The 104,417-nt window shown below is 38.1% G+C and overlaps 6 protein-coding genes, 1 long non-coding RNA gene and 1 pseudogene across 21 annotated transcripts; 1 reads left to right on the plus strand and 7 right to left on the minus strand.

Moving 5' to 3' along the window:
* Positions 1-6,624: 6,624 nt before the first annotated feature.
* On the plus strand, positions 6,625-9,423 carry LOC143876776 (protein FLX-like 3). Of its 3 annotated transcripts, XR_013250474.1 has the most exons (5): positions 6,625-6,761; positions 6,865-7,408; positions 7,667-7,812; positions 7,906-8,518; positions 8,630-9,423. XR_013250474.1 is itself a non-coding variant. In XM_077378467.1 (3 exons), exons 1-3 carry the CDS (start codon positions 6,873-6,875, stop codon positions 8,046-8,048), a joined length of 825 nt encoding a protein of 274 aa, XP_077234582.1. In that variant the 5' UTR covers positions 6,629-6,872; the 3' UTR covers positions 8,049-9,423. The 3 variants fall into 3 exon arrangements, 1 of the variants encoding a protein (XP_077234582.1); XR_013250473.1 differs by having other exon boundaries at positions 6,629-7,408; XM_077378467.1 differs by having other exon boundaries at positions 6,629-7,408; positions 7,906-9,423.
* A 2,696-nt stretch (positions 9,424-12,119) lies between these two features.
* LOC143877816 (histidine kinase CRE1-like) lies at positions 12,120-23,672 on the minus strand. 2 transcript variants are annotated; one of them, XM_077380059.1, is made up of 12 exons: positions 23,383-23,672; positions 22,487-22,916; positions 22,056-22,289; positions 21,795-21,964; positions 16,729-16,947; positions 16,400-16,586; positions 16,234-16,285; positions 15,876-16,105; positions 15,560-15,658; positions 14,684-15,399; positions 13,559-14,065; positions 12,120-12,819 (listed from the first exon to the last, which is right to left on the minus strand). In XM_077380059.1, exons 2-12 carry the CDS (start codon positions 22,853-22,855, stop codon positions 12,555-12,557), a joined length of 3,048 nt encoding a protein of 1,015 aa, XP_077236174.1. In that variant the 5' UTR covers positions 22,856-22,916; positions 23,383-23,672; the 3' UTR covers positions 12,120-12,554. The 2 variants fall into 2 exon arrangements, with proteins under 2 accessions (XP_077236174.1, XP_077236175.1); XM_077380060.1 differs by lacking the exon at positions 23,383-23,672 and having other exon boundaries at positions 22,487-23,301.
* An 11,853-nt stretch (positions 23,673-35,525) lies between these two features.
* Positions 35,526-86,340, minus strand: LOC143876405 (putative ascorbate-specific transmembrane electron transporter 1; annotated as a pseudogene).
* On the minus strand, positions 35,806-46,349 carry LOC143877820 (uncharacterized). Of its 5 annotated transcripts, none has more exons than XR_013250811.1 (6): positions 46,156-46,349; positions 45,707-45,837; positions 43,237-43,304; positions 39,231-39,361; positions 36,141-36,352; positions 35,806-36,066 (listed from the first exon to the last, which is right to left on the minus strand). It is a non-coding gene; the product is annotated as an uncharacterized LOC143877820 (long non-coding RNA). The 5 variants fall into 5 exon arrangements; XR_013250810.1 differs by having other exon boundaries at positions 45,707-45,779; positions 46,156-46,345; XR_013250808.1 differs by having other exon boundaries at positions 45,707-45,794; positions 46,156-46,345.
* On the minus strand, positions 49,587-57,319 carry LOC143877819 (zinc finger protein 4-like). 5 transcript variants are annotated; one of them, XM_077380069.1, is made up of 3 exons: positions 57,045-57,319; positions 56,291-56,326; positions 49,587-50,577 (listed from the first exon to the last, which is right to left on the minus strand). In XM_077380069.1, exon 3 carries the CDS (start codon positions 50,476-50,478, stop codon positions 49,726-49,728), a length of 753 nt encoding a protein of 250 aa, XP_077236184.1. In that variant the 5' UTR covers positions 50,479-50,577; positions 56,291-56,326; positions 57,045-57,319; the 3' UTR covers positions 49,587-49,725. The 5 variants fall into 5 exon arrangements, with proteins under 5 accessions (XP_077236184.1, XP_077236185.1, XP_077236183.1 ...); XM_077380070.1 differs by lacking the exon at positions 56,291-56,326 and adding an exon at positions 56,327-56,409; XM_077380068.1 differs by lacking the exon at positions 56,291-56,326 and adding an exon at positions 53,574-53,903 and having other exon boundaries at positions 57,045-57,318.
* LOC143877817 (bZIP transcription factor 1-B-like) lies at positions 65,888-78,548 on the minus strand. Of its 4 annotated transcripts, none has more exons than XM_077380063.1 (13): positions 78,365-78,546; positions 74,382-74,527; positions 74,164-74,250; positions 73,989-74,090; positions 73,128-73,214; positions 72,974-73,033; positions 72,543-72,712; positions 72,405-72,456; positions 71,229-71,271; positions 70,882-71,126; positions 70,732-70,809; positions 66,742-66,867; positions 65,888-66,590 (listed from the first exon to the last, which is right to left on the minus strand). In XM_077380063.1, exons 2-13 carry the CDS (start codon positions 74,436-74,438, stop codon positions 66,576-66,578), a joined length of 1,122 nt encoding a protein of 373 aa, XP_077236178.1. In that variant the 5' UTR covers positions 74,439-74,527; positions 78,365-78,546; the 3' UTR covers positions 65,888-66,575. The 4 variants fall into 4 exon arrangements, with proteins under 4 accessions (XP_077236178.1, XP_077236176.1, XP_077236177.1 ...); XM_077380061.1 differs by having other exon boundaries at positions 65,888-66,517; positions 78,365-78,545; XM_077380062.1 differs by having other exon boundaries at positions 65,888-66,517; positions 74,382-74,583; positions 78,365-78,545.
* Positions 86,341-94,944: 8,604 nt separating the features above from the next.
* Positions 94,945-96,955, minus strand: LOC143876777 (putative ascorbate-specific transmembrane electron transporter 1). The gene is made up of 4 exons (XM_077378468.1): positions 96,610-96,955; positions 96,448-96,496; positions 96,151-96,350; positions 94,945-95,416 (listed from the first exon to the last, which is right to left on the minus strand). The coding sequence occupies exons 1-4, from the start codon at positions 96,769-96,771 to the stop codon at positions 95,156-95,158; spliced, it is 672 nt and encodes a 223-aa protein (XP_077234583.1). The 5' UTR covers positions 96,772-96,955; the 3' UTR covers positions 94,945-95,155.
* A 1,731-nt stretch (positions 96,956-98,686) lies between these two features.
* LOC143876778 (transmembrane ascorbate ferrireductase 1-like) lies at positions 98,687-100,938 on the minus strand. Its single transcript, XM_077378469.1, has 4 exons — positions 100,560-100,938; positions 100,403-100,451; positions 100,094-100,293; positions 98,687-99,079 (listed from the first exon to the last, which is right to left on the minus strand). The coding sequence occupies exons 1-4, from the start codon at positions 100,875-100,877 to the stop codon at positions 98,843-98,845; spliced, it is 804 nt and encodes a 267-aa protein (XP_077234584.1). The 5' UTR covers positions 100,878-100,938; the 3' UTR covers positions 98,687-98,842.
* Positions 100,939-104,417: the final 3,479 nt, after the last annotated feature.

Below are 104,417 nucleotides of genomic sequence, written 5' to 3' on the forward strand. Positions count from 1 at the left end.
GCTCATCCCCATGTAATTGGATGATCCTAGAACCTTTATCAAGAAGGCATCTTTAAGATTGCGCAGAGAAGTTAGAGTACTATTGACTTTTGTAGTGACAATCTAACGGATGGTAAGTCCACGTAACGTGGGACCAAAATCATGTAGCTCGCCTCCTGATGATCCCTAAGGGGCCATTTGGTTATGTGGATTTTATAAGCCAAGACATGAATTTTACAGTCCTTAAAATGTACAATCCATGTTTTAGCTTATAAAATCCAGGTTTTAGCTTGTGAAATCTAGGATTTTACAATCATGGATGATAAAATCTTTTTCTTGGTGGGTAACATGGGATTGAACCTCTGACCTCAGTGTTGAAGAACATAGTCTTTACATGAGCTAGAGGCTCAACCCCTAGATTATAAAATCTTTGTATCCAAATATGGGCCCATTTGGATGTACCTGATATAGAAATAAAAGGAAAGGATGATAGATTATTTTTTTAAATGGTAAATTTATATTTAAAAGAAGAGCAAGCCCCAAGATTGAGAAGATGGGAAGAAATATAAACCAAGGACAAAAACAAAGAAAATACAAATCACGGAGGACGCCTGATTCACTCCGCTCCTTGCTGGTGGACCAGCGTCGCTCTTAGCCGAGTAACGAACGTGCTGAATGGACATCATGACCAACCACGAGGTCACGGATCTCATCTATCAAATCTGCGTAAAACATCATTTCTCAGGAAAGGATCATATATTCTCAGGAAAGTCAAACATTATGAAAAAAAGCTTGCATTTAGACAATATGTCTTTTTTATTTTAATTTTTCCAATTTTAGGTGTACCCAAATGGTCCCTAAGGCTCTCTTTGTTTTGGATTATAAGAAATGATATTGAGTCCAAAATTGATTATTGGACTTGAAATTAAGTACAATTTGAATACAATAAGAGGAATAAGATTGTACGCTCGACCGTACCTAAAGTTAGGTACGGTAGAGTGCCAAATCACATGGGTCCCACATTTTTGGTGAGCATCTAAACCATTCATTTGCAAGGCCCCATCATAGATAGGGTGCATACCAAAAATCAGCTCCATAGGATCATCCTAACCCATCCATTTGTGGAGGCCAAAATGGACAGACAGTGTTTGTCCACAAATCTGCCCATTTTGGCCTCCAGTTTTGGAGGGGTTAGAATGATTCAATGGTGCTCATTTTTGGTATGCACCCTATCTATGATGGGGCCTTGCAAATGAATGGTTTAGATGCCCACAAAAAATGGGGGACCCATGTGATTTGGCACTCTACCGTACCTAACTTTAGGTACGGTCGAGTGTACAATCATTTTCCTCATACAATAATTAGTTTTAGACTCAAAATTGATTTTCAGAATCCAAAACCAACTGGGTCTAAATGAGTGTTCTCATTCATTTATGTGCTATCGTGGGACCCTAGTTTTAAGCTCTTGGTTTTGATTCTCTATTTTTATCTCTTTAGTCATAAAGGTCGGCGCGGCACCAATTGAGGAGAAGATGAGAGAGCACCTCGTAAGATGGTTTGGACATATCCAATGTAGGCCTTTGAATGCTCCAGTGAGACGAGGTGACTCACTCCAAATTGATGGAGTAAAAAGAGGTAGGGGCAGATAAAAACAACTTTGGTAGAAACAGTGAGGAAAGACTTGATTGATAGCTAAGAACATAACAAAGAACATGACTTGGATATGATAGAATGGAAGAAAATGATCCACGTAGAAGAACCCAACTAGAGCCAGGATTAGAGCAGGATAGATTCCTTTCACATTCTTCATGAAATTCTTCTAAAGGATTCATTTAGCCGACCCCAACTAGTTTGGGACAAAGGCTTTGTTGAGTTGAGTTGAGTTGACGGGGGGATTTTATCCGTCAGAGGGGGGAAATATCATTCCCCATCATGTTCTCATTCATTTGTTTATGTGTGTGTAAACATCTAAACAACTCCGTTTTTGTTTTTTCAAGCCAGATGCAATTCGCTTGCACACCCAAACTGACCATAAATTAAATGTTTCCTTATTTCTTTATCTCTTTTGATTCATGAAGTCCACCCTATTGAGTAGGGCTGCAACTCGGGTCGGGCGGGTGGGTTTTGGAGAACCCAACCCTACCCGAGAAATATCTCGGGTCGGGTCGGATCGGGTCGGGTTTTTTTTCGGAAAACCCACGATTCCTAAACCCAGCCCTACCCATGATAAATCTCGGGTCGGGTCGGGTTTTTTCATGTTGACGCAATTTTTTAAGGAAAATTCTTGTTTGGCAAGGCAACTCAACTCATAGAAGCAGAAATTACACTCACATTACACTTGACTCAAACAATGATGTAATTACACTCACATTACACTTGAATCAAACAATGCCGTAATCAAACAATGTTGTAATTACAACCAAACAATGCTAAATCAAACGCTTGAATCAACTCAACTCATAGAAGCAAAAATTACACTCACATACAATAACAGTGGGTGCGTGGGTTTTCACTTTTAACTTGTAACTAACAAAAGAAAAAAATGTACATACTATAACTTATGTAACTCGGGTCGGGTCGGGTCGGGCCCCTTCAAACCCGGCTCGACCCGAGATTCATGCGGGCTTTTGAATGCTCAACCGGCTCGACCCGAAACCCATGAAACCTGAACCCGACCCAGGTTATTTTCGGGTCGGGTCGGGTAAAACCCGGCTCGAGTTGCAGCCCTACTATTGAGCACTGGGAGTGTAAGTAATAGAGAAGCTTCTGAAAAGCTCGATCAGGTCCTATTTGGATCGCAAGAAGAAAAATTCGATTGAATATTTTTCTCTGGGGATTTTTTTTCAATCCACAATTTAGAGAGAAATAATGTGACTATGGTTAATTTAGAGGAAGACCATCATTAATTATAGGGTTTGTTTAAGTTATTTTTTGTGCAGTGACATCCCAGTACAACACAACTCCAAACTGGTCTCTCTCCAACATGAACGGTTGGGCTCAACAATTAATTTGTTTAAATGTTTTAGCAAAGTAGGCCCACCCATGTTTTTCAAAATGAACCATACGGTGCACACCATAGGATGATCCGAACTGTCCATTTGATTGGCCACAACGTAAATAGGTTGTGCCCAGAGAAAAAAAATCATTTCCACAGGATGAACCTAGCACTCCGATCTAAAGACAAATTACATATTACGGAAACCTCTGTAGACCGGAGGGATGCGATCATCCTAAGGAAATGATTTGGGGGCACAACCTATTTACGTTGTGGTCCATCAAATCGACGGCTTGGATCATTCTATGATGTGGACCGTACAGCAACATTTCAAAAAGTAGGGGTGGGGCCTTCAATTGGGCCTTATTGTCACTCTATCACCCCCACCATAGGATGATCCAAACCATCCATTTGATGCTCCACAATGTAAATAGGTTATGCCCCAAAAATCATTTCCATAGGATTATAACAACCCTCCAATCTATAGATAGGATGGCTAGGATCAACCTATGCAATTCTTTTTGGGCATAACCGATTTACCTTGTGGCCCATCAAATATGGACGGTTTGGATGTACACTCCTTTCTGACAAATACTGGACTATACGGGCTTACACCATATAAAAAGTTAAAAACTAGATAAATACAAGTGTGAACTAATCATATAATTACATTTACACCCCCTCTAGTTTATGACACATCCACTTCAACCCCTATAGTTTAAAAAGTGACAAAGACATCCCCTCTAGTTTCGTTTTGTTTAAGGTTTGCCCCTGAGCTGAAGGTTCGTCCATAGATTGAAGGGTTAGGATGATCCGATGGAGCTGATTTTTTGGGCACACCTGTTTGGATTCGGGTATGGGCCCACATTATTTGGATGATCCAAAGCGTTCATATGATGGGTCCTGACATAGATAGGGTGTGCCGCGTTTGGATTCGGGTATGGGCCTACATTATTTGGATGATCCAAAGCGTTCATATGATGGGTCCTGACATAGATAGGGTGTGCCAAAAAAATCAGCTCCATCGGATCATCCTAACCCTTCAATCTATGGACAAACCTTCAGCTGAGGGGGCAAACCTTAAACAAAATGAAACTAGAGGGGATGTCTTTGTCACTTTTTAAACTATAGGGGTTGAAGTGGATGTGTGTGTAAATGTAATTATCCCTTACCTTTTCCTAAACACAACTTTAGATATAAATAGTCTATGGTTTTAACCATTAACACAGATTTTGGAAGTAAACCAAAAGAATCTACGCTACTCTGTAGTCTGTACTCTGAAATTTTTTTCGTGGTTTTTAGGGTTTAGTATGAACCCCGGGTTCTAAATTCCACCAGGGTTCCCCTCCGAGGTAGAGTTTTGCTCCGCGGCGAAGAAGAAATTTACTGTAAGTCCTCTTTTTTTTTGCTACTCCTTTAATTTTCTCTCTATGTACTGTTTTTTTTTTTCATATTATGCATATACTTTGTCTACTCATCAGTGATTCTCTCCAATGCTTGTTATCTAGGGTTTCCGTATACCCTACTTAAGTTAGCTTGATATTAAGGGCATTGAAAATGCATGCTCAAATCGAGCATAATGTTCAGGATTTGTCTATCTGTAGGGATTTGCAAGCTTGGACATAGACATTCCCTAATTTCTCCTACTTTGCAATATTGTTGGTCATGTGTTTCTTTGAAACCGGTGAATTTTGTTAGTTTAGCGCATGGTAGTGAAAACAACTTGGGTATAAACAGTGAGGAAAGACTTGATGGCTAGTAACATAATAGAGAACATGACCTTGGATAGGAGAGAATGGAAGAAAATGAACCATCTAGACGAACCCAACTAGTGTCAGGATTAGACTTAGTCAATTTTAGCTGGGTAGATCCTTCTTCATGAAAATTTTCTGAAGGATTCATTAGCCGACCTCAACTAGTTTGGAACAGAGGCTTAGTTGAGTTGGGTTGAGTTGAGCGCATGGGGGTGAAAACATAATTGCCAGAGTGAGAATTCCGTGCAATCCAAAATACAGATAAAGGTGTTTGGTGTGCAGCCCAAATCGCAAGGCTAATTTATTTCTATTTTCCTACATATCATTTATGATAGATTTATTTCCATTTTCATGCGTGCCAATTAGGGGACTTTCATTTCTATTTTCATGAATGGCCAAATAAGGCACATGCCCATTCTATGCATAGCTAATTAAGGTCATTTAGGATTGAGTTTACTTTTTTATGTGGGTTGCCATTAATATTTAGACCTTTTTTTTTTTTTTTACTTGCATTAGATTCCTTTTCTAGAATCTCTCCTAATCTTTAAAAGGGTGTGGATGAGACATGTAATAGGACTTTTGATATGATTATGAAATTAATGAATTGAAGAGAAACATTCATTCTTGGAGTTTTCTTCTTTTTCTCTTTATTTTGCTATCGTAGGGCTACGATTTCGTATTCTTGTGGTTTATTTTCGCACTTTCGTTGTACGCGTACATCATCTGGTATCAAAGCTTGAGTTTGCGATCGCGCATTCATTGTTGGCACCAAGAATGAGGCAGATGGCTTGAGCTGTGGTTCAAGATGCGATGGAAGAATCCCAAGAAGAGATCCTAGTGCTGAGGAGGCAAGTGGAGGAACTCACGGGACAATTGAGATCATTCCGTGCTTCTTTTCAAGCCAAAAATGACGGATCAGACGTAGACGCTCTGAGCCAACGTCAGGGATATTTGCTGCGACGACCAGCGAGGGCCGAGGCTACCGGAGGTAATTCCAGACATTGGAAATCAATTCTCAAGACTGGGAAGGTAACACAAGACTTGAAACCATTATATTATTACTTAGAGGAAGAAGTGGTAGATTGGGAGTCACCACCAATCTACGATGATTATTCAGAGGAAGGGTATTTAATCCTTAAAAGTTTATGCAGTGAGTTATTTTCTTTTGATGAAGATAAAAGTGATCTATAAATCACTTGAAGTGATGGTTGATGAGGGCTATAAAATAATGAACGAAGGACCAAAAGATATTAGATCTGACAACAAATTAATTAATAGAGATTGAAAGGATGGGCAAATGGAAAAATATTACACCAATTTCTTTATCAGTTTATCTTGAGCCTTTTTTTTATTAGATCCTATATTGAAGTCTACAGCGGTTAGTCATGGCTTCAAACTCACTGAAGATCAAGAAAGAATATATATTTATCATGGGAATTATATAATGTGGTTGGGTCAATTTCAGTTAATGATCTTTCTTCGTTACTTCAAAACTTGAGGACGCGAGGACCACTGAAAACATGTGCTCTTTGGAAGATTCAAATCCGAGGACGGATTTTCTCCAACCCGGGGAGGCTGATGCAGCCCAAATCGCAGGGTTGATTTATTTCTATTTTCCTACATATCATTTAGGATAGATTTATTTCCATTCTCATGCGTGCCCATTAGGGGACCTTCATTTCTATTTTCATGAATGGCCAAATAAGGCACATAACCATTCTATGTATAGCTAATTAAGGTCATTTAGGATTGAGTTTACTTTTTTATGTGGGTTGCCATTAATTTTTAGACGTTTTCTTTTTTTTTTTACTTGCATGAGATTCCTTTTCTAGAATCTCTCCTAATCTTTAAAAGGGGGTGGATGAGACATGTAATAGGACTTTTAATTTGATTATGAAATTAATGAATTGAAGAGAAACATTCGTTCTTGGAGTTTTCTTCTTTTTCTCTCTATTTTGCTATCGAAGGACTACAATTTCGTATTCTTGTGGTTTATTTTCGCACTTCCGTTGTATGCGACTACATTATTTCGGGTTGAGGATTGATGTCTAGCTTTATGGAAATCTTGCAGTCTTAGATTTTAGTTTTGCACGTGGCTTGCCTTCTCTTTTGGTGATTAGATCATTGGTTATGCAGGATATAGCATGGCAGGGAGAAACCGAATGCCACTTCACCCTATGGATGATGGCCTTGGACTCCTTGGAGGCTTTCATGGTGGCCCTCCACCTCCAGCAAGGCGGGGACCCCTTCCTCTTCACCCTGCTGCAATGGAGGATGAACTTGTGATCCAGCGTGATGAAATCCGGAGGCTTATAGGTGAGAACAGGCACATGGTCGAAGATCATCTGGCTCTACGGAGGGAGCTCGCTGCCTCAAGGGATGAGATTCGCAACCTAAGTCAGGTCATACCAAAACTCCGTGCGGATAAAGAGGCTCATGCCAGGGAGTTGATTGAGAGAGGTTTGAAGTTAGAAGCTGAACTACGAGCTACTGAGCCTCTAAGGATAGAGGCCATTCAGTTGCGGGCTGAAGCTCAGAAATTGAATACCCTACGGCAGGAGATATCCGCTCAGATTCAAGGTATCTCGAAGGACCTGGATCGCTTACAGATTGAGAACAAGCAAATTCATGCCATGAGAGCTGAAATTGATGGCCTGCGCCAGGAGCTAGTGAGAGCCAGGTTTGAAATTGTCTTATTTGGTTTCTCTGTCCTTTTTTCCCCTTTCCTTTTGTATCTTTTCTTTGTATTTTCTTTATTGAGGGCTGGTTTGGACAAAACAAAACCAGTCTAAGGTGCCACTAGGGCACAATTTGGGGGCTTTAGCAGTACAAATAGCTGGAGTTTTGCAGAACATTCTGGCAACTAAAGTACAGCAAATTTGGTCAATCAGCTAGTCGAATTATGTTAAACTGATTTTGCTGTGGACTGTGTTCCTAGGATTGCTATTGAGTATGAGCAGAAAGCAAATGCGGAGCAGGTGGAACAGAGACAGGCAATGGAGAACAATCTAATCTCCATGGCTCGGGAGGTTGAAAAGTTACGGGCGGAGCTCATGAGCAAGGAGAAGAGAGCGCTCGGACCCGGTAAGTATTTCTAGTTATTCTTGTGGAGCCTTTTTGCCAGAGTATAGGATGGTCATGAGTCAGTTGAAATAAGTTGCATTGATGTATTTGTAGGATCCGGGGGTTATGGAATTTTGAAGGGCAGTCCTGAGATGGGGTATCCAGGTGCGTTTGGAGATGGCTATGGTGGTGAGAAGAGCCTTTTTGGTTCTAGTTCTTGGGCTGGTTATGAGAAGCATGGACTTCATCGTCGCTGAGGAAATTCGGCATCGGTTTTTCCAGCATGTTGGTGTTTTTCCAGCATGTTGGTCTTTGACATTGGCTGATATACTGCGACAGATGCTTTAACGAGGAAGTTATACTGAACATGGATGTTTTTTCTTCATATATATTTAGTATATTTAGTTACTGTGTTGCTTAGTTAAATTGGAAATAGCCAAATGGCCTCTCTAACATATGTTGATTTTTTTTTGAAATGGCAAGATAATTTCATTAAAAAGGGAGAGGGCCGAGATGGACCACACCAAAGAAAACAAGATACAAAGAAAACAAAAGAAACCTCAAGGAGGTAAGAAATCAAACCACTCCAAACCCAAACGACTAACACCTGCCCTAGCCAAGGAATCAGCTTCCCCATTAGCGGATCTCCTCACATGATTAAAAACAATGGAAGATCCCAAAACAAGATCATCTATTTCATCAAAAAGGGAAGAAAATCTTCAAGGAGGTAGGTGTTAGTCCATATCCACTTGATTACACTTGATTAACTGTACTATTTTGTGCTTTGGATGGAAATGTCTTGGGTAATTTTTAACATTATTTTTCTTTGATACGCAAGCCCTTCCCCTGTTCACTACCATCTCTTGTTTTCAAGTGTCACTTCGCCTTGTAAGGATTATGCGTCATTTGTGAGCCCCTGCGCATGATCTCTCTAAGTCAGAATTGATCCTGTAAATGACCCAAGTCCAAGACTATCATCTGCCTTCAGATGAAATGGCTGGTGGGAACAGGGAAGTTTGACCGTTCAAGAAAACGAACTCTAATCCATATCCATGAATGTAAAGTCTGAAACACCGTTGGTCAGGTTGCGCAGATTCCTTTGTAAATATCAGTCCTTCTCTGGCTAATTACCCCTTGAGAAATTCAAGAACAGGGTTAGAAGGCATTCACTATTTTATTGTATGAATTCAACTTCTCACCAAGCTGGTGTTCTTCAACATTTCAGTCTTTTCTTTTGCTCTTCATGATATTTGATGAAGGGATGATGCTGTGTGACACCATGAATCAGACGAGGTGTCCTATCCTGCTATAGTGAATTTCAGAGAAGCCCCGAGGAATATTGGCTTGTGTATTGGTGGGGATGAAAATGAAAATTACTGGTGATGGAAATATAGTTGGATATTTGCTCGGGAATTTTGCGGGAAGCCATTTTGCTGCATAGTTTTCAGGAGAGAACAGCCACACAGGCTCACTTTTTAGCACTTTTTGTCTTATTCAGTGAAAGGTTTCAGGTTCACTTTTTGTCGTATTCACTTACTCACTTTTTCACACAGCCAACAAATGGCATGGTTTCAAGTTCAGTTTGTTCTGTGGCCTCTGGAAATTCAGTGAAGGGTTCGAATTCTTTGATCATTTACTTCCTACACTTGCGCTGATTGGTTTCATGGCATTATGTTTTCTCTGATGCGGAACTGCAATCCTTTCATAGCTTGTTTTAGATTTTAAATCCAACTTAAAAGATCCATAATATGAAATTTAACAGCTAGAAGGGTTTGAAATTAAGGTATTCTTGTGACAATGGATCAAACAATAATCGGGCCTTTTGAGCAGTTTGGTTCAATTTCAAAACAAGAGCTGTGTGATATACAGTACCTTGGAGTACACTTAGCACATTTTCTGGTGGGGTGCAGGTCTGTGGTCAAGAGGGTCAACCTTAACCCAATCCATTCTTTTTCCAAATCGGGTTGAGTTGGGTTTGGGTTGGCCCAGTGCAAAAATAGAAAAAAAAAAAACATACAAAAAAGAAACATATGATTATAATTTAAAAATCGCAATGAAATTAGAGGATAGAGTCAGGTTGCACAAGGCCTCAACCCAAACCCAAACCCAATCCAACCCAACCCTAAATTAAGTCAGGTTGGTTGTTCTCAACACTAATCCTACGCAACCTGAGTCGAAATCAGGTTACTTGTCGGGTTTCGGGTGAGCCCGACCCAAGTTGCACCCCTAAATTCTGATGATCAGTGCTGCTTTAATTTGAAGAGCCAGCACTTAGATGAGTTGCATCCAAGAATTCATGGCCATATTAATGGGTCCTACAGGATGAGCCGTTCCAATCACTGAATGCCATTATATGGGGCCCACATAATGAGCAATTTCCATCAGTTTACCACTGCATTTGCGCCATGTTCATAGCAGAATGAGGAAAGGCTGCATTAATTATTTCTCCGTAAATTATTATTTTTTAATGGTATTCTCGAAAAATTATTAAGATGGCCTCTTCATCATTTTAAAACCTTTGCCTGCTAGGTGTTGAGCTCAGGTTAAGAAGATTTTAATAGTTTTCTTAAATTTCACTGAGAAAAGTACGGAATGCGTGGTGCTGATGTTTAGTGAAAATACGGATTGTGGGCACCTTTTAAAACAAGAACAAAAAAAGGGCTAAACTTCAAAATCGGGTGGTCAAAAGACCATTATTCCCCTCTCTGTAACCATTATTTCCACTGGCGTACCCATTATTTCCACCGGCGTACCCATTATTCCTATTCTCCTCTCTGTAACCATTATTTCCATCGGCGTACACATTATTTCCGCCGGCGTACCCATTATTCCCATCTCTATAACCATTATTTCCGCCAGCGTACCCATTATTCCTATTTCCCTCTCAGTAACCATTATTTCTATCGGCGTACCCATTATTCCCCTCTCTGTAACCATTATTTCCATTGGCGTGCCCATTATTTCCGCCGGCGTAACTATTATTTCCCTCTCTGTAACCATTATTTCCATCGGCATACCCATTATTTCCGCCGGCGTACCCATTTTTTCCCTTTCTGTAACAATTATTTTCCGCCGGCGTACCCATTATTTCTATCTTGGCCGTCGGAAATACCTAGAGACGGATGGATGCCTGACACGTGTTGAAAAGATAAGTGAGAAAAGATAACAACGTCTACCGTTCTAAGCCAAAGATTAGTGAGAAAAGATAACGTTAGTGTTCCAAAAAGCACTTCACTCTTTGATTTACACTTTTTTAATAGGCTGTGAGTGACCATTGCAATTCCCAAAAGGGTATTGTTAGCAAAAGTGAGAGTAAGACAAATCAAGGAAGCTTTCCATAGTCAATCAAAAAGTCTGTGATAAAGAGATGAGTGGCATTATCAACAGTAGTAGGTGCCCAAAGTCTCACCACATCCCACATGAATACATGATAACCACCACGTCAACTTAAAAGTATGAAACATTTTGCATCTGCTTTTTGCACCCACGAAGTTCCCAACTCTCTAACTAATAATAACATTAACAATTTTCTACATCAATCATTAATTGTCTGTTGCTACCAATTATCAATACTCACTGTTCTCTTTCATCCTTCCAGTCTAAAAGGCCAAACCATATTCGAGAAATGGAAGTATCTCTTGATTTTGTTGTCCTACTTTTTTGATTGGTTGTGTCCAGTTTGTTTTCTTTCGAATTATAACAGCTTCCAATGGCTGAAAAGTGTAAAAGAAAGAGATAAATGCTGCACTTCCTTGTGATCATGATATTGTTCTGTTTCTTCTACACTTTTTCCATTGGGGTTGTGATAATGGCATTGATGTCTATGTTCTCAACTTTTCTATGTTGATTGCTTTAAGGAAATTCTAACAGCCCATTAGAAAAAGAAGTATAAATAGAAAGAGGAGTGTCATTATCGAAACAAGTACGGAGATATAATCTCCCATGAGAGAGAAATTATACATGGTGACAACAGCTTCTATTTTGCATAGAAAAATAAGTGCGGGAAAAAGTGCGAGTGAAGTCCACTTTAGCAAATATGGTGACATTTCCTACTCCTTGGAAAATACACTGTAATTTCGTGTATTTCCTCGGGCAGTGTTCAGTTGCTGCACTTGCTGAGGAAAATGTAGGTGAAAATTCCTTTGACCCTTGTTCACTTGCATTTCCGATTGCCAGAGTGGCATCTCCCTCTTTTCCGCTTGTTTTCTCTCTTCATTCTTTCCCTTTCCTTATATTTTTTCCGACACATCATTTACAAGGATTTTCAGACCCAGAGGAACGCAACTGAATGTAGCCTCAATAAAAACGCGGGGAGGCATAGGACAAAGTCAAGGAAAATAGAATGTTTAAAGAAGGGAATGTTTGATAACTTTGTGCACAATCTGATTAAAGTGAATCCACAAACATCTTCTACAAATAAATGGAAACAACAGAGACACATTATAAAATTTTCAAATATACAACTTTCCAGAGGGCAGGGAAAAACCCATTCAACTTTTACATATTTGCTTCTGATAAAGATATACATACAATGGGCAAGTTCAGAAGTATACATATAATCAGGATGCCGCCACTCATCCTCTCCCTCACTGTAAGTCGCCGGGTAGTCAGTTCAAATCTTTCAACACAATCTTCACCCCTGCAGCCATATCTAAGGAATAGGAACATTGCCAGCATTGTTCAGCAAAGTCTTCGCTTGAAAGCACTCCTTGAGATACGGAGATTTACTGATTGAAGTTCAGTTCCATTTCTCTAGTGCTCTGCTATGTGTCCGACATGGGTTTCGATTCAAAGAACTTTGCGACTGCCTGGTAAAGCTGTTCCTCCTCAAAAGGCTTCGAGACATAACCGTCCATTCCACATTTCATGCATTCCTCGGATGTTGCCTGAATTACATCGGCTGTCATAGCTAATATGGGCACATGCCAGTTTGGTTTTTCGGACCCTTCCTCCAAGTTGGATCCTCCGTTCTTTATCTGGTTGTTTGCATTGCTCTCCATCTGTCGAATTTGCCGTGTTGCCTCAAACCTGCAATGGGCACAGAATGTCCTTAATGGGGTTTCCGCTTATGATATTATAAAATGGAAGCAGAAAGTGGAGCTCAGGAGAGCACACAAGGTCTAGTAGATTGAAGACAACTACAACCGATGGAACAAGAATCAAATCATGCTCTCATTGGTTTCAGAAAACACACACACAAATAAGAAAAAGGTCTGACCTATGTCAAAAGTGTACACCTCCTAGCGCTGTTTGGGGAAAAAAGCTTTCAAAAACCACTCACTATCAACTTTTGTTCTTAAAAAAGGAAAGTTTAAAACTGTCAGCATTTTGTAAATAAATATTGACTGAAATTAGTGTAAGACTTTCGCAGGAAAAAATTAAGTGCATTAATCCTCAACGTGGACTAAAGCAGCCTAACTACCAATCATAATTAATTCGGGGCATTCCAGTGAAAATTAAAAAAATGCTGCTGAGCTTCGAGTATGGATGTTCAAGTTCCATGTAGCTTTATATTTATAGAAAGAAATAAGGTGAAAAGGTAAAAAATATGAATTAAAACTTTTCAACAGAGACGAAAGATGTACAAAATATCATAGTAAATTTAAATTTTACAACGGATTTGCTAAGCTCCATCGCAAAAGGCTTTTCGCGGCGGGTCTGTCGCAATTCAGACCAGCCACCTCATGAATGGAGACAACAGCCTTTTGCGATGGACACTAGCAATTCCCATTTTAAAAACAGAAATAGATAATTCTGTAAACTGTACCCGTCCATTTCTGGCATCTGAACATCCATGAAGCAAGCATCAAACTTGTGGGGTAGCTGGAGTAAAGCGAGTGCAGCTTTCCCACTTTCGGCACACTCCACATTAGCCCCATACTTTTTCAATGCACCAGCGGCCACTCTACGGTTTACTCTATTATCATCAACCACCAATATATTCTTCCCAGACAGTAGGCTGTGAAGGAAAGCCGAACCTTTAAGCATTTGCTTCCCTTGCTGCCTTCTACTTCCCAATCCTAGCACCTGTTGAAGGCATGCTGCTAACATGCTTGCCCTTAGAGGCTTCATAATCACAGTGTCAACAAAACCCGCAGCTTTTGCTTTTTTTGATTCTGCAACAGTAATAGAGGTTGCCAGAAGGATCATCTTAGGCAATTCAAGGATGCGGCCATTCTGTTTCCAGTCCAGTAGCCATTCTGGCAAGCCAACGCCCATCTCAGAACTCCATGATTCCTTCTCGACCAGAATCATATTTGTTTGTTTTCCAATTCTGTGGAAATAGTACGGTACGAATGTACGATTCAATAAGTGGATGTGAATATTCATAAATTGTGAAACAGTCCCAGGTCTAGGATACACATGGGAAAAAGAAAAAAAGAAAAAGGGACAATGTAGCTGTTTATGTGAAATTTTGGTCATCTTTGCAAGAGATTGTGTAATCTGTCTGGCAAAAAAACAAGATTTGGCTTTCAATTTCGATAAATCAAGAGCAATTTAGTAAATTTGGGAGAAGATGGCTAGTTGCGGTTGATTCCATGAACTCTTGGGCTCTTTTGAAATGAATAAGCATGCAACCACAAAGAAAATTTTACATCTCTACAGATGGAAATAAGTCACATCCACAAATTCCAAATTGTTCTATATCTAAAACGGTAGAAAGAGATAGTGGACCGAAAAAAAGTTTTTTACAAAAAAGGGGATAAAAGTAAAATCCCTTAGTAAAAAAAAGAAGATAAAAAAAGAAAAGAGTGGTTACACGTTACGTTACTCCTAAAATAAAGGGATATACACAACAACAACAAAAAGACACTTTAGTGGAAGTCTATTTTCTTGTCCTACTTAGGTGGACTACCAATGGTGGATGTCTATAAGTAAAATGAACTCTTACCCAGATTTGAAGCACCCATTTTGTCCAGATAATGCACCGAATGCTTTCTTGATACTGCTCACAATTTCGACTGCAATACCAAGTCTCTGTAGATGGTATGTTGTTACAGCACCTCTAACAGGTCGCCCATCAACCACAATAGCTTTCATCCCTTTCAAACACATAGGAAGAGCCTCAGAAAGAGGTCTATTCAGATCACTAAATGATATTTTCTCACTTCTTTTGAAGACAGCACTGAATGTGAATGTGCTTCCAACATGAGGATGGCTGATAAAGCTTATTTGTCCCCCCATGAGCTCAACCAGACACTTACTTATACTCAACCCAATACCCGTTCCTCCATAGTTTCTGGAAGTTGAACTGTCGGCCTGCATAAAGGGTGTGAAAACCCGGTCTTGGGCACGTAATGGTATTCCAATTCCCGTATCCTCCACACTAACCATCAAAGTTACATTATTAGCTTCATCAGTAGAGTTCCAGTTCTCCGAACCATTGGGGTGGAATTCCTTATCTGAATATAGAACTTTAAAGGTTTCCCAACAGTTACTGTTGTCAGCGGCTTCATAACCACTTAAGGTATTGCATGGATTGCCACCTGATATAAATTCCAGTTCACTAGATCCTTTCTTCAACCCTAATCCAGTTTTTGTGTCCATCACAACTTTCGTGGTCTCAGCTAGATGAACTTGGACAAATATATGGCCTCGTTCGGTGAACTGTCATGAGCCACAAATAACAGATGCGCGAATAATTAAAGAAATAAAATGGTGCCGAAATGCAAAGATTCTGGTCTGTCCAACCGAATTTTCACTCAGTTAACAAGAAAATAAATGCACTTCACTATTAATACACGCCAAGCCTGGATGGAGTTCTTACTTTAACTGAATTTCCCACAAGATTCGTGATAATCTGGCGGAATCTCCCTGGATCGCCTATAAGAATTTCTGGAACTTTATCAGAGACGAGCACAGCTAGCTACACTTTGCCAAATGATTGTGTGGTATCACAACGATAAAATTGGAGAACACAAAATGTAGCATCGCCACCACACAAATCACGACAGAATTGCTAGTCAGTTCCAACAGATATAAAGAAACATGGCAATCCATCAAAGAAGGAGTTAAGACAAAATGCAGAGAGTGCTAAGGTTAAGTGCAGAGATTTGCTCTTGTTGCTGCAGAGTCAGACTTACCTCAATACCCTTGTCTCTGGACTTCCCACAAAACAATGAAAGAACATCATCTAGGATGGAGCGGAGGTCAAATGGCACTGCCTCTAGCTCTAACTTTCCAGCTTCAATTTTTGCCCTGTCAAGCACTTCATTTATTAATGTTATCAGTGCCTTCCCACAGGCTTGAGCAGTTTGAGCATAATCCTTTTGGGTTGAACCAAGATCTGTATCTAGAAGCATTGCTAGCATCCCTGAAAATAAAAAAATACAATGCTAATCACCTCTCTGGTTACAGGCCTGGTATCTCTCAATTATACATGTGCATAATGTGTGTATATGTGTATGTGAAATAAAAAGATTTAGTGTATCTTGAACATACCAAGGACACCATTCATGGGCGTTCTGATTTCATGAGAAACAGTTGCCAGAAACTGCCATGAGGAAAACAGAAGACTTCTGGTAAAGAACTAGACACAGTAACCTAGATTTGTAATTTAAAAAAAAAAAACTAGATTTGTAAACAAGATATCGGTTTGGTATTCGACCTGAGATTTGGCAACATCAGCAGCTTCTGCTTGGACTTTCAGTTCCTCCATCTTGCGAAAATCTTCCTCAACTTTGGCAATGTGAATAACTGCGGCATACAAGATATAACCTACCAATACAGCAATCACAAAACATCCAACTGAGGTAGTGATTGCCCACCATGGAATGGGAGGCTTCAAATGGTATCTGCACAAGATCCCCAAAGAATTACTCCCCCAGAGTCATATCATGTAACCATTAATTCTCTAAGGGCGATGAAGAATAGGAATGTTCCTCATTTACCTAACAAAGAATAGAAGAATCTATCAATGGGACTTGATGTGCATACCTGCAGCTCATTTGGTGCTTTCTGAATGGATCTCCAAAATCGAGCATGCTGACATGTGAGAGGGATGTGTCATCATCTCGATGCTGGGGTCCATACATAATCAACGGTGTTGAAGTGTTCGTGACATCATAGACATTCACCATAATGGCCTGGTTCCCAGCAAGCTTCCTCAGCAAATTTTCAACAAGTGATTCAACATCAAAAGCTCCGCCAAGGTACCTGCATGACATCAGTGTATCAGTTACAGCAAAGAAGCAGCAAGAAAAAAATCTTCTTGTGAGAAAAATATTGCTTTTAAAAAATAAAAGCAATAAGTTTACTGTTTAGCAGCCCATTCAAAGAGGATACAGACCTCAGAAGGCATTTGACCAGGCCCCATATGTGAACTTACTGTAAGATATGTTCTCTCTATATATGGGAAGACATAAGAGAGAAAGCAAGCACGCGCGCGCGTGTACACACACACCTAGAAACATTCGTCCTCTTTATGGTAGATTAATAATTACGTAACCACTTGGATTAAAAAAAAAAAACCACAACCAAGTAGAAGGTGAAGTATTAATAAGATTAAGCAAGGGGGCGGTCGGGAACAGGAAGACAGGGAAAAACTGAATGAGTATCAATATTTCTCAAAGGATTGAGAGCATTTAAAAGGTATATGACACTGGTAAAGGTCCAGTTCAGGCGAGCCTTTACCTTAAGGGCGGCTCAGTGCACGAGGCTCCCGCCATTGCGGCCCAGGCGAGCCTTTACCTGAAGTTTAGCAAAAATGCAGAAAAATAACTTTATGTATTTAAAGTAATAATTTATTTTATACAAAAGAAATCAACACCACGTTGTTACTTTTAATCGGTCTACTACATACAATGACTCAAAATTATGGAGTCCATTCATGCTCAACAATTATTTACCACGGTGATGAAATTTAAATACACGACCTATTTATTATCTCTATAAATCACCTAGACTGGTGGTGAACATTCAGTTGTTTGGGACCCTATTTGTGGAACCCCTTATTTGAATTTTAAGAACTTTTGTCACCTTTGTAAATGATATTTCAAGAATGACTAGGTAATATTTAGTGAAAGATAATTCTGAGATGTTTACTATTTTTAAATCTTTCTATATGAAAATTAATTTAATTAAAAGACAATTTGGTGCTTCTGTTTGTATTTTGAAATCAGATAATGCCAGGGAGTATACCTCTCCTCTAATCAATTTTCTGAGTTCTTTACTGGGCATAACATGAAACATCAGCCCTCATGTGCCCATACATCTCAACAAATTGGGGTTGCTGAAAAGAAGAATTGTTATCTACTTGAGATCACACATACTTTACTTTTTCAAATGAAAGAACCTAAGATTTAATGCAGTTTTGAATCTTAACTAGGGGTGCAACTTGGGTCGGGTCATGTTGAGCCTTTGCTTAAAAATGAATTAGAATCAAACCCGAACCAGACCTGATTTCATGGTAAAATCTCAAACCGAATTCCAAAATAATCGACCCGAGTTGCAGCCCTACCCTTAACTGCTTGTTTTCCCATCAGCCGGATGGCATCCGTTCTTCTCTACGGTCAGATTCCTTATTTCATTTTGTTATGATATACTTCCTTGTATCCTCTTCCTGTGCATACATTTGGTTGTGTATGTTTTGTTTATCAGATAGATCCAGGCACTAACAAGTTGGATCCTCGGGCTATCAAGTATGTCTTCTTAGGGTACTCTCGAACCCAGAAAGGTTATAAGTATTTTAATCTTATTTTGTGTCGTCATTTTATCTGTGCTGATGTTACGTTTTAAATGAAAGTCAGTTCTTTAATGTGGATTTGACGCCCCGCCTCTTCCCATGCATGTTGTGGATCCTCCACATTCAATTATCGTGTTTGGACTCTCGAAGCCACCCATCACACAAGTATATTTTCGAAGACATGGACCTCCATCCAATGGAGTACCATGGATATTACTAACATCTACGTCGATGACTGAAAATCTTGTTCCAGAAAGTTCCATCTGCGTCTTATGTTTATGTTACTCATCATGATCATGATGTCCCTATTGATCAACGGAGAGCTAAACGTACATTTAATTCCTTTTACTCTACTGCTCATCCTATTAATAAATTTGTTTTCTATGTCTGTCTTTATCTCTTTGTTGTTTTACCTCTACACCGTCTTCTTTGTTGATTCCTAAATTTGATCGGGAAGCTCTATTTGATCCTGGGTGCAGAATTTGAAAGTTGAGATGCAAGCCCTCCATATCAATGGTACATGGGATCGTGTTCCTCTTCCTTTTGGGAAGTCACTTGTCTGGCATTGATGACTGAATATTGTAAAGTTTAATTTGGATGGTTCAATTGAAAGACGCACACCCTAGGTGTGAATTTTGTTTCATTTCGTCTGAAACGAACGATTCGTTTCGTTTCGTCTGGTTTCGTCTAACACAGACGAAACATTTCACACCAATAGCAAAATCGGTACGTAAAGCAGGAACGGAACCGGTGAGAAATTTGTTATGTACAGGTCCGTTTCTTTCTGTTTAGTCCATTTCGGTTTGTTTCGGACGAAATTGGGTGTTTTGTTCGAAATTGTATTTTTCTTAAAAAAAATTAAGGCCTTTTTTACGGTTTTTTCTTATTGTAGCCTTGTTTTAAGCCCGTTTTATAGCGCTATATATTTTTATCCACTCAAACATATGAGGGAGTTAAAAGACGTAAAATTCTCACTACATTAAGAATTCTCAAGATATCTCCAGAAAAGCAAGACATTTGCAAAATATTTTTCTTAATTTTTATATGCTTCTTCTACTTCCAAAGCATCCTACACTAACGTGAGGAGTTTTTGCCTACGTCAAAATGATGTATTCTAAAGAGATACCATATTTTAGATTTATTTTTTTTGTCTTTTTAGGATTTCTTTTGTTGTATTTTATTTTTATGTGTAATATTTATTGTTAGCATTTGGTATGATAAAAGTTAGTTTCATTCATGTTTTGCACTAAATATGATATTAATTAGGCACAGTGTCAATATAATGCATAAGGTAGATGTTTTAAGCAGTAAAATGTGTCATTTTGTTAAATCTGGTTGATATAATGCTTTACTATAATTTGAACAATTTTTTATTCTTTTAAAATTTTAGCTATTAAAAAAAATTCTCTGGACATAGTGACTTTTCCAAAACGAAACATCGAAACTTCCCGTCACACAGAGGGCAACGGAACATTGAACAACCAAAATTGACAACTATGTTACAAACAAACTTATGGTATTGACTATGTCAAGACTTTTTCTCCAGTTACTAAGATTGCTTCTGTGTGACCATTCAAAAAAAAAAAAAAAAAAGATTGCTTCTGTGTGGTTGTTATTTCTCTAAAGGGACCAACCTTAGTTGGCCCCTTTATCAATTGGATGTGAATAATGTGTTCTTGCAATGTGATTTTCAAAAGTGTAAGTCAATTGAAGAAGGCCATATACGGCCTTAAGTAGCCTCCACATGTCTAGTTTGGTAAATATAATGATACTGTGTTAAAATTTGGTATGAAGTGGTGTCATTCGAGTCACACTTTGGAATGTGACTCAGAGTCTGGGAAGATTATTTTAGTTGTGTATGATGATGGCATTGCCATTACAGGAAGCAATGTTATAGGAAAGGAGAAGTTGAAGATATTTCTTCAATACAATGTCAACACCAAGGACTTGGTAAGGCTTCAATATTTCTTGGCATTAAAACTGCAAGGTCCAACCCTATGATTAATTTATCACAAGCACATGCTGGATTTAGTGAAGGCATGATTATTGGGCTGAAAATCATTTGATGGATCTAAATAAAATCTTACTACTTATCAAGGACAGTTATTGGATTATCAGAGTAGATATCGTCGTCTAATATGGAAGTTGAATTACTAGACCAACACGAGACTGGATATCTCATTTGCAATGAGCATTGTTAGTCAGTTTATGGTGTCAACTAGAGCACTACATTGGAAAGTGGTAGTGTGGGGCTTGTGGGTCATAAGATATCTCAAGGTAACTCCCAAGCGTGGTTTGCTTTATCATTTACAGGTCAAAGGGTATACCGATGGTAATTGGGAAGGCTCACCTTCCGCATGAATGTCTACTAGTGTCTATTGCACTCTTCTTGGTGGCAATCAAATTACATGAGAAGAAACTAAGTGTGGTGGCTCCTTCAAGTGCAGAAGCAGAGTATTGGGCTATGGCTCATACTACATGTAAGTTGACTTGGCTAAAGAATATACAATAGAAGTTGGGATTTTAAGTGAAGTCACCTATATTTTGTGACAATCAAGTTGTTTGTGTATAGCCTCCAATCCAATATTTCATGAGCATACTAAGCATATTGAAGTGGACTACCATCCATTCCACACACCATTAAAGCCCATCTTTTCCTGTTTGTGAATAATTGGTGGCTCATCAGAGACACCTCACCCCATGCTACGTTATTTTCGGCTGTAATCTTTTTGCTCTATCATGAAAAAAAATGGGGTTGTCATTGCTCTTCCCACATTGACATACATTCTCCACATTAGGTTCCTAGTAGAAGCTCTGTAGTGAGAAATGGGGCTCTACCAGATTCTACATGGTCTTGATAAGCCCTCATCAGAGAGCTGTAAAGTAATGCAGGACGGCTGACATTTTAAATCAAGGTGATCATACTTCACCATGGAATGACCAAAAAGTGCTTCAGGCAGTAGTGGCAATAAGTATGCAACAATAGGCAAAAGGCCAACTCCAAGAGTATATAAACTCCAGGCACAAAAAATGCCTTCTACATAGAATGCTGACTCCAAGAAAGCAATTGTCTAAGAATAGGAACCAAATGAAGTGAAAACAGAGCAGAGGAATTACTCCTGACAGTAGGCAACAATTATGCAAAAACAATGACAGAAAGCAATGCTTGCTTAAGGCCCATTGTTTTCTAAACCTAAGCAGGGCGTCATGTGTCATAATGTCTGATTTGTGAGAGCATATAGTTCGATCGTTGAAAAGTTGAAGAGAAGGTTTAAGAACAAGAAGAAAATTCATTAAAAAAAAACGAAGTGGAGCTTACCCGGCAGTTGCTACAATGCGTTCGTCCACCGTTGCAGCAGCAGGGAGACTGGAACTGTAGACAGGGAAAGTCAAAACAACACCAAGATGGTTCGATTCAAGTAGCCTAAAGGGGCTTGTAAGAACAGCTTTCCCAGAAGCCCTAGCCCTCAAAATGTTCTCTCTATCCTCCTGTATTGAAAGGGGAAAATAAAGTCAGACACAGTAACCACTAAATACCATTACAAAAACCAAAACTTCATAACTAATGATAAAATCTAACCTCCCCAGACATCATATCTAAGGATTCAATGTATGAAACAGTCTCCTGGGAGAATATCACAGGTGCATATTCATCTTGAACAGGCGACGGCTTTCTCTTCATAGTCTTAATCGTCCACCCCTGCTGCTTCTCAAATCTCTCCCTCTCAAAATGCATAACCCTCTTCGCGTACGCCACTCCGCTCAGTAATGGCCGCTCGAAAGCCGTCCTCGCCGTGTACTCTGCAAATGTTACCTACATTATCCCGCACCAACCCAGATCAGAAAAAGGCACAAACTGTTACAAACCCAAATCAGTTCGCAACGTGATTGATTGATCTTCTTAGAGGGAAGATCAGCCTCGCCAGAATAAATTTTTTCATTGATTTGAAAAACTCATTTAGGTATTTAACACAAACCGAAAAGATAAATGCAGAAATACAAAAATCAGACCTGATCAATGGCAGAAGGGGTCTTGTGGTGGTGAAAGATAGAGACTAGAATGGCTAGGGCATGGACATGGTTGACGCTAACCCCAAACTGGTCTTGTAACATCCTTGCTCTCTCATCACACATACTAACAAGAACCTCCTTTCTTCTCTCCATACTATCAGCATTCATTTTGAAATAAATTAAGCTGGCTACAACAGCAAAAAACATTACCCAAAAAACCAAAAGCTTCAAAGCCCAACATCCTTTCACTTGAATCGTTCTCTTCCCCCTTTTCCCATGCTGGTTCAGCATCTTGAAACCCATCACAAAAAACCACTCTTCTCTCCCCTCTTTTTCTTCTGAACTTTCTTCCACTTTTACCCACTTCATAAGAATACAAAAAAATAAGTAGCTTTCTTCAGGGTATCTCCAGTCTTGAAACTTTTTCCTCCTGTATGAAGAAAAGGGAACTGCTAGACTTAGTTCTCACTATCATTTTTACATCGATTTGCGTGCTACAAAGAAAAAGATAAAAGATAGCAAGCTAATAAAAGCAATTCTAAAAAAAAATTTAAAAAAAAATGGCATTTGAAACAAGCTGAAGCATGGTGGAGTGGGTTCTCAAAAGAAGGAAAAAAATCCCAAATCCCAAATCCCAAAGAACAAATGGGGCTCTATTCATCATCACATTCCTGTTCTCATGGTCTTTAACTAATTTTAAGAAGAAGAAGAAAAAAAAAATACAACTCTACTCTAATAATGTCTAAAGGAGATTGGGGTTTTGTTGGGACATGCAAACAAAGGAGAGCACGTTCTCTGTTTTTTTTAAAAATCAATTGACCACGAAACGTTTTATTTAGGGTTTTTGAATCTCGATTACCAGCGAAGCAAAAAGACTGAGTAACAGAGACGTTTACCTGTTTGATGATGGTGCATTGTATTTGTTCGTCTATATCACGCAAAATCCTCTTTGGCCCTCTCTATTCTATTCAAAATATTCCTTCTATCTCTCTTTTTCAAAGGCAACTGAATCGAATTTCTGGATATCTGTAGATACGCGATTGTCCCCTCCAACGCATTCTTATTATAAAAAATTCTTACCCATTCCTTACACTTTTCAATATTCTACTTCTCTTTCTATATAATTTACTATTTCCCTTTTCTTCTCATCCTCTTTCTACTGTTTTCTTTTTTGGTTTCCCCCCCCCCCCCCCTCCCTTCCTATTTATTTTTTCACTCAGGTGAAAAAACAAAACAAGCTCAAACTGAGATAATAATAACCGCCTCCTCTGTAGTTCGAGTTCAAACACGCGATTTCTTCAATTCTTCATTGTTTTTCAGATTTTCCTTTTCTTTTTTAAGATATGAGATCTTACAATAGGATTTTCACAGGTCCATATGAGATTTCAGCTCTTACAAATATCGGTTCAGACAAAAAATCCAAACAATCTTGAGTCTTACAATTTCATTGAAGATCTGATCAAAGTTAAAAGCAAAATCACCACTACCAAATCTAAGAATCACTGGGTTAGGTTTTTAAGTGCGAAATTACAGGAATTCACTGCCAAATTTTCTAAATCCAAACTCAAAGAATTCAAATCTGTGATTATATTTCGGAGACCTTGTTTTTTTTTTTCTTTTTCCTGCATGTAAGAAGTGAAATCATAGCTCTCTCTGACTCTTACTTTTTCTTCTGTGGTGCTGACCCACTGCGCAAATGAGATCAGATAAGAGGTTCCATCGCCATTTCAGATGCACTACACTAATTCATGTCAGAGAGAGAGACGTTTGGGGTAAATCTGTTTAAATCCTAGAAAAGATGCTGATATTTGCACTACGGAGTTTTGATAATTGCACGAACTCACCGTGTCTTTTTTAATGGTCTTCAAAGAGTTTTTTGGGAATTGTGATAACTTGTGACAGCTGGTTAAATAATAAAAGACAAGGTGACTTTGTGCAATTATAAAAAGGGCTACTGTGAATATTACGAGAACTAGAAAATTGCAAACTTTTACTATTTAGAGGTGCAACTTGGGCCGGGTTCAATCTGACTCCGGCTCGGTTGGGCTGGCATTTCCTCGTATTGGATTAGGGTTAAGGTTAGGAAAAAGCCAGCCCAATTTAATTTTGGATTGGATTAGGGTTGAGGCCGGATTAGGGTTGAGGCCTTGGGCAACCTGGCCGGAACGGCCGAACCCAAACCCAATTCGTTCGTGATTTTATGGAAATTTTAAAGTCCTTTTTTTTTTTTTGGTAGGTAAGCTGGGGTTAGGCAGGATCCCGACCAGATATATTGAAAAAAGAAAGGATTACAGAATCAAGGGGGCTTAAAAGCCAAGAAAAGGGGAACAGGCTCCCCAAGGCACAGGAGGAAAAGAGGGAGGACCTTTATAGAGGCATTAAACATGGAAAATTAAATTACAATCTATAATGGGGGGCTCCAGAGGAGTCGCGAGCAATAAGAACCAGCAGTTGAGGCGGGATGTCTTGAACTTGAATATCATCTCCTTTGCAGATGCAATCCGTCTTTGAGAGAAAATCAGCGGGCTGATTTCCTTCCCTCCAAAGATGGGTGATTTTCCAATTATTGAAGGTGCTAAGAAGAGTTTCAATTCTGTCAAGAAGCATGATAGCTTTCCAGGGGCATTTAGACTCCTTTGAGATGGTTTCAACAGCAGATAGGGAGTCAGATTCCACTCAGATTTTGCCAATGTTTTTGGATTTGGCTTACTCAAGCCCACGATTAATAGCTTGAAGCTCCATGATGTTGATTTCTGATTTCGCTGTCTGAGAGGAGAATATGAGGTTTCTTTTTAAAGTCTTAGGATTATGAGGTTTCTTTTTTTATGTATTTTTTGTATTATTTGCCACTTACCAACCCAAACCCAATTCGTTCGAACTCGACTTGATTTGGAAAATCAAATTGGGTTAGGGGTGAGAGATTTAAAGGTGCCCTCTTTGACCCTAAGATTGGTTCGAGCTAGGGTTGAGATTTTTGGTCCTCGGGTTGGGTTGGGTTGGGTTAGGGTTGGCCTCAATCCGAACCAATCCTATAAAAAAATTGTAAAAAAACATATGATGATGAATGAAATATCTCACACCCGTGGAAAATTATAAACTACTTGTAAAAGTTACATTGTGGTCCACAATAAAATAAATGGTAGGCCCAGCTTTGCCATTGTACATTATTGAAATGAAACATACGGAGTCATATGAAAGTATTACTTGTGGACCCACCTAAGAGTAAGTGGAACCTACATGATGTAGGCCCTTAATGAAATACAAGCCACTCTAACTTGTGGGGCAATAAGAAAGCACACGTTAAAGCATATATTTGGGAGCCGCTTGTACTATTAAGACTTAACTATAAGCTGATATGGGAGTATAACTGGGGTTTTGACTTGTGACCAAGGTTTTAAATTTCGGTTTCGGAATGCGTTTATGTTCGAAACCAAAAATTTTGCCGAAATTTTGGAATTTCATTCAAAATCCCACGAAATCAAAAAGCGAAATGTTTTATCCCGCCTAAAAGTTCGGGCGAAATTACTGAAATTTCAGCCGAAAATTTAGGGAAATATTAAATAATTAATTAAATGTAGATTCAAGGTTTCAAATTTCGGTTTCGGAATGCGTTTCGGTCCTCACCGAAACCGAAATTTCGAATGAAATCCGTCGAAATCTATTCCTGTAATTTTTTCTCTTACTTTATTTCAGCCGAAATCTCTGAAATTTCGGGATATGATTAAATAATTATAAAAAAATCCAGATTTTTAGTGACCAAATTTTGGGGTAAACGAAATAAACTACAATTTCGGGTTCAATCGATTTCGGTTTCGTTATCGATCGAAACCCAAAATTTCGGATTTCAGTTGAAATTTAAAACCTTGTGTAGATTTTAACGTGATTTTCCTACAATTTCGCACCGAAATTTTGAAATTTCGGTCGAAATAAAGTATCGTTTCGGGTTAACCCAATTTTGATTTCGGCATCGATTGAAACTTGAGATTTTCGGTCGAAATTTAAAGGTAGACCGATAGAAGTACCACCCTTGATATTTGATCCAACAGCAGTTTCTCAAAAGGGCTGACATCGATGTGCAACAATATTTACACCATGGTTGGAAGAGATTCCTAGTAAATAACCTGAAAAGTGGGCATCACTTTCCTGTACATTAATGAGAAAATTTTGGTGGCCCCAAGATTATTTTGTATCTTATAAATGTAAAGGTTCCCTTTGCCATTACGTAACATATATATAGTGGGAAAATTTGGACCCCCTCCCCCAACCCTACACTACACTCACACAAAAAGGTTGATTAAAACCTTAGAAATGTAATGCAAAAACTGCCAATTACCTTATAAATGTAAATTTCTATAGAGGGATACTTTCATACAAGAATATTAAAAGTTCTGAACCATTAATATCTTGTATTTAATGGGAAGTTGTGGGTGCCCCCAAGGGTTGATTACAACCTTAAAATTGCAAAGTTTACTTTAGCTATTAAATACTTTATAAATGTAAATTTGTCAGGCTATTTTTGCCCAAGTATAATAGAAGTTTTGAGCATTAAATACCTTATATATAATAAAAAACCTGGCTAGCCACTAAGAAATTTCTCCTTTGGATTTCTAGATAGATAATAAATTAGGGCTACTGATATTTGCACACGGGCATGTTTTTATAATGGGACTAACTCACCTTGTCTTTTGTCATTTAATTGTTTTATGGGTGCTTTTTAGGAAATGTAATACCTTTTGAGAGCTGGTTGATTCATAAAAGATAGGGTGAGTTTGTCCCATTATCAAAAATAGTAGTGCTATAATGTTATTTTGACCATATTTATCCATTATAAATATGGGAAAATGATATCATCACAACCATGCTTTTGTAATTGGCACAAACTCAACTTATAAGCTTTAACTAGCTATCATAGGCTTTGACAGCTTTTAGTGAATTGTAACAGCTGGTTAAGGATATAGGACAAGCTGAGTTCGCGCCTATTATAAAATCATGGTGATGCTGATTTCAATCCGTTGGGATTAGAAATTGATATTACAACGGTTGAGGGATATCTAAAACAAGGAATTTTTCTTAAAGGGCAAAGATGTCCAACCATTTTTATCGCTGAAGGTGTTTATCAGGTGACACATATATAATATAAGGCCTGATGGAAAAGTTTGTCGTGAAGCGAAGGATGGGGACTCGTTTGTCATTGTCAGATAAGTTGGGGGAGGAAGCTGGAAATACGGTGGGAGATTTTCTAGTTTATTGTTTACCTTCTTCTGTTCTGAACGGTGAAGGTGCCTGAAGTCTGAACTGTGGACGTAGAAATTATTGACCAGTCAATATCTCGAGAGTAATTTCAAATTCTCATGTTTCTCGTCAACCGAGATGGGTCCACCTCTCATCAGCGTGGCTTTATACGTTTGGGATTAGCCCTGGCAGAAGTTTGTCGTAAGCAGAATGCGGGAAGCCCATTTTGTATTTGTGTGTATGTGTGGGCCCCACTTTTTGTAAGATCTACACCGTTCATCTGGGTGCCTAAGTCGGATCTTCAAGGGTACAAAAAACACGCCCCATAGAAAGAATGGTCGTAAGATCCAATAATTTATGTCCCCTTTGCGCTCTTTCCCAAATCACGTGATGAGATCATGTGATCCAAAGCCACATGCAATTTGGGCCATGTTTGACGACCTTGAAAAATTATTCCATGGAATATTTGTGGGGCCTAGGGAGAAGGAGAAACTAGAGAGAGGTGGGACTTTTGCAAGTCATGCGGCCCTCATGCTTTATGTGCCTCCGCCTCTGGGTCCGGTTTGATTAGTAGGAAAGGTCTTTCCACTTTGGAAAAGCTCCCCTCTCTTGTCCTTTGCTTTCCAGAGAAATCATTTTCGTCGTTAGCTACCACAGAGCTGAAATAGAAAGCTTTTTTTCTAGAAAGCTTTTCATCTCATTTCTATGCCTACAAAATCTCAAAAAATCAATGGACAATAAACGTTAATTAGGAAGCATTGACAGCAATTAAAGTTTCAAGAGAATTGCATTAACCATGATTTTAAGGGTGCTTTTTGGGAGTCTGAGATTCAACCGATTGTGAGTACTAATCTAATTATTGGAGTCCAAATTACGTTTAATGTTGAGTCTAATAATTAGTTATGGACTCACAATCGGTTCTCAAAGTCCTTTGAGACTGTGACAACCGGTTGATAAAACCAAACCGATTATTGGGCTCTCCATTCATACGATGTATGACATATTATTTAATTTATCTGTGATTATAAAACATTCTAGGTTTATTACTAGATCTTTATGTTACATCTGAAATTCCAACGCACTGTGCCTTTCCAAATTACTTCCAAATCCGAACCAATACAAGCCTTGTCCAAATTAATTTGAACCGACACGTACCTGACAATTGGGTTTGTTGTTTTGGTTGGGTTCCATGAATCTAGTCCATTGTTGCCCGTCCCATCATGACAGATGATCGTAGGGCTGACACTTAATGATGATCGAAAAGAAATTCTCTTATGATTTGATAAGAAAAATTCAATTGTTGATTGTTTGAGCTTTAACCTATTCATGGGTGGCCCACTGGATCAAAGGCTCACATCACCAAGGTTTTAAATTTCGGTTTTGGGCGAAATTTCGGTCCTTACCGAAACCAGGCCGAAATCATGAAATTTCGGTTGAAATTTGGTAAACATTTTGGGAATTTCAGTTTCGGTGCCATTTCATTTTGGTCCTGGCCGAAATCCGAAATTTCGGACCAGTCGAAATTTAAAACCATGCACATCACTACATACATGCAAATAAGTGGGCTGAGAAGGCTTAGCATAATGCGTTGTACTGTCACCCCTTGCTTCGGTCGATTCCACCCTTTCTATTTGTTTGAAATCCTTTCATTGTTATTAAACTAATCATTCTCACTGCTTTGTATGGGTCAAACTATGAATTGTGAGTGTAGAATGGAAGTGTACAAAGAAAAGAGAGAGGGTGGAAGAGACCAAAGAAGGGGGTGGCAATACCAGCACCCTAGTGATAACATTTTTTCATGATAATTAATTATAGTCACAGGAGGGAGCGATGCTGTGAGACGAAAAGAAGCACAAAAAAAAGTCCTATTGTTGTTAGCGTTGTCTTGGGACCCACAAGATATATCCAAAATCAACTAGGGCCCACTTCTTATTAGGTTATCACTCTCACATTAACTCATTAAGATAAGATATGAAGAAACTCTTTCATAGGCTTTTTCCGCTAGTATTTTCAGGTCGACTTTGTGTCACATCTTCATGTTGTGGGCCCCTATCTTGGGTCCCACATCCCATCACAATCTAATGGAGACCACCACTAACATTCTTTTCTCAGTCAAATACCCACCCTATTAGAAGTATCGGTTGTAATAATTTCAATGGAAAAGCTTTTTTTTTTCCCATAACCTAAATATTATTGTAGTCATATGAAAATGATGGGAAAAAACTCTTTGTTGAGTGGAACCCCATTTTTCTAGTAACAACTATAAAAGCTTCAGCTTTTATAAGAGGACATTGCCTTTTTGTAATGACACCCTCCCTTTTTCCAGCTTAAGCACATGTACCTTCTTCTAAAGACCCTTTTGGGTTTGATTACTAAAAATTTGTTGAGATTTTAGAAAGTGTAGCTGGTGTTGCCACCCACTTTCCAAAGTGCCAATCTACGAAAATACCCTAAGCCCAAACTTTTTACAACGAAATAGGACTTAGGGCACCCCGATGGACGGTCCAATTCAAAATGGATCGTAGCCCGGATCAAAAAATAAGATCCAAAAGTAGAAAAGGATCTGACTGATAAGGGGTTACCTCACGACGGCCTACAAGACCAGTCTCGATTACAAATTCATGCCCTTGTGTGGGACCCAAACTTTGATTATTAAGATTGATTCCGATGGTAAGTTCAACCCTAATTTGAAATAGGCATATCAACGGTTCAAACCTCTTGGAGATGTTCTCCACACGGATCCAAATCCTTGGATGAGCTGTTCTTAGGTTTCGGTTTCTTGCTCACACGATTTTATTTTGAAATTATCATGTCCGATGTTCATCGAGTTTATTGGGGAAATATTTTCCCTAAGAACAAAGGTCGACGTGTACATAGGATAGCAAGTCTATCCAAGGATAAAACAAACCCCAGCTTGATATCGCATTGAGAACAGCCCCATTGGTATCTTGTATTCATGCAAATATTCGAATCGAAATCTTATGTTGGAAAATATTCGAATCGAAATCTTATGTTGGAAAAATAGAATGATGAAATAAGGGATTGATCCATGGCTTACTCGAACCCAAAAAGAAGTAACTCAAACTCAAATTGGTTACTCAAACCCAAAACTGGTCACTTGAACCCAAGTTGGGTGCTCGATCCTAAATTGGAGCAACTCGAACCCAAACTTTGTCTACCGTTAAAAGTTCAAGAATTGAAATTTAACTTGTAAAAACATATTGCACTTATCATTTTGATGAAAACCCTTTGCAAAAATCAGTTTGATGATGATGGAGGAAGGCTGAGTTGTGCCACAGGGTCAGTCTCCTTAAGTATCGTAATTGGCCCCTATGGTATAGTCGGGATTTGCGAATCGACACTGCAAGATAAAATAGCCCCAACAGGCTCCAGTCCATGCACAATCGCTGACTAGCCAACTTCGAGTCACCTTGAAATTGTGTTCAGACACAGAACGGAATGGAGGAGGAAGGAACAAAATACAAGGAGAGAATATTGTAATTTTTTGTAAAGAACCAATATGTTTATGTTGTGTGCAGTATCTCTGTAAATCTGTAATTTCTGTATCTGGAGCAGTGCTGCCTTCTCTCTTTTATACTCATGAAATATGACTGTTGGAAGGAGTAAACACCCAAGAAAGAAAATGTTTCTCTTGTGACTGTTGGAGAAGATGAAACGGTTCACAAACTGTAAGAAATCTTAATGGGTGTAGTTATAAAACAGTATAGGAATTAAAAACCTTCAGAAATTAATGAAAAAAAAAAAAAAAATCAAAAGTGGGGCTTACTTGTGGGAGCAATATGAAGTGATGTATCTGCTAATAGCTATATTGAAATTCATGATAAAAATTATGAGAGTGCAAATATCAGTTTTAATAGGAAGTATTATAAAATAATTTCATGATGCTTCCTTCCATGTCAAAAAAAAATATATAAAAATCCCTTAACAGCTCTATCTACCAAACTTCATTCTCTCCTATCCAGGTTGATGCAAATCATATACTAAACCAGGCCCCTAAGTGCATCCTCTCTCTTCCTCTCATTGGTGTAATTAATGGGGCCTATGTCAATAACATGTAGTGTATTTAAGACGACCCTTTTACACTACAAGGGCCGGGGTAAGGCAAGGAAGGGGACGAATATATGAGTTTCCTTGATGGAACCCATGTTAATAAAGGCATGGGACCCAGCATATAGCGGATCAATTAAAGCAACGGCTAAAATCATCCGATTTGTACGACTAACTAACGGTCCTCCTAATCAACAGTGGAGATGGTGGGACCTGTAAATCTCCCTGTGCCTGAGTCATAACAGCACAAACTTTCTTCTTTCTCTGTCGCTTTGAAATTTGTTGCTGGTTTGACCGTCTGGGCTTTGTTTTCTGTCTTTGGAATGCTTTCAAAAGGGTTATTATGAAGTGAGAGATAGAGTGTTTTAAACGTACGTCCGAAGTGGGGTATTGTGTTGTGTCGTGTCGGCCATTTTCTAAACAATCAAAGGCCCCATCGTTTTTCCAATGAACCAACGTTCCTGTCTAAATAAACAAAACAAAACAAATGAAGGGTTAGCTAATAAAATCAATCCGTAATGAATCTCGCATGACCATTGCAATTTTTGGACCCCCTCATCTCTGTCGTAAGTAGGACTTTCAAACACCTGATTTGGTGGCCCTACCACACACAACAAAAACCTCACTTATTATTTATTAATGTGAAATGATATATCCCTCCGCTTTTCTTCTGGGCCACCCCCTCTATCTCTAGTGTAGGGGTGTAAACGAGCCGAGCCGAGCTTGGCCAGGCTCGGCTCGGCTCGGCTCGTTAAGCTCAAAACTTCGGCTCGGGCTCGGCTATTCTATAATGTCTGTCTTTCTAACCGGAATTGAGCATTCGATTATCTATCCCACATTCATTCGTGAAGGTACTCCTAATGGGCTGAAAACTAAATCAACCGGTGTTTCATCTTGAAGATAACACATTTCATGTCTAGGCAAAATTTGTGAAACGGGGAAGAATCAGCACGAATCGGATTTTTTGAGGAAGGTAGCGAGAGAAAATTTGATTTGGTTAGACAATGTGTGGTTGGTAAACAAGGATCGGTTTTTTAGCAAGGTACATAATGTATCGTCAAATATTCAATATGATTCCACAAGATCTATTTTCGTTCAAGTAACGGATTCTAGCCAATTGAAAGGACCTAAACCTGTGCTCGAGAGATAGCTGTCCATACATTGAAAAGGGATGTATGGATTCTTGAGAAGAGAGGAGCCGTGATGCCCCCCCCCCCTACGGACCGCTCGGATCCCACGAGTGAATAGAAGACTTTTATCCCATGTCTTCTAGCTGCCTTAGTGCGTGTTTGGGGTACCGTTTAAAACGCCGTTTGGCGTTTGAAACACCGTTTTGGGGCCAAACGGTGTTTCAAACGTGTTTGGGTGCGCAGCCGCCGTTTGAAACGCCGTTTTGAACCCTCAAAACGGCGTTTTGCAAACGGAGGGGGGGAGGTCCGTTTGCAAAACGCCGTTTTGAACGGAGTTTTTGGGTATTGGGTTTTTACATGTTTACCCTCACCTTTAATCACGAAATAAATTAAAAGGGGAGTGGGTCTTTCTCTCTCTCTCTCTCCCCAGTCTTTGTTTATTTTTATTGTTCCCACCATTTGACCGGTCTCTCTCTCTCTCTGTTTTAAGCTATGGCTATATGGACGGTTTGGATCATCATATAGTTTGGTCCATACAGTTTTCTTTGAAAAATAAGAGGTGATAAGGGCTTACACCGTATAAAATCTCTTCTCTTTCTTTGTTGATTTTTATTAAAATAGTAAATAAATATGAATCATTGGCTTTATTGTAAACAAACAAGTATGAAGTCTCCGGCTTTATTGAATTTTTACAATAAAATAGTAAACAAATATCTTAATGAATTAATATATTATAATATATAATATCTTACATAATATATTATAATATATAATAATACTGTAAATTTAATATATTATAATATATAATATCTTACATAATTTTTTTTCAAATTTTGATGTAGATAAATATTATGTGGTTGATGCTGGCTACCCCAATATAAAGGGATACTTGGCCCCATACAAGGGAGAAAGGTCACATGTTCCAGCTTTTCGACATGGTACTCAACCAATAAGTGGTTCAAATGAGAAATTTAATTAAGCACACGCCTCTCTTAGGAACATTATAGAGCGCACATTTGGTGTATGGAAAAATAGATGGATCAGAATGACACATTTGACTATGCACATGATGATGCTTTCATGGGTTCGGTTCGGGACCGCATTCGTGATGAATTATGTGATATTTAAATTACTCATTTTGCCACTTTTTAATATTATTTTTTTTAACAATAGTATAACTATTTATGGCAATGATGTTTAATTTTAATTGTGTTTGAATGAGATCCTAATAATCTTTTAATATTGGGCCTAATGAGAGAGTAGTTGAGTTACATTGAGGCCAACCAAACAATGCCCTTTTTGGTCATTTTACCACTAAAACTCCATTTTGGGGCATTTGCAACCAAACACACAATACCTCCGTTTGCCGTTTAAAATGTCGTTTTGATCTGACCAACCAAACATGAAAACGCCGTTTGGCAAAACGCCGTTTTGAACCAAAACGCCGTTTTGCAAAACGGCGTTTCAAACGCCATTTCAAACGGTACGCCAAACAGTTCATACCCTCCTTTTCAGATTCATCTTATATCAATAACTATGCCCCGTCTGCCAATAGGTCATTTTAGACGAGCTTTCTTCGCAGTAAATGCATGAATTTCACGTATGATTTGAATACCTGAATTCCAACTATGACTTGTAAGAATATATTTTCCGGAGTATATGACGATTCATTTACAGCATTTGCCTTCTAAAATCTCACATGTGTTTATATAGGATCCCAACATCACAGTTTTATTTGTGTCTAAACTGTGAGTAAATGAGCTTCTAAATGCAGTATTTCATTAGTAGTGATTCTTCAAGGGCCTTAACTTGTCAAATGAGTCTTGAATTTCATATTTCCAGATCTGAAAAGAAGTATAAATATCTCCATATAATGGGGTGCAACTCAGGTCGGGTTGGGTTGATGCCAACCTGGAACCATTTACTCAATCAAAACCCGACCCGAGTTCCAAAATGATGAGGTTCAACCCGGCCCAACCCAAGGAACCTTCGACCCAACTAGAGTTTTTAAGCTTTAAATGTACAAACTAAAAAAGAAAAAAGAAAAAAAAGAAAAAAAGAAATACAAAGGTTGAGTTTCAATCGGGTCAGGTTGCACAAGCCCTCAACCCGAACCAGACCCGAGTTGCAACCCTACCATATATATACCAGACATTCATATTGTGTCTTCAAAATTGTAGCATTGCCATGGCATATAAGCTACTAATAAATTTTTATTTTCCCAAAGCGAGCTCACAACCAATGAAAAAAAACTGTTGAAGCAGAGGTTTTGATGCAGACAAGTATTCTAGTTAAAACATTGATACAGAATCAATGAAATGCTTATAGTAGTGTCTCCGTTACCTGATAAACCGATTAACCTTATAAACGGTCTTATCAGCTATCCTTCTAAAAAGCTATCATTACCCAATCACTCAAGTTTAAAATAAAGAGAGGAAAACCAATATCAAACAATAGTGCAGGCATCATTTCCCTAGCTTTTTTATAAAACTCACTTTACCGTAGGATTTTTTAAATAAAATTCAACAACCATCCAAAATGCAATTTTTTTAGGGAAATGATATTTACGCCCCTTTTTTATCACCAGGGACACCCATTTGCCAGTGCACTTTGCAATCAAAGCCACTAGATTTTTCTGAGATACAGAACAGCTAATCCAGTGAAGTTTACTATGTAAGCTTCGTCAGTGCGTAGTAGGCTTAAAAAGTATAATTTTTCTACTAATCCAGTCTCTGCAGTGCACATTGCCATGAGGAAGATGACCATACCGCCAAAGTAGTGCCATGGTGCAAGAATTGCCCTTGTCGGCATTTCTGCCCTAGGGAACCAGAAAGAGAAGAACCCCAACAAAAACTGAAACACAGATCATAAGATGCATCAGACTAGAAATTGTGTAGGTGAACAAAAGCTGAGGAATATCATTTGGACAAACTATTCACCAAAATGTATAATATCATCTGTACATTCCAATCAGGTTGCAGGCAATTGTCAAAAATTATTCACCAAAATGCTAATGCTTGTCCATTCACCATTTACATGTCCTAAAAGTAATTAGGGATATTTGAGTTCTTTGTTAGGCTCACAGCAGCGTAAGCATATTACTTTGACGACGCATTTGCAGCATACGGTCTTCTCAACGCATTGACCACTCTGAAAACAACAAATCCAACCATAAGCCCCGGTAGAGATGATAATCGAAAACGAAATTCGAATAGGACGTTTACCTTTTAATTCGTTATCGATAGGCATGACGCCGTTTAGCTCGTCCGCTAATTGACGCCGATTAGTTGCTTTAGCAACCTCTTTAGTTGCAATGGCAGCCACAAGGAGTGCTATAAAGAAGAATTTCAAAGACCCCATCTATCTAAACCTTGTGCTTTGCAATGTCTCAGGGTGCCTCTATATATAAGCTTGTGAGTGGAACAAACACGTGCAACTGAAAAATGCCCACATGAAGCTGATCAGTTAAAAAAGTAGGAGTATCCATACTCCAAACTCGAGCAAACATGTTTGAGTACCGAATGCCGAGATTCTTTTATTAAATAGACTGTACACATAGTTGTCTGTACGCAACAAACCTTATCGAAGCATTTAGTCTAACCTAATCTCAGCATTTAATAAAACCAACCATAGTCCGTTGAAAGTATATGATCATTGCCATGGTCTAACATTTACTTTTTATTACAAAATTCAAAAAGCTAAAGAAAATCAATTTCGCACCACAAACTACAGGTGCTTGGAATAGGAGACTAGGCAAGGATTCCTTTCTTTACTAAGGTCACTAATTCAGACATGATAAGACTAATCTTATGTGTCCATGTGCATGCAAGTGAGAAATAGAAATGCAAATAAACTAATCAAACAAAAAGGAAGCATTAGAGACGATAAGGCAATAACACATTTCTCATCAATATACAGGACAGAAAATTGCACCAGCTCCCAATTATGGTTGCAACCCACAAGCTTGACACAATCTGAAAAGATAAATAATAATTCAACTTTTTGAGATGTAAAAAATAACACCACTAACTACAAGAAAATGAGCACCAATTTATGTGTTCATGTGCATGCAGTACATTGCAATATGCTTACTATTTCTAAAACAATATAAATGAGTGAAACCCAAAAACAGGAACAGGGAACACAAAGAACCTAAAACCACAAACCAAAGGGTTCTAAACTTATTGCACACAACTGAAGAAACAATTAATGAAAGAAAAGCAATGAATGGATTACTTTCGGATTGCAAAGCCAACTTACTATAGATAAAAATTATATTACACAGCAAGGGTCATGTCACTAGGAATGCCAGATACAATAGACTTCAGATCTAATAATTTATCAATTAGAAAATATGTGCATTACTTGCCTCAATTAGTGTATTGTTCTGTCTCCTTATATTCTGCCAAGTGAGAAATTCAATAAAAAAGGATACAAGAGGACCTAGGAAAGAACATACTCTCAAACAATCGAAGGAAAGAAAACAGAGAAGGAACAACATCCAATAGAATTATAAGAAATTACCTTACCAGAGAAACTGCTAGGAAAAACCCAAAGACCAGTGAGCAGGGTTCAAGAAATATAAAAAATAAGTTATCGTCAAACGAACAACATCCATTAGAAATATAAGACTGCACCGCAAACACATGCAAGGAACAAGCATGCAGAAGAAAGAAGAAAGAAATGCTCAGGAAAATAAATCATCAAAGAAACATCATTTAGATAGGTCCAGAAAAAATGGTCACAGTATACAGAATCCATGGAACAAGAGCATAAAAACGTCAACCCCACGAAGAACAATAAAATATCCTAAAATCTAAGTAGCTAGTCTATGAATGTAAAACCCTAATAAAACGGATTCCCACTATCACTAGGTCTTAAAGTGTATGATCATAGAAACCTCTCATGAAAAAATATGCATGTAAACCTTCGGCTTTAGAAAGAGAGAACAAAACTTGCTCACGAACAAACAAAGTTTAGAGCAGGCACTAGCATAAAGTGACTCAGTCAAGTCAAGCGGAAGAAGCTAAAGGGTAAAAGAAAGTAAATCTAATAAATATATTTAAAGAAAATCAGTACACTTCCTACTTCTATCCTTGTCTTGCATCATTGACACAATCAAAATCAAATAGAAAGCACTAAAATTAAGTGAATTGAGAATTATTTACAGAAAACCTAATTAACATCGATCTAATCACCTCTTCCGAACAAGAGGTTATGCATGAACATCAGCTTCTTTGGGGAAAAAAAATCTAATACTCAAAACAAACAAAAATGAACACAAAAAATGAAAAAAAATGGAAGACCAGAAATTAAGGTGGTTCAGGCTTGTCCGGTCAGTAAATTGACAAATTGATGTCCTAGAAACACTATAAGAAGCTATTTGGATACATGGATTTTATAATCCAAGATTGTAAAATGTTGAATTTTACAAGCTAAAACCTCATTCTATAGGCTAAAACATTTATTTTGTAAGCTAAAACCTAGATTTTCTAATTCATGTACAGCAATTCAACATCTAATCAACAAACTCAAAGGTAAGTACTAGATTACAAAACTACAAAAATACTGAAAATTAAACAAGAGAGTAGAAAATTGAAACTGGCCTCATTGAAATCAGGGAATGCAATACTAGTAGTACTAGATTACACAATAATCAAAACCTAGGAACAGTAAACAAAATTGAAATTTTGGTTCCTAGAACAAAAGGAATCAAGAGACGAAAAAGCAAATAAATTAGGAAACCCAAAAAGGTGATTAAGAAAAGAAAAAAAAAGGAAGCAAAGATTAAAATATCTGAGAACCCTGAAATAAAAGGGGTGGAAATCATCAAAAAATACGAAAAATCACAAAAACCAAGATGAAAGACAGTTGCAATAAAAACCTAGAAGAAAAAAACTGAAATGAGAAGGAAAATGAGAAATGGAGAGGAGGAAAACGAGAGAAATTGAAGAAATAATGGACTTTATCAGTAGAAAAAAGGGTTACAGTAAGAAATTATACAAGAAAATGCAGAGAAATAGAGAGAAAACGGAAAACCATCACATGCCCGTTGCTGTGAAGGATCTCATATACAACACTTGTATGTTTCTGTATGCCACTTCCTATTCTATCAGATGGAGGTTTGGCTCATACAAATGAAAGGAAATTGAATCAAGCATACGATTAGAACAACATGAATACGATTAGAACTTGTATATGGCTAGGGTTTTGCTATATACATCCTAAAACCTTAAAAGAAACTGGAAAAAAAAAACCAAAATCTCGCCCAGATTTTCATGGAACAGTAATATGGATATGATTAGAACTTGTACCTCTAACGGATTCACCGCTCCTCAGAACCGTCTTGGGTTTCTTCGCTTCTCGTCCAGATTTCCCCCCTTTCTACTACCAATCAGTACACTGGTGAACATCACTTACAAAAAGAACTATGAGATCTGAAACCCTACATGAAAAGGACAAAATAAAAAAAAGCAAAAACAATCAGACAAACATCTACTGAAAACCTAACCCTAAATGTGTGAAGGAAAACCACGATTCAATACAAAATAACTCATATCTCTACAGTAATCATACTTAGCAAAAATATCAAAACAAAAGAGTAGAGAAACCTAGATCCAAAACGAAAAATCGAAGAAGGAAAAATCAGATAACTAAACAGGAAATTAAAGATAAACAGATGAGACAAAAAAAATAGAGAAATCAACAAATATCAGAGGTATCAGAGAGTTACATGTACAGATCTACAGAAAAACGAAGAAAAATTGAGAAAATACGAAGAAAAAGAAAAAAAGCACAGAAAACCGCTTTCCGATGTACATAATACCAGGAATAAGAGAGTAAAACAGCAGAAACAGCTCTCAATACCTGTAAAACCGCTCATTTGCTATTTGCGATTCTAGGTTTAGCGGCAGAAGGGACGAGGGAAAAAGAGAAGTCGAGGGCTGGGGAATAAAAGTTAAGAAATTTTGTCTTTTTATTTAGAATTTCCAGAGGCGTCCTTTAACTAAATTATAGAGGCGGTATGTACCTATAGAGGAAGTTTTTATGGACTGCCTCTGTACGTCCGCCTCTATAACACCACTTTCTTGTAGTGTCCTCAAACATTAGTATATCTACGGCATGTTTTATCAACTTTGTTAAAAAATCTGCAAGTTGTTTTTGCTTCTAAAATAGGCATGGTAATCAAGGCAGGCGTGATTAGATGAATTTGGACGCACGCATAAAATCTTGCATTTATTGGAATAATTTTAATTTTAGGAATTGTGAATTATATAAGCGAGGGTCGCCTGTTTGACGTTCCAAAAATTTGCCATGGGGCAGGCTATGAAACAAAAAGCTGAAAACCCTTATATAAGACAATAATAACGTTTGGTAGTGTGCCTAAAGTCTACAGAGAAGATGAGATTTCCATTATCTTTGAGGTCAGGAATACAAGGTCGCCATCAAATATTCCTAATCTTCCATTTGTGCCTTTTAAATGGATGGTTATAAAATAGAAAGGCAATAATTCACACTCGTAGGAGAAGAAGTCAACGTCGGACCCCCCCACTGGTGGAATACAACGCATACGTATCTGTAAAATATATTTAGGAAAATGTGATCAGCACAACCACGATTTAAAAATTGCACAAAATCTGCTTGTCTTTTCTTCCTTAATGGGCTTGTGAGATCTTTTTGGGAACTGTAATAACCTTTGACAGCTCTTTAAATAATAAAAGACAAGAAGAGTTAGTGCAATTATCAAAACATGATTGTGCTGATATCATTTCCCTTTATTTAATAAATGAATAGTACAATATGAAACATCATACTAACTAAAACAACCCTCGATCAAGTATCCAATTACAGTGGCAGTAGTATGGAATTATTAAGCCTTAAAGTCATAAACCTCTAACTCTAACTTTCTTTTGAAAGAAAATTACAAATGTCCACAAAAAAGTCCAGTGTCTAAATCTAACATTCTATCTCTATTATTTATTTATAAGGGCATTGTTTGTAAAAGAAAAAAGTCCAGTGTCTAATATATCTCCTCACTACGATTTTGCCCTTATCTAGAGATAGGCTTTTGTATGGTATCAAGATTAAAAGCACCAACAATAAGAAATCCCTAAAGAGGTGGGTCGAAGAATTGCCACGCCTGGTGCTTGAAGTGATTAGCGACATTGTTGAAGTATAAATGAGTAAATAACACCAACTCTAACAGCTTAAGCTTTTATTACAAGCCCAAGTTAAAGCGTTCAACAAGTCTCCTTCAATGATGATAGGGCCCAAGTTGTATTTCACATACTATCTAAGAGCAAACAATAAAGCCTTAGCTTCGGCTTCATTAGCATCACAAAAACCCACCAGACTCGGGAATGACATACAAGTTTTGACTAGTAACAGACGTCGTTTCCCGATAAGGTCCTATAGAATGATAACGAGAACATGCCCCAGTACCGCGCCTAATCACTGACTTGCAGGGGCGGAGCCACATATAGTGTGGGTCTGGCCACGGTACCCCCCGACACACACAAAAATGGAATGTGCAGGAAAAGTGTAAATTAGTCGGGCCCCACAAGTGTAAATTCGTGGCTCCGCCCCTGCTGACATGGTCGGAGCTCTTTATCAGATACTGCTAGGATGTATCCCCGGTCCAGATGATCAAGAGGTCTAGAAAGGTCCGGGTTGCGGTGTTGGAAATTTACCCTTTCTGTGACCTTGCACCCATATTGACAAGTGCATCTAATGGCAGGTTGTCTTTGCTTGGGTTAAAGGAAGTAGCAACTTGCTAAGTTAACCACCAAGGAAGCAAGAATAGGAAGTCTATTATTATAGAGGAATCTTAACGGGAGCCTCATCCCCATCTATAAGAGGAGCTCAAAGTCCCTCTTCCGGGACTTAATTTTCAAAAGCACTCAATTGAGATCGTTCCCATGTCAAATGGAGGTTTAGCCATCATCCTAAGCTTGGGGTATGGGGAGAGAATACATAGGGCATTCCTGGGCAAGCTTGGAGCACAAAAACACAATTGGGAACCAAAGGAAATTAATAGGCATGTTCATTAATACATATGTTGGATTGGTTTTCATATGCAATACCAGCTGCGTTTGTGTGAAAGTAGCATTACTCCTATGATTAAGTTGGGTTTTCCATGAATTTTTGCCCCGTGAGGACTGGGGAATGATGATGATGATGGTGTACTATCAAACATTTGAAAGTGAAAAATAAATAAATAAATAAACAACCACCAATGGGCATGTACAATGGAGCTTATCTGCATAATATCAACTCTTTTGGGTAGCGATAAACCTCCATAAATCTGCCCATTTTTAACATCCACAAATGGAAGGGTTGGGATGATCCTATGAAGCTGATTTTTTAGGCACACCTACCTATGTGAGGGCCTATCAAATGAATGCTTTGGATCATCGAAACAATGTGGGCCCCTTATGTTTTGTGAGGGCTAGCTCATATAATCTATATGTGCTCTCCCTCACAAACATTATATATATATATATATATATATATATATAGAGAGAGAGAGAGAGGAAAAGGATTGTATGCTCGGGCGTACCAAGCTTATGGTACGCTCGAGTGCGCAATCGCATGTGGGCCCACTTTGTTAGGATGATCCAAAGCATTCATTTGAAAGGCCCTTACATAGATGGGGTGTGTACCAAAAATCAGCACCATAGGATCATCCTACCCATCCATTTGTGGAGGGATAAATGGACAGACCACAAATCTGCCCATTTTTGCCCTCCACTTTTGGAGGGGTTAGGATGATTCAATGGAGCTGGTTTTTGGTACACAAACCTATCTATGATAGGGCCTTGCAAATGAATGCTTTGGATCACCAAAAAAAATGTGGGACCCATGTGATTGGGGCACTCGAGCGTACCATAAGCTTGGTACGCTCGAGCGTACAATCCTTTTCCTCATTATATATATATATATATATATATATATATATATATATATATGTTTGTGTGTGTACGCAACTAACCTTATCGAAGCATTTAGTCTAACCTAATCTAAGCAATTAATAAAACCAACCATAGTCCGTTGAAAGTATATGATCATTGCCATGGTCTAACATTTACTTTTTATTACAAAATTCAAAAAGCTTAAGAGAATCAATTTCGCACCGCAAAATACAGATGCTTGGAATAGGAGACTAGGCAAGGATTCCTTTCTTTACTAAGGTCACAAATTCAGACATGATAAGACTAATCTTATGTGTCCATGTGCATGCAAGTGAGAAATAGAAATGCGAACAAACTAATCAAACAAAAAGAAGCATTAGAGACGATAAGGCAATAACACATTTCTCACCAATATACAAGACAGAGAAAATTGCACCAGCTTCCAATTATGGTTGCAACCCACAAGCTTGACACAATCTGAAAAGATAAATAATAATTCAACTTTTTGAGATGTAAAAAATAACACCACTAACTACAAGAAAATGAGCACCAATTCATATGTTCATGTGCATGCAGGACATTGCAATATGTTTACTATTTCTAAAAGCATATAAATGAATGAAACCCAAAAACAGGAACAGGGAAGGCAAAGAAGCTAAAACCAAAAACCAAAGGGTTCTAAACTTATTGCACACAACTGAAGAAACAATTAATAAAAGAAAAGCACTGAATGGATTACATACGGATTGCAAAGCCAACTTACCATAGATAAAAATTATATTACACAGCAAGGGTCATGTCACTAGGAATGCCAGATACAATAGACTTCAGACCTAATAATTTATCCATTAGAAAACATGTGCATTATTTGCCTAAATTAGTATGTTGTTCCGTCTCCTTATATTCTGCCAAGTGAGAAATTCAATCAAAAGGGATACAAGAGGACGTGGGAAAGAACATCACTCTCAAACAATCGAAGGAAAGAAAACAGAGAAGGAACAACATCCAATAGAAATATAAGAAATTACCTTACCAGAGAAACTGCTAGGAAAAACCCAAAGACCAGTGAGCAGGGTTCAAGAAATAGAAAAAATTTGTTATCATCAAATGAACAACATCCATTAGAAATATAAGACTGCACCGCAAACACATGCAAGGAACAAGCATGCAGAAGAAAGAAATGCTCAGGAACATAGATCATCAAAGAAACATCATTTAGATAGGTCCAGAAAAATGGTCACAGTATTAAGAATCCATGGAACAAGAGCATAAAAACAACACCAGGAAGAACAATAAAATATCCTAAAATCTAAGTAGCTAGTCTATGAATGCAAAACCCTAATAAAACGGATTCTCACTATCACTAGGTCGTTAAGTGTATGATCATAGAAACCTCTCATAAAAAAATATGCATGAAAGCCTCCGGTTTTAGAGAGAGAGAACAAAACTTGGTCACGAACAAACAAAGTTTAGAGCAGGCACTAGCATAAAGTGACTCACTCAAGTCAAGTGGAAGAAGCAAAAGGGTAAAAGAAAGCAAATCTAATAAATATTCACAAATGGACACATACAAGACTTGACAGAGAGAAACAAAATCACTTAAATATATTTAAAGAAAATCAGGAGACTTCCTACTTCTATCCTTGTTTTGCATCATTGACACAATCAAAATCAAATAGAAAGCACTAAAATTAAGTGAATTGAGAATTATTACAGAAAACCTAATTAACATCGATCTAATCACCTCTTCCGAACAACAGGTTATGCATGAACATCAGCTTCTTTAGGGGGAAAAAACTAATACTCAAAACAAATAAAAATGAACACAAAAAATGAAAAAAAATGGAAGACCAGAAATTAAGGTGGTTCAGGCTTGTCTGGTCAGTAAATTGACAAATTGATGTCCTAGAAACACTATAAGAAGCCATTTGGATACATGGATTTTATAATCCAGGATTGTAAAATGTTGAATTTTACAAGCTAAAACCTCATTCTATAGGCTAAAACATTTATTTTGTAAGCTAAAACCTAGATTTTCTAATTCATGCACTGTAATTCAACACCTAATCAACAAACTCAAAGATAAGTACTAAATTACAAAACTACAAAAATACTGAAAATTAAACAAGAGAGTAGAAAATTGAAACTGGCCTCATTGAAATCAGGGAATGCAATACTAGTAGTACTAGATTACACAATAATCAAAACCTAGGAACAGTAAGCAAAATTGAAATTTATGCTTCCTAGAACAAAAGGAATCAAGAGACGAAAAATGGTCCCTAAAATTCCCAAAAAGGGCGGGATTGCAAGAACAAAAACAATCAAGAGATGAAAAAGCAAAGAAATTAGGATACCCAAAAAGGTGATTAAGAAAAAAAAAAGAAAAGGAAGCAAAGATTAAAATATCTGAGAACCCTCAAATAAAAGGGGTGGAAATCATCAAAAAATACGAAAAATCACAAAAACCAAGATGAAAGACAGTTGCAATAAAAACCTAGAAGCAGAAAAAAACTGAAATGAGAGAGGAGGAAAACGAGAGAAATTGAAGAGATAATGGACTTATCAGTAGAAAAAGGGTTACAGCAAGAAATTATACAAGAAAATGCAGAGAAATAGAGAGAAAACCATCACATGCCCGTTGCTGTGAAGGATCTCATATACAACACTTGTATGTTACTGTATGCCTAGGTTTGGCTCATACAAATGAAAGGAAATTGAATCAAGCATATGATTAGAACAACATGAATACGATTAGAACTTGTATATGGCTAGGGTTTTGCTATATACATCCCAAAACCTTAGAAGAAACTGAAAAAAAAAAAAAAAATCTCGCCCAGATTTTCATGGAACAGTAACATGTATATGATTAGAACTTGTACCTCAAACGGATTCGCTGCTCCTCTGAACCGTCTAGGGTTTCTTCGCTTCTCGTCCAGATTTTCCCCCTTTCTACTACAAATCAGTACACTGGTGAACATCACTTACAAATAGAACTATGAGATCTGAAACCCTAAATGAAAAGGACAAAATAAAAACCCAAAACAATCAGACAAACATCTACTGAAAACCAAACCCTAAATGTGTGAAACCTAGATCCAAAACGAAAAATGGAAGAAGAAAAATCAGATAACTAAACAGGAAATTAAAGATAAACAGATGAGACAAAAAAAAAATCGAGAAATCAACAAATATCAGAGGTATCAGAGAGTTACATGTACAGATCTACAGAAAAACGAAGATAAAATTGAGAAAATACAAAGATACAGAAAAAGAGCACAGAAAACCGCTTTCAGATGTACATAAAACCAGGAATGAGAGCTCTCAATACCTGCAAAACCGCTCTCCGAAAACCCCTTTTCGCTCGCCCTCAAAGATCTTGAGCAGTTGTTTCTCATCTTCTCTACCTAATCAAATGAAAACGAAAATGGAAAATGGGGAGGAGGCCGATTTGCGATTTGCGATTCTAGGGACGAGGGAAAAAGAGAAGTCTATATTATAGAGGGAAAAAAGTACGGGATGCGTGTAGTAGTTTAGAGCAATTACTGATTTTGGGTACTTTTTAAAGTTGCCACTTTTCACGTCAAGTCACGTCATAAGAGGAGCGCATGCTATCTTTTGGATAATAACAGCTCGCATCTCGTCATAAGGGGAGCTCATGTGTATCTTTTGGATTATAACGGCTCACATCTACATTGATCTTTTGGATATTAATGTCTCACATCTCGTCATAAGGGGAGCTCATACGTATCTTTTGGATTATAACGGCTCACGTCTACACTATTGAACATTTTATTATTTCCCACCTCTCTTATAGCTTAGAACACAGTCGGATTCTTGAGTACGCTGTCGGAATATCGAGTACGCTATCGGATTTTTTGAGTTCAAACATATGTTCCAAACGTATCGAGTACGCCGCCGGAATATCAAAGGGTACGCCAGCGGAAATAGAGTGTACACCGGCGAAAATAATGGGTACACCGGCGGAATCTCATACAGAGAAACGGTATTAATAGAAGACGCCACCGTTCCATATTGATGTCCACGTGTCGTGAATCCTACCGTCTATGCATATTGGCGACAACCAAGATTTAAAAGAACGCAAGGGACTCTGGGTTCAAAGAAAGATTTCAAATCCAAACCAAACCAGCTGTGTATAGAAGCGCCAGTGTTCCAAAAGTTTTTCAACACGTGTCAAGCATCCATCCATCTCTAGTTATTTCCGACGGCCAAAATAGAAACGAACCCAAGATTCTGTCGATTCAAATACACATTCAGAAGAACAAACGAAGCCTTGTGAAGCGCATCATTTAATGGGCAGTAATGGAAAAGGAGATTTCTGTTGATATCAGAAGGGCATCAGGGTCTTTTTCCAACCGATTTTGAAGAATCACCCGTGTTTGATTCTTGTTCTCAGAAGTATCCGAAATCCATAATTCCTCGAAACTATCACATGCATTCCATACATTTCTCTTATAGAGGCGGTATGTACCTATAGAGGCAGTTTTTATGGACCGCCTCTCTACGTCCGCTTCTATGACACAACTTTCTTGTAGTATGCTCAAACATTAGTATATCTATGGCATATTTTATCTTCTCTGTTAAAAAAATCTGCAAGTTGTTTTTGCTTCTAAAATAGGCATGGTAATCAAGGCTGGCGTGATTAGATGTTGCATTTATTGGAATAATTTAAATTTTAGGAAATGTATGGAAAGTTTAAAATTCACAATTCCTAAAATTAAAATTATTCCACTAAATGCAAGATTTTATACATGTGTCCAAAATGTACACTGGTCTTCTTATCTCTTATACAATGTAGATGTTGACTATAGTGCCACCCTTGCTCTTTTTCTTTTCAATAGATGTGAAAATTTTGCCACCATATAAAAACTCCATTGCTTAATATGTTGGAGGATAAGAGAGGGTCACCAGTTTGACGTTCCAAAAATTTGCCATGGGGCAGGCTATGAAACAAAAAGTTGAAAACCCAAATATGAGATTTCCATTATCTTTGAGATCAGGAATACAAGGTCGCCATCAAATATTCCTAATATTCCATTTGTTTTTGGTGGGCAAGATGGGGTTATAGATCAGGACCCCTACCAGATTTATAGATATGAAAATAGTACATCTAGGGGGGCGCAAAAGCCAACAAAAAGGGAACAAGTTCCCACTTACAACCCACACACCCAAAATAGGCAAAGTAGACAAGGACAAAGCTACAAGGAGGGTTTATAGTCCCATTAGAATCGGCGACAATGATGTCCAACAAATCTATAGGGAGGTCAACTCGGGATATCCACTCCCTCAATGCAACAGGTGGGTTTAGAGAGAAAGTCAGCAGCAGCGTTAGCTTCCCTCCACACATGGGATAACTTCCATTTGTGCCTTTTAAATGGATGGTTATAAAATAGAGAGGCAATAATTCACACTCGCAGGTGAATAAATCAGGGAAGCTGCAAACCCTTATATAAGACAATAATAAAGTTTGGGAGCGTGCACTAAAGTGTATAGAGAAGATGAGATTTCCATTATCTTTGAGGTCAGGAATACAAGGTCGCCATCAAATATTCCTGATCTTCCATTTCTGCCTTTTAAATGGAAAGGCAATAATTCGCACTCGTAGGAGAATAATTCAAGGTCCCAACTCGTGGAATACAGCGCATAAGAGAACTTTATATGTGTCAATGTATCTGTAAAATATATTTAGGAAAATGTTATCAGCACAACCATGTTTTAATAATTGCACAAAATCTGCTTGTCTTTCTTTCTTTAATGGGCTTGTGAGAGCTTTTTGGGAACTGTAATAACCTTTGACAGCTCTTTAAATAATAAAAGACAAGAAGCGTTAGTGCAATTATCAAAACATGATTCTGCTGATATCATTTCCCTTAATTTATTTAATAAATGAATAGTGCAATATGAAACATCATACTAACAACAACCCTCGATCAAGTATCCAATTACAATGGCAGTAGTATGGAATTACATATTAAGCCTTAAAGTCTTAAACCTCTAAATCTAACTTTTTTTTAAAGAAAATTAAGTCTTAAACCTCTAAATGGAAGGGTTAGGATGATCCTATGAAGCTGATTTTTTAGGCACACCCTACCTATGTGAGGGCCTATCAAATGAATGCTTTGGATCATCGAAACAATGTGGGCCCCTTATGTTTTGTGAGGGCTAGCTCATATAAGCTATATGAGCTGTCCCTCACAAAAAATTTGTGTGTGTGTGGGCGGGCGTGGGGTGGACTGACCATGACTGATCTAAGCTATTCATGTGGTAGACGACACCTTAAATGGTTCATGCCCAGAAATTATTTCCACCTGCTAGTGTTATTTTCATCAATTCTAGACACTAAACTGCAGGGCCATTTCGCTCTGAGTCTGATAATATCATTCCAAATGGTGTGTGACATACAACACTGATATCTATAAATGCAGCTTCAAGCATTTTATTGGATTTCTAACTACTTGTGTTATGCATGAATTCCCAAGTCATTAAACGATTACCCAATTTACCCCTAATAAGCCTTTTAAGTAATATACTGTACTGCTAAGTAGACTACACCCCAACACCAGGTTTGAGCCTTAGCAGCTATGACATAAACACTCGCAGCAGCGATCATTGTGATCCCTACTTACCCATCTAAAAGAGAGGAAAAGAAAAGAAAATAAAAGCATTCATTGACATTGAAAATTGCCACATTTCCCACCCATAGCAGACAGTATGTTAACACAGTGCCACTGAAAAACTGCATAAGAGTGAAAGCAACATAGTAAAACACTATTAGCCGAAAAAAGCTCACATCCATGGTTCATGTTCCCTCATATATCTCACTGTACAGAAAATAGCATTGAAACAACAATGAGGAGAGTTATGGATAGAAAGAAACCTCTCAAAGTCTTAGTGTAAGATCCGGGGTCGATGAGTCCTGCTCTGACGGTGGAGCAACAGCTATAAAATTCAAATTCGAATTCCCGGCAAGTTCAAAACTCGGACCTCCATTCACCATCTGCCTAAAACTTCCAGGCCAGAACAAGTCCATTTCCTCATCTTCTGTGAAAACTGGCAGCCCAAGTAAGCTATGTTCAAATCTCGCACCAGCCCTTGTCTCCGGCCTCTCCAATGAGCCATTATGCACCATGGAATGAGCTTCTATTCCTAGAGACCGATATGCAGACCCATAAAGAGGAAGTGATGAGAGGCTGGCATACCTATCAGAAAAGACGCCCATCCTTAGGGCCCGCTTCGCCAGTGTTCGCTCCCTCTTGTGTGCATTTTGGTGGCCACCCAAAGCCTGAGAACTGAAGAACTTGCGCTGGCAGTAGTTGCAAGAGAAGACTCGAGGAACTGAAGTGGAAGGACGGGCCTCGCTACTGCTCTCGCTAGTGCTTGATATTGAAAACCCCATTGATTCCTTCGAGCCCAAATTGTTATAATGGCTGTTGCGGCTAAGTGTCAAGTCGAGTGATACTGTTCCGGGATTTGAGTGAAGGTTGATGGGATTTGTAGGTGAGGAGATGGTGGTAGGCTTGGAGGGATCTGGGGAGATTTCTTGGATGGAGATGTTGGAAGCAACTTGGCTGCTGACATCAGATTCATCTTCAGATATGGCTTCCACTTCGAAATAGGAGTTGGTTGTTTTCATTTTTGGATAGTAAAAGATTGAGATTTTGTCGAGGGCTTCGATGAGCAATGGGAAGGGTCGATGCTGATAGGTGATGACTGTCGTAGGCTAGTTCTTCATCTGCATTTAAGGTTGACATTACATAATATAATCACGTTAAGTTCCATAAAGATTGCCTTTATAGCACAAGGTTGAAGATTCAATGATTGGTAGCTTCAACAAAAAAAAAGTTCAGTTCAAGATAAGGCATCACACAAAACATTACATAAGCATTACTGAAAATGACCACTTTTAGTTAGTGTTAGACTAAGAATTGAATGTGATGGAATTGAGCCTCTAGCTCAATGGTGAAGGAGATTTCTCTTTGACCTAGGGGCCGGGGGTTCAATCCGAACTTACCAAAAAAAAAGAAAGAATTGAATGTGATGCCAAGTGGTCCGATGCACCTTCCAAACGATAGAGAAGGTACAAGCCAAACATCCATTTCATAGAGGATGGCATTAGAAAAAAAATTCACTCAAAATGGAAAATGATGGTAGAAGCCAAACATCCATTTCATAGAGGATGTCATTAGGAAAAAAAAGTTCACTCAAAATGGAAAATGATGGTACAAGCCAAACATCCATTTCATAGAGGATGCCACTAGAAAAAAAAAAATCATTCAAGCCTCACAGATCAAATAATTGAGTGGGCAAATGTTCAAAGGTTCATCAACTTCTTCATAAGCATAAACTCTTTCATTGGTTAATAAAGAATGCCACAGAAGAGAGGAAAGCTCAAAAGAGTGTTGGTAAGGACTAAAGAAAGAGTGAATTCTCGAATGCCTTTACCGATGTAAGATAGCTTCACTTCAGAATCATCAAATAAGATGCTTCAGGCATCAGAACAGAAGCCATCAGAAAACAATAGATAGAAAAAAGATAGTTGTAAAATATCAATTAGCCTCTAAAGTGTTGGCTATGATATATGGAGACAGAAAATAATATAGACACCGATACGGGGTGCACAACTAAGCATTTACTGAAATCTAGGACAAAGGCACGGACAAGGGCAACCCATACCATGAGATAAGACACAATACATACAGATAAAAAAAGTTAATTAGACTTAAATTATAAAATAGTATATATGAAGTATCCAATACTCATCCTGGATATGTATGAGAGTTGATTCAATGCACATCATGTTGAGCATAATATGTGGGACCTATACAGGTATCCAGGTATCATGGGTGTTGAATAAACGGACACACAAATACTGCAACATAACATTCTGGCTGAATTTTGAATATTACATTTTAAATCCATAAACTTAATAAAAAGTTCTTAGGAAGAGCAAAACTATAATTCTCTGAAAGACAGAGTTAAGAAAGATTCAAAGGATGTGGCCCTAAGGAAATCTTTCCTATATAGGGAAACCAATTTTCCATCTTAGAATTTGACATTGAATGCATGAGAGGAGAATCTAACAGTTTGTCTGATTTTCTTAACAAGGGAATTTCCAAAGGAAAATCAGAATGATGAGCATACAAAAGATTGCCCTCAATTATTCAATTTATAAACATTCTGCTAGAAATTAAGAACAAACTCAGGTAAAAACCAATGATGCAAGTAGGGCTGTAAAAATAATTTACAGTCACCTCTCTTATTCAGTGAAGAAAAAAAACAAAGAGGACGCCAATGTAGCAAGAGCACATAAAACAAAGAGGAACAATCAGCATAAAAATAATCAAGTTCTGGAATCTCAATAACTCGAAAAGATCAGCCAAACACAAAAATCCAGGAAAAAGAAAAAAGAAATCCTATGAAATTCATTTGGGGTGATTGCCCACTCCTATTTATAAAAAAAATTCTTAGAGTCCAAAATAAACATGGAAACTTCACTAAAATACTGTCCTAATATAATCCTTAAACTGTAAATTGAAGTTACCGAGTTGAAGTTAGAATTGAAGTCCTAAGTCAGACTAAAATCAGAAAAAAGAAAAAAAAAACTTTCAATCCAACTTGGTTTCTTTGATTGGATGTCCAAAACCAACCTAAACTCTTCTGAAATTTCTGTAAAAGTATCAGCCTTATGTGGCTGGGTCCACCTGCTGACATCAGCAGATGTCAAGCTGATGTTTTGCTAACATTAGCAGCTCTGCTCTTTTTACGCCCAGATTTCACAACCCTATCTTTCTGCTTCCTCTGTTCATATGTCCTAAAATTCTTGGGACCTTTGCTGACACTTTTGCATCAAGCAATCCACGGGGCATGGGTGGACATCTAAGTGAAACTAACCGCCACTGCTGTCGCATCGATTCTGAAAGTATTTGAATGACACTGTTTCAGCCCTTAATTAAATATAACTAGATGATGGATTAATGTATTTCTCCTCAAGATTTGGTGCCCTTAAATTAAATCCATATAGACTAACCAAGCTCAAGTACATCATTTTACATACATTTTGCTCCAGGCGTGATATCTAAAATGGTCACAAGACACTGCCAGCTGAAACCATCCTAGGGATTTTTACACTTTATTTGTCAAAAGCCAAAAAGCGGATGAAGTTCAGATTAATAATGGCATTTAAGAGTAATCAGAAGGTGCAACATTTACGAGAATAATCTTTAAAAAAACCAAAACAGTAGCTATTTGTACTAAAAAATAAGTGTGAACACTCCCACTAAATGAAACGTTCAACCGTGAGGAGGAACATATTCAATAGTTTACAAATAGAACTCCACTCAGGATGAATTGTACCAATAATAGGAAATCCCATCTGTCATTAGATAAGACTAACAGCCATAGCATAAAAAAGGATAAATTAGTACAGCGAGAAACTTAAGAAGAGAACTACAAAGGACAGTTAGCCTCAAAAAAGAAAATAAAAGATAGTGAGGTGATATGGCTTCAAAAATTCCTCCTTGCATAATAGACTCCACTTACTCCTTTCAGGCCCCACAAGAATTTGAGTTTTAGATTCAATTTTGAAACTAAGAACTCAAAGAAAACATGAGTTGATTCAGTCAAACTTTTAACTTTCAAATTTCGAAGTTGAGAAGATATGGTTGAACAATTCATAATACCTATGGAGATGAAAATAAAATGACAAAACAGGTTTCAGGACATGCTCACATAGGAGAAAGGTAGATACTCCCAATCAAATATCAATAATCTATGAGAAAGGTAGATACTCCCAATCAAATATCGATAACTCAATGCTCTGCAAGTTGCGAAAATGTGAACTCCACCCACAATCTTGTCTACATTGATGATATAATTGTAAGTGGCAATGACCTTGACCCCATCATCTCTATCAAGAAATAATACGACTTCAAGGACCACAAGTTCTCTCTCGGCTTTCAAGTTTGAATGTCAGAGAAAGGATTTCTTTATACTAATGCAGGTATGCCCTGGATCTACTGGCTCAGAGCTGCTCACTAAGTGCCAATGCATGAGAATTCCCTATGGAACAACAATTGAAACTCTCTGATAACAATGGAGAGTGAATCATCTGACAAAATACAGAAGACTTCAAGAAGTTATCTTTATTGAGTCTAGGTTGGAGAGATTACTGAACTATTAAATAAATTAATGCACAAGCTGAGAAAAGAATGTATGGATTCAGAGCAGGAAAAAACAATCAACTCAAAGGATCAGTCATTATTTATTTATTTTTTAATCCTCAAAATGGAGCAGGGTAGAAATAACAAATCTGCTCTGATACCATGCAAACAAATTAGCAGACAAAAGAAGATGAAATTGTTCTCATTAATTTGGTCTCCACCACAAGTGCATAGATAAAGAGGTGCAATTGTGCAAAGACCAAAACATCCCAAGCCCCTCCATATACATGACCTGATTAAATGAATGAAGAATACTTCTAACTTATGTCAACATCTACTAATGATACAATAAATGACTTTCATTAAAAGAAGCATTATAAGCATTTTATTGAATATAACAGAGTACTGTCATATAGGTCAATCTTAGGCTGTGGAATTTTACTTTAAATTACCATTCACAGCATTGCATTATATAAAGCCTTTTTGATTAATTTTATGATTAACAAGTTCTATATGTATAAAGTTCTGTTCAGAAGAACTATTTGTAAATCCTAGTCCAGGAAGGGATTTCCTAGCGTCCATCACAAAAGGCATTTCACAGAGCGTCACTCTGTTGCATGAGAGAGCAGCCACCTCAGATGAATGAAATGATTAAGACAAAATCTAAGCCTATGTGGCTGCTCTCTCATGAAACAGACGCTTCGCGAAATGCCTTTTGCGATGGACGCTAGCAATTCCCGTCCACGAATTAATATTCTTCTATATGTATCTATCTATATACATACATACATACATACATACATGTGTGTGGAAGAGGACTGCTTGATCCAGTTTGTGGTACAAGAGTACAGGAGCAGACTTAATAAGCATAAGATTAAGTGCTTACACCTGTAATATTTTTTCTTTGCAGTCAAAGGTACTCAGGTTACAGTTGATGCAAATGTGGAACCAAAAACTGTACCATGAAAAGTGGCTTTGGTCTAAATGATCATGAAGTCCAACTGTTAATAATCTCAAAGCAAAATATGTTCTTCAAACCAACAGTTTGCAAAATTGAGAAAAAAAACTGTAGTGGATTCATGAATGTGTGCTCAGCTTTAATATTCAGGAAAAAAAAATAGAATACATGCTTCAGATTTCTGGACCTAAGGAATTTGATATGTAGCATATTCCCATAGAGAGCAGAACAGAGAGCACTTCTCTCACATAAGAGTAGTCACGTGGTCCATGGTTAGCAATTTGTATCTTCTCGGTGAAATCAAGAACAGGACCAAAATTCTTGACTGGGTTTGCTCCAACCAGTTTGAGTTACATGGGAGCAGGGAAAATTAGCACGATCACAAATGTTTAAACCAGTGATGATTTTCTGTCTTAGTCTAGCATGCCCGGTTAAATGACCTGCACCTGCCTGTTAATGAAGCTTGCAAATCCATTCTCCAAATCAACAGTTTGAGAAAATGCTAGAAGCATTGCCAACCTTTATTGAGGAAATGAAAACAAAAGGAAGTGGATTCAACTCTCAATCCCAATTTAATAAAAGCAATGAACTAGTAATTTTCCTTCTTTTTTTTTCAAAGATGGTGGAACTTCATTAATAGAAAAAAAATGCAACAAAAGAAGGGTTGAGACGATCCCTCAACAAAGGAAGAACCAAAAACCAAAAGAGGGAGACTATCTCCTACTCATTAGGCATTTCTATCCACATCATCATCTCTGGCCAAACATATGCAATCTCGTTCATGCTCCTAAGGATATATGAGAAAGATATGTTAATATTCTGCAAGGATATCTAGTCTTGGAGATAAGGTTAGCAACGCGCCACAGGCCCGGCACGAAGAACTAGTAATTCAACCAAGGGTTTTTTCGCCATAGTTGCAAGCTGCTGTTCTGGAGCCCAAATAAGGAGGCCACCTTGTCAGGAAGACTCAAACCCATGATTCGGTCATGCCACTAACCAATTAGGAACGACTCAAAGAAGGCAAATAACTTCGAAGATTCCATGACAGCTAAAAATTGCTTTCAGGAAGCCATCACACTATCATACATAGATGAATGATTTATCGAAAGAATTAAATTGTAATAACATACAACCCCCATGCTCCCCAAACACTAAGGTAACAGAGAAAACATGCCAAAGGAAGTCCTTAATAGTAACACCTTGAGAACAAAATTAGAAATGTCTATGGAATGATCATTTTTATTTACTTTTAGGAAATCCATCACATTAAATACATATAGGCAAGAAGAGACATCATTTCTCAAATGCATCATGGAAGAACTACTCACAAAACAAATCACAAGCCAGAAGAGCTCGAAACATACCTGAAAGTTGGCAGAGATTATAGGATCAGCCAGGATAAAAAAAGGATCCCATCAAGCACAACTACATACAGAGGCTCATCATCCTATCCCAATATCCGATTGATAAAAAAGAAGATAAATAATTCTTCACATGCCACACACTAGAAGCAGTTACAACCAAAATACAAAAACCAACAAATTTCTAAATGTCACAAAATCTCTAAAAAAAACCCTTGGAGATTAACAACCAGAAAGAATGGACTACGAGGGAAAAAAAGGACCATCAAACACAATTACACCCAATCATCATTTAATCCCAGCTGGATTATTGATAATAATTTCACTACCTATTTCACGACTATTCTAGAAATGCCTGGATTTAAAATCAAGTGCCCCTAACAACCGACAAAAAAGAGAAAAAAAAGATACAGCCAGAAAAGGAGACTAAACCAAGTAATTAGACAAAAATAATAAGAAAAAGCACAAATAATCCAAAACTAAGAAATCCAATATCGATCACACCATCAGAAACACCAACAGCTAGCCCAAAACCAGAATCAAACAAAACCCATAACAACCCAACTCAAAAAACCACAGAAACCCAACCCCAGTACCAAATAGAAACAGCATCAATCAAGCAGCCATTTTTTATCACACAAAACCACCCAAAGCATCAAACCAACCAGGCTAAAACCATTAGAAAATGGAAGGTAAACAGATTGAGACTAGCAAAAAGTACCTTCTATGAATTGCACAGATTTCAATTGTGATGCTTTCTTGGTTTCCTACCATCATAAGGCAGAAATGAGAAATGGGTTTTTGTGTGGTGGTATGTCTGCTTCTTACAAAAAAAAAGAATGGGTGTTAACTGTTAAAAGAAAGAAGATGAGATCATAGAGAGAGAGAGACAGAGGGGTGGGTAGCGATGTTTAATTATGGAAAGCAAAGGTTGGAAACAATATGGTGGGGTACGTCAGAGATGGTAAGGCAAAGGTGTGGGACAAATTTAAGATAAAAGGAGATAACACTGTTGGTTGAATTTTGGACTGAAAAGGAAAGAGCTGAGAACAGTCATTTTGAGAGATACTCTTCTTATCTTACTTCCAAAGGATTTAGATTTAGTCATTTAGACCACTCTGCATGGGCATGGGTCAGCTGCTTCTTTATCAGAGTCACCCATCTTGCATGTCATGTACCATCCATGCATGTGTCAGAATTCAAAGGTCTCTACTCCTGAAAAGACCCAACTGCCCTTTTGCATTACCCTTCTTTCTCTGAGAACTTTGGGGTGTTTTCGTCACTTAAATTAATAGCATGGATGTGGGTTTTCTCCCTTTCCAAATTCCAAAGCATGGGGAAAAGAAGATAAGAATAATAACAAAGAGCATTTCACAACATCTTTCTTTCCACATCTTCTTTTAGACCCCTTCATCAAGTCAGACAAGCCTACACTTGATACTTCTCGTGCTCTCCTGTTGTCGTCTTGTTTTTTTATTTTTGATATCGGCACTCCCATCTTTTGTTCAATAATAATGGCACTCTCCTCATCATTTTTCACTTTTGTAATTAGCAATTAAAAGCCCCTACAACCAAAAAGCTGATAACATCCAATAAAAATGGTGATTAATTATGTGTGGAGTGCCATTATAAAAGAAAAAAAAGTGCATATATCATTATGTGTGGAATGCTATTAAAAGCCGCTACATCCTCACACCCTTGTTTTGATAATGGCACCCCTCACTTCACTAAACACTTGTATGATTGGATGTTGAAAGTTTTTTAGTATTAAAGCATAGGAGTTTGAATATTATTTCAATTTTATTAAATTTAACATGAAGTTCGTGGTTTAATATGGACTATAGAAAGAGACTTACTATGGAAAGATACAATAATATCACCATAAATTAAAAAGCTTGAGAAAGGAACCACTGGTTATATTATTGGGAGGGATCAAAACTCAAAGTGTCCAAAGTCCAAACCCTCTTTCTTTTGATTTAAATGACTAGACCCATAACCTAAAAAAGGACAAATTATGTGATACCTAACCCATTTTTTAAGATAAATGAGAGGAGACGATAACATAGTCACAAATCTCTTCAATATTTTCGAAAATATTAAGATATTTCAAAATTATTCCAAGATTTTAAAAACTATTTAAATAACTTCATACTTTATTTTTAACAGGCAAAAAAGAAAAAAGGAAAAAAATCACAATAAATTCATGATATTATTTGTCATCTAATTTTTTGGAAGAATATATTCGCCCCGTTTTCTTCCTGACCCACCCTCTCTAGTTTGTTTACGAGAACCTTTGTACACTACAACAGGTGGCCCGGAGAAGAAATGTCTAATTTTCTTATTGTTGTTTTTCAGGCTATAAATCTTAAAATAATAAAAAATTTAAAATATCTCATGATACAACTTTCTCATGAAATTCTAGAAACAAGTACTTGATACTATGGGCGCGCGATAGTACAAGTATTTGTTACTATGGGTGATAATACCATGACTACTTGCCCAAATGTTCTAAACCATTACTTTGTCCAAATGATCAAAATAACTTGATCGCAACCATGGCTAGGCAGGTTGAAAAAAACCTACATGCATGACTAGACCTGGCAAACGCGACCCGAGCCTGCGGGTCGACCCGACCCACCCGCAAATTTGCGAGCACGGGTCTGAGTTTTAGTGACCCGTCAAAACTAACTCGCGAGTGACCCAACCCGCAAAAACACAGGTCGGGTCGGGTGAACCCGCGGGCACCCGCAAGTCACTTGGCTTTTTTAAGGGTGGTGATTTTGTTATGCTAATCTAGTTAGATGGATTTTTTTTCTAATGCAAAGGATGATGATTTTGTCATGCTAATCTATTTTTTAAGGGTTTGATGCCTGAATAGGTTATGGCTGGCACCATAGAATATAAATAGGTTGTGGCTAGCACCATAGGTTGATCCCAACCCTCCGATTTGAATGTTAGAGGGTTGATCACTTGATCCTAACCCTCTATAGATTGGAGGGTTAGGATCAACCTATTGAAATGATTTTTGGGGAACAACCTATTTAGGCTGTGGGCCATCTAATGGACGGTTTGGATCATCCCACGGTGCTGGCCATACCCCCCTCATCAAAATCCAGTGATAATATTTTTCCAAAATAAGCAACTGTTTGAATTTGCGGGTAACCCGCGGGTCACCTAAATTCTGACCTGCAAAAATGCGGGTCATCTCCTGACCCAACCCATGTGACCTGCACCCGCATCACCCGCGGGTTGACCCGGCCCGACCCACCCGTTTGCGAGGTCTACGCATGACCCTAAACTTTAAACTTGTAGTTGGTAGAATGAAGGATAGAGAAAGAAGGAGATGGTTCACAAACCTCTACAAACTGGGAAGGTTAGGGTTGTCCAATATAGTATGTCGACGACTGTTAGATGAACGTTTGAATTACCGGATCACTGCAACCTGTCTATGAAATTTGACCAATGTTATGGTCCTAAGTGGAGCCCGCCTAGGTATGCATCTTGGTGGGACCTACTCCGGTATGTGAAAGGTTTAAAGGCTCTAGCTTAATACGTTCCATCAGCTCTGGAGCTTTTTGGTGTATTGATTAGATACCTAACAAGCAAGAATTACAAAGTTTTGATCGAGGTATAAATTGGCAAGCTAAACGTTTGGAAAATATGGAGACTTCTGGAAAATTCAGACAAATGCAATCTACAATACACACATCAACTACATGTGTACTTATTTTCTAAATAAAACATTAAATAGGATCTTAGTTATATTTTTATTAGTTTTGAATTCTGCACGAGATTTATAAATAATATATGAGAAATTGACAAATCATTCATTGAAATCTTGCTTAATTCAGAATATCGGTCGCATTTAAAGTGGAAAATGGTAATTTCTGAACTGTTTGCAATTTTTTAAGTTCAAACTAGGGCACCAAAAATTCATGATTTTTTCAATATTTTTCTATTATTAGAGAATTTTGCAACTAACCATATCTAACTCTTCTAAAGTAAAAAGGGATTAAACAAAATGACAAAAGCGCCCTTCACCAGTATCTCTTGCTCTTGTAAATCAAATTTTACTCTTTCAGGAAAAAAAAAATACATTAGTATATAATGATATTTCCGCACCCTTTGTTTGTCTTTTCCTAAAAATAACTTCATTTCCAACCCTTTTTGTTCCCTTTGAAAATTAAATTACATAAACCAGTTATTTGCTACAATTATTCAAATCATGTGGTATCGTAATTAAATACTCTATTAATTTAAGTTTTATTTATTTATTTATTGACAATTTAAGTTTATCTTGTTTGGCAAAAAACGACAAAATTCGAAATTTCTGATTTTTTCCAAGTATTATTATATAATAAAAATAGTGAAAAGACGTAAAGCCCAAGAGGGCCGATTTGTCGGCTAGCAGCGATCCTGAAAAGCGACAAACAGCCGAAAATAGCACAAAAATAAAAAATAAAGGGCAGTGATAAATTCGCCCCCATAAAAAAATAAAACAACCCCCGTTGAAAGAAGAATACACTCGCTTTAACAGACATACGGGGGTGTGTTCTTCTTTCAGGGGGGGGGGGGGGTGAATTTATCACTGCCCAAAATAAATAAATAAATAAATAAGCAGACCGATTTTTAAGAAAAAATAAAATAATATATTACTTACTTTTCATGGGCTTTTTCCTCTGTCGGCACGTGACAGAGCGCGTTCCCCGACACGTGTCGTTGCATCTCACGGGGAACTGGGGCCTGTGGTCCTAGAGGTTGATGGTCCCCACAAAAGGCACTACCGTTTTGATGCCTTCCCACTACCAAAAGGTTTTTAATTCCACAACATCTGTTTATTTCTGTTTCAGAATAAAATATGAAGAGAGATTGCTTTGAGCCCCTAACTTTATATTTTATTACAAATGCATACTTAGGCTACATAACTTCATGCCCTTAAAAAAAACCCAAAAAGTAGAAGAGTTTGAATATGCTCATCGGGATTTGGTCACATCTCATCTACACCCTATACGCTGACGAGATTTATAATCTGGACCGTCCATTAGCCACAGTGGGAAAAACTAGAGCAATCATAGGATCCCCAAAATCTATTTGGTGGATTTTAAGTGGAATGTTAAAGAATAAAGAAAATGGGCAATTGGTACCCCATCGGTAGAGGAGAATGAGTAGGATTGTTCGGTGGGTCCCATTAGATCGATGGCCTTCGTTTTGATAGATACAACCCTTCTCTTTTGTTTATATAAAGTTTTTATTGAATATTGACAACTTGATGGAATTGTTATTGCGGATGAGATCAGCTTCAGATCATGGTTTTAAATTTCGACCGAAATCCAAAATTTCGGTTCGGTGGGGTCCGAAACCGAAATTTTCCGAAATTTCATTTTTCGGAACGAAATATCGGATTTCACCGAAATTTCGGTTTTCGGTGGGGTCCGAAACGGTTACCAAAACCGAAATTTTAAACCATGCTTAAGATAGAGAAGAAGGGTGTATCAATCAACCAAGGGGGTGTATATATCAGCTTGCATTAGAAAATAGTTTTATTGAGTACCGACAACTTGATGGAATTGTTATTGTGGATGAGATCAGCTTAAGACAGAGAAGAAGGGTGTGTCAATCAACCAAGGGGGTGTATATATCAGCTTGCATTAGAAAATATAAAAGGATCCAACTGATGATACAAGGAGTGCAAGAAGTCAACCAAATTCTAATCAGTTTTAAAGTAAAAACTTAAAAGTCACATTGCTAATAATTGGAAGTTTTATGAAGCTAATAGCAATGCAGAAAAATAAAATAAAAATCCTTAAAGCTTAGTTTCAAAAAATAATGATTTGTTGAGCTTGGTGTCTTCTTCCCATCCAAGTAGAGGGGACCATGTCTCGTGTGTTTTGTAGTGTGTCTTGGAGGGTTTCAAAACTGTGGGAGTGGTCACTTGTAGTTTACTAGTTGGAGTAGGAGAGTGAGGAGAGTCGGATTGAAAAAACCCTAAAACTCTATAAATAAGGTAGTGTTGTATCATATGAGGAAAAAGAAGAAATTTTGTAAGAAGGGATTGCTTGTTTTTCTCTTGAGAGTGAGATGAAATGGTGTGTGATCTTTATATTTTTTTATATTGAGAGATTGTGATTTCTCTTCCGTAAATGTAAGTGCCATTGTTGAGCTACGTAAAACATGCATGTTATCTTTACGCTTGTTGTTTTCTTATATTCTTTAGCATGTGATCGGATTGGATTAGGCATATCGGATTTTTACACAGTAGTATCAGAGATGTTCAATCGATCCAAAGCGGCGATTGTACTGACTAAAGATGTAGGAAGGTTAAAATCTTATGGACAAGATGAAGGAGGAAGACAAGACCTTGTTTGCTTCTTAATTCTCTTCTTGATGTCGAACTCTGAACATCAGAATGTTTGATGGTGTAATGCGCACTTTAGGTGGTTTGAAGATCGTAGGCATTCGGCGTCAGTTGGAGCCATAAATCATACATAGTTGTGTAGTTCTTATGAAATGAGAGAAGTGTGGAGGTTTGTACAGTTTAGTAGGAAAACATTGATGGATGGCGTTCATAGTAAGTAACACAATAGATAATTAAAAACAGAGTATCGTGCATACCCATAGGGTCTCTCCCACAGTCCAAAGCAGAGGTGACAATTTCTGCTAATAGGGAGGACGAATTGAGTTCCATGTTCAAATTTGACTAGACAAGTTGACTCGAGGTAGCTATGTTGATTGAGTCTAGCGAAGTTAAAACCATGGTTTAAAATTTCGGTTTCGGTAACTGTTTCGGACCCCACCAAAAACCAAAATTTCAGATTTCGCCAAAATTTCGGCAACACTTTTATTTTTTAATAAATAATGTCTTTAAACCGAAATTTCGGACCGAAATTACCGAAATTTGGCGAAAAATTGAATTTCGGAAATTTTCGGTTTCGGTCCCCACCGGTATCTAAAATTTTAAACCATGGTTAAAACTGAGTTGATTTGATGTGTCTGCAAATAGTGATTGGAAGGCCAATTGCGGTTTTGATTTACCTGCTTCAAAATTAATATTAGGGAAATGATTTCAGCGCTCCGATGATTTGATAAACATGTGCTCCACATGTTTGTTGTGTAGTATTTAAGGGCTAGAAGAGCTTTTTGAGAACCGTAATAATCGTCTGACAGCCCTTTAAGTGCTACACGACAAAATTTGAGCGCATGTCTATCAAAACATTGGAGCGCATAAATCATTTCCCTTAATATTATAGTTAGGGTTTTACACGTTGTTTGATAGTTTTACACATGTTTTGAGAATTTTCTATCGGGCAGTGATAAATCAACCCCTAAATATCTTAAATCAACCCCTATGTCTCTTAAATCAAGCATGTGTTGTTTTGAGAATTTATCACTACCCTTTTCTATCAAAACACGTGTAAAATTTCTTTCCCAGTGCACCTTGTAACGAGCTAGGGCACTCGTTGGCAAAACCCTTATTATTATGTCATTCATCTTTTTCAACTCGATATTATATCTTCTTATTTTTCACACGAAGAAAAAAAAAAAAACATGGGGAAAACAAAAGAAATTAAATGTGCATATTGTAAGAAACATTAACACTAAGTGGCTTATCACAGGATTGGGATCCCCCGTGTGGTGGCTTCTTCAATCTAAATTTTACGGCTCGAGCCTAGGGAATCTAGGACCGGCGGGAGTACTAGGTGAGCGAGTGTGGGGAACTGATATGGGCGTTCTAAGGTCCATTGGAATCACAGATTCCAATGAGGCAGAGATTAGAGCGGTGCATCATGGAATAAGGATGTTGGATCATAACATATTAAGATAAAGTGGTAGTAGGAGCATCATGGAATAAGGATGTTGAATCACTAATGCGATATGGTGGTTGAGGGTTTGCAAGGTGGATCAATGAGATTATGGTTCGAGTGGAGGGAACTTTAATCACGTTTCATCATGAGGCTAATGGCGAGGACGATCAACTAGCTCGGGAGGGTGCATCCAGGGCAGAGTTGTTAGTTTTTAATTTCCTCCCCCTTTGGCTCTGTTCACTTCTTTTCCCCGGAAAGGAAAACGAAAGGATTTCGTTTTCCTTTCCTTTCTAGGTGACGTGGCAAAAGGAAAAGGAATCCAGAGGAAAAGGCTTCGTTTTCCCCGGAAAGCCTCCAAATCTCAAATAACAAGGAAAAAGTCAATTTCCACATCATTTTTAGCTTTTAAATAAGAAATTCCACATCTGATAATAGTTTTCCCTGGAAAAGAAGTGGACACAAAAATTCTGTCTTGTCAAGGTCATGTCAGGGAAAAAAAAGGCTGTTTTCCAGGAAAAACAGCACCAGGGAAAAGAAGTGAACAGAGCCTCAATGTCTTCTAGTCCGATGTTGTCTTTCTTTATTAAAGTTTGTACGGTGTATATTTTGTTCGTCCGGGCTTTCCCCAGTTTGCTTTCGTTATAATTTAATTTATTACCGTTCCAAAAAAAAACATTAACAGTAAGAAGTGAGAACTTATATGGTGGGACCACCTACCTAGATGATCTAAATCTTTTATTTGTTGGTCCCCACAAAATATAGTACCACCTACCTAAATCTTTATGAGATAGGGGTTATTTAGTTTTTTTTTTCTGCATGAGTATGTTGGTCATTTTTTCATTTATGAAAAAGGTATGTTTAGGTTATTTTTTATGAGAGGGATATCTTGGTTATTTTCACAGATAGGAGTATTTCCATCATTTTATGTGAAATATAAGGGTATTTTACGATAAGATAGGACACGACCTCGGGCGCAATCACATGAGCTAGTTATGAACAGTGGATCCTCAAATACAGCGGTTTAAGTTGAATTATAAATGATTAAATAACACTATCTCTAATAGCTTAAGCTTTTGGAGCAATTGGTTTTTCCACATAATTGCCTCAGAGGTCTTGGGTTCAAGACTAACCTAACTCCTTGATATTAAAAATCCCACATGAATAGCCAACCCAAAAGAGGGGCCACATGTATGGTCAACCCAAAATATGAGGGGGCCACGCGTGTTGAAGTATAAATGATTAAATAGCACTAACTCTAATAGCTTAAGCTTTTGGAGTAATTGGTTGTTTCACAGGTTCAACATCCCAAAGTGTTGAGAACAAGCTTTAAAACAAGTGTAAGGTAATGGTGTTTAGAATTTGACATAGGAAAAACAAGCAGCAGAAGTCTTACTAAAGCCTAAAGTGAAATGAGAAAAGAGCATCTTGGGCGTCCTGACCAAGGTTTAATAACTGAAAGGAGGAAATTCGACTAACTCAGATTGGAGTCCAAACACAAGTCAAGAAAGAAGACTCAGTTTAGCAAATCAAGCTTTTGTTTGAAAATAACAATAAACACTATGCAACACCAACAAAGTGAAACGAACGGTTCTGATAATGAAGTGGAATAATATCATTTAAGTGAAGAACTTTTTTTCTTTTTTCTTTTTGTGAAACTGCATTTAAGTGAAGAACTTATTATCTAATTATGTAAAAAACACAAAATAGTACAAAATTCGCGAGGCGAATTCTTATCGAAGAATAAAGCAATAACTGTCTAACATGCCAGAAAAATCACACCATAAATATATAACAAATTAATGCAGCATCTTGTACATTATATAGCCAGGGACTCTTGCATTGGAACTCTCTACTGCCTATAGTATCCTCAAAATCTTTCCAACACTTATAACAATCTTACGAATGTGAACTACTAGGCACCTTACAATGTAACCCAGGGACAATTTATGATATGACCAGCTCTACCAAGACTACATTTGTCTGTGTCTTTGAAGCATGGTTAACTTAGCAAAAAAAAGGTAAATATTGCAGTGGGACAACATTCCTGTCTAAAACTTCACAATAAGATTTCTCTAGCAGTACAATATCCTTATCAGCCTTTATGTTAGTAAAACTTTTGCTGCCACTTCTATTCCCCATTACACCTAACCCTAAGTCCTCTTAACTCGTGGATAAAAAGAGCAACAAGACAGAGGATACATCATCAGCAGAAATCAGCCTCTGATAGCTAAGGAAAAAAAAAAAACTGCCACTGTGGGTTGTGAAATAAACTACCTGCTTTCATCAATCTCTTTGTTGGGTCAATTTTAATTGCTGTCTGTGAAGTGCACTCTGGTTTAATCTGAATATCGTCCTTTCATGACTCTGCATCTCTGTGTTTCTCAAGTCTTGCCTGCACAGATCCCACACCATGCACAAACTTTTTTTTTTGAAACAGAAATTCACAAGCTTTAATATGAACCCATCTACAGACGAATAAAAAAAGAGAAGGAAAAAACTGAGAACAATTTTCAAAATTTTTAATCAACACGTGAAACAAACATGTAAACATAATAATGAATAGAGGATATCAAGGGAAACAAAATCAGTAAGTCGAATCACAGTTCAAAAACTTACGCTGAGAGAAGCATTTTCCATTGCCAGTTTCTCACATTCCTCTCGGATACGATCTAACTCTTCTCTGAGAGAACTGTTCTCCTCTTTTAGAGTTTCCACGCGCTTGGCCAGTTCTTCACACTCAGCCTGGCTCCAAATCATCACCATTAATAAAAAAAATTTAAAAAAAAGGAAATGTCACATCAAAACCAAATATCAACATATAACAAAAATGTGCATGCTTGTTAAAGTATGCTATCTTGGCTATCTTGGCCTATTAATATTGCCTACCCATCACCTAATTTTTCTTTGCTCAAGGATGGTTTTTACAAGAGACCAAGCTCTGGACCCAAAATTTAGAAACTAAACTTCTACAGACATCTATGCGATTATATATCTTCCCCAATTACAAAGAAATAAAAAAATGGGAGCAAACATCCATGATCCCCATGATAAATATGCAATTCCTCTTCTGCTCACAATTACCATGACCATATTGTGGAATATAATATGGAGTGCCAATCAACCAGAACATTAATGATTCTTCTGACAAATACATTACCTAGATTCTATATCAAAGCCACACCAACATTCTATGCATTATATCCTAACGTTGTCACTAACAATGTGCCTTAGCATCCATTTAAGGAATGTTTATCTTAATTGGAAGATTTCTTTGAGACCAGAATGACTACTACTATTTTTTGAGATTCAGACGTCAAAAAGTAGCCCAAAATTTAGTGACAAGATTAGCGACAAAAATTAGATTTTTAATTGTTTTAGGGTGCGTTCTTTAAGCATCTTTTAGAGTGATTTTTCGTTTTTTTAGCCTAAAAAAATCAGAATGGTGTTCTTTTGCAATTTCAACCACTTTTCTAAGAATTAATCCTAATTTTCAGGCATTATTTTATGGAGCGAAAGTTTCTCGCTCCCACTATCGCACGATCTCCCTCTCGCTACACTCTCAACCTTTTAGCGTAAACGTGTCCACTCTCCAACTTTTTAGGGTGAAACCGTGTTTCCAACGTCACCACAATTGAGAATTTGTAAAGGTTAAAAAAACACAATCCTAATCTAGAAGGACTCTAGAGGATAAAAATTAATCCTAATTTTTAGAATGGATATCTAGAGAATGGGTAAAGAACACACCCTTAGTTTCTAATTCCAGTTTAGAAGTCTCAACTTTTAGAAAAGAGTAACTGGAGTTATACTGAAGGGCTAAATTAAATGTCAATGCAGTGTTAAAATTAAAAGTTGCTATTGGCGTTGTTTTTTTAAATGGAGGTTTTAGAGTATTTATATATTTTTTTAAACTAGAGTATTGATATTATGCTGTAAGGGATTTGTAACTCTTCTAATAATATGTTTTGATAATTGAAGAATTGAGGCATCTTTGGTGGGATGTTTTTATGGGTGGCCCTTCTAAGAAGATCAAAAAGCTTCAAAGATATTTCTTATCGGAAAGGAAGAGGATAAGAGACTGAAATACTAAGGATAGTGGTAGGATTTCCCAATGCCACGTCACCTAACCTCGTCTGGTTGCTTTTTAAATGCAAATTCCACTCTGCATATCAGTTCCCTATCAGCTGCGCTGGCAGAGAAAAAGCTCTCTCTCTCTAAATGGTAAAAGTCCAGCAAGAAATCCAAAACTACGGGGCTATTTTTATTTTTTTTCCTTCTTTGCTGCATTTCTTTATTACTTTCTGATGTTATAATGCAGGTTGCTACAGTTTTCATGTTAGTTTCTCATGCAAAATCTGCAAAAAGGGTGTTTCTCTACTACTTTTGTTGATTTGTGTTTCCAAGGCTTATTGAAGAGTTCAAAGTTCCAACTAATGTATTTTATTCAACATCCATGCAAGAGGGACACAGAGGATGCTAACGAGAATGGCGGAGGCAGTTCAGAAGCCTAATGATAGCAAGAAGGCAAAATCATCTCTCAAGGCAATTCCAGAGAAGAAGCAATGAATCAGCAGTTCCGAGAATCTAACCTTGTCAGTATCTGAAGAGGTTTGCACAACAATGGGGAAGAGAGGGAGGGTTACGGCAAAAAGGTAAACAAAAGAAGTTCGTGACTGTTAATGCAAGCTGCCAAGAAGCAGCCGTGGTGAGTCGTTCCGGTGAGTAGCAGTGCACGGTTGGATAGAGGCGTTGACTGTCGGCGAGAAATCAAAGATTGAGCAAGAAAAGGTAGCATTTGGGGGGAAAGGGATGTGTACGCCACCCCTTTGTTACGTCAACAGCACCCCATGTTTTGTTAAGGGCACTCCTCACTTATTTTCCCTTTTCCTTAACAACCAGACACCCTACATCATATTCCACTTTCACTCGGCCTACACTTAGATGCCACATCAGATCCCTGAAATTTCCTCCCTTGTCCATGCAACAAAAACAACCAAAGTGAGCCTTGGTCAAATGGGAGGTGGTTTCTAAGCCAATGGCGGGGGAAGCCTTGGGATTGGTGATAATAGAAAGTGAAATGTCTCTTTCCTAGGTAAGTGGCTTTGGATATTCAACGAGAAAAAAACATGCTTTTTGGAGAAGCATTATAAATCTGAAATATGGGGAGGGTTGGGGAAGGTGGGGGGGTAAGGAACCTAGGTAGTAATTGAGGCTCGAGGGCATGGCAGTCAGTCGATTTGTGAGGTGAAGAGTGAGTTTTCTCGTTTAACTAGGTTTAGGTCGGGAAATGAGGGGATTAGATTTTGGGATGAATGGCTGAGTAGTAGCTCGAGCATTTATAACCATTTTAAGGCCTACATGCCTACACCATTCAAGACTTGTACAGAAAAAGAACAAATTTGATGCATGAAACTTAATTTCGACGATGTTGCCATTAGCAATCTGGACTCTGCCAACATTGGTGGGGCATTTAGAGGTCATTGTGGGGACATTACTCTCACCTACTCTACCCCGATCAGGCAGAAAGACTCCAATGAACCTGAAGCCTTGGCGCTACTCAGTGGTCGCCAATTATTTGATCGTGATCTCCTCGACTCTCTTAAAGTAGGAGTTTCTAGAAATATCATTTCCTGGGCGACTGGAAAACCGATTGGCCCATGGCATCTTTCCGGAATTATTAATGAGATTCAAAACTTGTGTATTGTATTATATGATCCTTTGGTTGTCCACATGCCAAAGGGGAAGTGAGGAAGGAGTCTTTGTTTGTGGGGCAATCTCTGTCCCATGTGTACATTTATGTATCTTTTTTCTGTAGTCTTCGATAAAATTTGATCCCCATTTCAAAAATAAAGATAATTGAAGGATTGAGAGCTCATACTCCTTGTCTTTGATCTTTGATCACTACAACTACTATTTTCTCTAATTTTCTACTTGGTTTTTTAATCTAGCTTCCCAAACTTGCATTAAGTATCATCTGCCACGCATGCTGATGTGATCCAGCCATAATTACTTTCTATTTTTAGGACTTTCAATTTTAGAGTTGTTTAGATTTTTTGGCACTTTCTAGTTTTTGGAAACTTTCTATTTTGGGACTATTTCTATTATTGATAGCCTAGATGGGGGGGCTGTCCACGTCAGCTAGGCCTACATCTCACTATGGTCCACACGTATTTCATACCTTGGCCCACAACTTAAGTACCTTAAGTTAAATGACTTAAGTAACTTTTATTTCATAGGAGGCTACAAAGTAGGCCCACTCTACATCTAGGATAAAAAATTATAAAAAAGAAATTGAAAAAAAAAACGGAAAAAAAAGAGCTAAAAAAGTATCTCATGAAAAAAGAAAAACCTTAACTAAAATCCATTATATGGCCGATGGATCACGTCACCAGACAATATCAGAAAATTCAAAATAGGCAGCCTACTCTCAATTACTGTAGGTGTGTGTGCTATAGAACCACAAGAATGCTTGCATGCTTGCACCCACAATTATAACACCACTAAAGTACCTACATGGAACACTAAAAGAAGAACGAATTGCATAATCCTAAGTCCTAACAATGGAATAGACTTAAAAGATAATGGTAATTATACTTCTATGCTGCTAACCTGCTTCCTCAGCCTTGAACGACGTGCTGATTCTCGGTTAGATTGTTTTCTTCTTTGCTTCTTAACCTCCCTTTCATCCTAATTTTCCAAACATGAAAGGTATTAGAAACATGAGTAGAAAGAGGGAAACAAATCAGAGAGAGGGAAAACCTGTAACCAGAGATCTGAAGGAACACCATCCCGCAAACCCATAAGATTGGCAGGAACTATGGCTCCCACAGGGACCTTGCCTCGTGTAGAGGATGGAGCAGGCCCTCCCCAGAAGTCCATGCCAATGTTCAGGTTTGTTGTGGGACCGGTAGCGCCATTTGGTGAGATGGCCATCATTGACATAGTTTGGTTCACCATGGTCTGGATTGGGGGAGCCCGTGTAACCCCATTCTGGGCCGCCTCAGCTGCCATTCGAACAAGCATTATCCAGATTAACACTTTCGTCAATATTTAACTTCAAAACAAAAAAAAGAACTCTCAGGTCAATCTTGAACTCTAAAACATACCACCCCCTGAACCTTGTTCGCAGCATAGTGTTTGCTGTGAACCCTGTGAGATCAAATGAATTAATTATTTCAATTCTGTGTACTTGGTGGCAGAACATTTACACTCGCTTATATCCATAGAGTTGCTGGGAGTACAAGTTTTGTTAGAAAAAGTAAAGATGTAGATCGCAGAGTGAAAAAAACCATGCTAAAGCATTAAGGTCAAGCGGTACAGAAACACCAGCAAGATATAGCCACAATATATTTCTATCTTTTCATACCAAAATTGAATGACATTAGAAATGAGAATTTAACTCAGCCTTATGCCGGCAGACCTAGCACCAACATGAGTCATGACTCACAAGGGTCACAGAAAAATAGTGAGCATGCAAATTGAAAGTTTATATGAAGGCCATGGAAACGGCTGCTGAATGTAGGAATACAAAAGCAAGTTTCTAGAACTAAAGACGTCATCTACCACTTGCATGCACAAACGTTTCCGCAATTAATGCGTGAGAATAACACCAAGAAACAATTTAAAACGATTCAATAAGGACAAGTCAATTTTCCAAAGCAAACAATTTCTTGACAAAAGGAAATTCCAAAGACATGGAAAACTGCTCGGAAACAGCAATTGCGAATTTTTTCCAGTAAATACACCGGTATGAGAAAGATGGTGTGGATTAAGTAGGTCTAACCATAACCTCTCATTGTGCTTTAAACCAACATATGCCAAAAAACAATGAAATTGCTGAATGGAGAAATACAAAAGCAAGTTTATAGAACAAATGATCCTATTTACCATTTGCATCCACAATTTTTCCCCAATTAATGCAAGAAATAATTTAAACGATTCAATCACAAGTCAAGTTTCCAAAGCAATCAATTTCTTGATAGAAGGAAAATTCCAAAAAGACATGGAAATGGATTAAGCAGGTCTACCCACAATCTGTCTTTGTGCTCTAAGCCCACAGATGCGAGAAGCAAATAAGTTTGAGAGATTTTACTGGGTCAAGCTTATATAAAATATATTATCTGCACCAGTCACAACCCAACACTCAAATATCTTTATCCCTTAAAAACCAAATAATGAGGGTTCTTTCAACGTGCATCAGTCTGCATGAAAATCCTTAAGCATCCCAATGTAGAATACAAGTAAAATAGGAAGAGAAAAACAATAGGTTGGACATTACATACATTTTGGGAATTGGCATCACTTCCTTCACTTGAACCTTCATTTCCACTCTCACTGCATATCTCATTAGTTTAGGAATGCACATTGTACCAACAGGCCAAAATTGCAGCAGAAAATCCACAAACCCTAGATTAGCTTACCTTTGTGACAAGGCACCAACTGCAGACACTCCAGATGCTTTTGCCATCTCATTACTCTTACCTGTAAGCGTAGACAGACTCCCTAAACTTCCTTTGGATTCCTTTAGAGTACTCCTGTTCCTAACTTCGACCGACTTACCCTCTAATTCTGCGCCACCAGGTACAGCAACCTGAAAAAATGCCCTTTGTGTTCTATTATAAGGACCTTTAAAAGTTTTAGGATCATTCTTTTGGCCAGCTATGAAAACAAAATGGATACATTTATAATTTTATGCGAAAGTGGTGCATGCCTTGAAATTCAATGGGGAAATAATTTGATTTCCTTGGGATGATTTTAAATCTTTTGCAGAATCTGAATAATTTTTATTTCTTGGAGACCTGCGAATCAACATGATATCCAAAACTACTCAAAAGTAGAAGGTAACACTCACTGAAACTTCAGCAGTGCCATTTGGGGAAGGCATTGCATAAGGGGCATATGGATGAGATCCCTGAACAAGATGTGTGGAACACACAAATTAAGAAGGAAAATGTATAGAACACACAGATTAAGCAAGAAAGTACACAAGACTGGCAGAAAAATACCGGTGGAATGGAAGGATGGGCATATAGTCCCCCATGAGGATACATAGTAACGTATGGAGGTGGCGTTCCATATGGAGGCATCATGTGCTGCAGGAACAAAAATGTCAGAGGTGCTCCCATATTATAGGCAAAGAGCATATGCGATATCCAGTCACTTAGTTGTTAAATCCGTTTCATTTTGGAAATGGGGAAAATGGAATTGGGAATAGAAATCTCCATAAAACATTCCTGTCAGAATTCCAGCAAACTTCCAATTTTCCGACTGGAACAGGGTGTTCTAGAAATTCCATTTGGAACATAAACAGTGTAAGTTACTATCACGACATGTTTTCTAGATTTTTGAAAGGCGGCAAAAAATTATTAAAATAAAAACAAAGACAAGCGGTCCTTGAGCAAAATCGAAAACAAGTGCAACACACATACAATCTTTGGATTAAGGAATCTGATAAATCTAGAGAATCTAGTTTTTTCCAGAACATCTTTCCTTTTTGTTACTTTTTAAAGGAGAAAGGAGGCTTGAGCTATTTCACCCCTCCCAATTGAACATGAGGGTCAAAATCCATCAGAAGCTTTCTTTTGGTCGCAATTAGGGTTTCTTTTGTTTCCTAAGACCCTAAACCAAGGTTGAATATAACTTTTTCTTGTCATGCTGTGTGCTTTTCCTCGAAGGCTTTTCCTACCATGTTTTTCTACACAGAAGAGTCTTTTCTGAAATGGAACACAGGAATGTTCCAATCAAGGAGAAATGAACTTAAAAAGTTACTCCAAAACGAGCTCCTTCCATAAACCCTTTGTCAAGTATACTTTTTTTAACATAGAAACTACTAACTATAAAAGAAGAAGAGTCGGGAGAGAAAATACCTGACCCCACATATATGGATGACCTTGAGGGCTGGATGCCACAGAAGAATGAAAATACCCAGGTGGGGGAATAGGAGGTGTTCCAGCAGAATTATAATATGCCTACAGGTAAATATACAATATGAAATGGTTGATGAAAAAAAAATTCCACGAGCAAAAATAAAACTCTTCTCACCTGAAACGAAGCCCAATCAGGAGGATAAACTGTGGCAGGACTGGTAGGAGGAGGCACTGTTACAGGACTGCTAGGAGGAGGCTGCTCCTGCAGAAAGAATAAAAGAAAGCTTTTCAATAAAGTTAAATGAAATCACTTTTTTGGCATTTAAAAAACTGGGTTTACACAAACAATTACTTTTTCCAGTGCAAAAAAAAAAAGGGTTTACACACACAGACCTGTGCCGAAGAAGACTTAGGAGTCTTCGTAGGAGTATCCACCTCTCCATTGCCCATGATTAAAGCTTACTGGATCACCTTAAACCTCTTCCAAATCTTCTGAATCAATTCTTAATATGGATAATGCATAGTGCCAATTTACATAGCTGAGTCAGGAAAGATGAGAAAGGCATTATTACAACAGCAAGTCATCTCATCATAACTGTACATCCAAGAGATATAAACTAAAATCAGGAAGGAGTCAGAGGAGTCTAAATGGAAGATCTTTTGCACCGTGTAGTCTGTTACAGAAAATAACCAAAGTAACTCTCTATTTTCAATTAATTATTTGTCAAAAACCTATATGGTTTTGCTGATGAACAGATAGAAACTTCTGCCTTTTTTTTGGTAAAGATGTATTAAAATAAATAGAAAAAGCTAAGTAAATAAGAAAAGCAGTAAGCTCCCGGAGACGACCAGAACACAAAACCCTCAAAGGTATGCCATGTCGTTATCATATCTTCTCCTATATACTTCTAAACCGTCTATACAAAGCTTTAAAATCTTGGAAAAATCTTCTCACTTAAAACTTATACGTGGAAATCCTTGCATTGGCTTTTTCGAGATTTTTATGTCACAGATCAGATGAGGGACCAAGACTGAATCAATCCAAAACTCAGACAATCACTAAATCGACTCAGTTAAGTTTTCTGAGATTCTGCTCAAAAGTAGTTTAAAAAACCAAAAAGAATATTACAATAATAGTCCAAGTTCAGACACTAATAAAGTAAAGACTATGTTATGGATTAAGTAATTATAGTAACATCAAGCGTGGAGGGTGATGAAGTCTGTTGATCAGGCGGGGCACCCTAAGTGGGCACCCTAAGTCCTGTCTATTGGTGTCAGTTCCACCATGATCAGATCATATTAGCCCCTTGACACAAGGTGCCCATTTTGGATTTTCCGAGAAAAGTTCATCAATTGATTTTTGCACCACTTAACAGATCAGATCTCTTTTTGGCATAAGACTATTGACTTATATAATTTAATAAAAAAAAGAAGAAAGAAAGAACTAAAAATTCATGTTAAAAAGAGAATTGGCCACACATCTACATCTAAGTTAAAAAGGAGATTCGTAAATTCAGGAAAATTAGAAAAGATTAAAGTAAAATTTTTAAAAAAAAAAATTTAGGGTGTATTCGGCAGCCATTATTAAAATGGCTTCCACCACTTTTCTAGGTACGGAGAATGAGAAAAGCAAAAAAAATCCTGAAAAGCTTGTTCAACAACCAAGATTCTTAGAAATGAGCATGGGAAAGTTAGATGGGCATTCTCGGGGTCGGTTGGGGTAGCGGAATCAAGTGAAGCACAAGTGCGTGCCGCCCATCATGGAATTAAGATTCTTGCAAATGTGGACTTTGAGAAAGTCATAGAGGAAGGGCACTCACTTAATGTTATTATATGGCTAGGTGGCTCCCATCCATATCCATGGAGATTCGCTAAATTCATCGGAGAGATTTTTGATTGGATGGGGAAGCTCATCCATCTTTCGCTCATGCAAGGAGTTCGGTAAATGGTGTAGCTGATAGGTTAGCTAGGGAAAGCATATCGAGGGAGGTCTTGGAGTTATTTGACTTTCTCCCTCCTCGGTGCTCTCGCCTCTACCCTAATCCTCAAGGGGCTTTCTCTTGTATCAATATGTATTACTCTTTTATGTTGGTTTTACTAACCATCTCGGTCTTCTTTGGATCTCAATAAAATCTTCTACCATTCCAAAAAAAAAAAAAACAAACCAACCATGACCCACAAAAGCACGTTTCTGCCGCTTCTCCTTTTTATGTGATTAACAGATGAGAGTATGAGACTCGGCAGAGCGACTCGGAGTCGATTCCACAGATTCTCATTGATCCGTTTCCGCCCAATTTTTTGGAAGAGAATGAGACGCCTTGCCGAACACTCCCTTAATAACAAAGGGAATCTTGGTTGCAAAACCAACGACTAAAGCTAAAAAGGGGAGTTCTTGAATTTGAAGAAAAGTAAAAAATATTAAGGAAATTTTTGTGAGGAAAATAAATGAGTCATCTCCAATTAAAAAAGTAGAAAAGTTGCCTAACTTCCTGTGAAGAAGTTAAATGGAGGGATGTGGGGCCAAAAGCAATGGATGCGGTGGCAGTTGCCAACTGTGACAAGCAGGGGCGATGCCAGAAATTTTGCACAAGGGGGGCAAAAATTATAGTAATTTTTTATCTATCTTGAAATTAAGATAGAAAAAATTTCTATCTGAAATTTTGCACAGGGGGGCAAAAATTATAGTAAATTTTGCACAAAAAAGGGAGATAAAAATGGTAAAATTAAAATTTTAAACTTATTTTCTATCTTAGGGATGATTGGAAAGGGGGGCATATTTTTTAAAAAAGGGGGTAAGTATTAAAAAATAAAGGCATATTTTTTTTTTCCAAAAAAATAAGGGGGGCAATTGCCCCCCTTTCCTCTCATGTGGCATCGCCCCTGGTGACAAGACAAAGTCCTATAAATACGAAAGACAAAGGAAGAAGGGGTCTTTTAGAGAAAGGCTATGTTCAAGAAGAAGAAGAAAAAAAAGTAAGAACGGTTTTGATTACTTTCTTTCTTGTACTTTTGCAGTTTCCTTACGTGGAGACTCTTCTTCTCTAGGAGAAGAAAAAAAAACATTTCTTCTGCAAAGGAGAAACATCCTTAAAATAGGAGCAACACATTTGATTAAACTCCATGATAGTAAGAGAGAAACTAAGCATAGCAATGGGAAATGAATAAGTTGGGAATTACAGTTACATCCTCCTATGAAGAATTTTTACAACATTTCTTGAATCAATAGAATAGCTAATGGGATTTCTGTCATAGCTAATGGGAACCATTCGAACAAGAAAAAAAAAATAGAATAGCTAATGGGTTCCATTTCAAAGAAGTTCATGAATTGATTGTAGAGTTTTCTGTTATACATTAGCTTTGTCACACTTAAGCATTTTTTCATGAACTCACTAGGACTCATGGTTTTTAGTTTTTACTTCCATCTACCCTTAATATTGTGAGAGAAATCATTGTCATTTAAGCCCTTAGTAGGTAAGCCGGGATTTGAACCTGCGACCTGAAGGTTGAGTTTCATAGCCTCAACCGTTGAGCTACAGGCCTAACCCCTAACTAACATGACCTTGATGCTCTTAACAGCTCACCCGTGCTTGCAGAGTAAACTATCGTGCAAGTCTTAACAACCGTTTTGGTTGAGCATTGCTCTCAAAAACTCATGCAAAAATATATGTAAATCCAAGTAATATCCACTAAGGTATGGAAATTCAGCCACCTCATAAGAACTCAGAACATGGTATAATGGCGACAATGTTGATGATGTTCGCATGAATAGAAGCAAAGCAAAAAAAAAAAGTTAGAACCAGAAGACAAACCATGTCATGATTACTAGAATTCATGAAAATCACAAACCAATAAAAGCAAAAGAATATACAGGAAAACTAAACCAAAGTTTCATTCTTCAATAATTCTCCACCAACTTTGACAAGAAAGACCGTCTCTGAACTAAAAGGCGTTAATCAACCAATTCTCCTTTCCCTTGTTCATTTTTCTATTAACAAGTGAAAACCTCAACAAAATTACTTTTAAGTTTCAATCAATCAAGAGTAAAAATTCGCAAATGTTTGTTATGATCCTAAGAGTGTGTGAGTGTGTGTGGAGAGGGAAAAGAAACAGACCCCTCCCCCCGAAAAAAAAATAAAGTGTGGAGTGTGTGAGAGTTTGTTATGATCCTAAGAGTGTGTGAGTGTTTGTTAATCAACCAGACCCCTCCCCCCGAAAAAAAAAAAAAAAATTGCAGCAATTCCACAAGTTTAAATGAAAAGAGCTAAGGTGTTCAGAAAGGGAAAAGAAACAGTTTCCATATAAATTTGCATTTCCTCAGGAAACCTAGATCTTCTGAAACTCAAATAACAGAAATCGAAACGGTGAGAAGTAAGCACCTGAAAGCGTGAGGGAAACCAAAGAGCTCTAAGAATCCTCCGACTCTCTTGCTGCTGCTTAGATACAAGAAGAAATAGATGCAGAAGAGGTAACACAGAAACCCTAGAAATGGAAAGAGAAAAGAAGAGAGATTGAAAAGGGAAAAGAAGGGAACTTGAGAGAGACAGATAAAAAGAGGTTCGTTCAACTACAACATGTATTTTGATTGTTTATTATGGAAGATGATAGTTTCACCCCCCGCACCCCCCACCCCCCAATAAGATAATGCGCCCCTCTGGTAACGTGAATTGGGGCAGACTTTAACGCTTTTTGACGTCAAATCGCGATAACAGTGGGGCGCATGATCCTACAGGGTGGAAGGGCGAAAAAATCATCGATTTAATTTATTCTATAAATTTTTGTATTTTTATATTATTTTGTTTGTATTAAGAAATCGAGGGATCCCTTTCCCTCGATTCTCCTCTCTCACCGTTCTCTCTACAAACTGACCTACGACAGCTACACCCCAACGCGCATGTTAGCGAAAACGACGCTTCTCTGTCTTTTTACTAAAGTACCCTTTTCTTTTCCTCTGTTTTACCGTGGGAACATCTCAGTGGCATGCTGAAGTGTTGACGTCGTGGCCACGTGGGTATCACGTGTCTGAGTTGGCACTTTGAACTGCTACGAACAGAGACAGAGACGGTTTTGTCAGCATCATCACCGTACAGGTGGTTGTAGTTTGACCGTAAGATTCAAACAGTCTCAGTGGGGTGAATATTTGCGTGTGTTGACAATATAGGAGCATGTTTGAACGGTCTGGATCATTATTGTGATTCTTGACAAATGCAATGTGTGATGGTTCCACCAGATGCTGAACAAGAAAGCTATATCATCTATCAAAAATCCAACATACAATATTGACCATCCGATGAGTGACCACAGAGATGAGAAGGAAGTAAGAATAGGTAAGGATGTTAATGGGCGTAGCCCTAACATGTTCTAATAATTGCAAAAAGGGCATGATAAATCGACTCCCCATGTGTCTATCTCTCTCTTCTTTCTCTCTCTAACCTAGAGGAGAGAGAAAGACACATGGGGAGTCGATTTATCACTCCCCTCGCAAAAAACTCAGATTCTCTTTTTGTTTAATTGCCTCTGAAAGAGCTTCTGAATAAATGTAATAACCTTTAGATAGGTGTTTAAATGAAGAAAAAACTACATGAATTTGTGTAATTATTAAAATATGGTAGTGCCAATCCCAATCGCCTTAAAAGAAGGGCGATGATTTTTTCACCCAGGCCCCCTTTTGACCCCTTTTGACCCCTTTTGACGTGATTTGACGTCAAAAAACATTAAAGTCTGCCTTACAAGGGGCTGCATTATCCTAAGAGAGGGTTGAAAAAATCGTCACCCTAAGGCTCTGTTCACTTGTGTTCGTGTTCCCGGGAAAGCAAATCCCTGGAAAACAACCTCTTTTTCCTTGACAAAACAAAATTTTGGTGTTCACTTGCTTTCCTGAGTAAGTAATAAGCCTAGGTGGAAAATGTCAAATAATGATATGGAAATTGCCAAAAATGATGTGGAAATGTCTCTTTTCTCACAAGCGTGGGAAACCAAATCCCACTATTTTGGTCGGATTTGCCTTCCCGGGAAAACTACTGAAAAAAGGCGGGCAAGCAGTTTCTCGAGAAACCTTTTCCTGCACAGTTCCTGGGCACGTGAACAGGTGCGGAAAAACTTTTCCTACACAGTTTCCCCGGATTTCTTTTCCTAATGCCACGTCAGATTCCCGGGAAACCTTTTCTTTTCCTTTCCCGGGAAAACAAGTGAACAGAGCCTAAAGGAATTACGCCCATTTTTTAAGTTTAAAATTTGGGTTAGATTTTTAGTTTAAGGGATTTGGAGACCATCGCAAAAGGCATTTCGCGGAGCGTCTTTTGCATGAGAGAGCAGCCACATATGCTCAGATTTTGTCTTATTCATTTAATTCATCTGAGGTGGCTGCTCTCTCATGCAACAAATGCTCTGCAAAATGCCTTCTGAGATGGTGCTTAGCAAATCCCTTATTTTAAATAGAAAAAATGTGAGTCTATGTGGGCCCTACTACTATATAACCAATTGCTACCCACGCGTGTCTCATTAATTTTTTTACAACAAGGCTCACATTTCAGGTTTACCGGAAGATTCGTTGATTCGTAAACATATGGGGTCTATTATGTAGGCCCAGATGTAACCCATTAACATATATGGGTCGGATTGAGATATTAATTTTTGGGTTGGGTCGGGTTAGCCTTCATCGGGTTGATAGTTGGGTCGGGTTCGGAATGGTGGTTTAGAGTTTCGGGTTACCCCTAGCATATCAGTGAAACATTTCCATTTGTCACATAATAATAAGAGGAAATCTAAACTGAAGGGAGCCCTTGCAAAAAAAGGTGAAAGGGCCCTCTATTGGCTACACATCACCAATAGGAGAGCCCTTTCAGCTCTTTTTTGCAAGGGCTCCCTTCAGCCTAGAATTCCTCTAATAATAATGATGTAGAAGAGATATTTTTTTGGAAAAAAGTTCTCCTTTCATATTTACTGAATCAAACAATCGAAATAGTCTTCAAAGAAAAGTAATGGAAAGGATAAGACTCCCCGAGGAAAGTGGGCCCAAGTAAACTGTAGCAGTGCATAGCTTGTGTAGCAGGAGCTACCGAGCTATTGATCCTTTCCTTCTATATATTAATATGAGAAATTAGAGTACAATTTAGGAACCATTTGGCTTTCTTCTGTCTGTTATTAAGCTTTCTACATAGCATAAGTTTCAGAAAGAATGATTAAAGAAGTAAACAAAAAAATTTCCAAAACTATATGCTAAATATGAATTCCATTTACTAATAATGTCATTAATATGACCGCGGAAGAATAATGCTGAGGGTGACCGCAGAAGAATAATGCTAAATAAGCTTCGTCACTGCGTAGAAGGCGTAAAAAGTAGAATTTTTCCACTAATCCAGTCTCTGCAGTGCAAATTGCCATGAGGAAGATGACCATACCGCCAAAGTAATGCCATGGTGCAAGAATTGCCTTTGTCGGCATTTCTGCCCCAGGGAACCAGAAGGAGAAGAACCCCAACAAAAAACTCAAACACACATCATAAGATCAGGTTCAGTTTCGCCCGGAGCAAAAATAGAAAAAATAAAAAATAAAAATCCCATAACGATTTTCAAAGTTCATGATAAAATTATGGAGAAATGGGTTGTGTTTCGGTCAGGTTAAGTTGCCCGAGGTCTCAACCCAACCCACACAGAGCCAGGTTGAACCGATTGGGTTGAGGTTGAGCCCAACCCAAGTTGCACCCCTAATTATTCCTGTAATTACGAACAATAATTGTGGATTACCTGCAAACCAAATAAACAGATGGTACCCATACCCAACCAGTAATGCAAAGTGTACATATTGGGTATTCCAAGCTCGTTATGAACTTGAAAATGGCGTAAATCCCCAGTATTCCTAGGAGAAGGGCGATTAGATGCAGCATTTTGTGGATGAATTTCTTCACCTTTCTTGTTGCAGGAATCATCGTGTAAGCCATGATGGCTGCTCACAATTACAATACAGTAATTACTTATCAGAACAGACTAACAAAAAAAATAAAGTGTCCTCAATTATCATCCTTTGATTTACATTAGAATAACCCATTTCTTACCTTCTCCACTAAAAAAAAATGAAACCAATTAGCATAAAAAACGGGTGCATCTGCATCACAGAGAAAATAGAAACAATGAACACAAAAATCAAGTAAAATAAAATAAAACCACAATCCTAGTAGGATTGCTTAAACAGAAAAATGACTTGTCTTGAGGGATTTACATTGAAAATCTTTTGTTTATTGTGAGATTTTAGAGCAAGGCTTCCTCGAAAGTGTAAGACCCACACGTGCACGAGAGTTATAATTGCTACGCCCAGCAAGTGAGCGATCACAGGGGAAGCTCGAACCGTTTTTGGCAGCCATAACAGTATGTAGGAAGTGAGAGAGGCAGTTATGTAGCCATTTCAAAAGCTTTCTTATAGATACTTTGGGCACCAAAATCGGCCGTTCAAGTTCGGAGAGTTTTGAGGCTAAAAACATAAAATCAAACGAGGCACAGAAGATGTTATTAAGAATTGTAGTCTCTTTTGTTTTTTTGTATGACTAACTCCCTCGCTAACTGAGATTAAAGAAGCTCAGCCAATGTTAGTCTCAATATTAATGGTGGACTTAATTAGGACAGTGGATAAACCATCCGTAATTAAGGCCTTATTTCATGCTGGAATGACATCCCATCAGTAAGATTAAGGCCTACAAAATCAAGAGTTTAGCTTCTCTTGGAGGACCCTATACTAGGCCTAATAGATTAAGGTCCAACTTGTTTTGGATTTTGAGAACTGGTTGAGTCCAAAACGGATTATTGGACTCAAAATTATACAATTTTGAGTCTAATAATTTGAGACAAATAGGGCCTAAGAGGCTAGGATCATTCAATCAAGGTTGCACAAACACAATCTAAATTTGTGTTCGTAGGTTGGATCAATGGACACGATCACGTGCACATAAGATCAGTCCGGGCCCGAAATGTTATAGGAAAGAGCGTATCATTCACAGTTTTCTTAGCGTTATTTTAATAAATGCATACTATAATGGAAGGATGGCGTGTTTGGCAACCATGAAAAAGTTTCCTCAATTTTTTTTTCCTTGTAAACTGTCGAAACTGCTTAGAAAGTATGGCCTGAATTTGTCTCGTTTAGCAGTTTCGACCTTGTTAACTCATTCATCCTCGTTTTCTTTGGAATCGATAAATGATTTAAATACCCATGCACCATAATGTGTGCCTTATCTTATGTCACGTGCTTTCTAGTTTCGCTTTGGTTGGGACAGGTCATGACAATTCACTTTCGATCCGAACAAAACAATCCACTAATGTTTATAGGGCATGAAAAATGGATTTTACAAGGTCTTTTATGCTTCTTTTTTTTTTTTCTCTTGAGGAAGTCTAAATTGAAGGGAGCCCTTGCAAAAAAGAGGTGAAAGGGCTCCCCCATTGGCTGCACATCCCCATCATGTTTGACTTTTCAGCCATTACTAATGCATGATGGTGATGTGTAGCCAATAGTAGAGCCCTTTCACCTCTTTTTTGCAAGGGCTTCAGTCTAGAATTCCTCTTTTTTCTTACATTAAAAAAGGCAACTTTTGGGTCACGTGGGCCTAGCGAACATGTACGTGAAATCAAGGCCATTGACCTTGTACAAGCATTACAAGGAAATCCATATGGTCATGGTCCCTTTGCAAACAACATCCCATACCTTATGCTTTGTTCTCTCGTCGGGAAAGGAAAGGTAAGGGAAGTGAAGGGAAGTAAACTGATGTGGCAGAAACGAAAGTGAAGGAAAAGAAACCTGTCAGATGAGCGTTTCGTTGCACAGAAACCTCACATAAACTACAGAAATATGCGTTTCGTTGTAGGGAAACTCAATAGAAACCTGTTAAATAGAAACTGTGACAAACTAATATGCAGAATGATGCCAACATAGAATCTAGTCTAAAATAAGTGGGTCCAACCCTCTGAAGGCGATCAAAATAAGAAAACCATGACAAACAAAAGTTGAACAATAACAATGCCAATCAAATTGTCACAAATATAGAGTTGCCACACTTTGCCCGCTTTGTGGGGCGACCATCCTCGGTTCTAAGTCTCCTATCGTCCATCTAACAACAAGTGGATAGTACTGAAACAAATCATGAGTTAACAATAACAATTAAAACATGAACGGTCAAAACCCAATTAAAACATTAATCATGAGTTAACAATAACAATAACAAAAACCCAAGAATCTCACCAAATTTCAGAGATGAAAAACACAATAGCAAATTTCTCCCAATAATTGACCAACAAAAAAAATATATCTATTTGCTTACAATTACTCTTGAGCATTAAACGCGAAAAAGATACTCAAAACCCTAAACACGAATCGGTGACCCGAGAATCTCACCCATAAAAACCCACTACTCTGTTCACAGAAACCCCAACCCTTAAAACGAAAATGATACCCGAAACCCACTCTAAAAATGAAAATGATAAACCCTACAATCCACAAACAGCAACAATCCACAAATGGGTATTGAAGAAACCGATCGAATCAAAGAGTTATGAAAACCCATCAGAGCATGAGAACCACAAAATCAACCCAATAAAAAACACAAGAAGAACAATCCCTAGTTCAGGTTTTTATAAACCCTATTTTCTGAGATTTTAGAAGATGAAAAAAGGAAAAAAAACATTGAGAAGAAAGAAGAGAAATAGAGAGAGAGATTCGTACTTGGTAAGAAGCTTGGAGAGGGTGGAGATTACGAGGATGCGTGGAGACAAGCGTTCGGAGGTTGAAGACGAAGTCGCCTGTTTGTTTTTTACGCACAGCAAGAGTCGGGGGAAGGTGAAGGAAAAGAGGGGTTTCCGATATTAGTGCTCGGAAACAAACCTCAATCAAAGTCGGGGAAAGGTATTTTCCACGTATTTATTTTTCTTTTCCACGTAATTTCAAAAAGTTTCCACAGAAACTAAAAGAACACGCAAAAACGAGGTTTTCGCGGAAAAAAACCGGTGTTTCCGGGGAAAACCAGGGGAAATGGAATCAAAAGAACACAGCATTAGAAAAGACTAAAAAAAATGAACAACTTAGCATTTCTCGTTGGAATCGTAATGAGGTTCGAACATTTAATAATTGGCAAAATGAAGTTTTTATCAAATAATAGAGAGAAAGTGGTATTAATTGTAGGTTTTCCAAAGCCACACCATATTTTTCCGGGTTGCTAACTCAACGGCAGAGTACTCGGCTTTTAAGTGCGGCTATGATCTTTTTACACATTTGGATGAAGCAAGGGATTGTCCATACCATTAAAATAAAAGCTTCATTAAAGAAAATCAAATTCAAACTACAATAAACGGAACCAAAACGCAGAAAGGTTAAAACATTAAAAAAAAAAATCAGCACATGAGAAAAGTGAAAGAAGGCCACAGTTGAAAGAAGGCCACCCTCACCGAAATCAAATAAGAAAAGTGAAGAGGGTGACACATAGTCCATAGAGAACAACCCATGCTACGATAAAGATGACAAAGGTGGCTTCTACGGCCGACAGGGTTTTGAAAAGGAAACTTGCACGAAAAATCCTGTGCGAGCAGTGATGATTGTTCAGATGAAGACCTTAAAATCCCAGCAGTAGTACCATGGAAGAGACCTCTTCGTCATCTCCACTTTCTCATAAGGGATCCAAAAGGAGCGAACCAAAAACAAACACTGGAACAAAAATCATAAGATGGCCATAAATAAAAGTTCTGATATGATCATAGAAATTATATACCGAAACTCAGTGCATAAAACCCATCACAAAAAGTTTGGAGGTCCAAATAGATGGGCATGTGCATATATTAGATGTTGAACATGGATTTGTCTTCGGATTTTAAGAATTTATCTCCAGTCCAAAATTGGTTATTGGACTCAAAATTAGAGGTAATTTTAATTCCAATAATCAGTTTTTGACTAAAAATCAAGGGAAATGATATTTGTGCCCCTTCTGATCACCAGGGACACCCATTGTCAGTGTACTTTGCAATCAAAGCCACTGGATTTTTCTGACATCAAGTACATCAGCCCTCTTTTTGTCGGTGTCCCTGATGATCAAAAGGGGTGTAAATATCACTTCCCAAAATCAATTCTCAAAATCCAAAACAAGATGGTAGATTCATTTTACATGCCACGCCCCGTAACCGAGCCCAAGGCCAGGCACATGACAGAGCCTCACACCTGCAATTAAAGTCATGCAAGGCTAAAGTATTGAACCATTTAATCATTCTAACATCTAATTAATGTGATCTACAGCAACACTTCTTCTTTTTTCTTGTAGCTAACCACAGCACTTTGTTCACCGTAACTAGGTAAATCAACTAACAATTGTTGTTATCTCACCTTCACCCATGAACCTAAGTAAAATTAATACAGTGTGTGATTATTCACCAATATTACTCACTCGAGTCAGAATCGAAAATAACAAGTACTACGACTATAGGACTAAAAAGCAATTCTTAAATCTCCCATTTTCGAGTTGACATCAGAGGTTGGGCAAACTAGACGAATGAAGAATGAAGAGTGTAGATACCTGTGTACTCTTGTTTTCTTGCAGGAGCAAGTGTAAGGTCTGGAATCGTTGTTTAGAAGGATGTTTCACTAACTCTCAGAAAATGGAAGATCATTCAAAAAACTATGTAAGAATACAGTAAACCAAATTAACAACGCAAAAGGAGTAAAAACAAATTAAATCCATTTCTTACCTTCCCCACCAACCACAATAAAACCTATTACCGTCAGAACGATGTGGAGCTGTAGTACAAAAAACAAAAAAGAAAAAGAAAATTAACCATAATCATATCATTAGAAGGAAAGAAAAAAAATATTCCAAAGAAATTTTTCTAGTAATCGATAGGGTTGCAACTCGGGTCGGGCTTTTATTGGGAAAACCCAAGATTCATAAACCCGGCCTACCGTTGATAGTTTCTCAGGTCGTGTCGGGTCGGGTTTTTTCACACACTCGATACAGTTCTTTGATTTTTCACATGTACATTAGGTCATACATACAATAGTATATTTTACAAATTTTCGTTCCTTGATTTTTCAAATGTATATACGGTCATACATACAGTGGTATATTTTCAAATGTGAAAATTTGAAGACAGATTAGAATGATACCTGCAGTAAAGAACAAAAGCTGTTGAGAACTTTGAGTAGGAAAGATTAAAAAGTAAAAGAGAGCTAAACTTCGAACAGAAGTACATGACAATGAGTACCCCTTAATAAATGAATAGATCCTGACTTAAACCATAGATAATGAATTAATGATTTAATCAATCACTAGCATTTTATGGAAAAAAAACCTGCCTATTACATGTTTACTGTTTACCCATGATTAAAAGAAAAAGTTCACGTGCAGAGAATTACAGAGAGTTCACGATGACTTGCATAGGGTAGATGTTTACCCGTGATGAAAGTGAAGATTGATTGTTTGATTACATTTAAAAAAAAAAAAAAAAAAAACGAAGGGATTTCTGCCAAATAGTCCCTCCTTCATAGGGCTGGCAACGGGGCGGGTCGAGGCCGGATGTTGGGGTCCCCTACTCCTTCCCCTCTGCGGGGAATTTTTCCCCTCCCCACTGCAGGGATGGTGGGGAATCCCCCTCCCCTCCCCACGGGGAATATCTAATCCCCTTCCCCTCCCCTTCCCCGCCCCGCATCCTTCGAGGACAATCACTTTACTTTCTCACTTTACTTTGTTAAATGTTAGGTTTAAAACTAAAGATTTGCTAGAGACAATCACTTCAGGCATGTTGCGGCTTGGCTATTGCATGTGAGAGTAACCACACAACCCACACATAGGCTAAGATTTTGTCTTATTCATTTTATTAACCTGGGGACAAAGGTGGTTGCTCTCAGATTCATTTAATTGATCAATAGTCCCTAGCAGATCCCTAATTCCCAATCCCACTTGCCAAAAAGTATTGTACGTGCCACACCATAGGAAGATCCAAACCGTCCATTTGATGGGCACACCATACTACCATAGGCAGGGATGATCCAAACCTTCCACTTGTTGGGCACATTGTAGGATGATCCAAACTGTCCATTTGATGGGCCGCAACGTAAATAGGTTGTGGCCCAAAAATCATTTCCATAGGATAATCCCAACCCTCTAATATATAGAGGAATTGCATATTATGATACCTTCTATAGATCGGAGGGTTGCAATCATCCTATGGAAATGATTTTTGGGCCGCAATCTATTTACATTGTGGCTCATCAAATGGACGGTTTGGATGATCTATGGTGTGGCCTGTAAAGTACTTTTAAATTGTAGCCTATCAAATGGACGGTTTGGATCATCCTATGGCGTAGCCCATACATTACTTTTTGAAAAATAATGGACTATAAGAGAGCACTCCATATAAAATCTCATCACTCATTAGAGATATGTTGCCTTTATTTGGGGGAGGGAGATTTTCAAATAATTTAATGTTGCCTTACAGTGATGGTTCAATGGAGAGATTTTAGGGATTTCTAAGGGTAATATACTAATATAATGAGGGACGATGCCCAATGGATTATGGGTAAAAGAAAACATAAAAAGAAATTTCAGGGACAAAACTGTACTAATGGAAATTATGAAAATTTTGGGGGAATCTTGTAAATATGTTTTGATCCAAGGGGTTTCTAGTAGTTTTCCTAAAAAAAAACACTTAAAAAATACAAGAAAAAAATGGCATTAATGCGGGGCGGGGCCAACTCCATCCCCTTCTCCTCCCCTTCCCCGCACCGGGGAATTTTTTAAATCCCCTTCCCCTTCCCCTTCTCCACTCAAATTGGGGAATCCCCTCCCCAAGCGGGGCGGGGCGGGGCGGATCCCGGCTTTCCCGGGTGAAATTGCCAACCCTACTCCTTCATAATGCAGTTGCTAATAAGTCCTTGAGAATGGAATATTAGCTGTACAGTAATACTTTTTTAGAATAATTGCCACCAAGTCCCTCCACACGAACAAAACTTAGTTTCAGAACAGTTTGGAGGCAGTTCCTCCAGTAACCTCTAATAGCAGGGGGTGTGGAAATATCAAATCCATGGCTACTTTTTCTTTTCAGAAGGATTTGATATTTCCACACCCCTTGCTATAAGTTCCTTCAGAATAGTCCTCCTAACTGTTCTTTTTTTTTTTGATGACGTAGGATGTCCCCACCCCCTTCCGGGGTAGGACTAGTCCCTACGGATACACGCAACGACACACACATCACATGTATCAGGTAAGTCGGAGGCGGGAGTCGAACACTCGTCAACAGGGAGCATACCCGTGACTTTATGCTGAAGAGCCAACTGCCTCGGTGTGTACCGCCTAACTGTTCTGAAGCCAAGTTTTTTTACTCCACGACACGGCTGTTAGTTTGCTCCGTCAATTGTTTTTAACTGACAAACTTACCCTTAGTTGTAAGTGATTTTTTCAACCAATATGCCACGTTTTATTTTCTCTCCCGCTCTTGTCCTTGTTCACAAATGGAACCCTAACTACTATTCTCTCTTCACAATCAAACTAAACCCGCACCTCGTAGCCGAGATCGACATTTCTGCATTGGAGGGACTGTCCAAGGTAAGTTTTTTCTAGTGATTTCTTACAGCCGGTTGCCGTTTGGGTTTCTTATGGTTGATGTAAAGGTGGGAAAGAAGGGGTGTGAGGGTGGGAGAGTAGGGTTTTCGTTGGGATTTCTTACGCATGTTTGTTCTGGACGGATTCCAATAATCGGTTCTCAAAATTCAAAACAAACAATGCATACGAAATTCCAATGAAAACCGGGCATTGTTCAATCCCAACGAAAACAGTGTTCAGGTGGTTAAGGTCCCTATTCGGCATCAAACCTAAACTCGCAGGATCTCCCTATGAGGAACCATCAGATCAACAGTTCAAATGATGGGGTCAAGATCGCTTCTAACTAGTTGATCTCATAAAGCAGATTTTATTGATAGCTTTGTAAGATTGTCTCACTGGTTGATCTCATAAAACAGATTTTATATGATAGCTTTGTAAATACACACGGTTACAAAAAAATAAGTGGAGCCAATGTATTTAGATGATCTGCCTGTGAATTTGTTATTACCGGCGTGTATACACTGTCCCCCAAAAATTTTCTTCATAGGATGATCCTAGCTCTCAAATACATTTCATGTAAAATAGAGGGTTTAAAAGAGTTTAAAAAATAACGAGTACAAAGACCTCCGAAAATCAGCGGTTCGGATCATGGGCCCACTTTATATTTTGTAGTCTTAAAGACTAAACTAGCAAATCAGAGGTTCGGATCATGGTGCCCACTTTATATTTTGTAGTCTTATAGACTAAACTAGCAAATCAGCGGTTCGGATCATGGGCCCCACTTTATATTTTGTAGTCTTATAGACTAAACTAGCAAATCAGAAGTTCGGATCAAGTGGCCCACTTTATATTCTGTAGTCTTAATAGACTAAACTACTCATATACAGTTTCATGGAAAGCTAGGCACTTGTGATTATTAAAGGCGTCTTAAGGGGCCAGCTTGACGGGTAAACTTGTCATCTTGGAAGTCTTTACAACAAAAAGTAACATCAGTTTAGTTTAGGGACTTGTGGCAAATTTTTTTTTAAAGTAGTACTTGGTGGACAATATCAAAATTTTAAAGACTATTTGGCTTATATTCATTGGAGGAGGGACTTTTTGGCAAAAATCCTGTAAAAAACAAGGGAGTTGAATCACCACAGCTCAAGTTTGCCATAGGGGCACTTTAATTTATAATCCCCTGAACTTCAGCCTCTGGGATCAGATGGGAAGATCTTCAATCCTCAGCTTATAAACTTCTGCCATAGGGGCACTCTGAATGGACTCTTGCTCGAAGGTCACTCCTAAAAGTAATGAAATAATGGCACTGGTTTTTGAATTTTGGGTGGTATCAGTAGGGTCATCAGTGGGTTGGGTGGCCATCTCTCTCTCTACAGTAGAAGGCTCACACAGCTAAAAGCCTCCTCCTCTCTTGTAAAGAGATGATATATTTTCCCTCTTGTTTTACTCGAGACAGCCCCCTCTAGTGTAAAAAAGTAGTCATAAATACACTACAGGGGGTTGTCCCAAGTAAAAAGATGGGGCGATTGTATCTTTTCTAGCACAAACTACGGGTCGGTGGTCTTTCCTTTCAGGAGAAAACACGGTTGTGACGTGAAACGAAAGTCTATCTAGTTTTAAGGGATTTGCTAGCGACCATGCAAAAGCATTTTGCAGACCGGTTGTTGCTATCACTTTTAATAATGAGGTATTCTAAACTGAAGGGCACCCTTGCGGAAAAGGGCTGAAAGGGCCCCATCATTGGCAGAAATTGACTGTATTTACGATGTCAAAAGTCAAAGCGTATTAAATGCAGCCATGTTCAGCCAATTGGGGGCACTCTTTCAGCCTTTTTCTTTGCAAGGGCGCCCCTGAGTTTAGAATTCCTCTTTAATAATTTCTCGAAACTCTTACGCGCATGTGGTACTTTTCTCTTGCTTTAGGATACCTGAGGTGAGCTCCAGTATGTTTTTTACCATCATGCCTTCTTAGCGGGCCCCACTTGTATGTATCATATGTGGCCCCTTTTAAACCATGGACGCCCCTGCATCAAGTGATTTATTTGTGTTTGAGAAATTAAACTTGAACAAAAAATAAAACCCAAGTGAAAAATAAGTTGTGTAGAATTGGATGAGCCAATGATAGGCACGACTGCCTTTTTATGCGCTCGGCAAACTCAATGGAGTTGATACTACGTAAATTTGTTTGAAAGACCCAATTTCAACTAACCCAAAAGCTGCAAGCATGAAAAAGACACTAAAGCCAGCCCTAACTTGCAAAAGCCAACAAAGCCCATTGCACAAACTCAGACTTTGCAATGAGGAGGGGGTTGTGAGGGTAATCAAATAAATCCAATGTACAAAACCTCAACCCACATCTACTATTTTCCTCAAAATCCAACTGTTTCTTGGAAAAATAAAGTAGTCAGTATATGTACACATGATAGTTTAAAGAATCATATAGCCACTTGATAAACAGATCCAAATAGTGGAGAATACAGAAGAACAAAAGATATCATGCAGAGAGTCATGGGGCAGGGAACAACATTAGAAATGAAATTGAAATTTCATTAATAGTTATACAAAGACATTGAAATTTTATCAAAGCGTTAATGAACACTGGTTTTGTTAGTCAAGCCAGAAAGAATTAGCCAGATATACCGAAGCATTGAAAGAAAAGATGAGAGAACTTTCTATTTCAATGCCTGATGAATATCATTAAATCTCATTTTAATATTAAGCATCAAATCAAATAAGATCAATTCACATATGTAAGAAGTAGCAGAAACTTATTTTATGAATTGTAACAGCCACTGAAAACCGCTAGCAAGAATTGAAAAATATTTGAAGGCACAACCATATGAGAATTGCTATCATTTAAGAAATAGCAGAAATTTATTTTATGAATTGTAACAGCCAATGAAAATCGATAGCAGGAATTGAAACAACATTTGAAGAAGGCACAACCATATGAGAGTTGCTATCAAAAACTGAGAATTGCTATCAAGAACTTATCGATAATTTTTATCCCAATTGCAACAAAAATTAATCCCAAATCCACTTCAAAACTTTCTTATCCCAAGGAGCTGCATTTTTCATATGGAAGGTAGAGGTCTTTCTTCTTCCGTATAAAAGAGGGCTTTTAAAATTACGGGATAGAGGAGGGGATGACACCACGGCTTAGAGGATTCCGCTTTACTTATATATATATAGGATGTGGCCCCATTAATCACGTACCGTTTTTTGTTTTTAATGCAAAAGAAATGAGGCAATGTTATTTAGCACTGTAATCCCATCCCTTCTGTTTTTATGTCTATTTCCATCGGGAACGACATTAAATAACCTCTGTCACACTTATGATCAATCCTAACGATGAACAGAGAGTCCCACATTGGGACTTATGTGTATAATTGGGACCGTTGATCAGGTGGACCATCAAGGGCGACCCATTTGGTACTGGTCTCGTCTGTAAGATTAAGGCCTACAAAAACCAGTTAGCTTCTCTTGGAAGAATCAAGAGGCTAGGATCATCCGATCAAGGTGGGGCAGAGGGCAATGTATGTGACATGTGTTCATGGATCAAGGTAGCATCTCAAAATCTCACTGAAGCGCAAGTAACTATAAATCTCCCTCGAATTTTAATTTGCAAGGGAGAATCTAGTCACAAGCAACAACAAGAGCTCCTCCGACAGAAGGAACAGTGTTAACAAATCCATGCTCATCTTATTCAAAATTCTCAAGCTTAGTTTATCAGATAAGTTAATCTCTGATTTAGGTTAGTTTTAGGAGACTCACGCTCGTACTTTGAAGTAGTCACAATATTTACTGCTCTGGAAATGCTCTCTACATTGCACAATGCCATTTTGCTCGAATCATGTTTTATTAATGCATCTCGTTCTACCTTTGCTTATTTTTGTCATTTATATGCTCTCTAATGCAAAGCTAACATCTGATGTGAGAGGTTTGGCTATCAGGAATATGTCTCGCATTTGTTTTTCAGAATTTCAATGGCACTGCTTGCTGCTAATGATATTGATTGGCGAACATGTGTAGAATCGAAAATATTCTGAGCTATAGATCATCATGTCTACTGGGTTCTTCGATTTAGATTCTCTTCTTCTTTACTTGAAGGTAACTATTAGAATTGGATGTGGCTCTGCATAGTATATATCAGTGCATCATTTTTACATAGATTGGACTGAAATATTTGTAGGGACCATAAAATACTAAATCATCAGATGGGAGGGTGGTATTGTAATGTTCCCTTTTAGAAACATTGATCTAGTGTTTGTGGATTGAATGGATGGGCCGTATGGGACAGATTTTTGTGGGATTGAACATCATTCATTGGGCCGGATCATGCGGAGGTGGCCTACTTATGAGGCAAATGGAGTAGGAGTCACTCTATAGGGCATGGCGCGAAGGGCCATATAGCATTCAAAGAGGATATGATATGACACTCTGGAGTGTTTCAGAGTGGTACTGAAATGATAGGGGCACCCCTTCTGTGTGCATTGGGCAAAAGCCACTCTCTTTGACATTTTTGCTTAGGCATTGATTTGATATGGGCACCTTGTTTTGTATTGGTTATAAGTAGGTTGGATAGGTAAGGAAAGGGTTGATGCTTGCTTATTATCTCCTTGTCTCGAAATGAAGTTGGCTAGTGTAGCCGATCAGTCGTGGTAGTGAGATAGTGCATCTCCCACATGGTGAAGGTGCAGTGAGCACCCCATCTATCCTCCATCCCCCATCCTCCTCGCAGCAGTGTGCACTTGGAGATCGCCCAGCTTCCACAATCATTCAAGAGAACACCCCCTCCATGAGCAGTGCGCCCTTATATGCGGCAACCATCTATCCTTCCCCATCTACTCTTCTCCTTCCCTACATATTCTCAACAACATCCCTCCATGTAATCCCCCCAATCTTTTGTATGTGACTGAATTGATACATGAAGAGATTAACTTCAGATTGCCCATCTTCCACCTATCTTTATATTGTGTTTTTGCATATGGTATATTAAATGGAGTGCTGCCATTAGTGTTATATGAATGCAATGCAGTCTTTTTCTTCAGTGTTTAATGTTCTTTATAGAGGTTGAAGAAAAGGGTCATTACAGGTATCCCACCACCAGATGCTCTTGGCAATTACTGAGAAGGTTGATGTCACAGAACCAATAATAGGTATGGATCATGAGCTTTTAGGCCATCTTCTATCTTAAGCTAATGCATATCAGATTATATGCAAATACTTCCGAAGTACCCAAAGAAGTCATTTATTCTCCATGTTTAATTTGTTCTACATACAACAGTTTTATCTTACGATGGGCGTCTGTGATAGTTTATGAGCATGTATATTTCAAATTGGGGAACATATTACTAGATAGATGCAGGGACACAGTAGAGAAGAGGAGAGATTGAGGGGAACATACACATAAACAAGGAGGGGAAATGATATGTTGATCCCTTTCCTTGTATATATTACTATTACAGTACAATTTAGGACTTATTTGGCTTTCTTCTGTCTTTTATTCAGCTTTCTACATAGCATAAGTTTCAGAAAGAATGATTAAAGAAGTAAACAAAAAAAAAATTCCAAAATTTTATGCTAAATATGAATTCCATTTACTAATAATGTTATTAATATGACCGCGGAAGAATAATGCTGAGGGTGACGGCGATTCCAAAGAACAGGACAACTAATCCGGTGAAGTTTACTATGTAAGCTTCGTCACTGCGTAGAAGACGCAAATAGTAGAATTTTTCCATTAATCCAGTCTCTGCAGTGCAAATTGACATGAGGAAGATGACCATACCGCCAAAGTAATGCCACGGTGCAAGAATTGCCCTTGTCGGCATTTCTGCCCCAGGGAACCAGAAGGAGAAGAACCCCAACAAAAACTGAGACACACATCATAAGATGCATCAGACTAGAAATTATGATAAGGTGAACAAAAACAGAGGAATATCATTTGGAGCAATTATACACCCAAAATGTATAGTATCTTCTATACCTTACAGTCGGGTTACTAGTAAATGTCTAATGAATATGTGGGAGTATCAATTTAAGCATTTTTTTAAGACTTAAATACCCATTATTGGAATCAAAATAGATAGGATTATTCCTAAGGGTGCAACTTGCGCCGGGTTGGTTCGGGTTGTGGCCAACCCTAACCCAACCCTAGTCTCAGGTTTAGGAGGGCCAACCCTAGCCCAACCCACCTCTAAATCTCTCCCCTAACCCAACCCATCCTTAAATCTTTCAACCCTAACCCAACCCGTCTAACCCAAATTTTCAAATCAGGTTGGGTTTGGGATGGCCCCGGGTAAAAATAGAAAAAAATATATATAGAAAACCCCAAAACCCTAATATTTTGAAAATCACAATAAAATCATGAAAAAAAGGGTTGGGTTCGGGTTGGCTCGAGTTGCCCAAGGCCTCAACCCTAATCCAACCTGAAATTAAATCGAGTTGCCCAAGGCCTCAACCTTAACCCAACCCGAAACTAAATCGGGTTGGCTTTCTGATACCCAACCCAACTCGAGCCAGGTTGAACCCGTTGGGTCCTGGTTGAGCCCAACCCAAGTTGCACACCTAATTATTCCTTTAATCAAGAACAATAATTGTGGATTACCTGCAAACCAAATAAACAGATGGTACCCATGCCTAGCCAGGAATGCAAAGTGTACATATTGGGCATTCCAAGCTCGTTGTGAAACTTGAAAATGGCGTAAATCCCAAGTACTCCCATGAGAAGAGCGATTAGATGCAGCATCATGTGTATGAATTTCTTCACCTTTCTTGTTGCAGGAATCGTCGTGTAAGCCATGATGGCTGCTCACAATTACAATACAGTAATTACATATTAGAACAAACCAACAAACAAATAAAGTGAATCCTTTGATTTACATTAGAATAACCCATTTCTTACCTTCTCCACTAAAGAAAATGAAACCAATTAGCATTAAAAACGGGTGCATCTGTATCACAGAAAAATAGAAACAATGAACACAAAAATCAAGTAGAAGAAAATAAAAACTCAATCCGAGTACTATTACTTGAACAGAAAAATGACATGTATTGAGGGATTTACGTTGAAAATTTTTTGTTTATTATGAGATTCTAGAGCGAGGCCTCCTCGAAAATGTAAGACCCACACGAGCACGAGAGTTATAATTGTTATGCCCAGCAAGTGAGCGATCACAGTGACGGGGGTCGCAGTTATAAGGAAGCTCGAACCGCTTTTGGAAGCCATAACAGTATGTAGGAAATGAGAGAGGCAGTTATGTAGCCATTTCAAAAGCTTTCTTATAGAGGTTTTGGGCACCAAAATCGGCTGTTTAAATTCGGAGAGGAGTTTGAGGCTAAAAACATAAAAACAAACTACGCAGAAGATGTTATTAAGAATTGTAGTCTCTTTTGTTTTTTGTATGACTAACTCCATTGCTAACTTAGATTAAAGAAGCTCTGCCAATGCTAGTCTCAATCCTAATGGTCAACAATGGGTCCTATATGGGGACTTAATTAGGATGGTTGATCAACCATCTGTACTGTTAATTAAGGCCTTATTTCATGCCGGATTGACATCCCATCCATAAGATTAAGGCCTGCAAAAAATCAAAAGTTAGCTTCTCTTTGAGGACTAGGCCTAATGGATTAATGCCCAATTTGTTTTGGATTTTGAGAACTGGTTTAGTCCAAAACGGATTATTATTGGACTCAAATCATAGGTGTATGATTAGACAGGTAGATTGAAGAATGAAAGAAAACCGTCCGGCCTGCACTGTAAAGTGGAAATCCCAAAGCATGGAAATTAAAGTTAGACTCTTAAGTCTTGTTTAGGTAGGAGAAGAGATATCATATGCCACGTGCCTCCTAGTTTCGCTCTGGTTGGGACAGGTGATGACAATTCACGTCGATCCAAACAAAACTATCGACTAATGTTTGGAGAGGGCATGAAAAATGAATTTTCCAAGGTCTGTTTATGCCTCTTTTTTTTCTTACATTAAAAAATGCAACTTTTAGGGCACGTGGGGGCCCCAGTGAACATGTACGTGAAATCGAGGCCATTGATCTTGTACAAGCAATACAAGGAAATCCAGATGGTCTTAGTCCCTTTGCAAACAACATCCCATACCTTAGAAAAGACTAGAAAAATGAACAATTTAGCATTTCTCGTTGGAACCCTAAATGAGGTTCGAACATTTAATAATTAGCAAAATTAAGTTTTTAATCAAATAATAGAAACAAAGGGGTATTAATTGTAGGTTATCTGAAGCACTTTTCGGTGGCTTGTGAGGGCTTTTTGGGAACTGTAATAACCTTTTGACATGTCATTAAGAGAAATTATATGATGCCCGACCGTCAAAGTACAGGGCGGAGAGAGACAAACCCCCTCTCCCTTTGTTTTTAATCCAAGAGAAAGCACCGTTTTTTACTTTTCCTTGGTTCAAAAACCAAGGCAGCAGGTTTTTTCTCCTTCCGCCCTTTACATTTTGACGGTCGTCATTATATAATTTCTCTGTCATTAAATACTAAAAGACAACATAGGTTAGTGCAAATATCAAAACACGAAAGTGATCATTGTTATTTAGGATTTATATTGAGAAATGATATCAACACAACCATATTGTCTTTCTGTATTTAAATAGCTGTCAAAAGATTAGTCCATTTCACAAAAAGCTCTAGGAGCGAATTAAAGAAGAGAAAACAGCAGGGTTTCTGCAAATATCAAAATGGGATGGTTGTGTTGATAACATTTCCCATTCACAAACCATCTTGTCTTTTATTATCTAAAAGGAAAATGATATTCACTGTCCTGGATACATGGATTTTATAATTCATGTTGTATAATCAAGCTAAAACCTGGATTTTAGAAGCCAAACCTGGATTTTTACAACCCTAAAAATGTACAATCCAGGTTTTAGCTTACCAAATCTAGGTTTTATGTTGTAAAATCAATTATTTTACAATCCTAGATTAAAAATCCATATATCCAAACAGCCCTTTTAAAGGGTTTTGTGATTCTGGCAGAGGACCTTGCTTTAAACAACCACTATCTTAACAGCTATACAATTCACCCCCAAATTTGATGGCACAACTCATTCCCTACGAAAGAGAAAGAGGGTGGAAATATCATTCCCCAAATGGACAACTCCTTTCAGTCAATATTTATACTCCGTAAAATAAAAGCTTTCATTAGAGAAAATAAAATCCACACTACAATAAACGGAACCAACATGCAGAAAGGTTCAAACATTAAAAAAAAACAGGACATGAGAAATCACATAGGTTTGAACATAGAATTACTTAGCACTTTCACGAAATCAAACAAGAATAGTGACAGGGAAGACACATAGTCCAAGGAGAACCATGATTATGAAGCTGACTTCTCCGATCGACAGTGGATTTGAAAAGGCAGCTTGCACAAAAAATCCTGTAAGAGCAGTGAAGATCGCAAAGATCAAGACCATAAAATCCCAGCCGTAGTACCATGGAATAAAACTCTTGGTTATCTCCACTTTTTCATAAGGGATCCAGAACGAGCAAACCAGAAACAAACACTGGAACAAAATCATAAGATGGTCATAAATAAAAGTTCTGATATGATCATGAATAGAAATTATATACGGAAATTAACTTAGTGCATACACCCACTATACAAAGTTTGGAGGTCCAAATAGATGGGCATGTGCATACATGCTTCGACCCTTCATATTTGATAACAGGCGATGGATCAAATATCAAGGGTGGTACTTTTGTTGTACCCATTACATAGACATGGGGTTAATAGTAATGGGGGTATTTACAATGGGTCCCTCCAGACTAAATCATTACTTACATCTTCTTAAACCATGAAATTTTAACTAGGCCCCTTTTCTATTTAAATTCCAAGATACCAATAAAATAGGGGTGCAACTCGGACCGAGCCGATGCCGACCCTAGCTTTAAACGAGGTAGCATTCCCTCAATCCTAACCCAACCCACCCTGAGCCTAACCCAACCTGTCTCTAAATCTCTCAACCCATACCTAATCTGTTTAGCCCGTTTTGTTCCCAGATCAGATCAGGCTGAGTCGGGTTAGGTCAAGTTAGACAGGGCAAAAACATAAAAATACAAAAAATATATATATGTAACCCTAAGATTTTGAAACTTAGGTAAAAAGTAGAGGACGGGGTAGGGTTAGGGTCGGGAGAGATTGCCTGATGCCTCAACCTAATCAAACCCAAAATTAAGTTGAGAGAGAGCAAGAGTGAGGAGATGGTGCAAGGTGGCTGAAAAATAATGGGAGAAACTCTATTTTGAGTGAAGTTTTTTGCTCTATTTTTGAGCTACTTCGCACCTTTTCCTTACTCATGCCCTATAAATTCTTTTCCTTTCCCACTGTCCTTGCCCCTCTCCCTACTGGATTCCATGGAAAAAAATTTCATGCTGACCAAACATGGACTAAAAATGGGGAATTTTTGAAATTATGTAAACATGGGAGCTTAATGACAAATTCCAACTTTAGGAATAAGCTATTAAACTATAGAAAGTGCAGGGGATCGGTCGGTCTGCTTTACCAAACCCCCATTTACCTTAACAGCTATTAACGCGATGGTAACCATGGCAATCCATGAATGAAAGATGAACATATGGGGCAATCCGAGGAGTCTCTGAGACTTGAAAACAGCAAAGATCCCAACCATTCCAGTGACCACAGAAATCGTATATAGAGTTATATATACGATTTTTTGCAGCTTTTTTGTTGGAGAAATCCTCTTGCAAGTTGCGATAGCTGCTTGTAATTACAAATAGACAGAGATTAATATCATATCAAAACAGTAAACCAAATTAACAAAGCAATTAAAAGGAGTGAAAACAAATTAAACCCCGCCATTTCTTACCTTCTCCACCAGCCACAATAAAACCTATTACTGTCAGAACGGTGTGGAGCTGTAGTACCAAAAACAAAGAAGAAAAAGAAAATTAATCATAATCATATCATTAGATTGAAAAACAAAAAAAAAAATCCCAAAGAAAGAAAAATGTATCTGCACTTACGTTGAAAATCTGTTGGGGATTTTGGGTTTTGAGAGACAGGCCTTCTCGAAAGGATATGACCCAAAGGATGACGGTAATGGCAACGAATAAGCCGAGCATGTGGGCAAACACACGGAAGATCAGATCGGGATTGACGGAAGGCATTACCGAAACAAAGCTTGAACAGTCTAGGGTGGGAGGCTTATAAACCACTGCCATAGGGCCACTCTTACTGGGTTTTCGCTTGTAGGTCACTCCTAAACCTAAAGGAACAACAGTGGCACTGGTTTTTGAGTTTTTGGTGGTATCAGTAGGCTCATCCCTGGGTTGGGTGGCCATCTCTCTCTCTCTCTCTCTCTCTCTCTCTCTCTCTCTCTCTCTCTGTGGAGTGGGTACAGTATGGCTCACAGCTAAACCCTTCTATTATATAAACAGATGAGTTTCAAGTTTCAAACCAATCAGGGTAGAAGGGGAAATGACATATTTTCCCTTTTTTATTTACTTAAGACAGCCCCCTCTAGTATAAAAATGTAGTCATAAATACACTACAGTGGGGCTGTTCCATGTAAAAAGAGGGGGCGAATATATCTTTTCACTCGTAAAAATAGCACACACTATCGCCTTTTTTGCAGATTTCGGCTCGGTGGTCTTTCGACTCTTTCCTATCTGGAGAAAGTACGGTTTTGAGGCGAATGCGACGTGAAACGAGAGTTTCTCTAGATTTAAGGAATTTGCTAGGGACCTTCGTGAAAAGCATTGTGCATAGCGGCTGTTGCGGGAGAGAGAGCCAGCTCATCAATAAGACAGAATTTGTTGAAAAGTGAGCCCACCTCACTTCTCTCATACAACAGCCGACCCGCGAAATGCCCTCTTCTATGGTGCTAGCAGATCACAGATTACTATCATTTTCACGCGCAGTCTTCGGATCAAGACAAACTGTCTTTAGTATTTAAAAGGGGGAGTGGATTTGGGGAGTGATAAATCCACTCCCCAAATTGATCAATCGACTCCCCATGTGTCTTTCTCTCTCCTCTTGGTTAGAGAGAAAAAGAGGAGAGAGAGACACACGGGGGGTCGATTTATCCAATTGGGGAGTCGATTTATCACTGCCCTTAAAAAGCTGTCAAAAATGTTAGTACATTTCCCAAAATGCTCTAAAAACCAACTACGGAAGAATAAGCAGCCGGGTTTCTGCAAATATCAAAATATGGTTGTGCTAAAGAAAAGACAGCTGGGTTTGTGCAAATATCAAAATAAAGGAATGCTAAACTCAGGGGCGCCCTTGAATGTAGGAGGTAACAGGGCGCCCTCATTGGCTGCACATCACCAACCTGTTTGACTTTCAAGCTATTATTAATGCAGGATGGTGATGTGCGCCCTTTCAATTTTTTTTTTTGCAGAGGGTGCCCTTCAATCTAGCATTCCTCATCAAAATATGGTTGGGCTGACGCTGATGACATTTATGATGACATTTATATTTAGGGAAATGTTATCAGCACTACTGTTTTTTGATGACGGCACTCCTCACTTTATTAAAAGTATGGTATGGATTTCACCATAGGACGATCCAAACCGTCCATTAGATGGACCACAGCCTAAATAGGTTGTGCCCCAAAAATTATTTCCATAGGTTGATCCTAACCCTCCGATCTGAATGTTAGAGGGTTGATCCTTACCCTCTATAGATCGGAGGGTTAAGATCAACCTATGGAAATGATTTTTGGGGCACAACCTATTAAGGATGTGGCCCATCTAATGGACGGTTTGGATCATCCTATGGTGAGGGCCATACCGTACTTTTAATAAAGTGAGGAGTGCCCTGATCAAAATACACTAGTGCGGATAACATTTCCCTATATTTAATAGACTAAATAAAAGAAGTATGACATTCACTGGCCCTGTTTTGATAATGACACTTTACACCTATTTAACCACTTTTCAAATTGGCAATTTGAGAGCATTTTTGGAATTAAAACTGCCTTACAAAGTAAATTAGAAAAATGTAAAATGAGGAGGATTGGATTGCTTTTTTGTTTTTTTGTTTTCTCTCCTTTTCCTTCCTTGTACATTTGGGTGTGGTCCATCTTCTCATGCAAGTTAGAAGATGGATCCCTAACAAGAAACTACTACTCTACTACCTACACTACGCCTATGATTATGAACCTGCCACCTTTCTTTAAATAACCACTCTTAACATTTATACCATTTCACCCCCCCAATTTTGATCGGCACAACCCATTCCCAACGGAAGAGGGTGGAAATATCATTACCCAAATGCACTACCACTAGTACATTCATTCAATATTTATGCTCTAATAAATAAGATCTTTATAAAGAAAAAAAAAATGCACACTACATAAAATGCACCAGCATGCAGAAAGTTGTACAAACAGAAAAAATAAAATAAAAAAACACCCCATGAGAAATGACAAAAGGCTTAACATAAAATTAATTAAGACCGTGATAAATTCACCCCCTTCTATTACAATATTCATCACCTACTTTTCAAAATGGACTGCACAGCCCACACCATAGGATGATCCAAACCGTCTATTTGATGGGCCACAATGTAAATAGGTTGTGCCCCAAAAACCATTTCCACAGGATGATCCTAGCCCTCCGATCTTTAGAGAAACCCCAAAAATCATTTGCAGGCACATGCAAGGGTCAAAAGTAAAGCCTTCTTATATGAAAAAAATGAGTTCTCCAATTTTGTATTGAAACTGACTTGAAACAAACACTTAACTACGATCGGGTTAAAAAGGGAAATTACATATTCACACCTTTTTTTTTTACTTGAGACAGTCCCCTCTTTTTTAAAAGTGTAGTCATAAATACACTACAGCGGGGCTGTCCCAAGTAAAAAAAGGGGACGAAATATCGTTTCCAAGGTAAAAATAGCACCCACTACTGCCTTCCTGCAGCTTTAGGCTCTGGAGACTTTTCTATCTAGAGGAAGTACTTTTTCAGACCAATCCGCGTGAAACCAAGTTTATCTAGATTTAAGGGATTTGCCAGGGACCATCGCGGAAAGAACTTTGCAGGCCGTCTGTTGCATGAGAGAGCAGCCATCTCATGAATAAGACAAAATCTGTTGTAATGTGAGCCCATGTTACTGCTCTCTTATGCAACAGCGGGCCCACGAAACGCCTTGTGCGATTGTCAGACCGAGTATGGTGAAGAAGAAAGGGGAGAATTTTGAGGGAAAAAGTAGCCTATGTTTGATCCCACAATAAGGTGTTTGTAAGGCCTCGATACGAGGCATGAGCCCAACATTATGTTTAAAGTCCAAAGCCAATTGCTGACCCAACTTAGCTGAGGGTCCATTATTTTGAGCCCCACATGTAAGTGTGGTGTTTGGACGGCCTCATGTTGGGCCCGAATTACGTATGTGATCCTCACATGAGGCTCGTTTTAGTTGAGGGTCCATTATTTCGGGACCTCATCTTAGAGGTGGGGTGCACCATACATGGAGCCCGCAATAGGTGTTTGAAAGTTGTAATTACGTACGGTCTACAACCATTGTGAATTTCTTAACAAGGGAACCCCCTAGCGAAGTCTTTGGCTATGGGTGAATATTAATATCATTGTCCGATCACCACTCGAAGTATAGGAGTGTCAATAGACAGGCAATCCGAGTGACTATATTGACATTAAATAACACCTTTCTCTAATAGCTTAAGCTCTTGGAGAAGTTATCTTTTATACTTTAAACACTCCTCCGCACGTATGGCCCACTTGGTAAACACGTGGCACATGTGGTCCTACTTTGGGTCGACCATCGCATATGGATTTTTGCTATCCGGGAGGTTTGAACTCTAGACCTTTGGCTCTGATACCATGTTAAACTACCAGTTACTCCGGAGAAGGCGTTATTTA

This window comes from Tasmannia lanceolata, unplaced genomic scaffold (assembly GCF_043159265.1).
Source record: "Tasmannia lanceolata isolate RefF3 unplaced genomic scaffold, GAP_Taslan_0.1 ptg000005l, whole genome shotgun sequence".
Taxonomy (NCBI): domain Eukaryota; kingdom Viridiplantae; phylum Streptophyta; class Magnoliopsida; order Canellales; family Winteraceae; genus Tasmannia; species Tasmannia lanceolata.

Bases quoted from the DNA above. Each gene is read 5' to 3' on its own strand.
- LOC143877816 (XM_077380059.1), bottom strand. From the start codon at position 22,855: ATGAAGTGGGTAAAAGTGGAAGAAAGTTCAGAAGAAAAAGAGGGGAGA. The intron at 15,659-15,875 runs GTAAGTCTGACT...GGCAAAGTGTAG, and splicing joins CCAGAGACAAGGGTATTGAG to CTAGCTGTGCTCGTCTCTGA. The intron at 15,400-15,559 runs GTAAGAACTCCA...GGCTCATGACAG, and splicing joins TTGTGGGAAATTCAGTTAAA to TTCACCGAACGAGGCCATAT.
- LOC143877817 (XM_077380061.1), bottom strand. From the start codon at position 74,438: ATGGGCAATGGAGAGGTGGATACTCCTACGAAGACTCCTAAGTCTTCT. The intron at 73,034-73,127 runs GTATTTTTCTGC...CATCTTGTTCAG, and splicing joins CCCATCCTTCCATTCCACCG to GGATCTCATCCATATGCCCC. The intron at 72,457-72,542 runs GTAAGCTAATCT...TGAGATATGCAG, and splicing joins GTTGGTGCCTTGTCACAAAG to TGAGAGTGGAAATGAAGGTT.
- LOC143877819 (XM_077380069.1), bottom strand. From the start codon at position 50,478: ATGAAAACAACCAACTCCTATTTCGAAGTGGAAGCCATATCTGAAGAT.
- LOC143876776 (XM_077378467.1), top strand. From the start codon at position 6,873: ATGGCAGGGAGAAACCGAATGCCACTTCACCCTATGGATGATGGCCTT. The intron at 7,409-7,666 runs GTTTGAAATTGT...CTGTGTTCCTAG, and splicing joins CAGGAGCTAGTGAGAGCCAG to GATTGCTATTGAGTATGAGC. The intron at 7,813-7,905 runs GTAAGTATTTCT...ATGTATTTGTAG, and splicing joins GAAGAGAGCGCTCGGACCCG to GATCCGGGGGTTATGGAATT.
- LOC143876778 (XM_077378469.1), bottom strand. From the start codon at position 100,877: ATGGCCACCCAACCCAGGGATGAGCCTACTGATACCACCAAAAACTCA. The intron at 100,452-100,559 runs GTAAGTGCAGAT...TTGGTACTACAG, and splicing joins ATCCCCAACAGATTTTCAAC to CTCCACACCGTTCTGACAGT. The intron at 100,294-100,402 runs GTAAGAAATGGC...AATTACAAGCAG, and splicing joins TATTGTGGCTGGTGGAGAAG to CTATCGCAACTTGCAAGAGG.
- LOC143876777 (XM_077378468.1), bottom strand. From the start codon at position 96,771: ATGGCTTCCAAAAGCGGTTCGAGCTTCCTTATAACTGCGACCCCCGTC. The intron at 96,351-96,447 runs GTAAGAAATGGG...AATTGTGAGCAG, and splicing joins CATTTTCTTTAGTGGAGAAG to CCATCATGGCTTACACGACG. The intron at 95,417-96,150 runs GTAATCCACAAT...TGTGTGTCTCAG, and splicing joins TCTGTTTATTTGGTTTGCAG to TTTTTGTTGGGGTTCTTCTC.